Source organism: Chanodichthys erythropterus, chromosome 8 (genome assembly GCF_024489055.1).
Source record: "Chanodichthys erythropterus isolate Z2021 chromosome 8, ASM2448905v1, whole genome shotgun sequence".
Taxonomy (NCBI): domain Eukaryota; kingdom Metazoa; phylum Chordata; class Actinopteri; order Cypriniformes; family Xenocyprididae; genus Chanodichthys; species Chanodichthys erythropterus.
Window position 1 is genome coordinate 29,218,354 of NC_090228.1, and position 131,419 is coordinate 29,349,772.

Here is a 131,419-nt window from a genome sequence, read left to right on the forward strand (position 1 = left end):
CTTCTTAATAACAAATTATCAAAAAGTTATTTTCAATCATTTGTAACATGAACACTGGACTTCATGATGCTCTGTCGTTGGTATAATAATTGCGATCACCTCACACACTTGGGTATCTTGGTTATCTTCTAATTTGAACGTGTTTTGTGTGTGTGAATTTCTTGCGTGTTAACGGGACTTTTATTGTGGTGTTCTGATGTGACGTCATAGGTCTGCGTCGCTCCTTCCTCTGTGATTCGGCTGGAGAAAGGTTTGTGTTTTTAATCATTTAAAGTGTTTAAACAAACTGTTCATACAGTCTTATAGAAAACTTTGCATAAAATGCAAAAATAATTTATTAATTTCATTTTATAACATTAACACTAGAACCGCCAGGGGTCGTTGTACACTTAAAGCGGGTACAATTTGACTACTTTTTTGATTTGATTAAAAAAATAATATGTCACTGTATTATGCCACTGTCTTCACAAAGTAATGTCTAGAGTCATGCAATGATTGTTTTAGTCCTCACCTGTGTTTATTTATGTTCAAGGCTATTTTAAGCATAATCACTTTTCTTTAATGGTGAATACCCAGCCTTCAATGACAATGAGAATTAGAAGGAAATAAATACATATTACATTAAAATGCCATCAATAACATATTGTTATTAACCCATGTTATTTAAATTACTAAAATACCCTAAATAGTAAATAAAGAGCAATAATAATTCACTGCACTGCATGGGATGTATTTGCAATGACAAATTCAAACACACAGTTTCACCTAATTATTAATTTGTTTACTTGCTTCATTTATAATGTACACAGGAGAGTACTTACAATAAACTTGAGGTAATCATAACATTTTTTTATTTATTACATCATAGACTGGACATATTTCTTCACACAAGGCTTGTATTTTTGTGGAGAAGCGAGATGGAGGTGAAGAAATTATGACATTCCTTCCCTCCTGCTGAAGCGACTGAGATCCACGTGACACACTATTATAAAGATGGAGTTTATTAAAGATGAGAGTGAAGACGTGGAGATTGAAGAAACATTCAGGGTCAAACAAGATACTGAGGAACAAACAGGTTGGTTTCAGTCTCAAAATCTCTCTTCTCTTTTTTTTTTTTTTTGTCATCCTCAAAATTACTTTATAACATCAGGGTTTGTAAACATTACTTTGTTTCCAGGCATACTGATTGAAACACCTTTACTCCTCACAATAATAACTTTTAACAGGATATAAGGCTGAAAAACACTTTCTTCTTTTGAGAAAGAAATGTAATGAATCCCGTTTTACATTATTATGTGAAGCACATGTACAATATTCAAAATTCTTCACAAAACTCTTCTGTGAAACTGAACATAGTTGAGAGGACTCTGTTTGTCCAATATTTTATATATGAATGTCAGATTTGAGATCTGTCTGTTATTGATCCTTCTCAAAGACCCGCCCCCCTCAGTTACTGTTGCTTTGTCTGACAAGCCATAGCGCTGTCACGCCACACGCAGTGAAAAATACATCACGGAGCAAAGAGGATACTGACAACACGTCGACAGTGAAGACAGAGCAGGTTACTTATGATATTAAACAAAGTCCCAGCTTTCAAACTCTGTAAATCTTTTAAGAAATTCGTTTACATTTACATTTATTCATTTGGCAGATGCTTTTATCCAAAGCGAGTCGTCATGACGAGGCAAATAGACACAAGAAGTGCTCACAATACAAGTTTTAGGCAGTGCTCAGAGTATCATAAGCTACAATAGAGAGGGATCAGAGAACGTGAAAGGATAGGTATTGGAATTTTTTTTTTCAGGATGAGGTTAAGTGCTCACCAAAGAGATGAGTTTTCAGCTGGGCAGTTCGAACAATAAAATTTAAACAATAAAAAGCGTTTTGTGGCTCTTTAATGTGTCATGACAGATTGCTATAGCTCCTCAGCTCAAGAGGCTTGTGAACCAATCATCTCTTCCTACTAGGTCATTTATAGCATCAAATAAACATGAATGAACATCAGAAGGTATGTTGTTTCAAATGCGGAAAGACGTAAATACACAAATTTTTCAAGTTCAAGTCCACCGAGGTTAATCTTCTAACTCCTGACTGCTTTGTCAGACAAAATGGCGGATTCTGCATCATGATTGGTTAGATCGCTTGTCAATCAAACTCCCGGCGAAGGGTCAAATAACCAGTTCTCTTGGGTCAGACAGTGATTTATAGTCCTGCACTGGACTGTTTTCTTAATCCCGTCCACTGTTACAGGGTTCATGTAGTAAGTTAAAAGACACACAGGAGAACAGTTTGAGCTGGCAGCCATTACTTTCCTTCAGAGCATCAACACTTGAAACAACACTGCCCTCAAGCACATAACATACATGACATTCCTCTGATATACCTGATATACCACATCCCCCCTCCATAAGCCTTTATGCAGAACATATCTGTCATCTAAAACATGACAGTCTATTCAATACCACTCAATTTTGTCAACAGAAGTACTGTACCCTATTATAAAACAGATTCAGTCATCATTAGTTAATCTTCAGTCCAGTAACAATGAGCCTTCTTGTTATTTATTTTAACTCTTGACAGTCTAAAGAGGCTTGTTGCAAAAGGATGCAAGTGGATACACTCTTCAGTTTTTGTTAACAACATAGTCCTCCAGCCCGACTGGTTAGAGAATCACCCTTCCACTCCTGGAACAGACTCAGAGACTGGAGCACTGTCTGAAGACACCAGGTCCTGATCCTGCTGGCTCTTCACAGTCACTGAAGACTCAAGCAGATCTCAGTTGTCCTCTATTTCTCCAATAAAGCTGACCAGTTTCAGCCCAAACATAGTATGAAAGTTGTTCATTACTCTTCTCCACAACAACTGCTGGCATCCAACCTTGTCTTATTTCCATGCAGATCTTGCTCCCTTCCTATAGGGTGGGCAGAGGCTTTGCTGTGGCATTATAATAATGTTGCTACTTGCATTGAAGATGCCTCGGCTCCGTCACAGACTATTTTAGGGGTTGTAGGCTTTAGTACACCTAGGAAGTGTACTCCTTAACACTCTCCCCATGAGCATTTGTGCATGACAGTAGGACATTCCTGTGATGGGCATGTTGCAGAGTGAACGCAGTGCAAGAAGAGTAACAATACCTGTTAAAGAGGCCTTCTTCAGTACATGTTTGACTGTTTTGGCCATCCTCTCAGCCATGCCATTCGATAGTGGGGACACAGGACTGGAGTTGGTGAGAGTGATGCCCAACTCTGCCATGGCACACGTGATCACTTACAATTTCTTTTGGGATCCCAATCCTTGCAAACTCACTTTTTTACCGTGTATGCAGTCTTGTCTGGCAAATGCAGCACTTCAGGGAACTTTGACATGTAGTCCACTAATACCAGGTAAGATTGGGCCTTCAGCTCAAAGATGTCAGTGCCGATCTTCATCCACGGCAGCTCTGGGATTTCATGTGACAGCAACAGCTCTTTAGGATTCTTAGATTGGAACCTTTGGCATGCTTCACATGTTCCGACCATTTGCTTCTGCTCACGCACAATCTCTGGCCAGTACATGAGCTTTCTTGCTTGTGCCTTGGTCCTCTGTATGCCGTGGTGATACTTCAAGGGATAATGATTCTGTCATTTGTCATCAAGAGCACATCAAGGTTGCCCCACCTGCAAACATAATGATTATAAGTGTGACATGGAAAAAACAGCATGGAGGCTATCTAAACATTTTACTAATTTATTGATAATGATTTCTGTGTTTTCGGCTTATAACGTGTGGCCCCTTTTAAGAGCTGCGCACTCCCCGTAAAACCATTTGCGTTGTTTTCTGTTTCTCATTTAAAGTTATTTTCTTTATTAAGTAATGCTGTGGATGGCATTTGTGACAGACCGTTACATGAGTTTCATGGGGAATAAAGCACCAGTTTGTGAAATGTCAATCGCCGTCCACAGGCTGCAGAGTTCAAGTCAACAATGCTGATTCGTCATCTCCACAGTAGTGGACGTGCCTATATGGATGTTCCATATGGATTACATAATCTGTGAATATCTATTTCCATTTTAATTGGTTAATTTAAAAGTATACACTTCAAGCTTTCTATAGATATATTTATTGTGTCTGTGAGGCAAGTACACGCTGAGTTTCGGTTCATGTTTTTTATGTGCTCAAGTTAACAGAGACGACAGAAAGCACATCCTGACTGTTTTCATTATTTTACATAAGCACAACCTTTTTCTGTCATTGTGAGTTTACGGAAATAGTGTCCTCTTCTAGTCGACTAACAGTTAGCTGACTATTAAGGGTCACTCCCTTGGCTCCCTTGAGATCTATTTTCCTCCAGTGCCAATCCTGCTGCAACACACCTGGAGAGAATATAGTCACACTGGAAGTGTGTGTCTTCTTGTTAAATCCCAGGACCTACAAAGAAATAATATCCACAAGGTTCTGATAATATTGTTTTCAGTTGTTTAGTGGGTCAATGATTCAGCATGTTAGATTTGATGTTTTACATGTCTAAATGGTGTTGACTAGTTTTTGTTTGTTTTCACTCTAGGCCTGATGGAGCTGAAAAAGAAGAATCAAGAACTGAATGTAATGGAGGAGAAAAATCAGTATGAGAAATGTCATGATTTCATGACTGGGGAGAAATCTATTAGTTCCTCACAGACCCATAAAACAGATTCTAGAAACCTCCAGATGAGAGTTCACTCCACTTGCCAACAGTGTCAAAAGAGCTTCACTCGAAAAGAAAGCCTTAAAGTCCACATGAGAATTCACACTGGGGAGAAGCCGTTCATATGCTCTCAGTGTGGAAAGAGATTTAGACAGAAAAAAACCCTTAATACCCACTTGAGAGTTCACACTGAAGAGAAGCCTCACACCTGCCAACAGTGTGGAAAGTGCTTCAGTCGAAAAGGAAGCCTTAAAGTTCACTTGAAAATCCACACCGGAGAGAAGCCGTTCATATGCCCTCAGTGTGGAAAGAGATTTACACAGAAACGAATCCTTAATGATCACTTTAGAGTTCACACTGGAGAGAAGCCTTACACCTGTCAACAGTGTGGAAAGAGTTTCTCACTTAAAGGAAATCTTAACACTCACATGAGTATTCACACTGGAGAGAGGCCGTTCATATGCTCTCAGTGTGATAAGAGTTTTAGACGGAAATCAGACCTTAAATCCCACATGAGTAATCACACTGGAGTGAACCCTTTCACTTGCCAACAGTGTGGGAAGAGCTTCACACTAAAAGAAAGCTTTGAGATTCACATGAGTGTTCACACTGGAGAGAAACTATTCATATGCCCTCACTGTGGAAAGAGATTTAAACGGAAAAGAGACCTTAATATACACATGAGAAATCACACTGGAGAGAAGCCATTTATTTGCCAACATTGTGGAATGAGTTTTGTATTAAAAGGAACTCTTAAGACTCACATGAGAGTTCACACTGGAGAGAAGCCATTTGATTGTGATCAATGTGGAAAGAGTTTCAGATATAAAGAAAACCTTAAGCATCACATGATGATTCACTCAGGAGAGAAATGTTTTGTGTGTCATCAGTGTGGAATGAGTTTCTCAGACAGTAATCACCTTAAGAATCATGTAAAAATTCACACCGTAGTGAAGCCTTACATATGTCATCACTGTGGAAAGAGTTTCACATACAGCACACACCTTGAGGTTCACATGAGAATTCACACTGGAGAGAAGCCTTTCACCTGCCCTCAGTGTGGAAAGAGCTTCACGATTAAAAAAAATCTTAAGGCTCACATTAGAGTTCACACTGGAGAGAAGCCTTACACCTGCCCTCAGTGTGAGAAGAGATTCACATACCACACAGAACTGAAAAGGCATTTGCTAAACCATTGTAAAAAGAAATAGCCTTTTCCTCAGTGTGACGTTATGACCCAAAGGTTTTGTTATATTTCTGTTGTTTTGTTTGTTTGTGTGTGTCTGTCTGTCTTGGAATGTCATCTGATTGCTGCTATGTCCTGATTGGTGCACAGAACTTTAAAAAGCACGGCATCGCTTCCTCTACAGAGGGGATGGGAACGTTGATCCCATTGAGTTTAGCTCCAACCTTAATTAAACACACCTGAAGCTAATCAAGGTGTTCAGGATCACTAAAGTTACAGGGAGATGAGTGGTTTTATTTTCAGGGTTGGAGCTAAGCTTGGCAGGACAATAGCCCTCCAAGATCAAAGTTCCCCACCCCTGCTCTACAGAAACAACTTGTGTTTGGAGAAGATAGAGTTTTTGACTGTATAGTGCAGAGTTTGTGTGTTAGGATAGTTTGAATATGTTAAGAGTATTGCTTGTTTGTTGTATTTGGGTAAGTAAAGAAATTGACACTGTTTGATCTCTGTTTTTGTTTGAGTTAGTTTTGTAAAGGATTAGGAAAGAAATTTAAAAATAATAAAGTTTTATTTATTTTGGCCCATGTAGCTCCTAAATCAAGAGTCCCATATTAAGACAATAAATCATCATTGTTCCAAATTCACTGCATTTTCAGAGTCTTTCTTGTTGCACTCTTTTCTCTAGATGGAGCATAACAGAAGAGGTCGCCATTTGTTGAGGCAGGAACACACCAAGCCGACAACGACGAACTAGTGGCGACGAAAGCAGACTGCAGGGTTCGCTCACGTCGGCAGGGTCTGTGTCCAAAGTTGGCCTGACACACCAAACCAACACTAGACAGCCGACGGCCAAGTAGCACATCAGTTCTGCACCTGCGTGATATGAAATGCCTTTCTGAACTATCAGGTGGCAGTATCTGAACAGAACCAATCATAATGATAAGATGAACCGACGAGCTCCGATGCCGATTCAACATTTCGAATTGGCCAAAAAAAAGTGACTTGGACCAACTTCAGCCGACGGTGCGGAACACACTGAGAAAACTCAGTCGGCCGACGAACAAAAACTGCCAGACGGCTTGGTGTGTTCCTGCCTTTAAGAGTACTTTACAGATCTTCAACAAGACCTGCCAGCTATTGGTGGGACAGTGTAGGTACAGCTTCTCTGCAGTGATGTTCACCAAGCAGCTTTCTGAAGGTCTTACTTTAGGTGTCTCAGGCATCTTCAGTAAGGGTCGATCATTAACCTTGAGGAATATGTTCAGCTGTCTGCGATTACAAGTTAGAGTGTCCTGAGGTTACACTCTGCAGCTTGATGGGTTCTTCCACAATGCCAACATGTCTTGTTCGATTCTATCCACTGTATTTTCTGATCTCTGTTCAGTCTCTGGAAACTGGCACACCCATGTCTTGAGCATCACAATATGGGCAGAAAATCTTCTTGTCTCTGGGCTTGATGTAAGCTTTATCTGGCAAGTCACTGTTTTCTTTGTGTCGAGGAAGATACTTGTGGCCTTAGCTGGCTGTCTTGTGTCTCTCTGTGGTCCCTTTCATTGCATGGCTAATGGCTTACCTGCTGGTGGATAGAACCTGGTACTACTTGGTTCTGCAAGTACTTCAGATGACACAAACTCTGAATCAACATGCACCATTCCAAATCTTCTTAACCTTAGAGCATGAACTCCAACTATGCTAAAAGATCCAGCAAGAAAACTTGTCTGTAGATCATGTGGAACAGTCTTTTTTTTTTAACTTTATTTTTAAAGGTTTTACATTTTTTACATTTAAACCAAAATGAACATAAAGTAACAAACAGATAGACCGACCAATGCAATGAAACACTATAATGTGAAGCCATAATACAATGAAACATGTTCCCTAGACACATGTTAAATGAGATAATTATATATATTTTATAATTATTTTATAATATAAATGGCATCTACTTAAATTAAACTTAAAGAAAGTTTTCCATTTCTTCCAGTAACTTTCCCCTTTTTCCGAAGCATGCCTTAATGAAAAGGTCAGTTTCTCCATGTTGTATATTTTGTTTGTAATTTCTATCCACTGCGATGAGGTAGGAGGGTCTATGTTCAGCCATTTACGTGTAATGGCCTTCTTGCTTGCTGCTTGTAAGATTTGTAGTAGATATCTGTCTTCCTTTCTTGTCCCATTTGGTATATTTCCAAGGTAAAACACAGAAAAGGTCTCTTCTAGTTGTAGTCCCAATATCATTTTTATATATCTAATAATATCTGTCCAGTAAGGGGTGATCTTAGAACATCCCCAAAAGATGTGAAAATGTCCTACTGATTTCTGTCCACATTTCCTCCAGCAATTGCCATGTTGAGAATTTTTAGTCTGTTGTTCTCTGATCTTTGGAGTAATAAAGTACCTTAATGTATTTTTCCAAGTAAATTCTCTCCATAAGTCAGAGCTGGAAGTAGTAGCAATGGTTTCACATATATTTAACCAATCATCCTCAGTTATGTTCATTCCAATCTCATTTTCCCATCTTTGTTTAATATACATGGTGGAAAACCTTTTCCCAGATTGTAGAAGAGAATATACATGTTTTTTAGTGAGCTTCCCCCTACATATATTTATAAAAAGCATAACTAAGGGGCTGTTCTCCATGTTTTTGGACCTGATATCTGCATTAAAATGGTGTCTTAATTGAAGATACCTGAAGAAATCATCTATCCTCAAGTAATATTTTTCCGATAATTGTTGAAAAGTTTCTAGGCCATTATCTGTAATTATTTTCCAATATGCCGTAATACCCTTACTACACCAGTTTTTTAATCTTGCATCGTTTTTTGCAGGCGTAAAATCCCTGTCATATGCTGGCCAGCGTAAGATCTTTGCAACTCTTTCAACTCTCTTGTCTCGTAATTCCGTAAGCCAAATCCTTAATGGTGTTTTTATCCCGAGGGATACTTTAGGTAAAAGTGATTCTAATAGTTGTTTGTCCCCTAAAATGGAGGGGAGGGGAGTTCGGATCTCAGCCTGATCCAATTCTTTCCACTTTGCATCACATGACGGGTCACACCATGCTATCAAAATCTTAAGTTGTGCTGATTTATAATAACTCTGTAAACATGGGAGAGCCCTACCACCTTCCTTTTTGGCTAGTTGCAATGTCTCAAATTTTATTCTAGGCCTATGTTTACACCAAATAAAATTAGAAATTATTTTGTTCCATTCATTAAATTGCTTAGAAGTCACCTCGTTTAGTAATGCTAAGAAAAGATAAAGTAGTTTTGGTAGTATAATCATTTTGACCAGTTCTATTCTGTTGTACATGTTCATTGGGAGTATTAGCCACCGATACATATCATGTTTTATATTGCATGTTAAGGGGACATAATTGTGTTTATATACTTCTGTCAGTTCTCTAGGAATATTGACTCCTAAATATCTAATTATGTTATTATTTCAGTTACATTTTAAATGTTTTTGTATCTGTTTGCTTGGTTTATAGTTAAACGTTAAAATTTGGGTTTTATGGAAGTTTAATTTGTATCCCGAATAAGAGCCATATTTTTTAAGTAGGGATATTAATGTTGTCAAACTAATATCAGGTTTGATGAGAGTCATCAGAATGTCATCTGCATACAAAAAAATTTTGTATTCTGTATTGTATACAGTGACTCCAATAATATTTTCTGATTCTCTGATGGCTTGTGCCAATGGTTCAATAAACAATACAAATAGCGTTGCGCTCATCGCGCATCCTTGTCTACAGCCCCGTTTACACAACAGTCTTGAAGCGTGGGAAACACATTCTAGCTCCAAGTAGGCTTTATTCCCCAGCTGCTGAAGCATACTCACTAGAATGCAAACTCTTTGGAAGGGTGTCACATCTCCGTGGTCAACATTCGGACCATCAATTCTCAGCAATTCTTTGAAGGGCCAACTCATGGGGCTGTGGTTAAGTGCCTCAATGGTCTCTGAGAAATGGTATAACGAGTTGCAGTAGGAGTCGGCAATCAACAGTGCTTCCTCTGACTTCAGGTGAACAAGAAGCAATTTATTCCTTACATACATTGCAATTAACCACCCTTTTTCAAATGATCACATCTGAACAGAGAGACTTAAACAAAACAAAATTGAAATTTGATTTTATTTATTGCCCTTATATTCTGTGGAGAAACTAAGATGGAATAAGATAGATGCATTTATCATGAAAAGGATTCAGTTTTAGTTAATAAATTAAATATTACATCTCTCCGCAACCACAAACTTAAGTTTTAACTACAAATTTCAATGTGTTTGAACTTGTTTGCAATCTTCTGATCAAGAAGATCAAGATATTTTACATTATTCATTATTGAGAATATTACAAATGCTCAGTAGTTTGTATAATTATATTTAGATATGAGCCATAAGATTGAAAAAATCTCAGTAGCATTGAAAGCTTTGTGAATCTGTGATGTATTCTTTGAGTGCTTTATCTGATCATGTGAATGTATTTTCTGTGTGTGAATTTCTATTATTATTATTTTTTCAGAGCGTTACATAGGACTTTTATTTTGGTGTTGTGACATGACGTCATAAGGCTGCGCCATGCTCCTGCATCTGTGATTCTGCTGAAGAAAGGTTTGTGTTTTTTGTTTAAAAAAATGTTTAAATCTATACAACCCGTCAAAACAATTATATAGAAATCTATTATATTTTTTGAATCTAATATTATAATGCATATAATAATATTAACATTTTAACAGTTTTTATGAGTAAAGTATATATATATATATATATATATATATATATATATAGTAATGAACAGTTTTTATGATTAAACATGAAACAGAAAAGGAGCATCTCATTTCACTCTATATATTATGAATCAGTTCATCATAAACACGTCGTTTGGTCTCTGTAAAGTAATGATAGAGAAAATAAGCTTTTCAAACCCAATTCAGATTCAGTTGAATCAAATGATTCAGAGTTTGTAATCACTCGAATCACTGAATCACGCTGACGAGTCCTGCAGTTCACCACTGTAAATACAACAAGAACAACACAAACATGTGTAATGATGACTTCTACAAATATACTGTTTTCATGACAGTTTAATCTATTACATGTACATTACACAAGTAAATCATACATGACTAAATATTAATGGTTTGTATAATCTGTGCTGAAAGAGTTAGATCTATCTGAGCCAGACTCAGAGATTTAGGGTGTTTTCACACTTGTCAATCGATTGCATTGTGCCAAAACCCACTAAATTTGTTACAATGTTGCATTTCCTTCTTGGTTCAGTTTGCTTTCACAAGGTAATATTTCAAAGCATACCAAAATGTGTTTATGCAAGTCACATGCATGTACAACTGACCCTTATTGGTCAGAGTTTTCTCAGCATCATCCATTAAAATGACTGACAAGTTAACTTCATGAGCTTATTGTGGATTTGTTTGTACTGTCGAGACACATGCAAACACTATATGAATATTATAATGAAGCAAGAGCACGAATCAAGGCTTCATCAGGACAGCGTTCTGGCATGGATAAGCGTGAATACACAACATTTTAAGATGAAAAGGTGCTCTTTGGTTTTTAACTGCAGTAACTAATGTGCTCACTCACAGAATCAAACACTGCTGCATTTTATATAAAACATTTCCTGTTATGAAATATGTTGTGTCAGTTTTCTTTCACACCACAAGCGAACCGCTCCAGAGTTCGTTTGCAATCGGCGATTGCCGTGTTCATATATGCCTAAATGAACCGAGCCAAGGGAGAAAACGCACCAGGTTCTGAAATAAATATTCATGTGTGAAAGCACCCTTAGTTTTGATGTGTTTTTCTTTCTGTTAATTCATCTCATCTTAATCATGACAGAGTGTCCAAACACAGAGAAACTCCTGGTGAAGCGACTGAGATCCATGTGACACACTATTATAAAGATGGCATTTATTAAAGAGGAGAGTGAAGACGTGGAGATTGAAGAAACATTCAGAGTCAAACATGAAGAAACTGAGGAACAAACAGGTTGGTGTCATTTTCAGTCATTCTGTGTCATGATCTCTTTATCTCTGTTATTTGTCTTGTAACAAAATGAACGACATCATATTAAATTAGGAAAAACAATAAAGAAATAGGCAAAACAAACAATTCATTTTGTGTAACATTATAAATCCCAATATCTACTTATGAATTAAAGTGCCCCAATTTTGCTATTTTAAAGGGATTCCCTGGTGTTAAGACTTGAATGGCTTAATATAACATAAATTATGTCTCTTACTGACATATTTAGTAGAAAACCCATGAAAGATTTACGTTATTTAAAAAAATCCATGACATATTTTGGACAATGGGCAGCAATGTTTAGGTACACAGTCTACGTAGATGGTTCAAACGGTTGCACTCCGTGAGCTCCTGACTCTACCCTGTTGATATTTTTACCACAACACAACTTGGACTATAGAATACAATGCCACATTGTGCAGCTTTTGGTTGTAATTTCCAGTCGATGGTCAACAAGAGAAGTGATGTAAGTCTTTACTGCTTTACTAGCGATAAGACGAATAAAACTTCCATCCAAGGTCAAGGTCACTTTCATTTCTTAATATACATTGCACATAACCACATTTTTCAATTATTCTCAGGATTTCCACGAGCTTACTCTACTCTGATTGGCCACATGACTCAGACTTTTGGGATTGGAATACTCTCGCCCAGCACTAATGTGAATAACTGATGTAAAGTAGAAAGCATCCTGAAGCAGGTCTCCTATCACAAGGATCCCCTTTATATGTAATAAACGGAGCATAATCAGGATCAGTCTTTAGAGTTTTTAATTCAACAGAATCAGGGAGCATTTCTGAATACACAGAAGTAGACAATGTCTCTACTAATAATGCAGGAGCAGAATTTACCTTTTTACTTCACGATCTCAGCTTGCCCGCCAACACTGGACATTCATTCTTCCAGTGCCCCGTGTTTAAGCAATAATGGCAAACATTCACATCTGTTTTTCCACGCGCAAAGCTAACCGGCCTCTGAACAGGAGGCACATCAAATTTTCGTGAACGTTGCAGAGACAAATTTTCTCGGTGACTAATGCCACCACCTGCACGAGCATCAACAAATCCACTTTTATGGGTTAAAATAAATTAATCCGCCAATACTGCAGCTTCAGCAACCGTATTGGGTTTATTTTCATTGATATAGGTAGCAATGTTATCAGTAACAATGTTTCTAAATTGCTCCAACAAAATCAAATCCTGCAACTCCTCAAAAGTACTTACATTCGATGCGGCGCACCACCGATCAAAATGCACAGTCAGCTCCCTTCCCACTTCTACATGGGTCTGCCGATCCCCTTTTCGCCAATTCCTGAAGCGCTGGCGATACGCTTCTGGAACTAATTCATACACCTTCAAAATGGTAGACTTAACTTTATAATAATCCCTTCGATCCTCCACCGTAAGTGCCATATAAGCTTCCTGTGCTCTCCCTGTAATGACACTTTGAAGCATCACTTCACGATCCGTAACCGGCCAATTACGTTCCTCTGCAATACTCTCAAACAAGGAGAAGAAAACGTCGGGATCGCGTTCATTAAATTTTGGGTGCAATTTTAAATTACCTACCACATCGAATGCACGCGAGAAACTTTCATTCAGAGGTGCACCTTCAGAAGCTAATTTACCTTCACCGATCAATTTCAACCTTTGAATTTGTAATTCAAATTCCCTGGACAACCTTTCAGATTCCAACTGCTGAGTATGTTTAAGCTGTAATAATTCAATTTTGCGTCGTTTAAGCATATCATCCATTTTTAATCTTTCCAATTCAAATTCACGATCTATAATTACCTTAGCCATCTCTCGATCATGTATTTGCTGCATTTCAAGAATTTCCTTTCTCTGATCAAACGATAAGCCTGAAAATATATCCACTGATTCTCTCGTCTTCCCAAAATCCGAAATGGACAAAATATTTTTCTCACTCAACTTTGCTTTCAAAGCGGCTTTTAACTCATTCTTTTTCAAGCGTTTATCTAATTCTGTAATCTCATAATGTTCCACAAGTTCCCACAATTGCCCTTTATCTAACGAATTTAATAATCCTTCAGAAGGAGCTTTAATAAAATCTCCAATGGATGCCATTCTTAAATTTCCAATTCACAGATTCACAGGCACACACAAAAAAATATGGTCAACACAGATGAGAAATAATTCATAATTCCTCTTGCTAAACTACGCCCATTCCACCCCACTATACTTCCTAAACCTAATCTTCATGCAACTCCCCAGAGTCGAGCGCCTTTAAACACAAATACCGCTGGCCGAGAAATGAGCAAATCTGCCCAATCCACAAACCACGGCCGTGTACTCAACCCAGGAGTCTGCACAAAAATAAAAAACAAAAACAACAATCCAACGCTAAGCGTTGCTAAAGCCTAACAGGGGAATGAATCAAATCTCATCTTGTAATCTACCCAGACTTACCTATGAAAATGTGAACAAACTGCTTTAATTATTGCGTCCGTCTCCTACCACTATCGATTTCTTTACCCCAAACACAATCAAATTAATCAAACGAAAATCATAATAACGTGATTAACGCATTAGCCAATTCAACGCAATTCAACGCGGACGAGCCCCCATTTGTTACAGCTGGCTCGTAGACTGTAACAAACAGGAGACCAGACGCGCCAATTCTTTGCAGAAAGCGTTTATTTTACACAAGAAAAACATAAATATAATATAAATAATCGTTTAAGGGCCGGGCAAGACACTCAGCGTAACGCAGGCCAGCAAGCGCCATGCTGGAACCAAACGGCCTTTCAACCAAAGCCCCCGCACAACTAGTCTCAGTGGCATTTAACTCCGCATCCAACGAGTGTCAGGTGTGTCGGCCACGCCCCCTCCAGACGGCACCTAAGAAATCACACACACCCAACAGGACGCACAGCGTAGACTGAGACGTCACAATCGCGCAAAGGGGTGTGCAAAACTTTTATCTGTTGACAGCCTTAATAGTATTGAGGTAAATGCAAACAAGTTTATTTTCATTTAAAATTAAATGGGAAAAATTAGGATGTCTTTGTATTTTCTTATCAGTGTTGCTACTGCAGATGCAGTGTCTTCATGAGATGAGCTGTCATCTTGGTCCCCTGCTCTCTTACTGAGCCCCTGTTCCATCTGCTGGGCCTGAGTCTGTATTCAATAGAAAATGAGGCTAATACATATTGATCTGTATTGAGACCTGTTCAGAAGTCCTTCTCATCGGATCCTCCTCCAGTCTAAAGGCTGATTTATACTTCTGCGTCGGACCGACGCCGGAGCCTCTGCACCGTAGCCTATGCACCGTAGCCTATGCATCTGTTTTCATTTATACTTCTGCGTCATTGTCCGTGTCGACATGCAAACAGACCACTAGTAGGCAGTGTCCACAGTCATGTTGAGTATCAAAACAAAAGCCGAAGAAGAGGCAGCTTGTCATGTACGTTGTCAAAAGAAGTTTACCAACAGAAGCAGCAGAGAAGCAGCAAATAGGTAACGACTTTTGTTGCAGTTTAACAGTATGTGTCCCCTGAAACAGAACGTTTTTCATTCCTATGGAAGTTGAAAGTGCTCGCTCTTGAAGACATTTTTGTAGAGGTGCACGTCAGGCTACGCGTGGTACAAACAGGCTACACCGTAGCTACAGCGTACACTTGATGCAGAAGTATAAATCAGCCTTAAGAATCTGACCAGGGTTGGGCTCCTTTCAACTGAGACACTGGTTGAAGTGTAAAGTATCTTTGTAACTTTGGAAAGCTGTTCTGCTTTCCGAAATTCTCATCAGAAACTCTCTGCAGTCTGAAAAATATAATCATAATAATCATAATCATATCATATCATAATCCAGTTTAATTCGCTGGAATATGAGCAGAAGAGTTTTATGAGCACAATGGAGTCAAATAGAGATATGTTTTAATGAATGATGTTGCAAATGATTTGTCTAAACTATTTGGGAGGATCAGAAGGACCTAATCTTCCTGATGTTGTACAAGGCAAATCTGCAGGTCTGGGGCAGTTCAAGCAATGTGGTCTAATTATCAGTCACGACTCCAAGGTTCCTGGCTGTCCTGGATGGAGTTATGTTAGACAAACCTAGCTGAATGGAGAAGTTGTGATGGAGTGTTCAATTCAATTCAATTCAAATTTATTTGTATAGCGCTTTTCACGATAGATATCATTTCAAAGCAGCTTTACAGAAAATGGATGTCAACATTACAATTTAAAGAATGTAGTTACCAAATAATATACTTTAGGTAATTACAATCACTGTTAGCAGTTTAACTGAAGGTAGAAGTAATGAGCTCCTGGAAAATTAATTACATTAACAATAAATTAGGATATAGAGATTGTGCAATGTGCATGTTGATCTAGATGATTGTGTCTCCTGAAGTCCTCGCAGGAGCTGGCGCCGTCTCTTCACAGGTGATGGTCATCTGAGGTCTTCTTAAGAGGCTGGATCCAAACTGAAGCTGATGTACTCTCTAGTCACCTCAGGGCGGGTGTCCCGAGGTAAAACAGAAAAGCAAAAGGAGAACAATTAGCGTAGCTGCTGTTCATAACATTAAGCAAAGATAGTCATGTGCAGTTGATCTGGTATGAGATGCATTATGTGAATGCTTGGCTAAAGAGATGCGTCTTTAATCTAGATTTAAACTGGGTGAACGAGTCTGAGCCCCGAACATTATCAGGAAGGCTATTCCAGAGTTTCAGAGCCAAATGTGAAAACGCTCTCCCTCCTTTAGTGGACTTAGATATCCTAGGTACAACCAGAAGTCCAGAGTTTTGTGATCTTAAAGAGCGTGAAGGATTGTAGGGCGATAGAAGATTGGTTAAGTACACAGGAGCTAAACCATTTAGAGCCTTATAGGTCATTAGCAATACTTTATAATCGATACGGAACTTAATGGGTAACCAGTGTAGAGATGATAAGATTGGTGTTATATGATCATATTTTCTTGACCTGGTAAGAACTCTAGCAGCTGCATTTTGGACTAATTGTAGCTTGTTTATTGAGGAAGCAGGACAACCAGCTAATAATGCATTACAGTAATCTAGTCGAGACGTCATGAAAGCATGAACTAACTTTTCTGCATCAGAAATAGATAACATATTCCGTATTTTAGCAATGTTTCTGAGGTGAAAGAAGGCTGTTTTTGTAACATATGAAATATGATTTTCAAAGGACAAGTTGCTGTCTAATATAACACCCAGGTCTTTAACTGTCGTGGATGGAGTAACAGTACATCCTTCTAAATGCAGATTGTAGTCTGAGAGATTCTGTGTACAGGTTTTTGGTCCAATAAGTAATACTTCAGTCTTATCTGAATTTAATAGAAGAAAATTACTAGTCATCCAATGTTTTACTTCTTTAACACACTCTGTCAGTTTGGATAATTTAGAGATTTCATCTGGTCGTGATGAAATATATAACTGAGTATCATCGGCATAGCAGTGGAAACTAATCCCATGTTTTCTTATAATATTGCCGAGTGGCAGCATGTAGATTGAAAATAGCAGAGGGTCTAACACTGATCCTTGCGGCACTCCATAGTTTACTATCGTTATCTTAGATTTTTCCCCGTTTATATAAACAAAATTGTGACGGTCTGATAGGTATGACTTAAACCACCGTAATGCCTGTCCCTGAATACCAGTGTAATTTTGTAGTCGATCTAGGAGTATTTTATGATCTATAGTGTCAAACGCAGCACTGAGATCAAGTAACACTAGTATTGAGACACAGCCCTGGTCAGAAGCTAGAAGCAAGTCGTTTGTAATTTTAACGAGCACAGTTTCTGTGCTATGATGAGATCTGAATCCTGACTGGAATTTTTCATAGATGGAGTTTTTTTGCAAGAAGGAGCACAATTGGACCGACACCACTTTTTCTAGTATTTTAGACATAAATGGAAGATTTGAGATGGGTCTGTAATTTGCTAATATGTTTGGATCTAATTGTGGTTTCTTAATGAGAGGCTTAATAACTGCTAGCTTGAACGGTCGTGGGACATGACCTAGAGATAAAGACGAGTTGATAATATTGAGAAGAGGCTCTTCTGCTACAGGTAACAGTTCTTTCAGTAGTTTAGTGGGTATTGGATCTAATAAACATGTTGTTGGTTTAGACGCAGTAATAAGTTTATTTAGCTCTTCCTGTCCTATAGTTGTAAAGCACTGCAACTGTTCTTGAGGGGCGATAATTGAGGCTGAATCATAAAACTCTGTCAAAGGTTGTACATTTACAATTTTATTTCTGATACTATCGATTTTTTCATTAAAGAAATTCATAAAGTCATCACTATTAAACTGTAATGAAACATTTTGTTCTGGTGATGTCTGTTTATTTGTTAATCTAGCTACTGTACTAAATAAAAACCGTGGATTGTTTTGGTTATTCTCTATGAGTTTGCGGAGATGCTCGGCCCTGGCTGCTTTTAGAGTCTTTCTATAGCGGGACGAACTGTCTTTCCACGTGATTCTGAAGACCTCTAAACGAGTTTGTCTCCATTTGCGTTCTAGATTACAAGTTTCTCTTTTCATAGCGCAAGTAATACTGTTGTACCAAGGTACAGTATTTTTCTCTCTAACCTTTTTTAATCTCATCGGTGCAACAGTATCTAATGTACTAGTAAAAATGGTGCACATACTGCTAGTCATTTCCTCAAGATCATTTGTGTGTTTAGGTACGATGAGCAGCTGAGACAGATCAGGCAGTTTATTTGTGAATTTATCTGTAGTTGTCGGGAGAATTGTTCTGCCTAGTCGATATCGTGGCGCAATTTGACAAATATCATCAGTATGCAGTACGCATGTTACAAGATAGTGATCAGAGACATCATCACTTTGCGGTAGAATTTCTATATCGGTAGGATTTATTCCATGTGATATAATTAAATCTAGAGTATGATTAAAACGGTGAGTGGGTCCAGTGACGTTTTGTTCGACCCCAAATGAGTTTAGTAAATCTGTAAACGCAGGCCCTAATGCATCATTTATATTGTCTACATGAATGTTAAAATCTCCAACAATCAGTGCTTTATCGACGTTGACCAATAGGTCTGAGAGAAAGTCTGCAAACTCTTTTAGGAAATCAGCATAAGGCCCTGGAGGTCTATAAATGATAGCCAAAGCAAGAGATAGTAGCGACTTTTTACTTATATCTGAGAGTGTAACATTTAGCATAAGAATTTCAAATGAATTAAACCTGTAGTTTGTTCTCTGAGTAACATTAAGTATCTCTCTATAGATTGTTGCTACACCACCGCCACGGCCAATCAGGCGGCATTTATTTTTATAACGGTAGCCAGGTGGACAAGACTCATTAAGACCAAAATAATAATTTGCTTTAAGCCATGTTTCAGTAAGGCAGATTACATCAAGACTATTATCCGTGATAATTTCATTTATGATAACTGCCTTCGGTGTCAGCGATCTAATGTTTAGTAGCCCTAGCTTTAGAGATTGTTTTTGTTCAGTAATTTTACAAAAATCTGGTTTGATCACGATTAGGTTTTTTCTAGATCCTTTATTTTTATTGTTAAACCTCACTATTCGGGGAATAGACACAGTTTCTATAGACTGTACTACACTCACATTTCTATCAATGAAGTGGGCAGAACACAGACTGTGATTTGAGGTTTGACTTACTAGTCATATGGTGCGAAGCGTCTTGGAGATGTTCTCTGACAGAAGATCAGCTCCGATGCTGCTGGGGTGCAGGCCATCAGCACGGAAAAGCCTAGGACGCTCCCAGAAAAGATTCCAATTATTTACAAAGAGCAGCTTCTGTTCATTACACCAAGACATCAACCATTCATTTAGAGCAAATAATCTACTGAACCTTTCATGTCCTCGTCGGTACGTCAGAAGCGGTCCGGACACGATGATCTTTGTCGCGGGCGATGTGGCTCGTACCGTCTCGATCAGGCTTCTGAAGTCCTGCTTCAGCACCTCCGTCTGCCGCATCCTGGTGTCGTTCACCCCCGCGTGCTAGTGTTAGGTTGGCCGGGACCACAAGCAGCTCTGTCTTTGCGAAGTTGAGTTGAAGGTGGTGGTCCTTTATCCAGCAGAAACTGTCTGTCAGGCAGGCTGAGATACAAGCAGCTACCGTTAGATCATGAGAGGAATGAGAGGTAGAGTTGTGTGTCATAGTGATGACATATAGAAGAAGAGAAGTGGTCCAAGCACTGAGCCCTGAGGCACCCCAGTAGCTAGATGATGTGACTTGGAGACCTCACCCTCCATGACACCCTGAAGGACCTACCTGAGAGGTAAGACTTGAACCATTGAAGTTCTTTGAGATGCCCTTTGTCTTGAGGTTTGACAGAAGGATCTGGTGGTTAACTGTGTCAAAAGCAGCAGACAGATCCAGCAAGATGAGTACTAAGGATTTAGAAGCTGCTGTAGTCAGTCTTAGGGCCTCAGTAACTGAGAGCAGGGCAGTTTCAGTCGAGTGTCTGCTTTTGATACCAGACTGGTTGTTGTCCAGGAGGTTGTTCTGTGTAAGAAAGGTATAGACTTGGTTGGAAAATGGCTTGTTAAATTGTTTTGGCAATGAATGGAACTAGAAGACAGAGGAAAAATATGCAAGTTGTTTGGATTGCACTGCCTCCTATGTGTGATGTGATTCATGTGTGTTAGTAATAGTAGGGATGTGGAGCAACATAGTGAAAAAGCAGTCACAAAATAAAAAGCTTAGAAAAAGTTGTGTAGAAAGGTAGAGAAGGAAAGAACAAAAAAAGTAAAACTCAAGTGCCTTGTCAGTGTCCTTGCTCGGTGGAGTCATGCAGGTAGAGTAGCTAGTCTTTACCCTGTTTGGTGTTCACGCGATGAGGGCTTCATACGAGGGCTGCCGTGGTATACTTAACGATTATATACTCACCTGAAATTTCAGCACAAAGATATTGTCTCCTCCTGTTGCTTGTTGCTTCTCACATTAATTTGAATAGGAGAAAAAACAAGAAAGCTTAAATGTTAAATGTATGTGCATGCCTTCATCTGTAGTTTTGGAGGAGGACTCATGTGGTGGGCATGTTGAAAGAAGCTCTGTGGCAGGAGAACGCTGAGAGGGTGACTGCACTTGTAGTTGAAGACGGAGCAACTTTCTGCTCATAAGTTTACTCAGTGCACTGCCTAGCCCTTCATCAGATTTGCTGTGTTGCCGGTCTAGGCAGGAATTATCTTGTCGCAAATATTGCATTGCACATGGTTTGCATGGAGCCTAGTGAAATGTAGCCACACTTTTGATCTGTTCCACATCTTTTACATCTATTGGGTAGGGTTGGATGGCTTACACTCTACAGCCTATATACAGTGTATATATACACTTCTTTCCACCGTAGGTGCTTTTGGGAAATGCACCCCTGGTTAAGCAGAGAGTGTCATTGTAAGGCAGGGGTAAATCTCCTGGAGAGCCACAGCCCTGCTGAGTTTATAGCACATTCCCACCGGTAGCAAAGGTAAAACTGCCTGCTCTTGCTGCAGTTGAGTTGGGACCTGCGGAATCCCAATCCAGTGTGCTACTGTGGATTTTTATAAGGGCTTTGGTATCTGCCTGCTTGAAAGTATTTGAGACGTGTGCTAAAGAAAGCAAAGAATGAACAATATTGACAAGAGGTTTTGAGATTACAGGTTACACATTTTTCAGTTGTTTAGTGGGAATAGGATTCAGCATGCATGGTCTAAATGGTGTTAACTTGAATTTGTTTATTTTTACCCTAGGCCTGATGGAGCTGAAGTCAAGATGGAGTCAAAAACTGAATGAAATGGAAGACAAATATCAGGATGAGAAATGTCATGATTTTATGACTGAAGAAACATCTGTTAGTTACTCACAGACTCATAAAACAGAAACTACAAACCTCCAGATGAGAGTTCACACTGGAGAGTGCTCTTTGACCTGCCAACAGTGTGAAAAGTGTTTCAGTCGAAAAGAAAGCCTTAAAGTCCACATGAGAATTCACACTGGAGAGAAGCCTTACACCTGTCAACACTGTGAAAAGGGTTTCTATCGAAAAGAAAGCTTTAGAGTCCACTTGAAAATCCATGCTGGAGAGAAGCCGTTCATTTGCACTAATTGTGGAAAGAGGTTTACACAGAAAAAAACCCTTGATGTCCATTTGAAAGTTCACACTGGAGAGAAGCCTTTCACCTGCAAACTGTGTGAGAAGAGTTTCTCACTACAAGCAAATCTTAAGACTCACATGAGAGTTCACACAGGAGAGAAGCCGTTCATATGCTCTCAGTGTGGAAAGAGTTTCAGATATAAAGAAAGCCTTAATCATCACATGAGGATTCACTCAGGAGAGAACTGTTTTATTTGTGATCAATGTGAAAGGAGTTTCACTGACAGTAATCACCTTAAGAATCATATAAAAAATCACATCGTAGTGAAGCCTTACATATGTCATCACTGTGGAAAGAGTTTCACATACAGAGCAAACCTTGAGGATCACATGAGAATCCACACTGGAGAGAAGCCTTTCACCTGCCCTCATTGTGGAAAGAGTTTCACTCTTAAAGGAAACCTTAAGATTCACATGAGGGTTCACACTGGAGAGAAGCCTTACAAGTGTCTTCAGTGTGAGAAGAGTTTCAAATATCACGCAGACCTGAAACGGCATTTGAAATCTCATTCTGAAAAGAAAAAGCCATTTTCTGCAGTGTGACAAGAGATTTAGAAAAGGAGAAATTTGAGCAATCATCTGCTCATTCACTCTAGAGAAAGACAATTTTAGATGGTGTAATAGAAATATCACACTTACATAAATAAATACCTAAATAAAAATACATCAAGCCATGTAAATGTGAGAGCCTGTTTGTGTTCTGTTTGACATCAGAGCTACTTTTACACCACAGCTGCATGTGGGCTTCTTCTGATTGTTCACCTTCATGACCGCTTCTTTTATTTGTATTATTATTTTAATTTATGTTCTTCACCTCTTTATACTTTCGCTTGAGGCTTTATTTTATCTTTGTGCATATTAAATCCAGTGGCCACACCTGAACATCATCTTTACTATTGTTTCACATATTAAGTGGTTGAGGTAGACAACCTTTAACTTGTAAAGGTTTTGCTCTGTATGTTTTGCAATGTATTTGTTGGGTGTTCTGAATATGCTGTAAAATGATCTCTAATTTCTGAGAACGGCTCCAGTTGGGGATCAAACACCCAAAACTGGGACTGTCCCCAATCAACCTACTCCACACACAATGCCCTCCATGTTAAAGTTTCTGCATGATTTTACGTTTTTAAGATGATTTAAGAACTTCAGGGGCTTTATCTATTGATTGCTTTTGGAAATCAGTGATTTAACAGTTGATTAATTTCTTTATCTGATCATTTAAATGTGTTTTCTGTATGTGAATTTATATTGCGTGTGAACAGGACTTTTATTTTGGTGTTGTGACATGACGTCATAAGGCTGCGCCGCGCTGCTGCTTCTGTGATTCTTCTGAAGAAAGGTTTGTGTTTTTAATCATTTATAGTATTTAAATCAATACAACCATTTCAGGCAATTTTATAGAAAACTATTAAATATATATATATTTTTTTCAATGAACATTGTAATGTATTTAATAACAGAAATGAATATAATTTTTATGAGTAAAGTGCATAAATAACTGTAATGAGCAGGTGTTTTGTGAGTAAACATGTAACAGAAAAGATGCATCTCTTTTCACTCCCAATATTCTGAATCAGTTCAACATAAGCACTGTTTGGTCTCTGACCAAGAATAGCTTATAAGAGAGTAATAGTTATAAGTTATAAGAGAGTTTTTTAAAACCATATTCAATTGAATCAAATGATTCAGAGTTTGTAATCGTTTGAATCACTGAATCACACTGACGACTCCTGCAGTTCACCAGTGTAAATACAACAAGAACAACACAAACATGTGTAATGATGACTTCTACAAATATACTGTTCTCATCACAGTGTAATCCATTAAATATGATCTACCAATCAATACACACCACATTTAAATAATTAGACAGACAATTAATATTTATGCATTAATATGTGTTCTATTAATGAATTTGTAGTGCTAGTTTTGAGTGTTTTTAGTCTAATCGGGTCATTTAAGTCCATTAACTCTCTCTCTCTGACTCTCTCACCAGTGCACTGAACTACTGAACTAGATCTGATTGAGACACACTCAGATATTTAGTTGTGATGTGTTTTTCTTTCTGTTAATTATTCTCACCTTAATCATGACAGAGTGTCCAAACACACAGAGAAACTCCTGGTGAAGCGACTGAGATCCATGTGACACACTATTATAAAGATGGAGTTTATTAAAGAGGAGAGTGAGGACGTGAAGATTGAAGAAACATTCAGAGTCAAACATGAAGATACTGAGGAACAAACAGGTTGGTACCAAAATGAATGACCACATTAAATTAGTTAAAATAATTTAGAAACAGGCAAAACAAACAATTTATTTTGTGTAACATTATTAAACCCAATATCTTATGATAGATTGGTCTACTCTCGCCCAGCACTAATGTGAATAACTGATGTAACATAAACATTTGTTAACCAAATCTTTATCTTTACTCAAAGTTGAAAGAACGACAGACAGTCTGCATTAAACAAGTGACTGATGAGCAGCGGGCACCGGTATCAATAAGAAAACAATATTTCTTCCCATGTACACGCAAATCAGTTTTGTTATTATCATATTTTAGAGTGAACATGGAAGTTCTTGGGGTTCCTTCACTCCGTAGGCATCCCTATTGGGGAGTCCGTTCTGTTTGGTATTTGTTATTGGTTGTTTGGTTGGAGTTTGACTTCTGCTTTTTGTTTGTCCCTCTCTTTCTTTCTCCCATCGCATATTCATTTCCTGCACTCTATTGCCCAATGGCAGAGTCTGCCGCAATAATTACATCTCCCTGGTCTGTGTGGGGCCTCTTCCCCCTGTTCTGCTGTTGTCTGTCAAAATGGAGGTTCAGTTTTATTTGTCACCCCGTTATCACCCAAAAATCTAACTCTCCTACTCGAGCACAAAATTCCTCCACAACCAACTCAGTAATTCTTGATGTGGTTACTTTTATCAGATGGTTTGAATTCATATTGTTCAGACATGTGTTAATGAACAGTGTGCTATGATCTCATCCTTTTTTAATCAATTTACAAACGCTGCGGTGGATTCTTCTGGCTGCTGTTTAACGTTAACTGCGTAGAATATATTTCTTTTAGAAATCGCCCATCTCTCTATCATCCTTTCTAGATCCTCATAAAATGTCTCTACGTGGTCTTCCTCCTCCCACAACAGTTCATTAGGATTAACTGCCGGACCTTTTCCAATCATTTTATGGTTGTCTGTTCTCAGAGAGGAACATGCATCAATTGATTATCACCCTATCTGCCACATCATCCCCAAAGTTTTGTCCGTTGTGCATAGCAGGTATGAATTTTCAGGATCTTCACATATTTCTCCGGATGAGAGGGTGAAGGCAGATTGTTACATATGCTTTCGATGTCACTTGCTTTAGCAGGGTGCATTTGATTTTAACGCTAGCCTCTCCAGACCCTTATCCCAGCATGTTTTTTTTTTAAATGTTTATTCAGTGTCAATGTACTTTTCTGTGGGAAAAAAAAATCCTCAAAGCATAGGGTTACATATACATTACTTGGGCTTTGCGGTCCTCTTAAGAGGGATTAAACATACCTCATAACACACATGAAACCCTCATTCTGCCCAGTTTTGTCATTTAAGTCTCTAAACAAAGGGGATGATATGAGATGAATACATTAAAAAACAAAGAACATCAATTCAGATGAAGAATTAAAATACTATAAATATAAACCTATATATTCATAAGTACAAAAAAGAAAGAAAAACAGCAACAACAACAACAAAAAACCCCACACACATGAAAAGTTAAATACACAAGTCTAGGATCCAATAGACTGCTGGTTATAGTTCTGCACGGGACTGTTTTCTTGAATGAATGAATGAAAGCTGGGTAATGTAAAAAAAATATATATATATATATTAATGCCCTTACCGATACCGTGAATTCGATTTTATGAAGTGAGGTTAATAAACGTAATTTCGGGAGGAGTACGCCCGTCTAATCTTCCAATTAATACAGAGGTATAAAACCAGCATCTTTCCTCTTCCTGTTGTTAGTTCTTTTGGCATCCCTCTTCCTCCCCTTCTCCACCTTTTGTACTTATTTTTGCCTGTTATAGGGGGGCAATCGGAGCTCGAGTAGGATATTCTTTCCGAGCCCCTCTATAGCAGACAGCAAGCCAAATCTGTTTACCACTTACGCTAAGATTATATTATATTGAGTTTGTTTACAGACTCAAAGTTTCATCTCCTGAGCCACTGCACAAAATAAAGTTCAAATAGTCTTCAGTGCAAAATGAACAGTTTCAAGTCAGTATGTGAGGCTCACTGCTGCATACTTAAGATCTTTAAATCAGTCAGCAGTTCTTCAAAAAGTGTGCATGTCTGCTATTTTAGGAGACAAACAAGCCTGCTCCTGATTGATAATAGCCCCAGCATTAGAAAATGAGCCTGTAGATGATGCTTGCACAGAGATCCCTTGTTGACATTTGCCGTTTGAACAAAAAAGTAATGTAATAAAGAAAAATATAAAATACTATTGAGGTAAATGCAAACAAGTTTATTTTCTTCTGAAAATTGAATGGTAAAAATTAGGATGTCTTTATGTTTTCTTATCAGTGTTGCTACTGCAGATGCACTGTCTTCATGAGATGAGCTGTCATCTTGGTCTGAATTTGCTGAAATATAGTTTTATGAGCAATATGGAGTCAAATAGAGAGATGTTTTAATGAATGATGCTGCAAACGATTTTTCTAAACTATTTGGGAGGATCAGAAGGGCCTAATCTTCCTGATGTTGTACAAGGCAAATCTGCAGGTCCAGGGCAGTTCAAGCAATGTGGTCTGATTATCAGTCACGACTCCAAGGTTCCTGGCTGTCCTGGATGGAGTTATGTTAGACAAACCTAGCTGAATGGAGAAGTTGTGATGGAGTGTTAGGACCACAAGCAGCTCTCTCTTTGCAAGGTTGAGTTGAGGCAGGCTGAGATACAAGCAGCTACCGTTAGATCATCTGGTTGGAATGAGTGGTAGAGTTGTGTGTCATCAGCATAGCAGTGATAGGAAAAACCATGTTCCTGAATGACAGATCCTAGTGATGACATGACATGTAGAAGAAGAGAAGTGGTCCAAGCACTGAGCCCTGAGGCACCCCAGTAGCTAGATGATGTGACTTGGAGACCTCATCCCCCATGACACCCTGAAGGACCTACCTGAGAGGTAAGACTTGAACCATTGAAATGCGGTTCCTGAGATGCCCTTCGACTTGAGGGTTGATCTGGAAGGATCTGGTGGTTAACTGTGTCAAAAGCAGCAGACAGATCCAGCAAGATGAGTGCTGAAGATTTGGAAGCTGATCTAGTCAGTCTTCGAGCCTCAGTAACTGAGAACAGGGCAGTTTCAGTCGAGTGTCTGCTTTTGATACCAGACTGGTTGTTGTCCAGGAGGTTGTCCTTGTTGTGGCAAATTCGATGTTCCTTCAATTCTGGTCTCAAAGAAAACTCTGAGTCGAATCTCCAGGTCCCAGGAGTTTAACTTTATTGACAAGCAAAAAAGTGAAATGCCAGCTCCACATCTGAATCTCAGTTTTTATAAATTTTTCTTATCTGTTAAAACTGTGTAAAAAAAAAATGAAATAGACGAACGAACTGATGTGACAAAATCAGGCCAAAACAAAGTTTGTTTTGTGTTCTTTTTGGAAGTTTGAACCGGCTTGCCAAAGCGAACTTTCAGGAAAAGTTGCAAAACAACTTCGTACTACCATTGGTCGATGACGATAACTAAATAGGTGTGCGCCAAGGCTCTGCCTTCATTTGTGTGGAATGCTTCTATGACTCATTTCGTCTGTAGTTTGTTGAGGTAAGAGCTCCGTGAGTAAAAACATGAACACACTGGAGTTCTACAGTTCTTTTCCATGATCTTATTTATAGGTGCGTTCCTCCCTTTCTCCTCCTGGAGTACTCCTCCTGGAGTACTCCTCCCAAGTACTCCCCAACATTTTCACCACAGTCACTTCTCCAATTAAACTGCAGGTGTTACTTATGCAAGAGATAATTGTCTTTTTAAGGGTGGCTGATTGCCAACTAGTCTACATCTTTTGACTTAATCTCTCGTGGTGGAATCCTGCCAATTGATGGTCAACCCTTCCTCATAGGCAAAATGTAAAATTGTATCAAAAACTCTCAACACTTCCTGGAGTCAAACAGCCTTCATGTGACACCCTTTATAATGATCTCATACATTTCACATCTTCCTGTTGTCTGGTTGACAACAACCAGCAAAACATGCTTAGTGGCCAAACTAATTTCTCAGATACATCTGACCTTTGTAATCACGTAGGTCTCAAAACACGTCTGGCTTTTATAGTAAGCAAACTAATTCTACAATTGTTTTCTTTAGGAAAGATAAAATACTTTGTCATTCTGTGCAAGAAAGGTAGTGACTTGGTTAAAAAAAAAAACCAAGTGACTTGTTCAATTGTTTTAGCAATGAATGGAACTAGAAGACATAGGAAAATTATGCAAGTTGTTTGGATTGCACTGCCTCCTAGGTGTGACATGATTTATGTGCACAAGTAATAGAAGGGATTTAATGGAGTATATTTTTGACCTCACATTCCCACCGGCAGCAAAGGTAAAACCGCCTGCTCCTGCTGCATTTGAGTCGGGACCTGCGGGATCCCAATCCAGTGTACTACTGTGGATTTTTATAAGGGCTTTGATAACTGCCAGCTTGAAAGTATTTGGGAAATGTCCTAAAGAAAGCAAAGAATGAACAACATTGACAAGAGGTTCTGAGATTACAGGTTACATGTTTTTCAGTTGTTTAGTGGGTATAGGATTCAGCATTCATGTTGTTGGATTTGCAGTTTTACACGTCTAAATGGTGTTAACTTGAATTTGTTTCTTTTTTTCCCTAGGCCTGATGGAGCTGAAAGAGGAAAGTCAAGAACCGAATGAAATGGAAGAGAAAAATCAGTATGAGAAATGTCATGATTTCACGACTGGAGAACAATCTATTAGTTATTCACAGACTCATAAAACAGACACTAGAAACCGCCAGATGAGAGTTCACACTAGAGACAAGCCTCACACCTGCCAACAGTGTGGAAAGAGTTTCAGTCGAAAAGAAAGTTTTGAGACTCACATGAGAATTCACACTGGAGAGAAGCCTTTCACCTGTCAACAGTGTGGGAAGTGTTTTACTCGAAAAGAAAGCCTTAAAGTCCACTTGAAAATCCATGCTGGAGTGAAGCCGTTCATATGCCCTCAGTGTGGAAAGAGATTTACACAGAAAAAAAACCTTAATGCCCACATAAGAAATCACACTGGAGAGAAGCCTCACACCTGCAAACTGTGTTCGAAGAGTTTCTCACTACAAACAAATCTGAAGACTCACATGAGAGTTCACACAGGAGAGAAGCCGTTCATATGCTCTCAGTGTGGAAAGAGTTTTAGACAGAAAGTAAGCCTTAATGATCACATGATGATTCACACAGGAGAGAACTGTTTTATTTGTGATCAGTGTGAAAGGAGTTTCACTGACAGTAATCACCTTAAGAATCATGTAAAAAATCACACCGTAGTGAAGCCTTACATATGCCGTCAATGCGAAAAGAGTTTCACATACAGAGCAAAACTTGAGGAACACATGAGAATCCACACTGGAGAGAAGCCTTTCACCTGCCCTCATTGTGGAAAGAGCTTCACACTTAAAGGAAACCTTAAGATTCACATGAGGGTTCACACTGGAGAGAAGCCTTACAAGTGTCTTCAGTGTGAAGAGTGTTTCACATATCACACAGAACTGAAACGGCATTTGCAAACTCATTCTGAAAAGAAAATGCCATTTTCCTCAGTGTGATAAGGTTTAGTATAAGGAGCAATTTCAACAATCAACTGCGCAGTCACTGTGGAGAAAGACAATTGTCATCAGTGTAATAAAAAATATCACACTTACATAAATAAATACCTAAATAAAAATACATCAAGTCATGTAAATGTGAGAGCCTGTTTGTGTTTGAAATCAGAGCTACTTTCTCACATTTTTGTGCATATTTACTCCAGTGGTCACATCTGAACATCTTTGCTATACTTTCAAATATTAAGTGGTTGATGTAGACAAACTTTAATTTAGACTGTGTAGAGGTTTTGCTCATGTCATATATGTTGGTCAGCAGAATTTTCTGGAATGTATTTGTGGGGTGTTTTGACTATGCTAAAATGACCTCTCATTTCTGAGAACGGCTCCAGTTGGGGACCAAACACTCAAAACCGGGACTATCAACCTACTCCACACACAATGCCCTCCATGTTAAAGTTACTGCATGATTTTAAGTTTTCACGATGATTTAAGAACTTCAGGGTCTGTATTCACAAAACCCTAACTTGCCGATTTAGGAGAAACTCTTAGAAAAATGCATAATTGGGCATAGCATAAAGGTTCATTTATGTAAAGGCAATATACATTGAATGATGTAGAATAAAACATTGCAGTCAAGTTGAAAATAATGTCCCATCATCTGTGCTGATAAGTAGTCTTTTGGGCAGCTTGGGTGAGTCAAGTTCAGTTCCGGCTCGTGGACCTTCTGCCATGCTTTCCGAGGAGATTGACGGCTCGAAATTTAGCTCAGACCCACAGTTGTTCTCCATATCACCGGCTGAGATTGAGGAGTTGGAGTGGTGGAGGGATGCAGAATACTACTAAGGTAACTAGGTGAGCCTGCCTACTGCAGGGGTTCCCAAACACATTCCTCCCCAGAACTGCATGTTTTCCATGTCTCCTTAATCAAACACACCTGATTCAGATCATCAGCTCATGAGTCGAGACTCCAAGACATGAAATGGGTGTGTCGGATAAAGGAGACATGCAAAATGTGCAGTGCTGGGGAGGCTCCGGGAATGTGTTTGGAAACACCTGGCCAGGCTACTGGCCCGACAGTGGAAACGCAACTTGATTTTGGCCTTGTTCTTGAGGTCCAAAGCTACTGGCCCAGCACAGCACGTTGTTAGCCCTGGCTTGCACTGGCCCAACAGTGGAAAAACAGCTACTGTAGTACTGATAGCCATCATTTGAGTTTGTGGTAAAACAATAGAATAGGCATTTACCCTGTGAATTACCCAATGACACCTTTGTGTGCACATTAGCAAAGCAATACCAACAAATAAGTTACACATTATTTATGCAAATTCTGAAAGTAACCAGTGATCACTTGATAGGCACACAGTCCTGTAAAGTGTTCTGTTATCGAAACATCAGATGTCCCGCAAGCCACACTACACAGAATAACTGACATTTGTTCAATGTGAGAAACATCAGGCGAAAGGCTAAATTCTGTTCAGCTAAATGGCATATTGTGCTGATGATTCTGGTTAGTACGGCACACCAGTGATTTCTCTCGCTCTTGATCAGCTCCATGTTACGACAGTCCAGTTGTCTTACTGGCAATTCCAGACTTGAGAGCATGCCATGTCTCCATCCTTCGTCTTTCCACCCCTCTGCTCTTTAGTCACTGCTCCACAAGCACTAGAACTAGCTAGACTAAGGTTAGCTTCTTGAGCAGTATCAGAACCTTTCGGGAAAAAGTTCATTTTGGATAGCTTTCCAAGCTTTTCCATCTTGCCTGTGCATGCCTTCTGTATTCAGCACCACTAGAATTTGAACTTCTCATTGTGATTACCTGCTCTTAACAAAGCCATCGATTATTCAATGTTCGTGCTCGTCATGGTGCAGCCTGTGGCACCCTCCAGTGGTCTTGCCCCCTGGTCAATTCCCTAGTTTGCCCAGCACTTCCCCCGGCCCTGGTCATTCTGCTCAAGCTGACAAACTTGATAAGATATGCTTCTTTTTTGTACTGTTCACTATTTTAGTACATTGCCTAATTGTTTAATATGGTGTAAAAGCATTGTCTGCAAGGAACATGCAATATCCTGTTATCAGTCATGTGGATAATTTCACAAAATAACCAGTTGCAAGGTACATGAAAATTATTTTGTCAGTCACTTGCATGAGTTCACATAAAGACCTGGGGCCTCATTTATAAAGCGTGCGCACGCACAAAACGGGGCTGGAAACATGTGTATGCCAGTTTCCACGCATAAGTTGTGATTTATAAAAACAAACTTGACGGGAAAATTTGCGCACTTCCATGCAAACTCTGACCCATGCGTACGAACATTTTGGAGACAGAGCAGATTGGCGACACTGATGGTGAGCTGAGGGACTGACGGCAGATGGAGGAAATCCACTTTAAACCCTCATAATGAGGCATAATCATAAATACAGTTCATGTTCACAATAACAGTTTAAATAAATAAAATAATTATTTAAACTCGCATGGAAACACGTTTTCATTTGATAAACATTTACATTAATATTACACTTTCACCAATGCCGATAAGCACTGAAATTACATTACGCAGAAGTTAAACAAAAGTGATATGAATTGAGACAGTAGATGTGCTACTTTCAATCACTTTTCCAGTGTTTTAATGACAGCGAGGAGCGCTGGGAGCACAATAATTCCTCTTTAAACTAAACTGCAGATGTTATACAAAATATTTTAGTGAGAACAATGATCAGTGATGCACACTTAACTTGGATATTATGGAAGACACTGCTGGATTCGGTGGTCGAACGGTCCGTTGTCCAGTCTGAATAGGTCCAATAATAATAGCTTACAACCACAGCTGCAGGAGGTGTTGATTTAGTGTGAAGGATCTTCAAACAATTACCATTTGAAGGATATAATATGAGGAAACAGTAAGATTTGCATGTTTTCTTTTTAAAATACTTTGTCAGTGACATGCCGAGACAGATGATTACACTGCAATAAATAAGTAGGCCGATCTGTTTCCACTAAAAATAGCCTATAAACTTCCAAAAAGATATGTTCACCATCACTGCATAAATTTGATTTGAATTGTTTAAAACTATTAAAATACTATCTGGCCAGTGGAAATGAATGAATCAACTCTATTCTAAAACCTTTATCTTAAGTATTTTATACAATTTTGATATATTTATTCTAAAACATAAAGAGGATATTGGATGATCTTTATCAATATAATGTGTGGCACAAATTACATTTATTTCCAGTGTCTTGTACCTTTGACAGTGTTAACCATGGTGTCACGTGGTTGGGAACGTGTATGGAAATGATATGCAGATGAGGTTATGCATAGTAAAACTAGGCGTCATAAGCTCCATATATGGTTATTTCGGGAGGAGACAGGGTGGAGATGCACGTACGCACAATCTTCCGCTGACTGGGATTTATGAAGGGATTTGTGCGTACGCATAATCTAGCTTTTGCATGTACGTACACTTTTAGGATGAAATCTAAGCAAAGTTTTATAAATGAGGCCCCTGGTGTTTATCATTTTGATTTGTATTTAAATTAGGTAAATGTAAAGAAAATGAACACTTTGGTATTGTTGCTCATGACATTTTCTTTGTGTGACAGTGTCAACACAAGGGTTAAGGACAAAAAATGTAATACATGTGGGAAAAAGGGCCATATAGCCCAGAGTCATTACGTATGCTCTTCATCCAAATGTCAAAGTGGAGCTGAACCGTGTCATGAAATGGGAATACTGTCACTGGTACAGTACAGTGAATGGACTACTCCAATATTCCCGGTTGTACAGAAAAATGGAGCAGTGCGCATCTGCGGGACTTTAAGAGTCATGGCCCTTTCAATATAATGCACCTTAACAAAACAAAGTGGATACAAGATGGATATTCATCATGACAAGGATTCAGATACAGTAAATAATATTATATTGTTAGTTAATACATTAGTAGATCTCTCTGCAATGACAAACTTAATTTTTAACTACAAATTTTTAATGAAGATCAAGATGCTTGACATTTATTCATGATTTATTCATGAGAATTAATGCTCTGTAGTTTGTGTAATTTTTTTAGAAGCTTTTAAAAAAAATCTCAGTGGAATTGATAGCTTTGGGAATCTGTGATTTGTCCTTTGAATAAACTTTGATTGATCATTTTTTAAAAGTGTTTTCTGTATGTGAACTTCTATTTCGTGTGAACGGGACTTTTATTTTGGTGTGTTGACATGACGTCATAAGGCTGCGCCGCACTCGTGCATCTGTGATTCTGCTGAAGAAAGGTTTGTGTTTTTAATCAAATGAAGTGTTTAAATCAGTGCAGCATGTTCAGACAATTATAGAGAGAACTATAAAATGAATTATTTTTTAAATTAACATATTAATGCATCTAATAACAGTAAAGAACAAAGTTTTTATGTGTAAAAGTGCATAAATAACAGCAATGAACCTCAGTGAACTTTCATTTCTCATTCTCTTTACACACTGTTTGGTCTCTGGCAAGTAATGATAGAGAAATCAAGCTTCTTTTAATTAATTTGTAGTGCTAGTTTTGAGTGTTTTTAGTCTAAACAGATAATTTAAGTCCATTAACTCTCACTCTGACTCTCTCACCAGTGCACTGAACTACTGAACTAGATCTGATTGAGATGTTTTTCTTTCTGGTAATTTTTCTCATCTTAATCATGACAGAGTGTCCAAACACAGAGAAACTCCTGGTGAAGCGACAGATCCGCGTGACACACTATTATAAAGATGGAGTTTATTACAGAGGAGAGTGAGGACGTGAAGATTGAAGAAACATTCAGAGTCAAACATGAAGAAACTGAGGAACAAACAGAGATGGAGTTTATTAAAGAGGAGAGTGAAGATGTGAAGATTGAAGAAACATTCAGAGTCAAACATGAAGAAACTGAGGAACAAACAGGTTGGTTTCATTCTCAGTCATTCTGTGTCATGATCTCTTTAAATCTATTTATGGACGCAATTTGTGTTGCATGTTAATTTAGGGGGGAAAGAAATTAAAGAAATGGACAAAATAATTGTTTTATTTTGTCTAACATCAAACCCAATATCTACTTCTGAATTAAAGTGATAGTTCACCCAGAAAAGGAAATTGTCATCATTTACTCAAGTTGTTTCAAACCTGCATGAATGTCTTTGTTCTGCTGAACTCAAAGGACAATATTTGGAAGAATGTTTGTAACTAAGCAGATCTCGCCCTCCATTGACTACCATAGTATTTTTTTCTACTTTTTTCTAATTTAAACACTGCCTGCATCATGGCGTGATTATAGTACATTACCATAACGCATTATAGCCAACTATGGTCACATCTTCCATCATAATGCAATGATTTGCCGTAGCTCTACTGACATTCATTAGTGTGACATTCATTAGTGTGACAAGCAGACTACGTTATGCTCTTTGGCACAATAACACAAGCTAGCTTTCTTACAATATACAGTGGAGTGGGTATGGAAAGTATTCAGACCCCCTTAAATTTTTCACTCTTTGTTATATTGCAGCCATTTTCCTGAATCATTTGTTCATTTTTTCCTTATTAATGTACACACAGCACCCCATATTGACAGAAAAAGACAGAATTGTTGACATTTTTGCAGATTTATTAAATAAGAAAAACTGAAATATCACATGGTCCTAAGTATTCAGACCCTTTGCTGTGACACTGATATATTTAACTCAGGTGCTGTCCATTTCTTCTGATCATCCTTGAGATGGTTCTACACCTTCATTTGAGTCCATCTGTGTTTGATTATACTGATTGGACTTGATTAGGAAAGCCACACACCTGTCTATATAAGACCTTACAGCTCACAGTGCATGTCAGAGCTAATGAGAATCATGAGGTCAAAGGAACTGCCTGAAGAGCTCAGAGACAGAATTGTGGCAAGGCACAGATCTGGCCAAGGTTACAAAAACATTTCTGCTGCACTTAAGGTTCCTAAGAGCACAGTGGCCTCCATAATCCTTAAATGGAAGACGTTTGGGACAACCAGAACCCTTCCTAGAGCTGGCCGTCCGGCCAAACTGAGCTATTGGGGGAGAAGAGCCTTGGTGAGAGAGGTAAAGAAGAACCCAAAGATCACTGTGGCTGAGCTCCAGAGATGCAGTCGGGAGATGGGAGAAAGTTGTAGAAAGTCAACCATCACTGCAGCCCTCCACCAGTCGGGGCTTTATGGCAGAGTGGCCCGACAGAAGCCTCTCCTCAGTGCAAGACACATGAAAGCCCGCATGGAGTTTGCCAAGATGGTGAGAAATAAGATTCTCTGGTCTGATGAGACCAAGATAGAACTTTTTGGCCTTAATCCTAAGTGGTATGTGTGGAGAAAACCAGGCACTGCTCATCACCAGTCCAATACAGTCCCAACAGTGAAGCATGGTGGTGGCAGCATCATGCTGTGGGGGTGTTTTTCAGCTGCAGGGACAGGACGACTGGTTCTAATCGAGGGAAAGATGAATGCGGCCAAGTAAAGGGATATCCTGGATGAAAACCTTCTCCAGAGTGCTCAGGACCTCGGGACTGGGCCGAAGGTTTACCTTCCAACAAGACAATGACCCTAAGCACACAGCTAAAATAACAGTGGCTTCACAACAACTCCGTGACTGTTCTTGAATGGCCCAGCCAGAGCCCTGACTTAAACCCAATTGAGCATCTCTGGAGAGACTTAAAAATGGCTGTCCACCAACATTTACCATCCAACCTGACAGAACTGGAGAGGATCTGCAAGGAGGAATGGCAGAGGATCCCCAAATCCAGGTGTGAAAAACTTGTTGCATCTTTCCCAAAAAGACTCATGGCTGTATTAGATCAAAAAGGTGCTTCTACTAAATACTGAGCAAAGGGTCTGAATACTTAGGACCATGTTATATTTCAGTTTTTCTTTTTTAATACATCTGCAAAAATGTCAACAATTCTGTGTTTTTCTGTCAATATGGGGTGCTGTGTGTACATTGAGGAAAAAAATGAACTTATATTGCAGCCATTTGCTAAAATCATTTAACAAAGAGTGAAAAATTTAAGGGGGTCTGAATACTTTCCGTACACACTGTTTATATCTTGAATTCCATTTATATATACATTTCAATCACAAATTTTAGCATGTCAACAACCAGTGCCATTCTTGAAGAGTGCATAAATGCGTATGATGTAAAATGGACCCAGATCAAATAAAACTAAATTAAGTATTCCTCAGATGCAATGTTCATTGCAGAAACCAAACTTCAGTCTTCAGTACTGTTGAATTTAATCCTCATTTCCTGAATGAGGGAACGGAGATGTCTTGTCGGACTGACGAATTGGGATTCCGCTAGAGAGACTAATCTACTTCAAGTGTAACTAAAATGAGCCAATGCACATTGGCATGCGATTATTGCACCATTATGTGGCTTTTGCAGCTTCCTATCCTATGCAAAAGTGTATGTTTCCCCAGTGTTATCCAAGCTCAATGAGTGGGCAGTGTTCATCTCTCTGCGTAAGCTCTGTCCCATCTACGAGTTGGCCCGGCTGTCTTACGCAAGGCACTGGAAGTCGGCAGCATCTGTGACGCTTTGGTAGGGATCCCAATTCGTCTTGGTCCGATGAAGCGTCAAGAGTGACCGACTGAAAGGGAACGTCTTTGTTACACATGTAACCCTCGTTCCCTGGAGGGCCACAGCCCTGCTGAGTTTAGCTTCAACTTTAATTTAATGCACCTGATCCATCTAATCAAGTCCTTCTTCAGGCTTATTTGAAAACTGCAGGTGTGTGTTGGTGCAAGAATTGTACTAAACTCTGCAGGTCTGTGACCCTCCAACTAAGTTATACAACCCTGTTGTAAGGGAAACAGAATTACAGACAAAAAACATTGCATTTAGTTAAACAAGCCATAAAGTAAATGTTCAAATCAAGCACCTCAAATGAAATGACAAATAACTTTGGCCCAGTAGTTAGCATAATAAAACTCTCTCAACTTTTGATAGGTTACAATGGTTTGGCTGCAGCAGAGCCTACAAAACATAATATTAAAACTATATTTGACATACAACAGTAGTTAATCTCTGTGATAACACATTATCTGCAGTGGTTCTCAAACCTGTCCTGGGGACCCCCCACCACTGCATGTATGTGTGTCTCCCTCATCAGACACTCCTAATTCAACTCTTGCAACTAATTAGCTGATGACTTGAATCAGGTGTGTTTGATGAGGGAGACATGCAAAATGTGCAGTGGTGGGGGGTCCCCAGGACAGGTTTGAGAACCAGTGCTCTACTGTGGGCTTTGATAACTGCCAGCTTAAAAGTATTTGGGATACAGATTTTGCCTTTTTCAGTTGTTTAGTGGGCATAGGATTTAGCATACATGTTGTTGGATTTGATGTTTTACATGTATATATAATGTTAACTTGTTTTTGTTACTTTTCATCCTAGGCCTGATGAAGCTGAAAGAGGAGAGTCAAGATATGAACGAAATGGAAGAGAATAATCAGGATGAGAAATGTCATGATTTCATGACTGGGGAAAAATGTACTAGTTCCTCACAGACTCATAAAATGAGAGTTCACACTGGAGAGAAGCCTCACACCTGCCAACAGTGTGGAAAGAGTTTCAGTCGAAAAGGAAGCCTTGAAGCCCACTTGAGAGTTCACACTGGAGAGAAGCCGTTCATATGCACCCAGTGTGGAAGGAGATTTAGACAGAAAAAAACCCTTAATGCCCACATGACAGTCCACAGTGGAGAGAAGCCATTCATATGCACTCAGTGTGGAAAGAGATTTAGACAGAGAAAATACCTTAATGGCCACTTGACAGTTCACAATGGAGAGAAGCCTCACACCTGCAATCTGTGTGGGAAGAGTTACACAATGAAAGGTAATCTGAAGACTCACATGAAAGTACACACAAAAGAGAAGCCGTTCATATGCTCTCAGTGTGGAAAGAGTTTCAGACATAAAGAAAGTTTTAATAATCACATGAGGATTCACTCGGAGGAGAACCCTTTTAAATGTCATCAATGTGAAAGGAGTTTCACTGACAGTAATCACCTTCAGAATCATGTAAAAAATCACACCGCAGTGAAGCCTTTCAAATGCTGTCAGTGTGGAAAGAGTTTCACAAACAAAACAAAACTTCAGGAACACATGAGAGTTCACACTGGAGAGAAGCCTTTCACCTGCCCTCAGTGTGGAAAGAGCTTCACTCTTAAAGGAAACCTTAAGCTGCATATGAGAGTTCACACTGGAGAGAAGCCTTACAAGTGTCTAGAGTGTGAAGAGTGTTTTACACATCACACAGAACTGAAACGGCATTTGCAAACTCATGTAACGACTGAGACAAATCAGACAATTATTTGTTATATTTAACAAATAATTGTTTAAAACTCACTCTGAGGTCACATTTTATTGTGCTGAAGTCCCAGGTGAAGAAAAACTACATTTCAATAATGTACTTAAAGTGCTCTATATTTACACACTAATATTGTACTTGATATACTGCTTTTAATTGTGCTTTTAATATACTATCTCTGCATTTAAAAAAAATATATTTAGTCACCACTTATAGTACATTTGAACCCATAGTGTACTACAAGTACTATCTAAATATATTTTCTAATATTAAAAGCACATTTAAGTTCATATTTCATGCTGTCTCAAAATAGCACAGTTGAGTACACTTACATGTTCTTAAGATGATCTTAAGAAGTACTAAAGAAGAATTTTTAGTATATTAAATAGAAAATTAGTGTGTGAAAATAGAGCAATTTAAGTACATTATAGAAGTGTACCTTTTTTCACCTGGGGTATGTGTGTTTCCACATTAAAAACCCTCAAAGCAGACTTTATATATATATTCACAGGCTGTTTGTATATTCATAGGACATGGCATCCATTATTACCGTTTGAGTATTATGTTTTGTTTTTGTATTCAGTGCTGTATGCATATTTTATAAGAACCCATGGTTAACGCAAACTCACCTATACCAAATTTGGTGTCTAAGAGTTTGTATTTTGAAGATTTAAATGATTGTGTATATGATATATTGATACCTGTGCAACATATCAGTATTACAAGAATCTTTAATAGTTTCTTCAAAACAACTCAGCCAGTTTCACATGCAGATCCCCTGCCACAAACGCAAGGGCTTGTGAAAAAAGCCCCCACAGGAGGAATGTTGTTGCTCTGAAACCCAACCTTCTCATTGGTCAGGTCAACCCTAAGAGGTGTGACTTCGACCTGAGGTTAAAAGCAGTACAAAGAATGCTGAATTTATGCTGCGAAGAACTAAGGCTACTTATTATGAGTATGGAGACAAAACTGGTCGGTTACTGGCATCCCAGCTTTAGGGGCTAGCTGCCTCTCATCTAATTACTCAGATCTATGATTCTTCTGGTTCTTTAACTAAAGATCTGTCTGGTATCAATGATGTTTTTTTCTCTTACTATTCAAATCTCTACAAATCAGAACCTCCTGGCGATGACTCCATCATGGGTAATTTTTTAGACGGTCTAGATATTCCTCATATCGATGCAGCTGTAGCTGATGATCTTTATAGGCCTCTAGAGTTAAATGAGATTTTTAAAAGTCTTCAGCTTATGCAAAGTGGTAAGGCAGCGGGTCCAGACGGCTTTCCCAGTGATTTCTACAAAAGGTTTGCCAAACAACTGGCACCTTTATTGTTAGACATGTACAACGATTCGTTAGTCAATGGCTCTCTTCCCTTAACACTCACTCAGGCTTCTATTTCGCTTATACTTAAGCGTGATAAGAACCCAGATTAATGTGGTAGTTGGAGGCCCATAAATTTGTTAAATTCAGATGTTAAATTATTAGCTAAGGTACTGGCTTGCCGTCTGGATCCCTGTCTTCCTAAAATAATCTCTGAAGACCAAACCGGTTTCATCAAGGGGCGACAATTATCTTCTAATATTCGACGACTCTTGAATATAATTTTCTCTTCTTCCTCCTCTGCATCCAGTGAGATGATTATTTCATTGGATGCAGAGAAGGCGTTTGACCGGGTTGAATGGAGGTATTTGTTCGCTATACTAGATAGATTTGGTTTTGGCCCTTTTTTTACATCATGGATACGTCTTTTGTACACCGCACCTGTAGCCAGTGTACGAACTAACTTTTTGAGTTCACAATATTTTCCTCTTACAAGAGGTACTCGTCTAGGGTGTCCTCTCTCTCCACTATTATTCACTCTAGCGATAGAACCTCTTTCTATAGCTTTGAAAAACTCCTTGCTTTTCTCAGGTATCACCAGGGGAGGGTTAGAACATCGTGTTTCACTCTATGCTGATGACCTTCTGCTTTATGTTTCAAACCCTGTCGGTTCAGTCTCTGATTTGTTGCATATTTTTAACACCTTTGGATCCTTTTCTGGATACAAACTTAATATAAATAAAAGTGAATGTTTCCCAGTAAATAGTCTGGCTAAACAAAGTCCTGCTGGGGTGTTCCCATTTCAGTTATCCTCTACAATGTTTCGTTACCTGGGAGTAAATATTTCACATTCCCCTGATCTATTATATCAGTATAATTTTTCTAAATTGCTAAAGCAAGTCAAATTAGATTTGCAACGATGGGATAAGCTACCACTCACTCTATTTGGTAGAATTCAATCAATTAAAATGAATATTTTACCCAGGTTTTTGTTCCTTTTTCAGACTCTCCCGGTTTTTTTACCCAAGTCCTTTTTTAAATTGTTAAATGCGGCTATTTCTACTTATATATGGCAGGGCAGACCTCCTAGGTTAAGCAAGGCATACCTCCAGAGACATAAAAAAGATGGGGGTCTTGGGCTGCCTAATTTTTTGATTTATTACTGGGCAGCAAATATTAGCAAAATTCACTGCTGGTATAGTTCTCCCCATTTAGATTGGTCTAAGTTAGAAGCACAGTCATGTTCTTCATCTTCACTCTCTGCATTGGTATGTGCTCCTTTATCCAGTCGCCCCTCAAAGTTCACTACAAATGCAGTAGTATGCACCTCTCTTAAGATCTGGAGGCAATTCAGACAACATTTTAAACTTGCTGCTGCTTCTCTTTATATCTGCAAGAATCATTTATTTCTTCCTTCAACCTTAGATTCTGCTTATGTATCATGGAAAAACAAAGGCCTTGTATATTTTTTTGATTTATTTATTGATGGAGTTTTCGCAACTTTTTCTGATCTTGCAGAAAAATTCAGTTTACCACAGTCTAATTTGTTTCGTTTTTTTCAAGCACGCAACTTTGTTAATTCCCATTGTCCCTCTTTTCCAGACTTGCCTGAACCTTCTTTATATGAGAAGTGCTTATTACAGAAACAGAGGTCTATATCCGTTTTATACAATTTAATTCTTCCTTATGTTTTGCCATCATCCTCTCGTTTTAAAAATCAATGGGAACAAGAACTCGGACGTAGTTTGGATTTGGAATGGTGGGAACTGGCTGCTGGCAGGGTTAACTGTTCTTCATCCTGCGCCAGACTAAGTCTGATTCAATTTAAGATTTTTCATAAAATCCATTTTACAAACCTCAAATTAAGTAAGCTATTTCCAGGTGTGGATGCCACTTGCAATAGGTGTTCTCTGGCTGCTGCTGATCATACCCATATGTTTTTTTCTTGTTCTAAGCTGGAAGATTTTTGGTATACCTTTTTTGATACTTTCTCTAAAATTTTGAATATTTCCCTTGAACCATGCCCTCTGATTGCTATTTTTGGGGTCCCATCGGTTTTAAATAAAAACACTAAAAAGTATGCTAACGTTCTTGCCTTTGCCTCATTGATAGCTCGCAGGCGAATTCTACTTCACTGGAAGTCTTCTAAATCTCCTCCTCCTTTTTCATGGTTACAGGATTTGTTGTCTTTTCTATATATTGAAAAAATTAAGTTTGCATTAAGAGGTTCCACTGAAAAAATTTATAAAAACTGGGGTCCTCTACTTAATTTTGTCAAAAATACACCACCTATCTTTGATAATTTGTAATATATATTTTTAGTTATTCTATGGAGTTATTTGTTCATTTTTTTTTTTTTTTAGTTTTATTCTCCTCCTTGGGGGTGGGTGGGGGTTTAGGGCTCACTGAGGGTTGTGATTGTTCATTTTTGTGTCCACCCTTAGTAGTTGTTAATAGAAAAAAAGAAATGAAAAGGAATGTAGAGTTTCATTAATATTGTTGTTTTTCACTGTATATTCCAATAAAAAAACAAAAAAACATCCATCCCTACTGTGTTTGCCAGGAAGTCAAGAGGAAATTGCCTAGAGGAAATTGAAAGGTCGAAGACCACAGAACTGCGCCGGTTTGCTCTTTATACTGGTAAAATTGTGCTAAATGGTCTCATACCTGGCAGATTGTATGACCAGTTTATGCTGCTCGGTGTGGCATTAGTTATTCTGGTCAGTCCTGCCCTTGCCAAGAAAGAGAACTTGTATGCTGAAGAACTACTGAATGGCAGTGACTTTTTGGCGTATAACACAAGTACACCTTGCATCTGATGCTAACCACTTTGGCAGTCTGGATGAGTGCAGTGTGTTCAGATTTGAGTGCTACTTGTGTCAAATACACGCTCACACAGTGTATGGCTCTTATCTCTTAGGTTTATTACGAGCAACAATTAACACATCCGACACATGTGGAAGTCAGTAAACATCTGCGACTCGCTCTCAAGTCGCCCCTCGTATTGCGTCATACACCCAAATCCCTTATGGGTAATGTAGTACATCCCAACACAGCTTGCACCAGCTTGAAAGGTTGGTTCGTTCTGGCAAAAGTCCTGTTTCACAATTTTCAGACAGCCTGGTGAAATGGACAGACAGGTAAAAGAAACACCAAAAATGGCAAGGTAGGTTTTGAAGCTGGGGTGCTGGTGTACCAGCACTTGACCAGCATAGGACCAGCACTTTACCAGGATAAACCAAACCAACTAAGGACCAGCTAAAACCAGCATCCCAGCTTCAAAACCTACCTTACCAGCAGGTTTTTTTCAACAGGGACCACTCTCAGAACTATTTTTGCTCTTAGTGATGTGGAATGCTGTGAGGTTGTAGAGGGAGAGCATGAGAGTATGCTTAGTCATGTGTATGACCACCTGGAGCACCTGTTTATAGAGCACTGTGTTGCCTTGTAGTGGTTATTTTACTTTATTATTATTTTTCGTCTGAATCCTCTTTATAATCTAAACTCAAGTCAGCTTTCCAAAGAATGGTAAGTGTTCGCATGTCAGCCGACTTAAATGTTATTTATTTTTAAGTTATAAAGTTTTTATGTGTGTGCCTTTTAGGTCACAGAGGACTGTTTTTTTATTACAAATTTGAACAAGACAACACTGTGGAAACAGTGCCTTTAATGTGGCTGGAAAAAAACACAAGAGGTCTTGACTTATGATAGTGTATTATGCTGGGGTTCTCAAAGTTTAATAATATTAAATTATAATTTGTAAGTAATGGAAACTTGTTTGGGTTTTGTGTCTCTTAACTGGATTTTAAGATGCCTGTTGTCAAACACACATTAAGGTGCTGGAGAAAGTAATTGAGGACTTCTATTCAGAAACACTGAAGTTTGAACCACACAGAGATAAGGTAAAACTTTTGTAGTTTATATAATAATAAAAAAAAAATGCAAATTTAATACAGAATATCACAAATGCTCAGTAGTTCGTATAATTATATTTAGATATAAGCCAGAAAGCTTTTGTGGTATTGGTAATTGAAAATCTCAGTGGTATTGATAGCTGTGAATATGCTGTAAAATGACCTCTCATTTCTGAGAACGTCTCCTGTTGGGGACCAAACACCCAAAACGGTGACTGTCCCCAATCAACCTACTCCACACACAATCCCCTCCATGTTAAAGTTACTGCATGATTTTAAGTTTTCAAGATGATTTAAGAACTTCAGGGTCTGTATTCACAAAACCCTAACTTGCCGATTTAGGAGAAACTCTTAGAAAAATGCATAATTGGGCATAGCATAAAGGTTCATTTATGTAAAGGCAATATACATTGAATGATGTAGAATAAAACATTGCAGTCAAGTTGAAAATAATGTCCCATCATCTGTGCTGATAAGTAGTCTTTTGGGCAGCTTGGGTGAGTCAAGTTCGGTTCCGGATCGTGGACCTTCTGCCATGCTTTCCGAGGAGATTGACGGCTCGAAATTTAGCTCAGACCCACAGTTGTTCTCCATATCACCGGCTGAGATTGAGGAGTTGGAGTGGTGGAGGAATGCAGAATACTACTAAGGTAACTAGGTGAGTCTGCCTACTGCAGGGGTTCCCAAACACATTCCTCCCCAGAACTGCATGTTTTCCATGTCTCCTTAATCAAACACACCTGATTCAATTCATCAGCTCATGAGTCGAGACTCCAAGACATGAAATGGGTGTGTCGGATAAAGGAGACATGCAAAATGTGCAGTGCTGGGGAGGCTCCGGGAATGTGTTTGGAAACACCTGGCCAGGCTACTGGCCCGACACTGGAAAAACAGCTACTGTAGTACTGATAGCCATCATTTGAGTTTGTGGTAAAACAATAGAATAGGCATTTAACCTGTGAATTACCCAATGACACCTTTGTGTGCACATTAGCAAAGAAATACCAACAAATAAGTTACACATTATTTATGCAAATTCTGAAAGTAACCAGTGATCACTTGATAGGCACACAGTCCTGTAAAGTGTTCTGTTATCGAAACATCAGATGTCCCGCAAGCCACACTACACAGAATAACTGACATTTGTTCAATGTGAGAAACATCAGGCGAAAGGCTAAATTCTGTTCAGCTAAATGGCATATTGTGCTGATGATTCTGGTTAGTACGGCACACCAGTGATTTCTCTCGCTCTTGATCAGCTCCATGTTACGACAGTCCAGTTGTCTTACTGGCAATTCCAGACTTGAGAGCATGCCATGTCTCCATCCTTCGTCTTTCCACCCCTCTGCTCTTTAGTCACTGCTCCACAAGCACTAGAACTAGCTAGACTAAGGTTAGCTTCTTGAGCAGTATCAGAACCTTTCGGGAAAAAGTTCATTTTGGATAGCTTTCCAAGCTTTTCCATCTTGCCTGTGCATGCCTTCTGTATTCAGCACCACTAGAATTTGAACTTCTCATTGTGATTACCTGCTCTTAACAAAGCCATCGATTATTCAATGTTCGTGCTCGTCATGGTGCAGCCTGTGGCACCCTCCAGTGGTCTTGCCCCCGTCAGTTGCCTAGTTTGCCCAGCACTTCCCCCGGCCCTGGTCATTCTGCTCGAAGAAACAAAAGAATGTCCTACTGACGACCACTCCACATAAAGATGCCCTAAGCTTGGCCACCCCTTTGGCCACCCCGCTCACAATTGCCGTTTCTGTCTACTTTTTTTGTTGACAAGAATTGCGTTTATTTAAACGCAGAACCATCTCTTTAAGACCACAAAAAACAGGAGACTTCTCAGACGCGCACTCCACCTTCGCCTCAGCACCAGGCGCAAGTCAAACACGCGCGGAAACGATACTGGTGCCAAATGAGCTTCATCAGAACAACAGTGAATGGCAAACATATACATCTACAGCTTACGTAAATGTTTCTCAACTGGTGGGTTGCTAGACCGCGCACTTTTCATTCACGTGCAAATATGGCGCTGTATATTACTCACTATAAATGCAACGTCGTAGTTCTGTCGTCTATTAAGTCATGCAATAACCAAAAAAGGCGATTAAAGCTGCATTAAAACTGCATTCATGTAGGCCTATATATGCGTCACATGTCTCTGGACTAAAATATTCTGCTATGTGAGATCACAATATAAGGCACAAGCTTATATGTAATTTTTTGAATGCATAAATAAATGTGAGAACTGTGCATTTGTACTAGAAGATGCTAACTTTGCATTAATTTATAAAGTACAAATAAAAATGTATCACATTTAAATGCATAATTAATTTTACATTCTGGCATTTATGTGCTGTTGACTTCCACATCAGCAAATGGAAATTTAAAAGAGAATTTTTTTTTTCTTTGTAGGCCTACTGAGTTTAATTTTAAGTATGATAGAACTGTTGCAATTATTTATTTTGACAATATAAAAAGTTAAACATTTAGTGTTTACTTTTTTGGTTACTTTTTTGAAACAGACAATCCAGAATTGTTGAGTTCATTGATTATACATACAATTCAATAAAGGTTGAATAATCTTTGAAGTACAGTATGTAGGTATCTGCATGTCTCATCAATGGAGATGCAACAATGAAGAACAAGCTATTGGGGGGTTCTGAGAACCAGAACTGACTAAACAAGTTGAAATTTAGCTATAGTATCAGCCCCTTTATTAATATGCCTGCAAGTGAGGAATGATTAAAAAAAAGAAGAAAAAAAAGGGTCAAATTCACTCAGCATTCCACGATCTCAATTACAATTAAGTAGGCTAAAAACGAACTGTATTCAGTTGTGTTGTAGGCAAAGTCCAGTAGCTACATTTTAATCAGACTAATTTTTATGTTTAAATAATGAAGATTTCTGTGCCACCCCAGACTGGTTGCTGGCCCCTGCCTGGCCACCCCTATGAAAAAATCCTGGCTCCGCCACTGCTTGTGAGTACCAGTGTAATGAATGGGGACTCAGGCAGGGATCCAATTGCGAGAATTTATTTACAGTGTAAGCGCGGTCATACAGGCAGGGTCAATCAGGAGCAAACAGGAACAGCAAGGGACAGGCAGAGTCGTAGTCAGGGTACAGGCAGTAGATCGAGGCAGGCAGATATCACTCACAGAACAGCAGACAAGGCAAGGGTCAGGACAGGCAGCAACGGGTCAACAACGGGTCAATAACGGGTAACAGGCAGGAACGGTAACAACAGGCAGACAGGAAACACATGGAAACGCTCAGAATTGCAAAAACATTGTTAACAATACTTCACGATCAGATGGTGTGAGTGAGAGTCCTTTTATAGTCCAGGTAACAAGCTGCAGCTGGGTGTGGTGATTAGTGAGGAGTGTGTGCATGGCTGTATGTGGCGACAGGTGATTGGTGTGGAGTGAACATGTGACTGGCAGGGAGGATTGTGGGAAGTGTAGTCCGGGGAGTGACAGGAGCAAACGGTGATCGTTACAACCAGGGAGGAAAAGAAGCCTTGATAAGATATGCTACTTTTTTGTACTGTTCACTATTTTAGTACATTGCCGAATTGTTTAATATGGTGTAAAAGCATTGTCTGCAAGGCACATGCAATATCCTGTTATCAGTCATGTGGATAATTTCACAAAATAACCAGTTGCAAGGTACATCAAAATTATTTTATCAGTCACTTGCATGAGTTCACATAAAGACTTGGCGTTTGTCATTTTGATTTGTTTTTAATTAGGAAAATTTTAAGAAAATGATCACTTTGGTATTGTTGCTCATGACATTTTCTTTGTGTGACAGTGTCAACACAAGGGTTAAGGACAAAAAATGTAATACATGTGGGAAAATGGGCCATATCAGTCACGTTTGCAGAAGAAGTAGCAATGACAGAAATATTAAGAGTGGAAACACAGCAAAAATGCCCAATGCCGCTTTGCTCAGCTGACGTTGTTCTCCAAACACTGGACAAGCATTGCATCCTGAAGGTGTAATTGATGTGCATGTGAAAATGGGCAAGCAGACAGCAGATCTTCCATTGTATGTTGTGCGGGGGGGCTATCTACCACTCTATAGCAGAGAGCAGTTGTGTCAGAGCAAAGTGAGCTGCAAAGAAATAAAAAGTCAAGTTGAATACACTAGAAGTTAAACAGATGAGAGAAATGAAGAGCATAAAAGTTAAAATAGCATTGAAACCTAGACACAAACCCAAGTTTTGCCAGCCCAGAGTCGTTACATATGCTCTTCATCCAAATGTCAAAGTGGAGCTGAACCGTGTCATGAAATGGGAATACTGTCACTGGTACAGTACAGTGAATGGACTACTCCAATAGTCCCGGTTGTACAGAAAAATGGAGCAGTGCGCATCTGCGGGACTTTAAGAGTCATGGCCCTTTCAATATAATGCACCTTAACAAAAAACAGATGACATTTGATTTTTTTTATTGATCTTATATGCTGTGGAGAAACTGAGATGGAATAAGATGGATATATTCATCATGACAAGGATTCAGATACAGTAAATAATATTATATTGTTAGTTAATACATTAGTAGATCTCTCTGCAATGACAAACTTAATTTTTAACTACAAATTTTTAATGAAAATCAAGATGCTTGAAATTTATTCTTGATTTATTCATGACAATTAATGCTCTGTAGTTTGTGTAATTTTTTAGAAGCTTTTAAAAAAAATCTCAGTGGCATTGATAGCTTTGGGAATCTGTGATTTGTCCTTTGAATAAACTTTGATTGATCATTTTTTGAAAGTGTTTTCTGTATGTGAACTTCTATTTCGTGTGAACGGGACTTTTATTTTGGCGTGTTGACATGACGTCATAAGGCTGCGCCGCACTCGTGCATCTGTGATTCTGCTGAAGAAAGGTTTGTGTTTTTAATCAAATGAAGTGTTTAAATCAGTGCAGCATGTTCAGACTATTATAGAGAGAACTATAAAATGAATTATTTCTTAAATTAACATATTAATGTATCTAATAACAGTAAAGAACAAAGTTTTTATGTGTAAAAGTGCATAAATAACAGCAATGAACCTCAGTGAACTTTCATTTCTCATTCTCTTTACACACTGTTTGGTCTCTGGCAAGTAATGAAAGAGAAATCAAGCTTCTTTTAATTAATTTGTAGTGCTAGTTTTGAGTGTTTTTAGTCTAAACAGATTATTTAAGTCCATTAACTCTCACTCTGACTCTCTCACCAGTGTACTGAACTACTGAACTAGATCTGATTGAGATGTTTTTCTTTCTGGTAATTTTTCTCATCTTAATCATGACAGAGTGTCCAAACACAGAGAAACTCCTGGTGAAGCGACTGAGATCCACGTGACACACTATTATAAAGATGGCGTTTATTAAAGAGGAGAGTGAGGACGTGAAGATTGAAGAAACGTTCAGAGTCAAACATGAAGATACTGAGGAACAAACAAAGATGGCGTTTATTAAAGAGAGTGAAGATGTGAAGATTGAAGAAACATTCAGAGTCAAACATGAAGATACTGAGGAACAAACAGAGATGGAGTTTATTAAAGGGGAGAGTGAAGATGTGAAGATTGAAGAAACATTCAGAGTCAAACATGAAGAAACTGAGGAACAAACAGGTTGGTTTCATTCTCAGTCATTCTGTGTCATGATCTCTTTAAATCTATTTATGGACGCAATTTGGGTCACATGTTAATTTAGGGGGGAAAGAAATTAAAGAAATGGACAAAATAATTGTTTTATTTTGTCTAACATCAAACCCAATATCTACTTCTGAATTAAAGTGATAGTTCACCCAGAAAAGGAAATTGTCATCATTTACTCAAGTTGTTTCAAACCTGCATGAATGTCTTTGTTCTGCTGAACTCAAAGGACAATATTTGGAAGAATGTTTGTAACTAAGCAGATCTCACCCTCCATTGACTACCATAGTATTTTTTTCTACTTTTTTCTAATTTAAACACTGCCTGCATCATGGCGTGATTATAGTACATTACCATAACGCATTATAGCCAACTATGGTCACATCTTCCTAGACTTGTGCCGATATTCGGTAATGCGATTAAATCGTGATAATGAATATGCACGATATTGTAATCGTCGGCACTTCAGAATACCGTAAATAATAATTTATTACCAATTTTAATTTTTTTATAATGCAATTAAGAATACTTTACCGATCACTCGTATAAAATGTACAACACCGCTGTATTCTGCGTCAAAAGGACACGCGCTCAGATGTAAACAATCCCAACGTGCACGAGAAGCATATGGCGGAACCAGTGAAGGAGACGAGCTGAATGAAAGTGCGCGTTCACTCTCTGACAGCAGAGGGCGCTGATGGAACAGCAGCATGCAGCGGTTACCACGGAAACCGTGCAAACAAAGTAACTGCGCCAGTGAAGTTTTTAAAATGCTTCAAACAGCCATTAATTTTTTTGTAATCTCAGTGTTGTTCATCACAGCACCAAAAACTGAATAATTAAAAAGACTTAAAAGGATATTTATTTTCAAACCTAAACATGTTTATATTTTAATCTGGACTACAACATGCCCTAATGATTAGAAATGTTCTGATTATTTGTTATTGATCAGTAAATCTTAAAGTCATATGGCTTCATTAGTTAACATGTTAATTCATTATCACTAAACTGACAATAAAAATACTTAAAAAGTATTAATTATTATTAATTAAATGTTAATTTCTTAGTTACTGTTTAATAACATTACTAAAATCAAAGTAACTTATTTAATGGACCTGAGATAAAACTAACAATGATCAGTTGTGTTTCTAAACTAACATTAACAAAAAATAACACTTTCTGTAACAAATGTAGCTGTTGCTCAATCTTAGTTAATGCATTAAATAGAGACCTTATTGTAAAGTGTTATTGTATTTATTTGTGGTGTATTATTGTATTTAAACATTCAGAGTTGTTTTTGTTTTATTACAAAAAGAGTTCTTAAACCTGTTAAACTATGACAACTTTTTTTTGAAACTTATTTTAATATCGTGATAATACCGTATACCGTGATATATGAAGCTTCATCAATTAATCGCAACATGAAAATTTGATACTGTCACATGCCTACATCTTCCATCATAATGCAATGATTTGCCGTAGCTCTACTGACATTCATTAGTGTGACATTCATTAGTGTGACAAGCAGACTACGTTATGCTCTTTGGCACAACAATACAAGCTAGCTTTCTTACAATATATATCTTGATTTCTATTTATATATACATTTCAATCACTATATTTTAGCATGTCAACAGCGATGAAAATAGTAAAGCTTAGAGCTTTATCTTCGAAGGAAAGCTTACTTTGACGCAGGAGAACAGATCAGAGGTGCCAGATTTGTGTCTGTTGTTTAATTTGTCAGAATATCAGACTTTCCTTGTTTTGGTTTTGTACAGAAAACCCCCACTTTAATCTTTTTTTAAACATTTGTTGACTCCATTCCATTCTTGTTAAATTCTGTTAAATTCTGGGACCTGCAGTATAGTCCTGTACCCAGCCAAGAGGAGTCAACATCTTCTATTCACAGCACTGCTGGATTATGGCCATGCTAGGCCACCCCCAGGTAAACATGAACAATCAGTCACAACTAGACCATTTCTGGGAGTTATTCATCTTCTGATTATACTAGTCTTGACTGGTGATGTTGAAGTAAATCCTGGGCCTCAATCATTAAACGCACAGCTGCCTAGTCTACAACTACAGCTAACCATACTACAAGCACAGCTAGCCGGACTGCAGCTACAACTAGCTGGGCTACAACTACAGCTAAACATGCTACTACCACAACTGGTTGGACTGCAGCCACAGCTAGCCAGGTTAAAACTACAGCTAACCGGGCCGCAATCACAGCTGACTGGGCTGCATCCGCAGCTAACCGGGCTACGACTACAGCTAGCCGGGCTACAACCGCAGCTGGCCGGGCTTCATCCACAGTTGCTTGGGCTACATCCGCAGCTGACTGAGCTACATCCGCAGCTGGCCGGGCTACATCTGCAGTTAGCCGGGCTATAACCGCAGCTAGCCGGGCTACAACCACACCTGGCCGAGCTACAACCACAGCTAGCCGTTACCGTTAGCGGGACTACAATCACGCATAGTAGGATCGCAACTTCAGACTATAGGGTCTACATCAAATGACCCGCTTGTAACTCATTGTTCGGTTTCGAGACAATGTGAATCTGTAAACGCAGCCCCTAATGTATCATTTGTATTGTCAACATGAATGTTAAAATCTCCAACAATCAGCGCTTTATCGACGTTGACCAATAGGTCTGAGAGAAAGTCTGCAAACTCTTTTAGGAAATCAGCATAAGGCCCTGGAGGTCAGTAAACGGTAGCCAAAGTAAGAGTAGTTGTTCACTGCTGTGTGTGTGCACTTGGATGGGTTAAATGCAGAGCACAAATTCTGAGTATGGGTCACCATACTTGGCCACATGTCACTTCACTCACTTTTAGTTCTGTGTAATTTTTCTACATGTATGTTGTTATGTTTGTAAGTAATCTGTATTTTATGAAACCTGCCTTAGGACAACGGATGAAATTTAGCTATTGTGCTAATTCCGGCATATTTACACTGATGCTCAGTACTGATTTGTTGATCAATGTGCACTGTCCTAATAATCAGTAAAATAAATAAATAAATATTTTTGACCTCCCGCTCCCACCGGCAGCAAAGATAAAACCACCTTCTTCCTCAAGATTTGTGTTAGGACCTGCGTGTAAGAGCGTTAATTCTTTATTTCTCATTGGTTATTCACAATCACGTGGGCACAGGTGATCACTTCCGTTTTCTTTATTATTTCCTTTGTGGGATTGATTGTTAGTTGGTGGAAGGGGCGAGTAGCAGGAGCCAACTTTCTGTTGACCGTATTCAGTGCTTGTCAAGTCATGTTTTTATGTGCTTAAATAAAACCAAAAGGCAAGTTAAATCTTCGTCTTCCTTTGATGTCAAGACCAAGTGCGAACGAGTCACGAGCCCACTACTTAGCCTCTATGTGGCTATTGGATGCCGCTAATATTAGTCAACAGAAAAGGCGCTGAGTTTCAAAGATACTCCATTTATTCGCTGCACTGGAACGCAGTTGGATCGCAAGAAGAAACGGACACGCGACGCACAGCACTTGAACCGGTATGTGAATCAGTTTATTATTATGCTGCTTGCTGCTGGTCGATTGGAGATACCTGGTTGTGCTCGATGTGGAGCGTGGATCTGTTTGTTTGGATAAACTACGATGGACTGGAAGTGCGTAGTTTATGTCTTATGTGTTACATGCAGCGCTGGGATTTGCACAATTCTTGTGTGTAATTAATCGGATTGCTTTGGAAGTTGTATGTGCCGCTGAGTTTGTTTGATGAAGGAAAATGGACGAAGATGAGGGAGATGCGGTTATGGAGTGCAGAAGGGAGCGTAAGCTCACAGCAAAGGCTTGGGAGTTAAAGATCGAATCGTTGCAAAGGGACCGTAAATCCAAAGTGAACAAAATAAAAAATGTGATTGCTTCAATGAAAGAGCTTATGCAAAATTATGAAAATTCTGCTAAGGTTTATTCTTTATTGGAAACGCTGAAGCTTTTGAGAGATGATAGCAATGTGTTGCATGAGAGTGTGATTCCTTTACTTCCCGCTGAGGAACAAATAAAGCAAAATGAATGGTATGGCTCAATTTTACGATTCAACAAAGGGTTTATAGAAGATGTGGAGCAATGGTTGTGTGATCTTAAATTTAAGAGAACTTCACTGACTCAAACTACAGCAGCAGTGTCTGAACAAAGTAAGGAATGTCCTCTGTCATCTCATTCTGCAACAGATGGAATACAGTCAATAAACATAGATGCTCAAGTGCAAGCTTCTTTAAATGATCCATTGCCTGCTGCTGCAACCTCTGATGCAAATGCAAATTCAAAAACTCAGAATCAAGGTGGAGAAAGTAATGCATTGACTTGTGAGCATTTCATGGATGAGATCAAACCAACCGATAGCATCTCAAATGTATACAGCAAAAAATCAAGTAAAAAGAGCTCCTCTTCTGGTTCACGATCTAGTAGATCATCTACATCATCAGCTCGTCTTCAAGCTGAAGCTGAAGTGGCGGCTTTGTTAGCCAGTCAGCAAATGCTGCAACAGAAGCATGCTGTGGAAGAAGAGGAAGAGCGTTTAAGAAAAAAGAAGGAAAAAATTGATCTTCAAACTAAAATAGCTGTGTCTATGGCTAAAGTTAATGTGTACAGGTCTGCTGCATCAGAACAAGGTATACATGTGAAAGCAAGAAAGGAAAATTATGAAATGAGCTCCTCAAATTTGATGGCAGTGGCATCAGTTCAAGCTGACATACATGTTGAATCACAGCCTCTGTCTGTTAATAATTTAACAAGAGGTGCAAGAAATAAGGAGAGTAATTCTCAGCCTCAACCTATGCAACAACCAAGGTCCATAACACCATTACAGTCAACTGTATCAATGAATGGCCAGCTACCCTGTAATCGTAGTAGCGATGCACTTGTTTCAAGACCATCATTAACTGATGGAGAGCAAGGAAATATAATGTGTCTTATGGAAAAACAGAATGAAATCACTACCATGTTGGTTCAGCAACGCAATACTTCATTACTTCCTCACAGGGATATTGTATCCTTTGATGGAGATCCTTTGCAATACCAATGCTTCATACGATCATTTGAGGAGATTGTGGAAAAAAGGGCAAATGATTATGGTGACTGTTTCTATTTTCTTGAGCAGTATACCCGAGGTCAACCAAGAGAACTTGTAAAAAGCTGTCAACATATGGCTTCTACACAGGGTTACTTGAAAGCCAAAGCCTTACTTAAGGAACACTTTGGAAACGAAGTCAAAATATCTTCAGCATATATGGATAAAGTGCTCTCTTGGAAGTCCATAAGACCTGAGGATACAAAGGCCTTACAAGATTATTATCTTTTTCTCAGAGCTTGTTGTAATGCCATGGAGGACGTTCGTTACATGAAAGAGTTAAACTTGGTTACCAATATGCAAATTATCCTTTCCAAGTTGCCATTTAAGCTTAGAGACAAATGGAGAGCTGTGGCGTGTGATTTGCAGGAAAACCGTAATGAACCAGTAACATTTAAAGACATTTTCGTAGAGAAGCAAGTCAAAATTGCTACTGATCCTGTGTTTGGAAACATTGTTGAGGCTCCTCTTTGTGGAGGTCGAAGCTTGATTCGTCCTAAGCCTAAGGGAAGTAGTTTCGCTACCACTGTCTCTGTAACAGGAATGGAAGACATTAGGAAAAAGAAAGGTGTATCCTGTCTTTGTTGTGGCGAAGAACATTTCTTGAATTCCTGTAATGTGCTTACCAAAAAACCCCATAATGAAAAGATGGATTTTCTGAAGAAGAAGGGAATCTGTTTCGGTTGTCTATGCACAGGCCACATTAGCAGAGACTGTAAGAAGCGGATTACATGTAAAGTGTGTGGAGCTAAACATCCCAGCATCCTTCATGTCTTCCAGCGAGATAAATCAGAGGAACCAAAACAAGCAGTAGGTAGTGCTTTGATCTCTGTTCAGTCTAGTAGCTTTACTGGGGCCGGTAAAGATGCTTGTGCCTTGTCCATTCTTCCAGTATGCATTAAATCTAAGGATGGAAACAAGATTGTGGAAACTTATGCCTTTTTAGATCCAGGCAGTTCGGCGACCTTCTGTACAGAAAGTCTCATGAATAAGCTTAATCTTTCTGGCAAAAAACTGAATATTCTGCTTAAAACTATGAATCAAGAGAAATTGGTTTCCAGTTATGTTCTCAAGGATCTAGAAGTTGCTGGATTGGATCAGGCACATTATTGCTTACTTTCTGAAGTATATACTCAGAAAAGTATGCCAGTATCCAATTCTAATATTCCTATGCAGAGTGACCTTGTTCGATGGCCTTATTTAAATCACATACACTTGCCTTCACTCGAAGCAGGAGTTGAACTCTTGATTGGAGCAAATGTACCAGAGGCACTGGAGCCATGGCAGGTTGTTCGCAGCCAAAAGAATGGACCATACGCGGTAAGAACCATACTTGGATGGACGGTAAATGGACCGCTTAAAGGAATGGAAAGGAATGGAACATCCGTTAATGACCAACCTTATGTGACTGTAAACAGGATCTCTGTCTCAAAATTGGATGAGCTTTGGAAACAACAGTTTAAGGCTGATTTCCCTGAAAATGCCCTGGATGAAATGGTAGGGATGTCTAAAGAAGATAATCAGTTCATGAATCTGGTGTCTCAGTCTATAAAACTAATAGATGGTCATTATTGTATTGGTTTGCCGCTTAAGAATAAGGACTTGGTCTTTCCAAACAACAGAATTGTTGCAGAACAACGGCTTTGAACCTGCAAAGGAAATTCAGGAAAGATTCAGCTTTTCAGGCAGATTATACTACTTTCATGGAAGATGTAATTTCCAAAGGATATGCGGAAGAGGTACCTGTGGAGAAACTTGAGAGGCATGATGGCCGTGTTTGGTACATACCTCATCACGGGGTTTACCATTCAAAAAAGAAAAGGATCAGGGTCGTTTTCGACTTTAATAAGTGTCCTCACAGGATTCAGAATGGAGCCTGTCGCCTTAATGGCTGATGTTGAATCCATGTTCTATCAGGTAAAGGTTCCTGCAGCAGATTCTGACCTTTTAAGGTTTCTGTGGTGGTCAAAAGGTGATATGAGTAAAGACCTGGAGGAATTCAGAATGGTTGTACATCTGTTTGGAGCTTCCTCATCCCCAAGTTGTTCTAATTATGCACTCAGGAGATGTGCGGAGGACCATGTGGATGTGTTTAATTGCAGGACAGCAGAGGTCATCCGAAATCACTTCTATGTGGATGATTGTCTCACTTCAGTCCCCACAGAATCTGATGCGATCCAACTATATAAGGAACTTCATGCAATGTGTGCTAAAGGTGGATTTCATCTGACCAAATGGATGAGCAACAGTCGTGGAGTGTTGAATGCCATAACAGAAGAAGAACGGGTGAAAGAAGTGAAGGATCTTGACTTGAACCATGATGTGCTTCCGATGGAAAGAGTACTGGGTGTACAGTGGTGTGCCGAATCTGACACCTTCAGATTTAAAGTAGTAATCAAGGACAGACCTTTTACTAGAAGAGGAATACTTTCTGTAATTAGTGCTATATATGATCCTCTTGGATTTTTGTCTCCAGTAGTTCTTTCTGCAAAGAAGATTCTTCAAGATCTTTGCAGGGAAAGGATTGGATGGGATAGTGTTATACCCATCAAATATGTACAGAGATGGAGAGACTGGCTTGAAGATCTTTATGGCTTGGAGAAATTTGAGACAAAAAGATGTTTGAAACCTGTAGAGTTTGGAGAGGTTACGTCGGCTCAGTTACACCACTTCTCTGATGCCAGTGAAGAAGGTTATGGTGTTGTGTCCTACCTGCTTCTACATAACAGTCAGAGCATTGCACATTCTGCCTTTTTGATGGGCAAGGCTCGAGTAGCACCAGTGAAATCTATCACCATTCCCCGTATGGAGCTTACAGCTGCCACTCTCGCCAGCCGAATGGACAGGCTATGGAAAAGGGATCTAAGGATGAAGCTACAAGATTCAGTGTTTTGGTCTGACAGCACTGCTGTGTTGAAATATATTCAAAATGAATCTTCCAGATTTAAGTGTTTTGTTGCCAACAGAGTGTCGGAAATCTTGAGAGCATCTAGTGCAGCTCAGTGGAGGTATATAGCTTCTGCCAACAATCCTGCTGACTTTGCTTCAAGGGGGTTAAAGGTAGATCTTTTACTCAAGGAGCAAATGTGGGCATTTGGCCCTTCCTTTCTTACTAGATCACAGGAAGAGTGGCCAAACAACCCAATTGATTTGGAAAAGAGTTTGGTTCAAGACCCAGAAATCAGGCAAGAAGCTGTGGTTAACACACTACTGGTTCAAACTGAGGAGGGAGTTGATGCAGTGTCCTGGCTTGTCAATCATTATTCATCATGGACACATTTGAGGAAGGCTGTGGCCTGGATCCTTAGGCTGAAGAGAATTCTTTTAGCTCTAAGTAAAAAGAGAAAACAACTGAAGGAAACTCTTGATTGTACTAAATTTAATCAACCACTGAAGGTTATCATTGATGAAAAAATGCGTAAACTACGATCCAGTATGTGCGAAGGCTATCTTTCAGTGGATGAGCTGGACCAAAGTGAGATGGAGATTGTGCGCTTTTCTCAAAGGATGAGGTTCCCAGAGGAATTGATATCTTTACAGAGAGGTGAAGAAGTCAAGCGGAGCAGTCCTCTGTATTGTCTCAATCCAATACTTGAGGCAGGTGTGATAAGAATGTATGGACGTCTGGATAATGCAGTCATGCCTGAAGAATCGAAGCATCCAATAATACTGTCAAAGGATCTCCATGTTTCCGAGCTACTCTTAAGGCATATCCACAATGAGGTTGGACACAGTGGACGAAATTACATGCTGGCTAAGCTACGTCAACGATATTGGATACCAGGAGCAAGTTCAGCCATACGTAGAGTTCTGTCCAGATGTGTAATCTGCAAACGATTTCAAGGAACAATAGGTTGCCAGCAGATGGCAAATTTACCTTTGAGTAGAGTCTTACCGGATGAACCACCATTTACTCGAGTTGGAGTTGATTGTTTCGGCCCATTTGAAATCAAACGTGGATGAAGTACTGTGAAGCGATATGGAGTCATATTTACTTGTTTGACTATAAGAGCCATACATATCGAAGTGGTTGCATCATTAGATACAGACTCTTTCATTCACGCTTTGCGACGGTTCATAGCACGACGTGGTCAAGTATCAGAGTTACGTTCGGATAACGGAACCAACTTTGTTGGAGCTGAGCGAGAATTAAGAGAAGCCATAAAAAACTGGAACCATGATAAGATCAATGATGTTCTAATCCAGAAAAGTATCAAATGGATATTTAATCCTCCGACAGGATCTCATCACGGAGGCGTCTGGGAGAGGATGATTCGGTCAGTGAGGAAAGTTATGAATTCTATCTTAAGAGGGCAGAGTATAGATGAAGAGGGTCTTCATACGCTTTTGTGCGAAGTGGAGTCAATTATCAATGGCCGTACTATAACCAGATCATCCATGGATCCCAATGATCTAGAGGCTCTAACACCCAACCATCTGCTACTCCTGAAAACCCAACCATCTTTACCCCCTGGTTTATTTCAGAAGGAGGACCTATATGTTCGTCGTAGATGGCGACAAGTACAGTACATGGCCGACCTGTTTTGGAGGAGATGGCTAAAGGAATATCTACCTCAGCTACAGGAACGGCAGAAATGGCTTGTAAAGAGAAGAAACTTTCAAGTAGGGGATGTTGTACTTATTGTCAATGATGCTGCCCCTCGAAACTCATGGATTATGGGTAAAATTATTCATACTACACCAGATAAAAAGGGATTGATTCGCCAAGTTAGGATTAAAACAAAGTACAACTGCCTAGACAGACCGGTCACCAAGATTTGTCTACTTCTTGAATCTGAAGAAGACTGTAATTGATTTTTTTTTGTTGAGCGCTCAATGACGTACGGACATACTGACACGGATATGATGACTGACTTAAAGACACATTTTTTGGACCCTTTTTGACTGACATGACTTAAGAATTGGACTAAGAAGAAAATCATTTTTTACATGGACAATTGCATACACACACATATAAGTATATTTGTATATTTGTAAATGATTTGTATGTTGTACAATTTATATGTATTTATTGTTGTTGTTAATTGTTGATGATGATTATTATCTTTTGTTTGTAATAATCATGGGGCCGGAATGTAAGAGCGTTAATTCTTTATTTCTCATTGGTTATTCACAATCACGTGGGCACAGGTGATCACTTCCGTTTTCTTTATTATTTCCTTTGTGGGATTGATTGTTAGTTGGTGGAAGGGGCGAGTAGCAGGAGCCAACTTTCTGTTGACCGTATTCAGTGCTTGTCAAGTCATGTTTTTATGTGCTTAAATAAAACCAAAAGGCAAGTTAAATCTTCGTCTTCCTTTGATGTCAAGACCAAGTGCGAACGAGTCACGAGCCCACTACTTAGCCTCTATGTGGCTATTGGATGCCGCTAATACTGCGGGATCCCAATCCAGTGCTCTACTGTGGGCTTTGATAACTGCCAGCTTGAAAGTATTTGGGATGCAGGTTTTGCCCTTTTCAGTTGTTTAGTGGGCATAGGATTTAGTAGGGATGCACCGAATAGTCGGCCACCAAAAATTTTCGGCCGAAAACTGAAAATGCACTTTTGGGCCATTTTCGGCTGAAAATTTTCGGTGGCCGACTATTTTATCACCGACTATTTTATAAGACTTTTATCACCGAAACAATAAGGCCGAAATGTTGTGATGACGCAAACAGAAACCGAGAGATCAGCTCCTCTGATGGATCTGTAGCAGACGTTATTCCTTTAATCGCAGCACTAAAGCGTCTCCTAAGCAAAGTGGTTGAGACAGACCACGGAGTGAAAACAATGAAAAGTACAGACTCTTAGAGTCTGTCAGCATACGTTTCACTGAGATCTGTTCGGATCCTCTGCACTTCATTGCGACTGTACTTGATCCGCGTTATAAAGACTTTGATGCGGAAATAAAGCAGCGCGCACAAAAAATGATCCAGGCCGTGATGGATGGAGAGAACCTGCGTGGAGATGAAGACGGAGCAGCACCCAGCGCAGGAGAAGGAGATCAGAGCGCAGAAAAAAGACTTGTCTCTGCACCAGATGAGGGGCATGCACCCTCGTTGTCTGATATGTTCAGTGAAATCCTGCAAGAAATATTTTATACTGTGCATTGTTGCAATGTGCTAAATAAATATTTGCATAATCTTTAAAGGTCCCATTTTTCGTGTTTTTTTTGAAGCTTTGATTGTGTTTATAGTGTGAAATATAACATGTGTTCATGTTTCGCGTGTAAAAAAACACCGTATTTTTCACATAATTTACTTATCTGTTTCCACTGTCATAAAAACGGGCTGATGACTTCCTTGTTCTATGAAGTCCCTCCTTCAGAAATACGTAACGAGTTCTGATTGTGCCAGCGGTTCCTGTGTTGTGATTCGACAGCAGCTTTTTAGCGCTCCTTGCCCGGAAAGGTCACGCCTCTTACCAAGAGTTCAGTCTCTCGGGAATTATTGTCTTTTGTGTTCATTCGGCACAACACCACAATAATCCACATGTAAAACTATGTGCAGCACACGTTTCGACGACATGGCGACAAACACACTCTACAAACGCAACTCTTGCTCTTCTCTGTGGGAGCGCAACAAGACCACACCCCCTTTTTTGTGTATTCCTGTGGTCGGAGGTTAGTCAAAAAACTGTTTTAGTGACGTCATTAAAGAAGGAAGTAGAGGGATGTAGTCCAAACTGGCCGTTCGATGTAGGCAACTTCTGTTAAATAAAATATCTCGCTTGGCATTGAACTTTGAGCTTTAAAATTTTACAGCTTTTATTTATACTCTAACAACAACATTACACACTAACTAAAGTTTGAAACATGGGATCACGAAGAACGGGACCTTTAATTGATTTATTCTTTGAAACTTTAATATTAATTTATGCAATTGCAATGCCTTGATTTTAGTAAAGTTAGTACACAGTCATAGCCATAAATGTAATGGTACTAATAATTGGCATATTTTTTTTTCGGTTTTCGGCCATGGTTTCCTCTTTTTCGGTTTTCATTTCGGTGCATCCCTAAGATTTAGCATACATGTTTTTGGATTTGATGTTTTACATGTATAAATGATGTTAACTTGTTTTTGTTACTTTTTACCCTAGGCCTGATGAAGCTGAAAGAGGAGAGTCAAGACATGAATGAAATGGAAGAGAAAAAACTGTTTGAGAAATGTCATGATTTCATGACTGAAGAAACATCTACTAGTTCCTCACAGACTCATAAAACAGATTCTAGAAACCTCCAGATGACAGTTCCCACTGGAGAGAGCTCTTTGACCTGCCAACAGTGTGGAAAGTGTTTCAGTCGAAAAGGAAGCCTTAAAGTCCACATGAAAATCCACATTGAAGAGAAGCCTCACACCTGCAAACAGTGTGGGAAGAGTTTCAGTCGAAAAGGAAGCCTTAAAGGCCACATGAGAATCCACATTGAAGAGAAGCCTCACACCTGCAAACAGTGTGGAAAGAGTTTCAATCGAAAAGGAACCCTTGAAGCCCACTTGAGAGTTCACACTGGAGAGAAGCCGTTCATATGCACCCAGTGTGGAAGGAGATTTAGATATAAAGAAAGCCTTAAAGCCCACATGATAATCCACAGTGGAGAAAAGCCATTCATATGCTCTCAGTGTGGAAAGAGTTTCAGACATAAAGAAAGTTTTAATAATCACATGAGGATTCACTCGGGGGAGAACCTTTTTAAATGTCATCAATGTGAAAGGAGTTTCACTGACAGTAATCACCTTCAGAATCATGTAAAAAATCACACCGCAGTGAAGCCTTTCAAATGCTGTCAGTGTGAAAAGAGTTTCACAAACAGAACAAACCTTGAGGAACACATGAGAATCCACACTGGAGAGAAGCCTTTCACCTGCCCTCATTGTGGAAAGAGCTTCACACTCAAAGGAAACCTAAAGATTCACTTGAGAGTTCACACTGGAGAGAAGCCTTACAAGTGTCTAGAGTGTGAAGAGTGTTTCGCATATCACACAGAACTGAAACGGCATTTGCAAACTCATGTTACGACTGAGACAAATCAGACAATATTTAACAAATAATTGTTTAAAACTCACTCTGAGGTCACGTTTTATTGTGCTGAAGTATGTGTTTCCTAAGAAAGAGCAGAGACACATTGAAAACCCTCAAAACAGACTTTGCTGCATTAATATATAGACAGGCTGTTCGTAAATGAACATGCATATTCATAGGACATGGCATCCATTATTACCGTTTGTGTATTATGTCTTGTTTTTGTATTCACTGCTGTATGCATATTTTATGATAAGAGCCCATGGTTAACGTAAACTCACCTATACCAAGTTTGGTGTCTACGAGTTTGTATTTTGAAGATTTAAATGATATGATATATTGATACCTGTGCAACATATCAGTATTACGAGAATCTTTAATAGTTTCTTCAAAACAACTCAGCCAGTTTCACATGCAGATCCCCTGCCACAAACGCAAGGGCTTGTGAAAAAAGCCCCCACAGGAGGAATCTTGTCGCTCTGAAAACCAACCTTCTCAGTTGTCAGGTCAACCCTAAGAGGTGTGACTTCAACCTGAGGTTAAAAGCCAGCACACAATGCTCCTCCCTCTCTGTTTTGCTTTGACGGACTGAGGCCCTGCAGGGCGACCTCTTCAGGTCAAGGCCTGTAGTCCTAAACCTGCACCCCAGCCATGGTCTCATCTAGAAGGGAGAAAGACCTCTTTCCTACTACAAGAGTCAAAATAACAGCTTAAGTTGTTTCATATTTCTTCACCCAAAGCAGAAGATGTTGATTATGACTTAGAACCAAACCATCAAGGATTTCTCCACAGCCTGCAGATCCGATGCTCCTCAACAGAGTAAAGACATTTTGGAAGTACACTAAAGAACACTAAACAGTGATCTAGTACTAATTTGTGAACCACCTTTGTTAGCTAAGGTGCTTTATTACTGAGAAAAAAGATGATGAATCTTTTACAGATTGTTTTTGACTTTTTCCCATAGCTCCATTTCCTGTCCCACTTACGGTTCAACTGTATCATTGCTCATTTTTACCTATGTATGTGTGTGACCTGAGTGTATGTTATATGTTTGTTTGTTAGTTTAGTTATGTGTTCATGATTTAGTTAATAAAACTTGTGTACAATACATATTTGGTTCTGTCTCTCTACAGCTGAATGTGGGCTTTATCTGATTTTTCCACCTTCATGACCACTTCTTTTATTTGTATTATTGTATATATGTATATTATTTTTAGATTCTCCATCTCCTTATACTTTTCCTTGAGGCTTTTTAATTTATTTTTGTGCACATTTACTCCAGTGGTCACACCTGACCTGACCATCTTCTTTGCTATAGTTTCAAGTATTAAGCTGTTGAGGTAGACAGCCTTTATTTTTTGCAGTGTATTTGTGGGGTGCTTTGAATATGCTGTAAAACTGGGACATCTCCAGAGATGGCTCCAGTTGGAGACAAAACACCCAAAACTGTGACTGTACCCAATCACCCTACTCCACACACAATCCCATCCATGTTAAAGTCACTGTATGATTTTAAGTTTTTAAGATGAGAACTTCAGAATTTTGGAGTTTGACTTGCTTATGATTTCTTCTGCCTTCATTCTGATGCACTGGCTGCAGTGCACTTCAAGTCAGTGAAATCTTATTTTTCTCTTAAGGGTGAGTACTTTCCACATGTAGAAAAGCAAGCTCAGAGGCTGTTGGTACGATTTGTGGTAAGAAGTACACTATACTGCCAAAAGTATTTGGACACCCCTCCAAATCATTGAATTCAGGTGGTCCAATCACTTCCATGGCCACAGGGCATCGAGAGCTTCCCAAAACAGCAGGAACTTTGCTAGAGACTTGTGACAGTGTAAATTTGCTGGTCAAATCTGGCATGCAATAAATCTACCTTGATTGCAAAGAACTCTTGAATCACAAAATGTGTCCCCACAGTGGCAAAGTAAGCTTAGGGAATTAGACATTTCTTTGAATGTTGATGGTTTGCCTTTCTTTAAAAGTAGCAGTCTATCACTGTGTCGTGTTCTGTGTAAAATTAATTTGTCTGCTTCCTCATTTTTCCCATTTGTTTTGTGCTGTGGGACCTCAAAGCGTAGTAATCTTGAATTTCTGGACAATGTTGTCAGGGAACTCCATAATTTGATGGAAAATGGTTTAGAATTTGGAAAAACACTGTGTGACCTGTGACTCTCTGGCCAAGGCTTTGGTGAAAAGGTTTGGGGGATGGCCATCATGTAATCTATCCTAATGTCAGTAACATAAATCTCAGAAGAGATTCATTCATTAATTCATTCAGAGAGAAGACGCAGGAGGAACGCCACCTCCTTTCAGACATATCTCCATTTTGCCAACTGTCTACTGATATGGTTAAGCAGATCCCTATTGATTACATGCATCAATGTTGCCTAGGTGTCATGCACATATTGGTTATCCTGTGGTTGCATGGTCCAAAGGGGATTAGATTGTCTTCTGCAGTGCTGGCCCTAGCCTCTTTGGCACCCTAGGCAAACATTTTTTTGGTGCCCCCTTATATTGTGATTTATCCAAAGGGGCGAATCTACAAAATTATTTATAGGGTGGCAAAGGGGTGGCAACACCAAAGCAAGCGTTCATGTATAGTTTTTGGAGATTTATAGCCTTACATACACAATTGTGTTCACACACATTGCATTACCAGAAAGTATCTATATACTGTATGAAATTAATAAATAACAAAATTTCAATATCCATCATGGCACCAAGTAAACACTATCTGAAAAACTTCTAAATGAGTCTGAGCTTATATCACTAAAGGAGATGAGCAGTTTTATTAATATTACACAGGCTACTTCAATGGTATAAATCACATTTTAGTGCAAGTTAAAGAGCAACAAAACAGTTTTTGAGTTTCTGTTATTAACAGAGGTGGGAATGTCTGTGTGTGTTCCCCCAGAATACCCTATCAACCACATACTCTAGCAACACATCAGCAACTGCATAGCAAGAGCCTAGCAACCACCCAGAATCTCCTAGCAACCACCTAGCAACACTTTAGCAATCACCCAGAACATCTATATTCTGGACTAACTGACCAAAGTCTTTACATTTTTTAAACAAGACTTGAAGTTGGGTTTATGACAAGCCAACATAAATTTGTCCTTCAAACTTTTCAGTCTCTATTGTTTGTCTTGATTGCTAATGCACAATTCATGAAACAATTCAACATGTTCTCACAGCTAAACACAATATCAAAACTATACACCAACTTGCACAAACCTCAAACATCCAGGTCAAAATAAAATGTTCTAGTCAAAAACTTATTAAAATCAAACTTTGGCATCAGATGACACACAAAACATAACAAATACACAGACCATTGCACTGCCCAGTGAACACTAGTGAGATCAATTCATATAACACGGTAACAAAAATACCTCTTTTTCATTTTACTGTTATAAATTGATCTTGCAGTAGATGAAAAGCATGAGAAAAATAAGTATGAACTTGGTATTCACCACAATACAGTAGACTGTCAATTACAGTAAAAGTAAATTCAGCATCCTCTGCACATTTAGCTAAATTTCATTACAGTACAGTACTATAGCAGTGTATTGGTCTTCTGACACAAGACTATATACCTAGGCAATCATTTCTCAGTGCTGCAAAAAATACAGTATACATATAACAAATGGCTAAGAAAATTGCAAAACATTGAGGGTGTACAATGTGACATTTCCCTCATTTAAAGTAGCCTACTGGTACTGTGTAAGTTTAAAACACCTGTAAATTATTCATTCAGCTCTCTCAGATTTTTACTGGTGTGTCATCAGTTTTGCTACCTAATGTTGTCATTGTTAAACGTTTTGAGAAACGTGTTTTTGAACGAATGGTTTGGGAAACTGGGCAAACTGAATCACTTCTAATGTGTTATAATCTAGAAAAGCTAAAATACGTTTAGATTCTTACCCCAACTCTGCTATTAGTTTCTGTGATCGGATCATCGGGATCTCCGTATTGATTTCATGTTATTGGTTCGTCAGATGGCAAAAATACCTTTATGCATGATGAAAGTGGAGCGGGCGGTCGCTGAATCAGCTCGTCAAAAAATTACGAAAATGAATCTGACATATTCGGATGGGACTACATTTCTCACAGGACTTCTGAGTTAGCCGGGAAGCAGTAATTTTCCGATTCACGTACAAATATGGGAAAAAAATCGTAAGTGAACTTGGCTGCGCTGTGTTTTTGACTCTCAAAGAACCGGTTCATAAAAGTCATTTGTTAATGAAGCATACTGGACACGCTGCATGCAACCATCATGCACAGTTTATTGAAAGACGTGTTTTCTTGCCATCACTTTGTGATAAGCAATTTTTTTAGATATCGTATTGATGCGCCACTCCTGAAAAGCAGTACTTGAAACACTACTTAGGCTACATATTTTATTCTGTGATAATTTTGGGGTGGCAAAGCTTTTTCTTAGGGTGGCAGATGCCACCCCGTGCCACCCCGGTAGATCCGCCCCTGTCCACGCATCTGGCCTCTTTGGCGCCCCCTAGCAAGATTGCGCCCTTAGCATTTGCCTATACTGCCTATATAACGGGTCGGCTCTGGTCTACTGGCCAGATAAAGAAAGTCACTAGCATACTTGTGGCACTTCAACCATCCATCCCTACTGTGTTTGCCAGGAAGTCACGTTGCCTAGAGGAAATTGAAAGGTTGAAGACCACGGAACTGTGCCGGTTTGCTCTTTATACTGGGAAAATTGTGTTAAATGGTCTCATACCTGGCAGATTGTATGACCAGTTTATGTTACTCAGTGAGGCACTAGCTTTTCTGGTCAGTCCTGCCCTTGCCAAGAAAGATAACTTTTATGCTGAAGAACTGCTGAATGGCAGTGACTTTTTGGTGAATAACACTAGTACACCTTGCATCTGATGCTAACCACTTTGGCAGTCTTGATGAGTGCAGTGTGTTCAGATTTGTTTGTTACTTGCACCAGCTTAAAAGGTTGGTTCGTTCTGGCAGAAGTCCTGTTTCACAAATTGTCAGACAGCCTTGTGAAATGGACAGACAAGGCTACCCCTGTTAAAAAAACAGCATATGCTGGTAAGGTAGGTTTTGAAGCTGGGGTGCTGGTGTAACAGCACTTGACCAGCATAGGACCAGAACTTGACCAGGATAAACCAAACCAACTAAGGACCAGCACTTGACCAGCTAAAACCAGCATCCCAGCTTCAAAACCTACCTTACCAGCAGGTTTTTTTCAACAGGGACCACTCTCAGAACTATTTTTGCTCTTAGGGTGTTTTCATACCTATGGATCGCTTGTTTTGTTCCGAAACAGGGACTAAATTTGTTACAATGTTGCATTTTCTTCTTGGTTCGGTTCGCTTTCACATGGCAACATTTCAAAGCGTACCAAAATGCGTTCAGGCAAGTCACATGCGAGTACAACTGTCCTCTTATTGGTCAGAGTTTTCGCTGCGTCATCCATCAAAATAATGATTGACAAGCTAGCTCCATGAGCTTATTGTGGCTTTATTTGTAACTGTCGAGACACACACAAACACTTTATAAATGTAGCCGTCTCTCCCGCTGTTAATTATAAACTCCATTCATATTTGCTGCGGCAAATTCAAACCCGCGCTCTTTCTCTCTCTCTCTCCGTCTCTGGATTTCCCAGCGCTGTCTAGTAGGCGACCTGTTGTCCGTGTGTCTGTCAAGAGAGACCATCTGAATTTTATAATGAAGCAGAGCGGGAATTGAGACTTCGTCGGGACAGCATTCTCGCACAGAGAAGTGTAATTACACACCAGAGGCGCTCGTTGGTTTTCAGATATGGTAAATAATGTGCTCACTCACAGAATCAGACATTACTGCTTTTTATATCATATTTTCTGTTATGAAAATGATATCATTTGGTCCGTTGGTCCGTTAACTGGGTCGGATTGCTTTCACATCTCAAGCGAACCGCTCCAGAGTTCGTTTGAAAGCGTACCGAGACCACCTCTTCAAGCAGGTCTCGGCACGCTTGTTTGGTCTGCTTTTGGTGCGCACCCGAGTGCGATTGCTGCTTTCACACCTGCCCAAACGAACCGCACCAAAGGGGCAAACGAACTCTGGTACGATTCAACCGAACTAAATGAGGCAGGTGTGAAAGCACCCTTAGTGATGTGGAATGCTGTGAGGTTGTAGAGGGAGAGCATGAGAGTATGCGGTCCCACTTTATATTAAGTGGCCTTAACTACTATGTACTTACATTTCAATTAATCATTTGATACATTGTACTTATTGTGTACATACATGTTTTTACATTGTACTTATATTTTAAAAACACCTGCATGTAATTACATCTGTAATTAATTTCTGTAATTACATTTATAATTACACTGTTGACCCATCCCTTACACCTTACCCCCACACTTAAACCTGCCCATACCACCAAAGCTTCCCCTAACCTTACCCGTACCACACCTCAATAGCAGCAAATGTGTTTTGCAATTCAATATGAACCCAATAAGTACATTGTACTTATTTTTTGATGTAAGTACATAGTAGTTAAGGCCACTTAATATAAAGTGGGACAGAGTATGCTTAGTCATGTGTATGACCACCTGGAGCACCTGTTTATAGAGCACTGTGTTGCCTTGTAGTGGTTATTTTACTTTATTATTATTTTTCGTCTGAATCCTCTTTATAATCTAAACTCAAGTCAGCTTTCCAAAGAATGGTAAGTGTTTGAAAGTCAGCCGACTTAAAGTGCATATTGCAGGTTTAACATTTTTTTCGAGATGAATATATAACCTTGTACAAAAATACCATATAAAAAGGTACTGCAGGGTTTAAAAATGTTTTGCGAGACATAAGGGCATTAATTTCGTAGATAAAGTGACGGTCTCTGTAAAAAACGCTTTTTTTTTTGGTGTCGCGTCATTTTACGTCACTACAGGGAGATGTTCGCCGAGCTCAGTGTTGATTCAGTGCAGAATATATTGGTATTTAGCAACAGCGGCCGTGAATCAGTGTGTTTTCGGTAGTTTTTGTATTCTATTTATCATCGTAATGGTAAATTATTGTGTTTGTGGAGGTCTTGACATCGAGTACAGAGGTTTACTAACAAGAAAAACTACGCTGCTATCTTCCGTGCCGGGGTTTGTTCACTTCACTTCTGCATCTGTGTCGAAAAACGCGTTCATTATAGACAGGAGGATTATCATCCTGGTGATATGATGGGAGTTCAACACTGTAATACTTCTGTAAATGATTATATTAAATGAATAAACTTACACATGCTATGCTTCTTCACCGTTTTTACTTGAATCAGTTTCAACACTGATGAATACAAATTTTGTACACATGCATACAGTCTCACACTCACACAAAACAGTTTTGAATGATGTGCTGATAATGTAAATACTCCAATTTCATGCATGCCATGTAACTTATATATACATAAGTTCACACAACTACATAATCACGGCGTCATACATCCTCACACTATCAGTGAATGGGCACGGAATAAACTCATAACACAGAATTAATGAATAAAGGATAACATGAAATACAGTAAGTTAACACTATATGTTTGGCCGCCGGCGGGAGACGTGATCACGGATCCGTCAGAGATGCAGCTCGATGAAAACTTACGGTGCACATTTTAAGTTTTGTGTTTGATTATTACATTTGCTAACTACCAAATCAGTCGTGATGAGAAACGGCTATATCACGTAACGTTAGTGTGGACGGATATAAACGCGTGTGACATACGCTTGATCAAACTTTATTCGTTTCTGTTATTAGTAATCAGTTAGGCCTACTCCTAGATGACCAATAGCTTTGCTATTGCCTGATTCATGATAATAATCTGTACAATATTGTGATCTGAGCACATGTCGTTACGTTATATCTATAAGCTAACACTGGTCTCTGTCCTGTTCTCCACTGCTTCTCCTCACACAACAGCTCAATTTGTCTCTTTTGACCGTTATTCTGTCTAATTCTGGCCTATCCCTGCTCTCTTGACCACATAGCAGGCTAATTGTATGGCTGTGATTAGTTATACGAGTATAAATAAGCATTTACAATTTCCTCAGCATCCGAACTGTCATTGCGATCCATTGTTTATATTGATCGCGTTCCCTTCAGTGACGTCACGTCCGATTGGGCATTTTTCAGATGCGGAAGTAAAATTCTCTCACAAAAAACGACTCCAGAAGCCTATGTAGCGTATTTATGCGTGTTTTTTCAAGAAAATCTATTTCATACATTATTTTTCTACACATTGAATCACTAAAGCTCTAACCTGCAATATGCCCTTTAAATGTTATTTATTTTTAAGTTATAAAGTTTTTTTATGTGTGCCTTTTAGGTCACAGATGACTGTTTTTTTATTACAAATTTGAACAAGACAACACTGTGGAAACAGTGCCTTTAATGTGGCTGGAAAAAATCAGTAGTTCATATAATTATATTTAAATTAAGCCAGAAAGCTTTTGTGGTATTGGTAATTGAAAATCTCAGTGGTATTGATAGCTGTGAATATGCTGTAAAATGACCTCTCATTTCTGAGAACGTCTCCTGTTGGGGACCAAACACCCAAAACGGTGACTGTCCCCAATCAACCTACTCCACACACAATCCCCTCCATGTTAAAGTTACTGCATGATTTTAAGTTTTCAAGATGATTTAAGAACTTCAGGGTCTGTATTCACAAAACCCTAACTTGCCGATTTAGGAGAAACTCTTAGAAAAAGGGGTTCCCAAACACATTCCCGGAGCCTCCCCAGAACTGCATGTTTTCCATGTCTCCTTAATCAAACACACCTGATTCAGATCATCAGCTCATTAGTCGAGACTCCAAGACATGAAATGGGTGTGTCGGATAAAGGAGACATGCAAAATGTGCAGTGCTGGGGAGGCTCCGGGAATGTGTTTGGAAACACCTGGCCAGGCTACTGGCCCGACACTGGAAAAACAGCTACTGTAGTACTGATAGCCATCATTTGAGTTTGTGGTAAAACAATAGAATAGGCATTTAACCTGTGAATTACCCAATGACACCTTTGTGTGCACATTAGCAAAGCAATACCAACAAATAAGTTACACATTATTTATGCAAATTCTGAAAGTAACCAGTGATCACTTGATAGGCACACAGTCCTGTAAAGTGTTCTGTTATCGAAACATCAGATGTCCCGCAAGCCACACTACACAGAATAACTGACATTTGTTCAATGTGAGAAACATCAGGCGAAAGGCTAAATTCTGTTCAGCTAAATGGCATATTGTGCTGATGATTCTGGTTAGTACGGCACACCAGTGATTTCTCTCGCTCTTGATCAGCTCCATGTTACGTTCAGTTTTCTTACTGGCAATTCCAGACTTGAGAGCATGCCATGTCTCCATCCTTCGTCTTTCCACCCCTCTGCTCTTTAGTCACTGCTCCACAAGCACTAGAACTAGCTAGACTAAGGTTAGCTTCTTGAGCAGTATCAGAACCTTTCGGGAAAAAGTTCATTTAGGATAGCTTTCCAAGCTTTTCCATCTTGCCTGTGCATGCCTTCTGTATTCAGCACCACTAGAATTTGAACTTCTCATTGTGATTACCTGCTCTTAACAAAGCCATCGATTATTCAATGTTCGTGCTCGTCATGGTGCAGCCTGTGGCACCCTCCAGTGGTCTTGCCCCCGTCAGTTGCCTAGTTTGCCCAGCACTTCCCCCGGCCCTGGTCATTCTGCTCGAAGAAACAAAAGAATGTCCTACTGACGACCACTCCACATAAAGATGCCCTTGTGAGTACCAGGGAGGACAAGAAGCCAGAAGTCATCTACTACAACAAAAACAAACAAGGAGTTGACAAACTTGATAAGATATGCTTCTTTTTTGTACTGTTCACTATTTTAGTACATTGCCTAATTGTTTAATATGGTGTAAAAGCATTGTCTGCAAGGCACATGCAATATCCTGTTATCAGTCATGTGGATAATTTCACAAAATAACCAGTTCACATAAAGACCTGGTGTTTATCATTTTGATTTGTTTTTAATTAGGAAAATTTAAAGAAAATGATCACTTTGGTATTGTTGCTCATGACATTTTCTTTGTGTGACAGTGTCAACACAAGGGTTAAGGACAAAAAATGTAATACATGTGGAAAAACGGGCCATATCAGTCACGTTTGAAGAAGTAGCAATGACAGAAAAACTAAGAGTGGAAACACAGCAAAAATGCCCAATGCCGCTTTGCTCAGCTGACGTTGTTCTCCAAACACTGGACAAGCATTGCATCCTGAAGGTGTAATTGATGTGCATGTGAAAATGGGCAAGCAGACAGCAGATCTTCCATTGTATGTTGTGCGGGGGGGCTATCTACCACTCTATAGCAGAGAGCAGTTGTGTCAGAGCAAAGTGAGCTGCAAAGAAATAAAAAGTCAAGTTGAATACACTAGAAGTTAAACAGATGAGAGAAATGAAGAGCATAAAAGTTAAAATAGCATTGAAACCTAGAGACAAACCCAAGTTTTGCCAGCCCAGAGTCGTTACATATGCTCTTCATCCAAATGTCAAAGTGGAGCTGAACCGTGTCATGAAATGGGAATACTGTCACTGGTACAGTACAGTGAATGGGCTACTCCAATAGTCCCGGTTGTACAGAAAAATGGAGCAGTGCGCATCTGCGGGACTTTAAGAGTCATGGCCCTTTCAATATAATGCACCTTAACAAAACAAATATATGGATATATTCATCATGACAAGGATTCAGATACAGTAAATAATATTATATTGTTAGTTAATACATTAGTAGATCTCTCTGCAATGACAAACTTAATTTTTAACTACAAATGTTTAATGAAGATCAAGATGCTTGAAATTTATTCATGATTTATTCATGAGAATTAATGCTCTGTAGTTTGTATAATTTTCAGTGGAATTGATAGCTTTGGGAATCTGTGATTTGTCCTTTGAATAAACTTTGAATAAACCTTTTTTTTTTAAAGTGTTTTCTGTATGTGAACTTCTATTTCGTGTGAACGGGACTTTTATTTTGGTGTGTTGACATGACGTCATAAGGCTGCGCCGCACTCCTGCATCTGTGATTCTGCTGAAGAAAGGTTTGTGTTTTTAATCAAATGAAGTGTTTAAATCAGTGCAGCATGTTCAGACAATTATAGAGAGAACTATAAAAATGAATTATTTTTTAAATTAACATATTAATGTATCTAATAACAGTAAAGAACAAAGATTTTATGTGTAAAAGTGCATAAATAACAGCAATGAACCTCAGTGAACTTTCATTTCTCATTCTCTTTACACACTGTTTGGTCTCTGGCAAGTAATGATAGAGAAATCAAGCTTCTTTTAATTAATTTGTAGTGCTAGTTTTGAGTGTTTTTAGTCTAAACAGATAATTTAAGTCCATTAACTCTCACTCTGACTCTCTCACCAGTGCACTGAACTACTGAACTAGATCTGATTGAGATGTTTTTCTTTCTGGTAATTTTTCTCATCTTAATCATGACAGAGTGTCCAAACACAGAGAAACTCCTGGTGAAGCGACAGATCCGCGTGACACACTATTATAAAGATGGAGTTTATTACAGAGGAGAGTGAGGACGTGAAGATTGAAGAAACATTCAGAGTCAAACATGAAGAAACTGAGGAACAAACAGAGATGGAGTTTATTAAAGAGGAGAGTGAAGATGTGAAGATTGAAGAAACATTCAGAGTCAAACATGAAGAAACTGAGGAACAAACAGGTTGGTTTCATTCTCAGTCATTCTGTGTCATGATCTCTTTAAATCTATTTATGGACGCAATTTGTGTTGCATGTTAATTTAGGGGGGAAAGAAATTAAAGAAATGGACAAAATAATTGTTTTATTTTGTCTAACATCAAACCCAATATCTACTTCTGAATTAAAGTGATAGTTCACCCAGAAAAGGAAATTGTCATCATTTACTCAAGTTGTTTCAAACCTGCATGAATGTCTTTGTTCTGCTGAACTCAAAGGACAATATTTGGAAGAATGTTTGTAACTAAGCAGATCTCGCCCTCCATTGACTACCATAGTATTTTTTTCTACTTTTTTCTAATTTAAACACTGCCTGCATCATGGCGTGATTATAGTACATTACCATAACGCATTATAGCCAACTATGGTCACATCTTCCATCATAATGCAATGATTTGCCTTACAGTAGGTGGACAACCAAAATGGGTATTACCGCCGTGCATACCGCCGCCGCAGGGCCGTTGCGTTAACTGAAATTCAGTTGCATGTAAAAAAAAAAAACTACCGCCAGGTGGCGCAAAGGGACTGGATTGGAAAGTGACTGTAATAATAAAATGTCGGGTTGTAAACGGAGATGAAAGGACAAAGTAAAACAACAATAATATTATAATATATCATTTTAACATCCCTAAAAACCATTAGAAAATTTAAAGTGAGAGTTAATTTCAAAACGTGGAATAGTCTTAGGCTACAGTCTATGCATCAAAAATTAAAAGAAAGACCTTTACACAAAGTCTTACTGCATGCTATTGTCATTAAACACGCATTACTAGGCATATATATATATAATAGGAGCGCACACACACATGGATTAAAAATTTAATATTTTCATTTTGGTTTCAAGTTCCATATGCGGAGCGAAATGAGAACGGTCCAGCATTTAGACCGCATTAAGAGCAATAATTCTTATTAACTGCTATTGTTCTTGATTTTTTTATTTTTTATTATTGATTTTGCTTTTTTTTATTTTTATATATGCTATGTAATGTTTAGTGATTTTGATGTCGCAGACTAAAATACCGGCAGGAATAAATATTTTGGCAAATTGACTCATTAAAACCAAAGGTGTTCATCTGTGATTGTACATCAAGAGCAAGGACACGTTGTGTGCATTTTGTTTTGTTCTTTTACCAGACCGAAACGCTCGATTGTCTGTGTGAAAACTGCGCGTGTGCAGGAGCGCCAAAAGAACTGGCCATGATTTCAGAAATAACACGTTCCAGCGGATAGATCGCCTCTTATTTAACACAAACCTATATCTTATCGAATTGAGATATTTCTTTCTTTTTAGGTACAATTATTCGCCGAGTTTAAGTTAACTTTTGAGACGTCTCAGATTCTTGCAGAGAGACAGCTGAAAGCACACCCTGTTTTTTATTTTATTTTTTTATTTTATTTCATATAGGTTTTGTTGTTATTGTGAGCGTACACAAATAAAAGTAGACCATTTGTAGTCTTGCACTAATCTGAAGGCTATTGCGAAAAATGAAAGAAGCCCTGTTTTAAGTTGTTTCACTCATGAGAAGAAAATCCATCAGAACGCGCCGGCGCTTTCGTCGGCCAGAGGGATAAAAATGTAGCCAATTTAGTTTCATATTAATATTCGATAATAAATTCGTAGGTCTGTGTTAAATAAGAGGCGATCTATCCACTGGAATGTGTTGTTTCTGAATTTGATATTTTAAGGAATAGAATACACTGGAGTTGCAGTTTATGACGTTTTATTTATCCATCCATTCTTTTTAGTTTCAATGATTTAGCTAAATCGTGCCTTAATAATGGGAGCGAAATTATCCAGTGACTCACGTTTTACTAAAATAAAGAATATAATTCATGAAACACGCAACAATTTCTTAATCAGTGTCCAAACAGATATATTTTTCCTAAGTAGTTATCTGTCAAAATAAAGGACAGGTAACAAACCATGTTTCCACGGCCTTTGAATAAGGCTGAATCAATATACGTCTTTCTGTTTTAATTAAATGTATTTATTACTTTATTACATGTCTTTATTACTTAAATAATTGATAAGATGTTTTTGGTTGAACAATATATTTTAGCTGGTCTAGTTAGACACAAATTTGCGTAGTGGCTTATTGTGCAAACTTTTTTTCCTAAACTCATAACATTTCTTGCAGAATAAAAACAAAAAAAAAAACAAAACCTGATGCTCAGACTTTTAAAAAAAAATCCCTCCGCGCGGGGGGAGGGTTGATCCCATTCGGAACTTCTGCAAATCCCCATAACACAAACAAATAAAGAAACTTACTGCAAATACTCATAACAGAGTCTAACAATGGTGTATTTCGTCAGCTTATTTCATATGATCAGATCAGGATGTTAAAATTAACAAAAAGCACCAAGATTGCAAAAAGGTCTGTCACGTGCATAGCTAAGGCTAATATTTTGAGTCTCCCGCCCTCTGGATTAATGGCTTCGGTGACAAACATTTTAAACAAAGCGCCCTTCCCCCATCTCAAACTTGTCAAGCACTGTTAGGTTGGGTGAGTGCTTTTTATACACACAAGATAATGTAAAAAATTATACATTGATATATAAATGGAACACAATCGGTTTGTTGTTTTTGTTTGTTTTTCTTTAACATTTTTATTTTATTTCTTTGTCTTTTAGGAACATTGGATGGCAGATTATATACAGTTATTGTTCTAATAAATATACGGAACCATAATGTTACATATCTTGGTCAATTCTTTCGAGCTGCTTTACAGCTTAACCACAGTTTGCAACATCAGCAGTTATTGAAATGAACTGAATCAACACAGATCTGCTGATATAAATAAATAGGCCTAAATAAATAGCAAAAAACAAGATTGGGTTTGTACGGTTCATCTGAACTATAATTTAATGATTTATGTTATTATGTTATAGAGATACAATGTACAGATGCCTATGTGTTTTGCACAAAGTAATATTTAATAAAAATCTTAAACTTCCAATGTTAAACATGTTCTCGTCATTTTGCTCTTAACTGCAGTCAAAATACAAATAGGCCTATAAAATGTTCATATGCATTGTGTAGTCCATTGTGAAGAGACAGATTAGGCGCAAACTCTATAGCAGAAACGTTTTATCTTAATAACCTAGCACTTGTTGAATAACAAAATGTTGATTATTGGGATATCAATGTTTTTTTTGTTCATATTTGTGTAGCTTATGGCATGACATTTCTTTTTGTAATGTTTATGAGCGTGTTAATGGATACAAACGGCACAATTGCAGTTTATCAGATTGTTACATAGCTATAATTGCACGATATAGTTGAAACATTGACACATTAAAATCGTCTGATAATCATACAGTAGTTAACATGAACCCATTGTAAGCGATGTATTACCATTACATCATGGGCGTACAGGACACCCCCCACCCTATGATGGGCCCCGTCGCAGATTATTTACTATTTAGCCTTTACTTTTCTTAGAACTAAACTCAATTGACTAAAGAGAAAAATAAAGCATCCAACTGAAGCCCAAAAATGCAAGCAGAATACCACAGAAACTAGTGCTAAATTACCACAAAAGGGGTGAAAATTCACTGTTGTTTCCATCACCGTTTGTAAGGTAGCCAAGACAATAGCAAGCTTTGACGCGCTGTGCTACTGTGTTACTGTTAGCGGTCATGTGCGAGACAATTAAGGTCTTTGCTGAGATATTATTATTATTATTATTATATATTGCCCAAACGTAAATATCCTAGCCAGTAAGTCTAGAGTTAGGCTATTTCTTTATTCTTTTACTGTAAATACATGAATTTAGTTTAGGCCTATATCATTTGATGCACCGATCGAAATTACTGAAAATTTACGCGCATGTCTAAAAGGGAACCTTATATAGCCTAGCCCAGGGGTCGGCAACCCAAAATGTTCAAAGAGCCATATTGGACCAAAAAAACAAATCTGTCTGGAGCCGCAAAAAAATAAAAGTCTTATAACGTTATAAGCCTTATATGAAGGCAGCACAATAGCCGTTTTAAGCAGAGCGCGTTTTCAGCTGGCTAAAAACGCTTTGGTGCACACACGGCCTAACGAGGCGCTGAGCGTCTTTCTCACGCTCAAGCGCTGAGAGCTCAGCGTTTTTTACCTGTTTTTACCTGTTGCCTCAAGGTGAAGTATATTCAACTTTGAGTAAAACGCTGCTCTCATCACTGTCACTTTTTAGTCACTTTCCAATCATAGTGGAGGAGGGGCGGGACAAATACAACACCAACCAACTGTCACATTCTTACTGTACAACGACATTAACAAGCAGATGAGAAATTAATATTGCTGCTCTCCAAAAATACATAGCAAAGTAATTTAACATTGTGTCAACATTTTAAGTCTGAAACAAATTACCCGTAAAATCAGTTATAAGTAACAGTGCCGCAGATATTCCGTATCATAGCAACAAAGCGTCTCAAAGGAAAAAAATGCTGCGCAGCTGAAGCGCTCTCATGGATTTGCAGTTATCAATTTGGGTCAAATTGTTGGATTTTGAGGTAAAAATCATTCCATATATATTGTATTGTTATATATTATGTTGTCAAATCATCAATTAAATATATTCCATCTTATATTCTGCATAATTGTGTGTTTCAAAATAAACACTGACAAAAACTATACAAAACTATATGTGTTTTAGGGCTGGACAGTATGACGATATATATAACATTGATATAAGTGATTACGCGGATTTAAACCTCCCTATATTGTAGTTATATAAAATATTCACAGGCAGATTTGCTTTATGTATTTCCCCAGCGTCTAAATCAGGCACATATAAATGTCAGGAAACACGACTCTTGGCTGCATGTCAGTATCCATGGATTAAGTTTATTTGACAAGTTGTAAGAAACACTTTCGAGTCCAACCTTTAGTGTAATCGTTTATTTTACTCAAGTTTTCGCAGTTTCCCCTGTTAAATCCAGTCACGCAGCAAGTTCTTTTGCCATTCAGTACAGCGGGAAAGTGACGTTGATGCATACCCTCGCCGCACTGAAACGTGTGTCGCAGGCTATGACGCAAATCTTCGTTGACAGAAATGTTGAAATGTAATATTATACACATTTTTACAGCATTGGAAAACGTTAAGAATGTTTGTGTCATGTTTGTCCTCCTACAGAAACCTTATGAAAACAAAAAAATATATGCCACCCCATTTTCATACATTTTTGAAAAAGCTCCAGGGAGCCACTAGGGGAGCGCTAAAGAGCCGCGGGTTGCCGACCTCCGGCCTAGCCTATATGCAAATTTGTGTCTAACTTAGAATTTAGACCAGCTAAAATATATTGTTAGACCAAAACGTCTTATCAATTAATTAACAAAGACATGTATTTAAGAAATTAAATAAAATAGAAAGATGTCTATTGCTTCAGCCTTATTCAAAGGCCGTGGAAACATGAGTTGTTTGCTACGCAATCCATTCCACACCCGACATTCTTGGTTTTCTTCCTGATTATTAAATATAGGCAATTGGTTGATGAAACATTGATTGAAATTAAGATACAATTTCTACAAAACGAAATTCACGTCAAAGAAAGGCTTACTATAAAACAAAACTTAATGAAGTTGTCAAACTCATGTCTGACCCGCTGCATGTCTCCCAATATTGTGCATCCGTCATGCTATTCACTTTTCATAATCAACATTGGTGACATATTAAAAAAATAATAATAATAAAAAAAAAAAATATATATATATATATATATATATATATAATTAGGCTATAGCCCAATATTTAAATATACAGTAAATATGAAACTAAATTGGTTACATTTTTATCCCTCTGGCCGACGAAACAGGCCTTCGGTCATTTTTGGCGATAGCCTACAGATTAGTGCAAGACTACAAAGGGTCTACTTTTATTTATGTATGCTCACAATAACAACAAAACCTTGTGCTTCAGTAAAATAAAATAAAAAAACAGGGTGAGCTTTCAGCTGTCTCTCTGCGAGAATCAGAAACGTCTCAAAAATGAACTTAAACTCAGCAAATAATTGTACCTAAAAATATCTCAATTCGATAATAAATTTGTCGGTCTGTGTTAAATAAGAGGCAATTTATCTGCTGGAATGTGTTGTTTCTGAATTTGATATGTGATATTTTAAGGAATAGAATACACTCCTGCATTTAAATGCGGTTGCAGGAGTTGCAGTTTTTTATGACGTTTTATTAATCCGTCCATTCTTTTTAGTTTCAATGATTTAGCTAAATCGTGCCTTTAATAATGGGAGCGAAATTATTCAGTGACTCATGTTTTACTAAAATAAAGAATATAATTCATGAAACACGCAACAATGTCTTAATCAGTGTCCAAACAGATATATTTTTCCTAAGTAGTTATCTGCCAAAATAAAGGACAGGTAACAAATAACAAAGTATGTGCGTGTCAAAAATTCATGCTGTTTTATTAAAGGAGTTTAAAATATAAATAAAATATGTGTAAAGAACGATTCAAAAACAAGACGGGTAAACTCAAAAGCACGACTGCACGCGTGACGCGTCCGGGCACGGAAAGTGAAGTATACCCGGTGCTTAATCCTCATTTCCTGAAGGAGGGATCGGAGACGTCTTGTCGGACTGACGAATTGGGATTTAGCTAGAGAGACTAATCTACTTCAAGTGTAACTAAAATGAGCCAATGCACATTGGCATGCGATTATTGCACCATTATGTGGCTTTTGCAGCTTCCTATCCTATGCAAAAGTGTGTGTTTCCCCAGTGTTATCCAAGCTCAATGAGTGGGCAGTGTTCATCTCTCTGCGTAAGCTCTGTCCCATCTACGAGTTGGCCCGGCTGTCTTATGCAAGGCACTGGAAGTCGGCAGCATCTGTGACGCTTTGGTAGGGATCCCAATTCGTCTTGGTCCGATGAGGCGTCAAGAGTGACCGACTGAATGGGAACGTCTTTGTTACGTATGTAACCCTCTTTCCTGAAGGAGGGAGCAGAGACATCTCGTCCTGTCGCCACAGCTGCTATACCGCTGCCGGGTCACCAACTTCGGCTCGGCTCCGAAGTGAAAAGATGATATGCGCTTGCACCTGCTGCTCATTTATACCCGTGCTGCCAGGCAGAGCAGCTGAATGCAGTAATCGCTTCCGAAGTAGATTGGTCTCTCTAGCGAGATCCCAATTCTTTGGTCCATTGAGACGTCGAGAGGGAAACAGTCACGACTAGCTAGTTAATTTCTACAATGATGATGCTTTTGTTTCCAAAAATCATCGTTAGCCCACTACAATTGCAAGCTCTGGTGAACTCTGTTGGTAATGACTGAACATTCAACTGTAGTTGTTTTTGGGAAATGCTCAGTTCCTGGAGGGCCACAGCCCTGCTGAGTTTAGCTTCAACTTTAATTTAATGCACCTGATCCAGCTAATCAAGTCCTTCTTCAGGCTTATTTGAAAACTGCAGGTGTGTGTTGGAGCAAGAATTGTACTAAACTCTGCAGGTCTGTGACCCTCCAACTAAGTTATACACCCCTGTTGTAAGGGAAACAGAATTACAGACAAAAAACATTGCATTCAGTTAAACAAGCCATGAGGTAAATGTGTTCAAATCAAGCACCTCAAATGACAGATAGAAGAGGTTAGAGCTTTTTCTTTGAAGGAAAGCTTACTTTGACGCAGGAGAACAGATCAGAGGTGCCAGATTTGTGTCTGTTGTGTAATTTGTCAGAATATCAGACTTTCCTTGTTTTGGTTTTGTACAGAAAACCTCCACTTTAATATTTTTTTAAACATTTGTTGACTCCATTCTTGTTAAATCCTGGGACCTGCAGTATATTTTTGATCTCCTGCTCCCACCGGCAGCAAAGATAAAACCACCTTCTTCCTCAAGATTTGTGTTAAGACCTGCAGGATCCCAATCCAGTGCTCTACTGTGGGCTTTGATAACTGCTAGCTTCAAAGTATTTGGGATACAGATTTTGCCTTTTTCAGTTGTTTAGTGGGCATAGGATTTAGCATACATGTTGTTGGATTTGATGTTTTAGATGTATAAATAATGTTAACTTGTTTTTGTTACTTTTCACTCTAGGCCTGATGAAGCTGAAAGAGAAGAGTCAAGATATGAACGAAATGGAGAAGAAAAATCAGGATGAGAAATGTCATGATTTCATGAATGGGGAAAAATCTACTAGTTCCTCACAGACTCATAAAACAGATTCTAGAAACCTCCAGATAAGAGTTCACACTGGAGAGAGCTCTTTGACCTGCCAACAGTGTGGAAAGAGTTTCAGTCGAAAAGGAAGCCTTAAAGTCCACATGAGAATTCACATTGAAGAGAAGCCTCACACCTGCAAACAGTGTGGGAAGAGTTTCAATCGAAAAGGAAACCTTGAAGCCCACTTGAGAGTTCACACTGGAGAGAAGCCGTTCATATGCACCCAGTGTGGAAAGAGATTTAGATATAAAGAAAGCCTTAGAGCCCACATGACAATCCACAGTGAAGAGAAGCCATTCATATGCTTTCAGTGTGGAAATAGATTTAGACAGAGAAAATACCTTAATGCCCACTTGAAAGATCACAACGGAGAGAAGCCTCACACCTGCCAACAGTGTGGAAAGAGCTTTACAGTAAAAGGAAATCTTAAGAGTCACATGAAAGTACACACAGAAGAGAAGCCATTCATATGCTCTCAGTGTGGAAAGAGTTTCAGACTTAAAGAAAGTTTTAATAATCACATGAGGATTCACTCGGGGGAGAACCTTTTTATATGTCATCAATGCGAAAGGAGTTTCACTGACAGTAATCAGCTTAAGAATCATGTAAAAATTCACATTGAAGAGAAGCCTTTCAAATGCTGTCAGTGTGAAAAGAGTTTCACAAACAAAACAAACCTTGCGAATCACATGAGAATCCACACTGGAGAGAAGCCTTTCACCTGCCCTCATTGTGGAAAGAGCTTCACACTCAAAGGAAACCTAAAGATTCACATTAGAGTTCACACTGGAGAGAAGCCTTACAAGTGTCTAGAGTGTGAAGAGTGTTTCGCATATCACACAGAACTGAAACGGCATTTGCAAACTCATGTTACGACTGAGAAATCAGACAAGGCTCATAAAAAGCCCCCACAGGAGTAATGTTGTCGCTCCGAAACCCAACCTTCTCATTGGTCAGGTCAACCCTAAAAGGTGTGACTTCGACCCTTCGACCTCTCTGTTTTGCTTTGACGGACTGATGCCCTGCAGGGCGACCTCTTGAGGTCAAGGCCTGTAGTCCTAAACCTGCACCCCAGCCATGGTCTCATCTAGAAGGGAGAAAGAACTCTTTCCTACTACAAGAGTCAAAATAACAGCTTAAGTTGTTTCATATTTCTTCACCCAAAGCAGAAGATATTGATTATGACATAGAAACCAAACCATCAAGGATTTCTCCACAGCCTGCAGATCCGATGCTCCTCAACAGAGTAAAGACATTTTGGAAGTATTGTACATTTGAACACTAAACAGTGATCTAATACTAATTTGTGAACCACCTTTGTTAGCTAAGGTGCTTTATTACTGAGAAAAAAGATGATGAATCTTTTCCAGATTGGTTTTGACTTTTTCCCTTAGCTCCATTTTCTGTCCCACTTACGGTTCAACTGTATCATTGCTCATTTTTACCTATGTATGTGTGTGACCTGAGTGTATGTTATGTGTTCATGATTTAGTTAATAAAACTTGTGTACAATACATATTTGGTTCTGACTCTCTGTCTGCAATAGATTGCCTCTTAAATGATCAGATCTTATTACCTGCCCTGTAAATGCTTATTAAAAAGCACTGTAAATGCTAAGAAAAAAATATTCTTCTGTGGCCATGAAAAATACCATTCTCTTAGAATTAATTAATAATCAATACTGAGAGTTCAAAGGATGAACTGATTTATTGATTGTAATTTTAATGTAGCTACATCAAGTTAATCAGATTAACTGATTCAAATATTCATAATTGACCATTGGCCATTTACCTCAGAGTGACAAAAGGGTTTGGACATTTTTTTCTGCTCATTCACGCTGGTGAAAGACAATTCAATTGTGATCGGTCTAATAAAAAAAAATACAATAAAAAAAAAAATTACACTTATAAATACTTAAAATAAATAATCATGTAAATGTGAGACCCTGTTTGTGTTCTTTGTAAAAGAGTATGGCAATAAAAATTTTTTATCTGTTTGAAATCAAGGCTACTTTGACACTACAGAAACCTGGCTAAAACCAGACGATTACATTATTTTAAATGAATCTTGTCCTCAAGGTTATGATTATCGACACAATCCTCGACAGAAAGGCAAAGGGGGAGGTGTTGCTGTAATTTATAGTAATATATTCAGAATCACTCAAAAGACTTTCAAATATAATTCCTTTGAAGTGATGGTGCTTTATGTAACATTATGTAAGTTGACATTTGTGCTGGCTACTGTATACAGGCCACCAGGACACCATACTGACTTTATCAAAGAATTTGCTGATTTTCTATCAGAGTTAGTACTGGCTGCGGATAAAGTCCTTGTTGTTGGTGATTTTAATATCCATGTAGATAATAATAAAGACGCATTTGGATTGGCATTTGCAGACATTTTAAACTCTATTGGAGTTAGACAACACGTGTCAGGACCCACTCATTGTCGTAATCATACCCTAGATCTAATACTGTCGCATGGAATTGATATTGATGCTGTTGAAATTCTACAGCAGAGCGATGATATATCAGATCATTATCTAGTCTCGTGTATAATACAATTAGCCAAGGCTGCAAAATCACCACCCAGCCATAAATATTGTAGAACCATCACGTCTACCACTAAAGATTGCTTTATAAATAATCTCCCCGAGCAGTTTCATCGCCTTAGTATACCTGACAACTTAGAAGAACTCGATGCTGCAACAGAAACTATTGGCTCTCTCTTTTCCAGCACATTAGATGCAGTCGCTCCTTTAGGTCTAAAGAAGATTAAGGAAACTAATCCAACACCGTGGTATGATGAGCACACTCGGGCTCTAAAACGAGCTGTGAGAAAAGCTGAACGTAGTTGGAAGAAAACAAAACTAGAAGTTTTTCGCCTTTCGTGGAAAGAAAAAAATATTGAGTACAGAACGGCTATAAGAAATGCTAGATCTACTAATTTTTCAAATCTCTTAATAGAAAACAAACATAATCCTAGGTATTTATTTGACACAGTGGCTAAATTAACTAAAAACAGAGATTCAACTGCTGACGTTTCCAAAGAGCACAGCAGTAATGACTTTATGAACTTCTTTACTTGCAAGATTGATAATATTAGAGAGAAAATTATAAACATGCAACCGTCTACAGTTTCGCTTCAGACAGTGCACTGTAGTGTCCCTGAGGTAAAACTAGAATCATTCGCCGCTATAGGAGAGGAAGAATTATCTAAACTTATCAAATCATCAAAATCAACGACATGTATGTTAGACCCAATGCCGACTAAACTACTGAAAGAAATGCTTCCAGAGGTCGTAGCTCCACTTCTTGATATAATTCATTCATCTTTAACACTAGGATACGTGCCAAAAACTTTTAAGCAGGCTATTATTAAACCTCTTATTAAAAAACCTCAACTAGATCCGAGAGATTTAGTAAATTACAGGCCAATCTTGAATCTACCTTTTCTGTCAAAGATACTAGAAAAGGCAGTTTCAACACAACTGTGCTCCTTTTTAGAAAGAAATGGAATCTGTGAGGATTTCCAGTGAGGATTTAGACCATACCATAGTACTGAGACTGCTCTCGTTAGAGTTACAAACGATCTACTCTTATCATCCGATCGTGGCTGTATTTCTCTATTAGTGTTATTAGATCTCAGTGCTGCTTTTGACACTATCGATCACAACATTCTTCTAAAAAGACTTGAAAACTATATTGGCATTAGTGGAATTGCTTTGGTATGGTTCAAATCTTACTTATCTGAACTATATCAGTCTGTAGTAGTTAATGAAAAGATGTCGTATCGATCACAAGTTCAATATGGAGTACCACTAGGACCGTTGCTTTTCACTCTGTACATGCTGCCCTTAGGAGAGATAATTAGGAAGCATGGTGTTAGTTTTCACTGCTACGCTGACGATACTCAGCTCTATATTTCCTCGCGCCCTGACGAAACCTACAAATTCACAAAACTAACAGAATGCATAGCTGACATTAAAAACTGGATGACAAGAAATTTCTTATTATTAAATTCAGAAAAAAATGATATCCCAATCTTTGGACAAAAAAACTTCCTCACGAAAAAACCTTGAATACTCTCTAACACTTGACGGATGCTCCATTAAACCTTCGTCCTCAGTTAGGAACCTGGGTGTGCTCTTTGATACCAATCTTTCATTTGAAAGTCATGTTTCTAGTATCTGTAAAACCGCCTTCTTCCATCTAAAATTACGACATATGCTCTCAATGACAAATGCGGAACAGTTGGTTCATGCATTCATGACCTCAAGACTAGATTATTGTAACGCTCTACTGGGTGGTTGTTCTGCTCGGCTTTTAAACAGACTACAGTTGGTACAAAATGCGGCAGCTAGAGTTCTTACTAGAACCAGAAAGTATGACCATATTAGCCCAGTTCTGTCAACATTACATTGGCTCCCTATTAAACATCGTATAGATTTTAAAATCTTGCTACTTACTTATAAAGCTCTAAATGGTTTAGCTCCCCAGTATCTAAGCGAGCTCTTGGTGCATTATAGTCCTTCACGTTTATTGCGATCTCAGAATTCAGGCCAGTTGATAATACCCAGAATATCAAAATCAACTGAAAGCGGCAGATCCTTTTCCTATTTAGCACCTAAACTCTGGAACAATCTTCCTAGCATTGTTCGGGAAGCAGACACACTCTGTCAGTTTAAATCTAGACTAAAAACACATCTCTTTGCTCTTGCATACACATAACACATTATCAATACATTAACATTTTTCAAATCCGTTAAAGGATTGTTACGCTGCAATAATTAGGAGTTGGAGTGGTGGAGGGATGCAGAATACTACTAAGGTAACTAGGTGAGCCTGTCTACTGCAATGGTTCCCAAACACATTCCCGGAGCCTCCCCAGAACTGCATGTTTTCCATGTCTCCTTAATCAAACACACCTGATTCAGATCATCAGCTCATGAGTCGAGACTCCAAGACATGAAATTGGTGTGTTAGACAGAGGAGACAAAATGTGCAGTGCTGGGGAGGCTCCGGGAATGTGTTTGGAAACACCTGGCCAGGCTACTGGCCCGACACTGGAAAAACAGCTACTGTAGTACTGATAGCCATCATTTGAGTTTGTGGTAAAACAATAGAATAGGCATTTAACCTGTGAATTAACCAATGACACCTTTGTGTGCACATTAGCAAAGCAATACCAACAAATAAGTTACACATTATTTATGCAAATTCTGAAAGTAACCAGTGATCACTTGATAGGCACACAGTCCTGTAAAGTGTTCTGTTATCGAAACATCAGATGTCCCGCAAGCCACACTACACAGAATAACTGACATTTGTTCAATGTGAGAAACATCAGGCGAAAGGCTAAATTCTGTTCAGCTAAATGGCATATTGTGCTGATGATTCTGGTTAGTACGGCACACCAGTGATTTCTCTCGCTCTTGATCAGCTCCATGTTACGTTCAGTTTTCTTACTGGCAATTCCAGACTTGAGAGCATGCCATGTCTCCATCCTTCGTCTTTCCACCCCTCTGCTCTTTAGTCACTGCTCCACAAGCACTAGAACTAGCTAGACTAAGGTTAGCTTCTTGAGCAGTATCCGAACCTTTCGGGAAAAAGTTCATTTAGGATAGCTTTCCAAGCTTTTCCATCTTGCTTGTGCATGCCTTCTGTATTCAGCACCACTAGAATTTGAACTTCTCATTGTGATTACCTGCTCTTAACAAAGCCATCGATTATTCAATGTTCGTGCTCGTCATGGTGCAGCCTGTGGCACCCTCCAGTGGTCTTGCCCCCTGGTCAATTCCCTAGTTTGCCCAGCACTTCCCCCGGCCCTGGTCATTCTGCTCGAGCTGACAAACTTGATAAGATATGCTACTTTTTTGTACTGTTCACTATTTTAGTACATTGCCTAATTGTTTAATATGGTGTAAAAGCATTGTCTGCAAGGCACATGCAATATCCTGTTATCAGTCATGTGGATAATTTCACAAAATAACCAGTTCACATAAAGACTTGGCGTTTGTCATTTTGATTTGTTTTTAATTAGGAAAATTTAAAGAAAATGATCACTTTGGTATTGTTGCTCATGACATGTTCTGTGTGTGACAGTGTCAACACAAGGGTTAAGGACAAAAAATGTAATACATGTGGGAAAATGGGCCATATCAGTCACGTTTGCAGAAGAAGTAGCAATGACAGAAAAACTAAGAGTGGAAACACAGCAAAAATGCCCAATGCCGCTTTGCTCAGCTGACGTTGTTCTCCAAACACTGGACAAGCATTGCATCCTGAAGGTGTAATTGATGTGCATGTGAAAATGGGCAAGCAGACAGCAGATCTTCCATTGTATGTTGTGCGGGGGGGCTATCTACCACTCTATAGCAGAGAGCAGTTGTGTCAGAGCAAAGTGAGCTGCAAAGAAATAAAAAGTCAAGTTGAATACACTAGAACAGGGGTACTCAAGTTCAGAGGCCAAGAGGGCCGCATTTTAACCAAATGAAACGCGAAGGGCCACAAATTATAACTTGGATCGTAAGACTTTTATTTAGGCCTACTTAAGAAAATATTTGTAGTTTTACTGTTTATTTACTAAAAGTGCAGTTTTTAAGGTCTGGCTGTTGTTCACTGGCTGATGAGAGTTTGTCCATAAGACGAAAACATTGCACTTTTTTATAGTCTTTTTATACTCCATTACACCTTTTTAACACTTTTTATAGCACCTATTTATACTCAGAGAATAAATGTTTTATTATTTGTATTATTATTACCTACCTTTTAATTTGGTCAGAATCCAAAAATATTTTTTCTTTTTTTTTAATGTTCAATCACAATTTTATGAATTATCTAACTATAACCAACGTTGTAAACATGATAAATCAGATATTCTCCGTGAGCTCAATGATGTGATGACAGATCTGTAATGGGAGCGCTGCTTGCTTTATGTTTATGTGGTGATGTTATCCCCCACTTTTCGTTAATTAGAGCAAAATGGTACATTCCATCTGTATAAAAAAAAGGATGAGTCTGACATCTAGGGCACGTCATTTGGGGTCTCGGTGCTGACGTCATTTCTGGTGTGCCGTGTTGATGTCCTGAAGGTAAGCGTTGCTGGTGGCAGCTGCAGTCTTGCATATGTTTGGACGGGGTAATTTGACACCCATGTATTTCAGTGTGGCTGAGGAGTATGGTAGACGCGTTGAGCAACTTTATTTCTGCGAACCTTGTGGCTTGCACGCCATTGAGTGTGCGGGGTGGTGCGAGTCTTTATTTGCAGGTATGTGCATTTCATGTTTGGGTTAATGGGATGGTAATTTCTATTTTTTTTTAATGCCATGTCTTATATTTTATTAGTGACACGGGAGCCAGGAGGTGTTGCAGCAGGCTTTGTGGGCGCGGTTAAGCATCGTAATTCCTCTTGTTGAACAACACGATTTATATCATCTCTTAGCTGTAATGAATGCATGAACTGGAACGTTTTCGGACGGCTGGATGGTTTCTTTCTCTCTCCGCGTTGATTTCTTCGACCGTTCTTCTGCTGTATACCGGATGATGTCATTGCTGCGGCTTTGCAGGTAACACTAATTCACGTCATCACCTTGACGACCGGACCAACAGCGCGTTGCCGGCCATCGGTGGCGCATCCAGCCAAATTCAAGAGACTTGAATTTCCGCGATCTGTGGATTTAAAGGGGGTAATTGGGGGCGAAACGCTACGTGTTTGTCACTACTATTGTGTCGTTTTGTGTATGCTGTTATTTTGACCTCATTTTTATTCTGGAACCAGTGTTTGTGTTTCACCTGTTTGTTTATTTGATGCATATTTATGGTATGATCCTGTGCTCTTAACAATTAATGAACATCAGCTAGGACGATCACTATTGATTTGTGACACTGATCCCTTTAATAGCATGTGCTACGTATTTTTGGTCAAACCATAAGGTGGAAAGTGTTACTGTATGTGTGCGCTTGTGTCTCATCCTGTTCTCTTTTTCCCTTCAGAATTGGGGTACCAGTATTAGCCAGTGTCCTCTGTGTGTGGTGGTGGTTCGGCTGTCAGCTTGCAGTGTTCACAACGGGTGTTGTTGGTGCTGTGTTGTGAGAGCACGAGTGTTTGCTGTGTTTATCCGATAGGCAAGACGAATTCCCCAGTTTTGAAGCGGTAAACTCATGTCTATATGGATGTGCAAGTTTTATGAGTGATCGTACTCCTCTTTTAACTTTTATACATTAAAGAGAATGGTCTTGTATTTTTCTGATGTTTATTAAATAAAAGTTTGTGTAATGTACATTGTCGTCTGATACCTGTCCAGCCACTGCTTATCTGTGTGTGTGTGGTACTTTGTGTACCCGTGGGTCCCCGGCCCATTTCCGGGGTGGCGTAGTCGAGCTGTTGCCATATTTGGCTTAATTGTGTAAAGCTGTTAATAGCAGAATGCCACATTTATAACACATTGACATTAAGAATAAAAGGTGTGTTTTTCATGCTGCTCGGCAACTTACACACTGCATTTCATCATGGAAAAATAAGGTTACTTTGTTTTTTACTTGCGCGCACAGTCTCGAGCCTTTGGTGGCGTTCACGAACACAAGTGCTCGACACATGCGTACTAGAGAGATTCATGCTTGTCTAGTCTTTTTCGCTCAAATAGTTACAATAAAATCTCTTTGTACTTGTTTAAAATTAGAGTTGCTGGTATCTTTTAATCCCCTCAAACGAGCGCTCTTCAACACGGTAGGTGTTTGTTGTTACTCTTGTTCTGTCTTCTCCGTTTCTTTTCAGACTGAAACAACAGCCCGTTTCAGTGCTGAAACCTTGTGGACAAACTAAATTAGTGCAAAAACTATTCAATGCGCGCGTGCAAAGTGCCTTCAGTTTATATTGTTCTTTGCGGTTAGAAAAACTGTGCTGCGCGCGTACACTAAACGCGATCTCTGCTGATGATTACAGCGTCACGCGCACTGTACGCCTACCCTAGTGTACGTGTAAAAAAACGAAGTAATATTCACGCTAATTTTGAACGCAAATTATAATAAAAATACATTTATATGTAGCATGATGCGAGCCACAAATGTAATGCTGACGGGCCGGATGCGGCCCACGGGCCGCCTGTTGAGTACCCCTGCACTAGAAGTTAAACAGTTGACAGAAATGAAGAGCATAAAAGTTAAAATAGCATTGAAACCTAGACACAAACCCAAGTTTTGCCAGCCCAGAGTCGTTACATATGCTCTTCATCCAAATGTCAAAGTGGAGCTGAACCGTGTCATGAAATGGGAATACTGTCACTGGTACAGTACAGTGAATGGGCTACTCCAATAGTCCCGGTTGTACAGAAAAATGGAGCAGTGCGCATCTGCGGGACTTTAAGAGTCATGGCCCTTTCAATATAATGCACCTTAACAAAACAAAGATGACATTTGATTTTATTTATTGATCTTATATGCTGTGGAGAAACTGAGATGGAATAAGATGGATATATTCATCATGACAATGATTCAGATTTAGTTATTATTATAAATATATTTACTGTATTAATAATAATAATAATAATATTGTTAGTTAATACATTAGTAGATCTCTTTGCAATGACAAACTTAATTTTTAACTGCAAATTTTTAATGAAGATCAAGATGCTTGACATTTATTCATGATTTATTCATGAGAATTAATGCTCTGTAGTTTGTATAATTTTCAGTGGTATTGATAGCTTTGGGAATCTGTGATTTGTCCTTTGAATAAACTTTTATCTGATCATATTTTGAAAGTGTTTTCTGTATGTGAACCTGATATGAACTATTTCGTGTGAACGGGACTTTTATTTTGGTCTGCTGACATGACGTCATAAGGCTGCGCCGCACTCCTGCATCTGTGATTCTGCTGAAGAAAGGTTTGTGTTTTTTTCTCTTGTTAATAAATTATCTAATGGTGGGTTAAATGTTCTTAATTTTACTACTTTCAACCAAATTCTAAAAATTAATTGGCTTAAAAACTTTGTAAAAAAAAAATCAAACAAGTATTTTCAATGTAGTCCCATATTTTTTATTTGAAAAACTGGGGGGGGATACATTTTTTTATTGCAATGTCCTTATATAACTGGTAAACTTCCTGTTGCTTTGGCAAATTATCATAAACAAGCATTACTCTTTTGGTCACTTTTGTACAAACACAATTTTTCTCCTAGCAGATGTTTTATATGGAACAATGATAATATTCATAATAAGAAGTCATTGTACATGGATAATTGGGTTCAACACAACATTTTAATTGTTAACCAGCTCATTGACAAAAATGGGCAATTATATACATACCACAACTTTTTCAAAATGTTTTTTTTCATACCCAATGGCATAATAATGTTAACCAAATTCTCAGATGTAGATGTTAGTAATACAACCTTACAAAATCCTCAACTTTTTGTAAATGGTCTCTCCTTTTTTGATAAACATTTTAATAACAGTTTTATAAGAAATTCCTTTAATGTTGGATCCATTCCTTCATGTCAATCAAAATGGCCTAAACCTCATTGTATATCTTGGCACAGCATTTGGACTTTACCATATAAATATATCATTTCTAATAAAGTAAAATAAATAATTTACAAAATTATTCATAGATGTTATCCTGTAAATGCAACCATTAGTAGATATATCCATACTGTCTGTGATAAATGTACTTTTTGTAACACATCATCTGAGGATATTGAAAATTTATTTCTTTATTGCCCTTTTTCTATTTTTTATATTTTTTTTTGGACTGACTTTAAAATAGACATAACAAAAAAATTAAACGGAACTCTTAATTTAGAACCCCACGATATTTTAATTTGTTTTCAAAATCCATATTTTTATCAAAAACAAAATTATGTTATTAATCTTTTAATTATTTTGGCAAAGTTTTATATTCATAAGACAAAAATAACTCAAAAGAAACCCTCATATATTACATTTTATAACACCAATTTCACAATATATTTTGAAACTCTTTCAAACATGAGATCACAAGACATAAAGCTTATTAAAACAATACAAATTCTGAAGCTTTTCAAGTTCATGTAACTGCCCTAATAATATGTAGTACTTTGTATCCTTTTTTTCTCTTTTTTTCTTTTTTTTTGTATACATTTTCTTTTTGTATTTTAGTTATTGTTGGTATTCTTTGTTTTATATGATCTGATATGTATTACAATGTCTTATATTTGTCTTGTAAAATAAAAAAAAAAGGTTTGTGTTTTTAATCAAATTAAGTGTTTAAATCAGTGCAGCATGTTCAGACAATTATAGAGAGAACTATAAAAATTAATGATTTCTTAAATTAACATATTAATGTATCTAATAACAGTAAAGAACAAAGATTTTATGTGTAAAAGTGCATAAATAACAGCAATGAACCGAAGTGAAGTTTCATTTCTTATTCTCTTTACATGCTGTTTGGTCTCTGACATGTAATGATAGAGAAATCAAGCTTCTTTTAATTAATTTGTAGTGCTAGTTTTGAGTGTTTTTAGTCTAAACAGATGATTTAAGTCCATTAACTCTCACTCTGACTCTCTCACCAGTGCACTGAACTACTGAACTAGATCTGATTGAGATGTTTTTCTTTCTGGTAATTTTTCTCATCTTAATCATGACAGAGTGTCCAAACACAGAGAAACTCCTGTTGAAGCGACTGAGATCCACGTGACACACTATTATAAAGATGGAGTTTAATAAAGAGGAGAGTGAAGACGTGAAGATTGAAGAAACATTCAGAGTCAAACATGAAGAAACTGAGGAACAAACAGAGATGGAGTTTATTAAAGAGGAGAGTGAAGATGTGAAGATTGAAGAAACATTCAGAGTCAAACATGAAGATACTGAGGAACAAACAGGTTGGTTTAATTTAATTTAAGTCTTTCTTCAGTCATTCTGTGTCATGATCTCTTTAAATATATTTATGGACGAAGAAGAAGAAATGGACAAAATAATTGTTTTATTTTGGCTAACATCAAACCCAATATCTACTTCTGAATTAAAGTGATAGTTCACCCAGAAAAGGAAATTGTCATCATTTACTCAAGTTGTTTCAAACCTGCATGAATGTCTTTGTTCTGCTGAACTCAAAGGACAATATTTGGAAGAATGTTTGTAACTAAGCAGATCTCGCCCTCCATTGACTACCATAGTATTTTTTTCTACTTTTTTCTAATTTAAACACTGCCTGCATCATGGCGTGATTATAGTACATTACCATAGCGCATTATAGCCAACTATGGTCACATCTTCCATCATAATGCAATGATTTGCCGTAGCTCTACTGACATTCATTAGTGTGACATTTGTTAGTGTGACAAGCAGACTACGTTATGCTCTTTGGCACAATAATACAAGCTAGCTTTCTTACAATATACATCTTGATTTCTATTTATATATACATTTCAATATAGCATGTCAACAACCAGGGCCATTTTTGCATAAATGCGTATAACGTAAAATGGACCCAGATCAAATAAAACAAAATTAAGTAGTCCTCAGATGCATTGTTCGTTACAGAAACCGAACTATAGTCCTCAGCACTGTTGAATGTTAAGCCCCGTGTACACTTCAGCCCCCCGTGTTCGTGCACCGTCCGCATGACATAATTTTCGTCATGCAGAGGGCTCGCGGCTGGCTGCACACCCCGTCCACGCGCAGCAAAAATTTCGAGACCGTGCAGACAGTGCGTGTGCATCAGCGCATGCGCAAGCAGGAAAGAAGAGTCCACAAGGTGGCAATACGCACAGTTTTGAGCACAATGTGCAGTCGTCGAAGAAGAGTGTGTAAAGAACGATTCAAAAACAAGACGAGTAAACTCAAAAGCACGACTGCACGCGTGATGCGTCCGGGCAAGGAAAGTGAAGTATACCTGAGGCTTGATCCTCATTTCCTGAATGAGGGAACGGAGATGTCTTGTCGGACCGATGAATTGGAATTCCGCTAGAGAGACTAATCTACTTCAAGTGTAACTAAAATGAGCCAATGCACATTGGCATGCGATTATTGCACCATTATGTGGCTTTTGCAGCTTCCTATCCTATGCAAAAGTGCTATTTCCCCAGTGTAAGCTCCACCCGTCAGCCCAATGAAGGAATCCAACGGCCTGGTTGAAGGTTATTCTGCGTGTACGTCTTTTCTGGCACTTCTATAAAATCAAATTTATTTATTAAAATTGTTGTTTTCTAATTAAATTCTGACTCCGTGAATAATTTAATCTGACTCCAAATTTAAACTCTTTGAGTTTACAACATTTCTGATTTAACAGTTGATCATTAGATTAGTTGTGACTTAATTTAGATATTTGATTTTTTGAATATCGCATACTTTCAATTGTTCATTCATTAGGGACCCAGTGCCGCACAGAGATACTCACCCCGGTTGCGGTAACTCACAATCATAAACTGGCCAATCTGATCTTTGTCAGAGGGTGTAATGAGTTAACTAATACCTTTAGATGGTTGCCTACTGCTCACTCAAAACTAAAGTGTATTTTAATTTAGCCACTTCCATACACCTTGCTAAATCAGGTGGAAAATAGAAATCAAAAGGTCTTCAGATGAAGTGCCTACTGCTCCTTCATTCATGCGCCTTCAGTTTGTTCTACCCTGGACACAGATTTAAGGTAGCATTAGCCTCCCATAATTTACTGGTAACAATGTTTTCAGGAGAGTCCAAAATAAATCAAAATGTAACATTTATTTTGCCAGGCAGGATTACACATCAATTGAAAGAATTAAAAGAATACATAACACAACTTGATCAGCAGAAAATACAAAACACAATTTTTTAAAACATAGTAAAAAGCAATTTCAAAGAGTCAGCATACCTGGCAAGTAGAGAGACACACAGCAAGGGTGTGGGATGTTCTGACTACAGATTCTTCCTTGAGTGGTTTGCCAAATCCCTTTAAATATCCAAATCTTAACAAAAGGACAGTAAACATTTAGCACCCAAATATTTATGCAGCTTTTGTTGGACCCTTTCTCGTGCCCCAGAGGGTCACACGCCTGGTTTTGGGGATCAAACAAATGGTTAATAAAGATCTTTATTGGGGCATCTCCCACACCAGGAGAACAGGTCTTGTTATTTGATGTGGGAGTGAAACCATCTTACCAGTTGCACCAGACGTATTTACATTGATGTCACTTAAAACAACTAAGATAATAAATTTGTGAGGATTGCATGGCCTGAGGGGAAAGAGAGGGTGTGAGGAGTCAGAAACTCAGCATGGGGGGGGGGGGAGAGGAGGTCGAGCCACGCGTTGTCCTGTGCTCTTTCTCGCAGATCCTCTTTTCAGATTAGAGAGTTTTTATTGTTTTATTACAGGATAGAATCTTGAATTCAGTCCTGAAATCCATCCTTACACCAGTGTTATCCAAGCTCAATGAGTGGGCAGTGTTCATCTCTCTGCGTAAGCTCTGTCCCATCTACGAGTTGGCCCGGCTGTCTTATGCAAGGCACTGGAAGTCGGCAGCATCTGTGACGCTTTGGTAGGGATCCCAATTCGTCTTGGTCCGATGAGGCGTCAAGAGTGACCGACTGAATGGGAACGTCTTTGTTACGTATGTAACCCTCTTTCCTGAAGGAGGGAGCAGAGACATCTCGTCCTGTCGCCACAGCTGCTATACCGTTGATGGGCTGCCGGGTCACCAACGGCTCGGCTCCGAAGTGAAAAGATGATATGCGCTTGTACCTGCTGCTGCTCCTTTATACCCGTGCTTCCAGGCAGAGCAGCTGAATGCAGTAATCGCATCCGAAGTAGATTGGTCTCTCTAGCGAGATCCCAATTCTTTGGTCCATTGAGACGTCGAGAGTGACTTACTGAAAGGGAACTACTTACCACAGTTTAGAGAAACAGTCACGACTAGCTAGTTAATTTCTACAATGATGCTTTTGTTTCCAAAAATCATTGTTAGCCCACTACAGTTGCAAGCTCTGGTGAACTCTGTTGGTAATGACTGAACATTCAACTGTAGATGTTTTTGGGAAATGCTCAGTTCCTGGAGGGCCACAGCCCTGCTGAGTTTAGCTTCAACTTTAATTTAATGCACCTGATCCAGCTAATCAAGTCCTTCTTCAGGCTTATTTGAAAACTGCAGGTGTGTGCTGGAGCAAGAATTTCGCTTTCGATTCCGATCCGATATTCAAGTAATAAGAAAAGTGCTAAATTAGCTAATAAACATTATGCCTCACTTAGGGCTGTGACGGTCGACATGACAACCGTGCCACCGCAGTCGTGGAGTGTCACCGGCGGTAGTGTGGCGTGTATATAATATATAATCTCAAAGGTCGCGTTAACCGAGAATTTTCCATCATTGATTGAATTTTTTTTAGAAGTGACGGAAAAAATCTGCAGCCTGTCCGTCATTTTGACAGATTACTGAGGCTGAATTTAACTGTAATTGTAATTCCCACCCTTGTCCAGTAGGTGGTCAGTGCGCTCCAGTGTGGCAGCAGAGCGCGAGTTCAGTCTCCAGAATAAAATGAAAACGATGCGTTTGATTACACGCACCCAGTTTGTCCACTCTATTATATATTATATAATACTTATGCTTACATAATTAAGTTTCTAATCCATTTTGTTTTAAATAGTTTGTTTTATTTTTCTTGCTGCTGACTATAAGTTTATGGTCAACGAATGGCTTCTCTGAGGTAAATAAATACGTGACATTGTTTACAACACTGATTGAACTGATGTGATACAGATTTCGGTAAGCTAATGCAACTTTCAACATTTTTTATTTTCATTCATTTTTATTTCTGTAAAGTAGTAAAGAGGAAGAGATGATCGCGTTCACTCACAATCCTCAAAAAGTGTTGAGATCAGATGAAAACTGAAAAGTGACGCAGACTTTATTAAACTTTTTTTCATAATACTTTCTTTTCATAATATAAATAAGTGCATAGCCTAGGCCTATTTATTTATCCTATAAGTTTGTAAATAAATATGAAAATGTGGACGAAATCAGAAGCTATTAAATGTCTTATAATTAAAATTTAAATGATGGAGCAACATAGGACAGAACAAAACAAATGCTATTAACAATCTTTCATTGCGCAAAAGTATTATAATATGAACGGCTCCCATACAGAGCGGCACAAAGCGCTTTTATGCGCATCCCGTGTGCAGAATGATGCGCTTGAAGCATCATGGAATCAGAGAGCGCAGCGGCAGCGTTCCGCAGTGAAAAGTTCAAAGCACAAAGTGAAGATATATTGATGATGCGTATTGTATTACCGGTATTTTGATGAAGTATAATAATAGAAACATTGATTCATCTTGGAGAGAGTTTCATTGTGTTGACTGTCATAACCGAACGCGACACGCAGTCTAAATGCTGAATGGAGAATGACTGACAGCCGCAGCGGAGGGAGGAATTCATGTGAACTTTAATTTAACGAATTAAATATTTATCTGTACCTCATATTAAACTATAGAATGGCTTCAGAACACTTGGAATATAGTGCACAGAAACTTTATGGTGCTTTTTAATGTTTTTGTGCCCTTTGTGGAGTTTAACAATAACACAGAATAGTACACGCACAGTATCGGATTTGGATTTGTCCCGTCTGGCCGATACCTGATCCGGCAAAAATGGCAATATCCGAGCCGATATCGATCTGAATATTGGATCGGTGCATCCCTACATTCAGTTAAACAAGCCATGAGGTAAATGTGTTCAAATCAAGCACCTCAAATGACAGATAGAAGAGGTTAGAGCTTTTTCTTTGAAGGAAAGCTTACTTTGACGCAGGAGAACAGATCAGATGTGCCAGATTTGTGTCTGTTGTGTAATTTGTCAGAATATCAGACTTTCCTTGTTTTGGTTTCATACAGAAAACCCCCACTTTAATTTTTTTTAAACATTTGTTGACTCCATTCTTGTTAAATCCTGGGACCTGCAGGATATTGTTGACCTCCCGCTCCCACCGGCAGCAAAGATAAAACCACCAGCTTCCTCAAGATTTGTGTTAGGACCTGCAGGATCCCAATCCAGTGCTCTACTGTGGGCTTTGATAACTGCTAGTTTGAAAGTATTTGGGATACAGATTTTGCCTTTTTCAGTTGTTTAGGGGGCATAAGATTTAGGATACATGTTGTTGGATTTGATGTTTTACATGTATAAATAATGTTAACTTGTTTTTGTTACTTTTTACCCTAGGCCTGATGAAGCTGAAAGAGGAGAGTCAAGACATGAATGAAATGGAAGAGAAAAATCAGGATGAGAAATGTCAAGATTTCATGACTGGGGAAACATCTGTTAGTTCCTCACAGACTCATAAAACAGATTCTAGAAACCTCCAAATAAGAGTTCACACTGGAGAGAGCTCTTTGACCTGCCAACAGTGTGGAAAGAGTTTCAGTAGAAAAGGAACCCTTAAAGTCCACATGAGAATTCACACAGGAGAGAACCCGTTCATATGCTCTCAGTGTGGAAAGAGATTTAGACAGAAAAATACCCTTGATACCCACTTGAAAGTTCACACTGGAGAGAAGCCTCACACCTGCCAACAGTGTGGAAAGAGTTTCAGTCGAAAAGGAAGCCTTAAAATCCACTTGAGAGTTCACACTGGAGAGAAGCCATTCATATGCACCCAGTGTGGAAGGAGATTTAGATATAAAGAAAGCCTTAGAGCCCACATGACAATCCACAATGAAGAGAAGCCATTCATATGCTCTCAGTGTGGAAAGAGATTTAGACAGAGAAAGTACCTTAAAGCCCACTTGACAGATCACAATGGAGAGAAGCCTCACACCTGCCAACAGTGTGGAAAGAGCTTTACAGTAAAAGGAAATCTGAAGACCCACATGAAAGTACACACAGAAGAGAAGCCGTTCATATGCTCTCAGTGTGGAAAGAGTTTCAGACATAAAGAAAGTTTTAATAATCACATGAGGATTCACTCGGTGGAGAGCCTTTTTAAATGTCATCAATGTGAAAGGAGTTTCACTGACAGTAATCACCTTCAGAATCATGTAAAAAATCACACCGCAGTGAAGCCTTACATATGCCGTCAGTGTGGAAAGAGTTTCACATACAGAGCAAACCTTGAGGATCACATGAGAATCCACACTGGAGAGAAGCCTTTCACCTGCCCTCAGTGTGGAAAGAGCTTCACGGTTAAAGGAACCCTAAAGATTCACATTAGAGTTCACACTGGAGAGAAGCCTTACAAGTGTCTAGAGTGTGAAGAGTGTTTCGCATATCACACAGAACTGAAACGGCATTTGCAAACTCATGTAACGACGGAGACAAATCAGACAATATTTAACAAATAATTGTTTAAAACTCACTCTGAGGTCACGTTTTATTGTGCTGAAGTATGTGTTTCCACAGAAGAGCAGAGACACATTGAAAACCTTCAAAACAGACTTTCCTGCATTAATATATAGACAGGCTGTTCGTAAATGAACATGCATATTCATAGGACATGGCATCCATTATTACTGTTTATGTATTATCTCTTGTTTTTTGTATTCACTGCTGTATGCATATTTTATGATAAGAAACCCATGGTTACTGTAAACTCACCTATACCAAGTTTGGTGTCTACGAGTTTGTATTTTGAAGATTTAAATGATATGATATATTGATAGCTATGCAACATATCAAGGCAATTTTATTTGTATAGCACATTTCATACACAATGGTAATTCAAAGTGCTTTACATAAAAAATAATAATAAAAATAGAACATAAGGAATAGAAATAACAGTAAAAACAGAGAATTTTGCTATCTGGATGGAAGAGCTAGGAAGTCTCAGGGAGTTTGTTGTTGTTGTTGTCCATCAGAGTGGATCTAAACAGATCTATCCATCAGAGCAGATCAAAATGGATCTTCCTCACACGACAGGACTGCTACCTGTTAAGGCTCTTCAAACTGATAAACAAAGTTTCAATCTCCCCTTTTGCCAAGACACCTCAAACTGCACCACGCAGACCTAATCCCCCTTCCGGAGATATCTTATCTATGCAACGCAGTTCAAATTTCCCCTTTGGAATGTGTCCTGACTGTAATCCAGAGATATCTTAACCATGCACTACAGCTTAAATTTCCCCATGGTTTGTCCCCTTATCCAATGTAACGAGGTCAGTAGATGTGGGAAGAAGGAGGCGGGAACCGGCGAACATTCAAACAAACTTTAATGTAAAATAAACAAAGAACAAAACAAAAGTAATGCCGGCAGACCCTCGCGGACGTCTGCCGGCCACACAAACATAATAAAACATAAAATAAAGTCCAGGCCTGGTCCTCTCTCGTCCTTCACTGTAGTCGCTCCTCCTTTTATGCCTCCGGAGCTCCTCTGTGAGAGACTCGAGGCCGGCACGCCTCGCAGGTGACGCTCATTATAACTCGGGTCACCGCCCTCGCGCCGTTCCCTCACGGCTCTCGCCCGCCCTGCTCGTCACATACCCCCAACACCCCTCGCAGGCCGGGGGGTTCTCCCGCGACTGTGCTTACTCCCCCCCCGGGGCCTGTCTCGTCGGCTGCAGCACCTGGGGGTAAGGACAGACGAGACAAGGAAAAGGAGACGGAAGCAAGGGGAGCGACAGGATGAGAGAGGGGAGAGAGGAAAAAGAAAGAGAGAGAAAAAAAAAAATTCTTGGTCCGGTTCCCCGACACACTGCCGCTCGGTCCTCAGCCTGTCAAGAGGCTCTTCCTTGCGGTGCCACATGCGATGGCACTGGACGCGTGGTGGACGGCCCGAACCTCGACCGCCTCCTGGCGGCCGGCGATGGCTCCCCCGGCTGAGGGCAGCCGGCAGCGAGTCCCCCGTGCCCTGCTCCTCCCCTTCATGGCGGATGGCAGCAGGCTCCGGCCCACGGCGGACGGCGGCGACTCCTCCACTCCCTCCTGGACGGCAGCCACCCCACCTCGTCCCAGGAGCACGGCATCCGGGTCTCCGTCCCACCTTTCACAAGGCTCCAGCACCACCACCTCGGGCAGCCTCTCGCGGTCTTCACTTCCGCGCTGCTCGAACTCCGCAGCACCGCGATCCCCCTCAGCAGCGAGGGCTCTCCGACAGCATGTCCCTCCTTCCTCCCGGGGTTCGGCACCAATGTAACGAGGTCAGTAGATGTGGGAAGAAGGAGGCGGGAACCGGCGAACATTCAAACAAACTTTAATGTAAAATAAACAAAGAACAAAACGAAAGTAATGCCGGCAGACCCTTGCGGACGTCTGCCGGCCACACAAACATAATAAAACATAAAATAAAGTCCAGGCCTGGTCCTCTCTCGTCCTTCACTATAGTCGCTCCTCCTTTTATGCCTCCGGAGCTCCTCCTTGAGAGACTCGAGGCCGGCACGCCTCGCAGGTGACGCTCATTATCACTCGGGTCACCGGCCTCGCGCCGTTCCCTCATGGCTCTCGCCCACCCTGCTCGTCACATCCAAATTTACCGAATTTTAACCTAATCACTTTCTTCCTAATTCTCCCAGCTCTTTCAACCAGACAGCAATATTTGAAATGCATTAAAAGTCAGAATCATGATGATACAAAAAAGATATAAAAATACATTAAAAATGAAATAAAAACAGGAAAAGAATTTAAAGAATAAAAAGATAATACATATAAAATAAAGTGCAAACAGTTTGGACATAGCACAGTGCTCAATCAGCAAATGCATAGATAAAAAGATGTGTTTTGAGTCTGGATTTGAATGTGGCTACTGTTGGAGCACATCTGATCTCTTCTGGAAGCTGTTTCCAGCTGCGGCTGGCGTAACAGCTAAAAGCAGACTCTCCTTGCTTTGAGTGAACCCTTGGTATTTCTAAATGACTTGATCCTGATGATCTGAGTGATCTGTTAGGTTTTTGTTCTATGAGCATATCTGCGATGTATTGAGGTCCTAGACCATTGAGTGATTTATAAACAAGTAACAGTACTTTAAAATTAATTCTAAATGCAACTGGAAGCCAGTGCAAGGACCTGAGGACTGGTGTGATGTGTTCATGTTTTCGGGTTCTGCTCAGAATCCTGGCAGCAGCGTTCTGTACGAGCTGCAGCTGTCTTATGGTCTTTTTGGGAAGACCAGTGAGGAGCCCATTACAATAATCCACCCGGCTGGTGATGAAAGCATGAACAAGTTTCTCTAAGTCTTGACTGGAGACAAAGCATCTAATTCTTGCAATATTTTTGAGATGATAATATGCTGATTTAATTATTGTCTTTACATGGCTATTGAAACTCAGGTCTGACTCCAAAATCACACCAAGATTCCCGACTTGATTTTTAGTTGTTTGACCCCTAGAGTGAAGGTACATGTTCACTTTGAGAACTTCATCTTTGTTTCCAAACGCAATGACTTCAGTTTTGTCTTTGTTTAACTGAAGGAAGTTTAGTCACATCCAATTTTTAATTTCATCAATGCATTGGCACAGGGAGTGAATGGGGCTGTAGTCGTTAGGTGATAGGGCTAGGTAAATCTGGGTGTCATCTGCATAGCTGTGATATGCAATTTGGTTCTTTCTCATTATTTGGCTCAGTGGCAGCATATATAGGTTGAACAGGAGGGGTGCGAGTATTGAACCTTGAGGGACTCCGCATGTCATGGATGTCCACCTTATGGTCACCGATACTAACATAATAACCTCTCCCTTCTAAGTATAACCTGAACCATTTAAGGACCATCCCAGAAAGCCCAACCCAGTTTTCCAGCCTGTCAAGGAGAATGTTGTGATCGACAGTGTCAAATGCAGCACTGAGATCGAGTAGAACCAGCACTGATAATTTACCTGAATCTGTGTTAAGGCGAATATCATTTATTATCTTTATGAGTGCTGTCTCTGTGCTGTGCTGTGATACGGTCGGAAACCAGATTGAAAATTGTATCCATTCAAGCTTAAGAACTTGTTCAGCTGATTGAAAACAACTTTTTCAATGATCTTGCATATGAAAGGAAGATTTGAGATTGGCCTGTAGTTGCTCAATGTGGTGTTATCCAGATTGCTCTTTTTTCAGGAGGGGCTTGACAACTGCAGTTTTCAGGGATTTTGGAAAAGTCCCAGAGAGAAGTGAGGCATTTACCACTTCTAGGAGATCTGCTTCTAAACAGTTAACCTGTTAACCAGCACTGTCACGCCGACGCACCAAAGCTTCTTTGTTTAAATTAGTTCAAATTTACTGTTAGATTTAATATAATTACCTTGACAAACTATACATCATTAAAAAGATCTAAGACTCGAGCTTCAATTTTTAATCTTTATTTTACACTCAACATTGTATAGTGACCGTTATTTGTTAATATGCGTCAGGAGTTATGAATATGAGAAACGGAGTCGTTACCTTTTCATTGAAATATGAGCGTCAGCTTCAGCCATTGAGAAAAAAAACTCATCATCAATCATCATGAAAAAACTCCACAAAATAACATCCCTCTGGGCTTTTAGCTTAAAAGTATGCACATTTGGAGAAATATTGATGGACTGTCATACGTTTATGTCAATTTTCTATACAGAGGAGTCATATTTATTCAATTTTTACCCAAAACACGCTGTTGTTATTATGTGAGCGCTGTATACACTGACTACTGTGTGTCCAACACCAGTAGCCGGAGGGCGCTCTGTGTACCTTTAGTCCACAAATTATACAGCATGAACAAGAGGCAGTCATGTGACATACACAGAACTAACAGAGGCTACCAGACATCGCTATAATCATTGATATAAACATACAGAACGTCACTTTTGAAAGTAATAAATACACGATTGTGACGATATGTGGTTTATCTGTGTTCTTCACGCCATGTCAGGTAACGTTATTCATAATAGTAGATTATATTTATAATGCAATGCTAATCGAGATAGCTTTTCTCATTGTGCAGAATAGCCTAAAATGATATATTTTCTGTCTGATTTTTGATCCAAAGCCACATCACATCAAATAAGGTTATTTAAAACAATCGACTAGTAAGTTTGGAGAAAAAACGTGGTTTTAATCTTATAAATTGTCGTGTTTTGATGGTGTGCTAAGCTAACATGCTAATGAGCCCAGCTTTTTTTAATCGTAAAGCTAATTTTTTTTTTCTCTTTTTTTTTCCAAGAAGGGCATTAGATACAGTTTGAAAGAAGGTGAAGTGAGAAGTTTGGTGAATGAAATAAGGGATTAAATCATCTTGAATAGAACAACAGTAATTATAATAGAGACAAAAGAAAAGAATAAGAGCCATAAGCTGGCTGGAGAGGTGTGAATGTGTTCAGGGGAGACTGAAACTGAATGGGGCTGTTAGCACCACAAACACAATATCGACAATACCCTTGAATAGATGACAATAAACATCAGTTAACATTTTAGAGTCCTTTCTAAATAAAGTCTCATGACATGGTCTTGAAAAACATGTAATAAAAATCAGAGTTTTAAACCTATCATCTTCAGATTTGAAATATAACATGGTCAGACATGTGGCTTTAGCTGCAGTGCATTTCTAGATTGCCACAAGGCCAACTTCACTTTCATTTTCATAAATATATTTAAAAAAAAATAAATTTATAATAACTTTTCAAAATTTCAAAGCTATTTTTAACTATTTTCTTGTTTGTGACAATAATTAATTATGAGTTTACCATAAACTGCAAAGTGTCTGCTTTCAAATGATACCTTACTTATGGGGGGGGGGGGGGTTGTTAGTCTCTCTACAGTAGCAAAAAGAGTGCGGGTGTTTAAGTTTTTGTTTATAATATTTGAGAAGAAGGTCTGTCTAGCTTTGCCTAATTCCACATTGAAAGCATGAAGAATATCTTTATAGATGTTATAATGGATTTCAAGTTTTGTCTTTCACCACATGCACTCAGCTTTTCTGCAATGTCTTCATATTTTGCGCTGCTGTTGAGTTTCTCCATGGTGCTTTTTGTCTGCCACTTTTCTTCCTGACTTTCACAGTGTCACAGTGACCTCGTCTTCAGGACTCCATTTCCCATGATCCTCCTGTTTCTTCACCTGCACTCACTTCCCTCGTCATCTCCCCATCATCACAGATCACTTGCACCTGGACTCTAGTATCTGCACTCCCTTTATAATGCACTCACTCCCTGCACTCCTTGTCTGTTCTATGTTGTGTTTATGTGTATGTGTGGTATTCCTGCCTTTGTTTGTTGAAGTAAAAGTATATGTTTGTGGAAATCCGTATCTGCCTCGTCTCTCGACCTGCATACCGTAACAGAAGAACGGACCAAAACCGACTGGATTTCCACAAATAAATTATGGGTTTATTTCTGGTTCTCGTGGCTCCTGCTCCCCCTCAGCCTCTTACAACGACATCTGCGGCCGACCGGCTCATCGGGCTCTTCCAGGTTGGTCGTTCACTGGAGAGGTATGTGGAGGAGTTTGTAGAGCTTGCTTTCCTGACTAACTGGTCAGATGCACTTTTGAACACCCTGTTTCTGGACAGACTGGATGATGACACTATCCGTTTTGATGAACCTGAAAATTATTTCTCCTTGAGCAAAACCATTAATCTAATTTTGTATTTAACGGATCTAATTTCTGTGTCTGAGGTTCAGGACATGTGTCAATCCCGTCCAGTCCCTTCAGAAACAGAGGTGGCCAGGCCAGTTGGTCAGACTCCTTCTTCCTCCACATATCCCTCCAGTGAACTGATTGCCTGTTCTATGCTGGACCCTCACTCCTCTACTAAGTCCAGAAGGCGGAGGAAGAAAAAAGCCCCAGCCCTCTCTGAGCCTGCCACTCCAACCCTCTCCAAGCCTGCTGCTGAGCTCTCTCCAGTCTCAGCAACCGAGCCCGCTCCCGTTCCTACGGGAAATTTTAATAGTATTTGAGGGGATGATCTCCGAGCCCGCTCCAGCCTTCTCCGGCGAGCCCACTCCCGTTCCAACGGATTATTAACAGAGTCTGCAGATATGCTTGGTGTTAAAGATATAGCCTTCATAAACAGTGCACTAGTATTCTCATTTAAGCATTGCTTTTTGACCGAGATAGATCTAGCTTCAACAGTCGGAGAGATCAATAAATCAAAGAAAATACAGAAATGATCAAATAGCGCTACATACTTGATGACAATGGATGAAATGTTTAGACTAGGGCTGGGCGATATGGCTTAAAAAAAAATCTGAGATTTTATTTATTTATTTTTTTTTTTTATATTTGAAAACAAACTACAACCGACAAAGAAATTGCTCAAAACAAATGTACTCTTTATTTTGTTCAGATTTTCGCTTATGCAGTTTAATCTAAATTTCCCCTTGTGCATAAGTGTAACAGGAAACAAGCCTCAAAACATGCTTGTAAACAAGACGGCAGGCACTGCCATTGTAAAATGTAGCTTATGAGTTTTCTATTAACTTCAAACTTAAAGTGACACAATGCACCTTCAAAATAAATTAAAATATAAGTAAAAAATTTGTGTGTCCCTCTTTGATAAAACACTTTTGGTTGAATAAATGTAACAAAAATGACAAAATTAGATCTATTACAAAAATACATACTTGTCATAGTGGTATTTATAAAGTGCAAACAAAACTTTAAACAGTTTTCCTGAATCCCTGAAATTGTAAACAAAATGAAACATCTACATCCATTACTTTAGTTTCAACATTCTTCTTTTATGCATTTTTAGCCAGGAAGACAAGCCTGTCTACTACCTCTGGCTTGAGGCATGCCCGGTTACATGTAACAATGCCCCCTCCCACACTGAAAAGCCTCTCTGATGAGTCCAGTTTTCAATAAAATGCACAGTCAAACTCACATAAGGCTGCATCGTTCGACTCGATCACAGGTCTGTTGTGGCGGAGTAAAACGACACCCCCTCCAGCTCTCTAGCGATCTTTTCACGAGTACTGTTGTACAGGTGAGGCAAGGCAACTTCAACAAAATATTTCCGGCTTGGTAGCACATACCTGGGGTCAATAACTTTAATCATGTCAATAAACCCCGGCTTTTCCACAGCTTTTAAACACACTTTGCAATGTGGTGTTATTTGTTCTGTGTCTGACACTAAAAAAGCAAACCAATTCCAAACAACGGATGAAACGGTGCCTTTCTTTGGAACGAGCTCTGCGCTGTTAACTGCCATGTTGTCTGTGTGCGGCTGACTGTAAGGAAAGCGGGGGGAGGGCAAGCCCACTCTGAACTACGGAAGCCTAAGGGGAGAGCCGGTGGTGGAAGTTAAAGAGAAAACCGATTTTCATTAAAAACAAATCGCCCTTAACGTCAAATTCGAGTTAATCGATAAAATCGATTTATCGCCCAGCCCTTTAGTTTAGACCCTTACTAATAATTAAATCTAGAGTGTGTCACGATTGTGTGTAGGTCCATGTACATGTTGAGTCAGTTCAAAGTATTCAAAACAGTTACGATTTCTTTTGCCATATTGGATTCTGCATTTTCTATGTGGATGTTAAAGTCCCCAGTAATAGCAAAACAGTCAAACTCAGAGGAAATTGCTGATAACAGTTCTGTAAAGTCCTCCACAAAGGCTGGAGAGTATTTTGGAGGCCTGTAGATAACTATAAGTAGAATGCGAGGAGCACCTTTTAACACAATACCCAAGTATTCGAAAGACAAGTAGTCACCAAATGACACTTGCTTACATTGATAGACATATTTAAATAGAGCAGCTACACCTCCACCTCTCCTAACAGCTCTGCAGACACTCATAAAAGTAAAGAGGGGCTGTTTCATTCAGGATTGTTGCACTGCAGCTGTCTTCAAGCCATGTTTCATTTAGAAGAATAAAATCTAGGTTGTTTGTGGTTATTAAGTCATTGACTAGAAGTGATTTATTTTTAAGTGAGCGGATGTTTAGAAGTGCTAACTTAACAGTCTTACTTTCTGTCTCTACAGTAATCTTAGTTTGACGTGTAATAGGTAGCAGATTAAATGGGTTTGCCAAACGGTTTGAGAAGGCCTTAGGCTTTCTATAACGTAATAAAACAGAAATAGAGAAAGCTGCAGGCACACTGGGTTCCCGCTTGTTCTGTAAACATTTGATAAAGTCACTGTTATCATAGCGTGGACCCAACACACATCACTGAGAGCTGTTATCGGTTGTTTTTGGTTCACCTAGAACAGACGGAGGAGGTTGAGGGCCCTGGCGTTGTGGCAGGGGCCGAAGAGCTCTCGCAGGAGGAGGGGGAGGGCGAGCTGGGCCCACAGGCTTTGGTGGTTTCGGGGCTTGACGCTTTTTTGTTGATATCTGGGGGCTCGCAGCAAAAGAGTGGGAGAATTTGGTTCCAGCATACACCAGTTCCTCCATTTTCTCTGAGAAGCACAGAAGAGGGGATGCTGGAGAAAGGGATAACGTGTCCGGTGAGAGGGGCTGTTGCTCTGGTGTTACCGTAGGCTGTAATATGTTGTCCTGGCTGTTTTCCCGAAAGTCGTCCTTGGGTGCTGAATCTTGGAGCAGTTCTAACACGTCACTGTCTCTCGGTGAGCTCTGTGGGCAGGGCTCAGTCAGGATTGTGTGCGTGAGCAGTGGTTGTTGTGGCTGAGTGGTGTTATCATTGACCTTGTGGGATGTGTCAACCGCATGTCCATTCAGCTGCTGAAATGAAGTCCTGTGGTCAGTTGTACTCTGTCCAAGTGTGTTTGTGCCATTCAGGTTGAGTGGATTTGCACACACTGCTGAAGGATGATGGAAGCAGAAGTAGATATTGTCCTTTAGCACTCTTGAATCCAGTTTGTTTGGGTGCAGGCCATCATGAGTGAACAGTTGTCTTTGACTCCAGAACAGATTGAAGTTGTCGATGAAATTCAGTCCTTTTAAGTTGCAGGTTTTTTGCAGCCATGTGTTAAGACCAAGCAACCGTGTAAATCTATTTGTTCCTCTTGCTGGGAGTGGTCCACTGATGAACGACTGAACTTTTAGTCTTTTAAGCATTGCAAAAAGTTCATTGAAATCCCTCTTAAGGAGTTCTGACTGCTCCTTCTGAATATCATTCTTCCCCACATGAATGATTAGTCAATTTGCAGTCTTATATTTCATCAGAATGCTCTTAAGTTCCCTGTTTACATCAGAAACTGTTGCTTGTGGGCTCGGCTGCTCTCTGAGCTGAGTGCCGCTGACTGTTCAACCTTGAGCGGTAGTTAGCATCGGTGTTAGCTGCTGGCTGATTTGATCTGTGTCCGATCATGTTTGGGGATTCCTCACCCACATTAGATTCCTCACCCACATTCATTAACACTTCAAATCTGTTCTCCAGATGTATTGGCGGTGGTAAGGAGCTATTGTTTGGGGTAGAGGATGCTACTGCATTAATACGTGATACTCGTGACAATCTGATGTCTCGAGTGCCTTTGGGTCTCGCTCCCTGTGTGTGCCATTGATTAATATGTTGATCAATTTCGGCACTCAGTACGCTCTGTTTAGGGGCATTAGATTCATGGGACTCACCGACTGTGTGCTGAGGACATCCATAACGAAGCTCTGTTGTGTGTTCCTTCTGGTTTGGTAGTCCTGCAAGTAACTTTGTTTCAAGAACTGCAATCCTTTGTAGAAGTCTGTGGCAGTTTTTGCAGCAGGTAGATTCTTCAACCAGAGGAGGCATATTATTTCTAATCCTTTTGGATGTAGGCAGCTGTGTTTTCCCTTCTCTGGAATGTAAGCTGATGACTGCCGTCAGTGGGAGGCTGGTTGGATAAAAATTCCCCTTTTTTGTAGCAATTCTTGCAGTTAAAAAATTGTTGGTGCCAAGATTTGTCGTTTGAGCACTGTGCCTATTTGCTGTAGTTAAAATTAGGAGATAAAATATAAAAGCAAAGCGCGGAGCTGTAAGCAAGAGCGTCCGAACAGTAGCGAAGCAGGAAGTAGAAGCAAGAATCAGTATTACAAGAATCTTTAATAGTTTTTTCAAAACAACTCAGCCAGTTTAACATGCAGATCCCCTACCACAAACGCAAGGGATTGTGAAAAAAGCCCCCACAGGTGGAATGTTGTCGCTCCAAAACCCAACTTTCTCATTGGTCAGGTCAACCCTAAGAGGTGTGACTTCAACCTGAGGTTAAAATTGAGCACACAATGCTCCTCCCTCTCTGTCTTGCTTCGATGGACTGACGCCCTGCAGGGCGACCTCTTCAGGTCAAGGCCTGTAGTCCTAAACCTGCACCCCAGCCCTTCTCATCTAGAAGGGAGAAAGACCTCTTTCCTACTACAAGAGTCAAAATATAGCTGCGAGCAGAGATGGCGGGCCCAAGCCCGGTGGCACCGCCACCCCGGTGGCTTCAGGGCAACTGTGCACAGCGGGCAATAGGCACTTAAAACGGTGAAACATCAAAGGACTATGTCAAATTCACTCCACATTTACTGCACTACAAGGTGCCGCTATAGAGCCCCTCCTCCCTGCCCATTTTCAAAGGATTACATGTGCCAAGTTTTAACATTATTCTGATGAATTTTGAAGCAAATCAGGTAAAAATAAGAGGGTGATCTCAATGTATGCTGAAAGTGACACATTTTCTGCTTCCAGTTGGTGGCGCTATGACTTTGAATCACAATAGTCAAATCCATGTGATCAGCCTTGTACAACGAAGACTAAGCCAAAGTTTCATCAAAATCAATTAATGTATGCAGAAGTTATAACACTTTGTTTCCCTTTTCTTGCCATAAATTCGTTGCCTCGCCACGGCCAAACCGTTTGAGATATCCAAAATCCGTTTGCAATTAAACAACTTCAATGTGTTAGCAACAAGTTAAAAAAGCTTGGTGTAAATTGGATAAACCCTGTAGGAGTAGTAGTATAAAATTCATAGCCTGTTTTTTCAAAAAATTAACATTCAAACAAAAATAGCCGACTTCCTGTTGGTTGGAGCTAATGAATGTAAATTAGAAAATTGTCCAGCTTGATGAGAACAATATGTGTACCGAGTTTGGTGACTGTAGGAAAAACTAACCCCCCCACTTTTGACAAAAGGTGGCGCTACTGAGCCCCTTCACCACGCCCATTTCTATGGCTTTGTCCATGTCTACTGGTTGACAATATTGATGTGTGTGTCGAGTTTCATGCAATTTGAAGCATGTTAAGAGCCTCAAAAACACTCAAGAATATTATTACAGTTTGACCTGTTGCCATGGCAACAATATTTCAAATATCAAAAATCCTGTCATAGGTCTACATCTGCTGTGTATTGACATTACACTGATGAAGTTTGAAGCAAATCAGGTAAAAATAAGAGGGTGATCTCAAAGCATTTCAAAAAGTGATACACTTCCTGCTGCCAGTTGGTGGTGCTATAACTTTGACTCACAATAGTCACATCCATGTGATCAGACTACTACAACCAACACACTCCTGAAGTTTCATAAACATCAATCAATGTATGCAGAAGTTATAACACATTTCCTGTTTCCCTTTTCTCGCCATAAATTCGTTGCCTCGCCACGGCCAAACCGTTTGAGATATCCAAAATCTGTTTGCAATTAAACAACTTCAATGTGTTAGCAACAAGTTAAAAAAAGCTTGGTGTAAATTGGATAAACCCTGTAGGAGTAGTAGTATAAAATTCATAGCCTGTTTTTTCAAAAAATTAACATTCAAACAAAAATAGCCGACTTCCTGTTGGTCGGAGCTAATGAATGTAAATTATAAAATTGTCCGGCTTGATGAGAACAATATGTGTACCGAGTTTGGTGACTGTAGGAAAAACTAACCCCCCCACTTTTGTCAAAAGGTGGTGCTACTGAGCCCCTTCACCACGCCCATTTCTATGGCTTTGTCCATGTCTACTGGTTGACAATATTGATGCGTGTGTCGAGTTTCATGCAATTTGAAGCATGTTAAGAGCCTCAAAAACACTCAAGAATATTATTACAGTTTGACCTGTTGCCATGGCAACAATATTTCAAATATCAAAAATCCTGTCATAGGTCTACATCTGCTGTGTATTGCCATTACATTGATGAAGTTTGAAGCAAATCAGGTAAAAATAAGAGGGTGATCTCAAAGCATTTCAAAAAGTGATACACTTCCTGCTGCCAGTTGGTGGCGCTATAACTTTGACTCACAATAGTCACATCCATGTGATCAGACTACTACAACCAACACACTCGTGAAGTTTCATAAAGATCAATATATGTATGCAGACGTTATAACACATTTCCTGTTTCCTTTTTCTCGCCATAAATTCGTTGCCTCGCCACGGCCAAACCGTTCGAGATATCAAAAATCCCCTGGCAATTTTTAATCATCAGTGTCTTGACTTCATGCTGACCGAGTTTGGTGGCGATCGGATTAATCGTCTAGGAGGAGTATATCAAATTCCAGAGCATGCGTTTTTCAAACAACCCTTAATAGCTGACTTCCTGTTGGCGTGGCGTTTAACTTAGAGCATGAAAGTTGTTCGGCCTGATGAGGTCTATATGTGTACCGAGTTTCATACTAATACGTGCAAGCATGTTTAATATATGGACAAAATTTTCAGACTTTTTTCAAGGGGGCGCTGTCGAGCCCCCCTGCCACGCCCGGATACCAGCCTCTGGGGCGTCCTAATGGCCGCGGATTCCAATGTGTGTGCCAATTTTCAAGAGTTTTTGAGCATGTTAAGGCCCCCAAAAAGCCCCGGAAGACGGAAAAAAATAAATAAAAATATAGCTGCGAGCATCGATGGCGGGCCCAAGCCCGGTGGCACCGCCACCCCGGTGGCTTCAGGGCAACTGTGCACAGCGGGCAATAGGCACTTAAAACGGTTAAACATCAAAGGACTATGTCAAATTCACTCCACATTTACTGCACTACAAGGTGCCGTTATAGAGCCCCTCCTCCCTGCCCATTTTCAAAGGATTACATGTGCCAAGTTTTAACATTATTCTGATGAATTTTGAAGCAAATCAGGTAAAAATAAGAGGGTGATCTCAATGTATGCTGAAAGTGACACATTTTCTGCTTCCAGTTGGTGGCGCTATGACTTTGAATCACAATAGTCAAATCCATGTGATCAGCCTTGTACAACGAAGACTAAGCCAAAGTTTCATCAAAATCAATTAATGTATGCAGAAGTTATAACACTTTGTTTCCCTTTTCTTGCCATAAATTCGTTGCATCGCCACGGCCAAACCGTTTGAGATATCCAAAATCCGTTTGCAATTAAACAACTTCAATGTGTTAGCAACAAGTTAAAAAAGCTTGGTGTAAATGGGATAAACCCTGTAGGAGTAGTAGTATAAAATTCATAGCCTGTTTTTTCAAAAAATTAACATTCAAACCAAAATAGCTGACTTCCTGTTGGTCGGAGCTAATGAATGTAAATTAGAAAATTGTCCGGCTTGATGAGAATAATATGTGTACCGAGTTTGGTGACTGTAGGAAAAACTAACCCCCACTTTTGTCAAAAGGTGGCGCTACTGAGCCCCTCCACCACGCCCATTTCTATGGCTTTGTCCATGTCTACTGGTTGACAATATTGATGTGTGTGTCGAGTTTCATGCAATTTGAAGCATGTTAAGAGCCTCAAAAACACTCAAGAATATTATTACAGTTTGACCTGTTGCCATGGCAACAATATTTCAAATATCAAAAATCCTGTCATAGGTCTACATCTGCTGTGTATTGACATTACACTGATGAAGTTTGAAGCAAATCAGGTAAAAATAAGAGGGTGATCTCAAAGCATTTTAAAAGTGATACACTTCTTGCTGCCATTTGGTGGCGCTATAACTTTGACTCACAATAGTTACATCCATGTGATCAGACTACTACAACCAACACACTCCTGAAGTTTCATAAACATCAATCAATGTATGCAGAAGTTATAACACATTTCCTGTTTCCCTTTTCTCGCCATAAATTCGTTGCCTCGCCACGGCCAAACCGTTTGAGATATCCAAAATCCGTTTGCAATTAAACAACTTCAATGTGTTCGCAACAAGTTAAAAAAAGCTTGGTGTAAATTGGATAAACCCTGTAGGAGTAGTAGTATAAAATTCATAGCCTGTTTTTTCAAAAAATTAACATTCAAACCAAAATAGCTGACTTCCTGTTGGTCGGAGCTAATGAATGTAAATTAGAAAATTGTCCGGCTTGATGAGAATAATATGTGTACCGAGTTTGGTGACTGTAGGAAAAACTAACCCCCCCACTTTTGTCAAAAGGTGGCGCTACTGAGCCCCTTCACCACGCCCATTTCTATGGCTTTGTCCATGTCTACTGGTTGACAATATTGATGTGTGTGTCGAGTGTTACGTTCCCCTTCTAGTCTAGGAGTTAGAAGGGAAGGCAACAAAAGAAAATAAGATAACTTATTAGAAAAGGTAACGCAAGGATGAAAAAAAAAAAAGAAAACGTGGAGGACACACTTCAGCCTCAGTCTCAGAGGGAAAACACAACACCACTTTAAGGGAAAGTCTAAATGTTTATTTCCTTATACCAAAAAGAGCTTGCCAGAAGGAGAACATGAGGGAATAAATTCTCAGGAGAGAGTATACCTAAAACAACAAACAAAACTGGAGCTAACTAAGGTTTAGAGAATCTACTTACCCTACTCAAAAACAAAGATGAAAAAACAACAACACAAACTTCCCTGAGCTCCCTCTTTAAACAATAAACAGGAGAAAACAATTGTACACAAAAAAAAAAGGCACTCTCTCCCTATGATTCCCAGATAACCCAATAATGATTGAGTTAAATGATACAATACCTTCTAGTTACCCACACATGGATTAACCCGAAAGCAGGCTAAAGAATGATGCTAGCACACAGAAAAAGTATAGGCCCACACCTAACTCAAAACTGTTAACCCTCAGTCACACACAGTACACTCAGGCAAACAATTTCAGTTTCCACTCTGAGGCTGGGGAGAAGTGTTCCTCAGCGCAGGATCTTCAGAATGCACCATATATACAGCTCTGCTCAGACTCAGGCATGCTCACAACGAGTTGCAGCTGGTGGCAGTTAACCTGAGTACGAGAGGGAGGGAGAGAAACAGGGCACAACACAGCACAGGACACACACACAGGGATATGACAGTTACACACCAAAACACTCTGGGACGTAACACCCCCACCACTAAGATTACAGACCAGGGTTCAATAAGGTTTCTGTATCACCACCCCAACATGCACAGCACCTAGGTTGTCATCTCAACAGATCTGGACAGAGCATCCGCCACAATGTTGTCTTTGCCTTTGATGTGCTGGATCTGGAGATTGAAATCCTGAAGCTTGAGAGCCCAGCGCAGCAAACGCTGGTTAGAGGAAGACATGTTGGACAGAAAAGTTAAAGGATTATGGTCTGTATACACAATCACAGGTAGAGCACTACTCCCAAGGTACACCTCAAAATGTTGTACAGCCCACAATAAAGCCAATGCTTCCTTTTCAATTGTGCTATATGATAACTGGCTCTTTGAGAACTTGCGGGAGAAATACGACACAGGGTGTTCAATGCCTTGAGCATCCTCTTGAATAAGGACAGCTCCCGCACCGAAGTGGCTTGCATCTACCTGTAGCTTGAACGACAAATTGAAGTTAGGTGCAGCTAACACAGGGGCATTGCTCAGCAGGTCTTTAGCAGCTTCAAATGCTCGATCACAGTCACGGCTCCAACTAAACACTCTCGTTGTGCTAAGGAGGTCTGTGAGAGGAGCAACTACAGCAGAGAAGTTTCTGCAAAAACCTCTATAGTAGCCTGACATTCCCAGAAACCGGCGAAGCTCACGCTTGTTGTTAGGTTTAGGAAACTTAAGAATAGCTTCCACCTTAGCTTCCACAGGCTTCACCCAGCCATGGCCTACCTTTTTCCCTAGGTAGGTTACCGTAGCCTTACCTATCTCACACTTAGACAGGTTTAGGGTTAGCGATGCAAGTTTTAACCTTTCAAAGACTCTCTCCAAGGTTTTAATGTGGTCTTCCCATGACTCAGTATAGACTATGATATCGTCAAGGTAAGCGTCACAATTAGGTACATCACCCAACACAATATGCATCAGCCTCTGAAAAGTGGCTGGTGCATTTCTCATTCCGAAGGCGAGGACAGAGTATTCCAGGAAGTAATCTGGCGTAACGAATGCAGAAACTTCTGCAGCACGGGAAGTGAGAGGCACCTGCCAGTAACCCTTTAATAAGTCAAGTTTTGTAACAAACTTGGCTGATCCCACCCGATCTACGCAATCCTCCATACGGGGGAGTGGAAAAGAGTCAGGCTTCGTTACTGCGTTCACTTTACGAAAGTCAGTACAAAACCGGTATGTGCCATCTGCTTTTGGAACCAATAGACACGGTGAGCTCCATGGGCTCTGACTATGCTGAGCCAGGCCGTGCTGTAACATGTATTCGACTTCGGTTTTCATTATGTGACGCTTACTTGGGTTAACTCTGTAGGAGTGCTGCTTGATTGGTTTAGCGGAGCCTACATTGATGTCATGCTCAAGAACAGTGGTTCTCCCTGGCACATCAGAAAATAGGGGTGAGTACCGATGCATTAGCTGGATAATCTGATCAGACTCAACAGGTTCTAGATGTGAGAGAAAAGAAGGCAGATCTTTCAACACAGCAGAATTTTGTAGTCTCTTACCATCTTGTTCAGTAACTTGCAAGGCTACAGCAACTGGTAAAGGCACAGTCACAGGGTTACATGGGGGTTCAGACTGAGAGTCACGCATAAACCTTTTAAGCATGTTAATGTGGCACACTCTAGTTTTACGCCGCCTATCTGGGGTGCTGACAACATAGTCTGTTTCACTGAGTTTCTCCCTCACAGAGTAGGGACCTGTAAACCTAGCATGGAGGGCTGAACCAGGTTCCGGAAGAAGTACAAGAACTTCGTCGTTCGGCTGAAAACTACGAGAAACGCTTCTTTTGTCGTAGCGTTCTTTCATTTTAGACTGGGTTGTAACCAAATGTTCCCTAGCCAGATCACGAGCTCTGTGCAACCGTTCTCGAAATGAACTTACATAATCAAGGACAGTTATAGGCATTGCATTTTTAGCTAGCAGTTGTTCACTCAACACTTTAAGCGGGCCCCGCACCGTGTGACCAAAGACAAGATCTGCGGGACTGAACCCAAGGGATTCTTGCGCTGCTTCCCTGACGGCAAACATCAAGAATGGTAAACTCTCTGCCCAGTCTTTACCACTAGCAAGACAGTAAGTACGTAACATCATCTTGAGTGTTTGATGGAACCTTTCCACAGCACCTTGCGATTGTGCGTGGTATGCACTCGACAGTTCATGTCTAATTCCAAACTGAGTTAGAGTCTGTGTGAACAGTTTTGAAGTAAAATTTGTACCCTGGTCAGTTTGTATGACCTTTGGCAATCCAAAAACAGTACAAAACTTGATCAGTTCATGGACAATGATGTGGGCTTTTATAGAGCGCAGAGGAATCGCTTCCGGGAAACGTGTAGAAGTACACATTATGGACAGAATGTATTCGTGACCAGATTTTGATTTAGGCAAAGGGCCCACGCAGTCCAACAACAGGCGCTTAAAGGGTTCGTGCATAACAGGGATAGGCCGCAACGGAGCAATAGGAAGTTTTTGGTTCGGTTTTCCAGCTATTTGACAAGCAGCACACAAGCGGCAGAACTTAGACACAGCAGACTTCAGCCCTGGCCAGAAAAAGTAGCGGGACACTCGTTTGAACGTCTTGGTAACTCCCAAGTGTCCTGAGAGTACATGTTCATGAGCGATTTTCAGTACAGGCTCCCTATACTGTTGAGGCAGAACGATTTGCTGAATTTCATTAAGGGAAGAACGAGCAAGGGGTCTCCACCTCCGCATTAAAACTTCCCCTTCCCAAAAATACCTTACTTTATCATGAGGTTCTCTTTTGAAATTTGCAACAGTCCCAATAAGGGTTGCTAAAGAGGGGTCTGTTCTCTGAGCAATAGCCAATTGTTCCCTGCCCACTTCTAAAATAGGCTTTAGTTCAGGTACAAAAGCCACTTCGCAGGTTCCTGTAACTTCAGCCTTCTCTGGAGTTACGTCATGCTTATTTGAGTCAACTAAGAAACTCTCAGAGAGATCAAGTACATCTCCCAGCCTTCTACTTTGGGCCCGCGTGACTGCGCATGAAGGAAAGACAGCAGGAAAATTTTCCGCAAGCGACGAATTATCATTTTGAGCCGGTTCACTAATTACCAGTGGTCTAGGAAAAACATCTCCACCCGCAAGATCATTCCCTAGGATAACATCTACCCCATCAACTGGTAGATGTGAGCAAACTCCAAGTGTAGCAGGGCCTGTGACCAAATCTGACGTGAGATACAAGTCATGTAATGGCAAACTAAGACAGCCCATGCCAATCCCTCGCACTAGGATATTGGAGCCAGAGTATACGCTTGAAGCTGGTAACGATTTTTCACAAATAAGCGACTGGACTGATCCAGTGTCTCTTAAAATCTTCACCGGCTTACCCACTGCGTCAGGTGAATGAGACACTGCACCATCCAGTAAAAACGGCTGATACGCACTCGTAACAGTCTCTGTACCACAATTAGTATTACCGCCAGTGTGCACCAACGCTGCACTTTTAGGATGTGAAGCAGTAGTTTTCTGTTTCCAAGCCCGGCACTCAGAAATTATGTGATTTGGGTCCAGGCAGAAAAAGCAAGCCCTCTTGACATTCTTTTTATGGGGCGAATTTAGTTGTGTGCTAGGTTTAGTGTGTGGCAAGACAGATCTCACATCCTGGTCCGTATTAATGCTAGTCGAGAACATTGCATTACGTCGTGGTGTAACGAATACGTTCCGGTGCGTTAACGTAAATTCATCCGCTAAAACGGCCGCGTCAACGATAGAAGTCACCTTCTGTTCGTTTAAGTGAATTACCACATTCTCAGGTACACTACTCTTGAACTCCTCAAGTAAAATCAGCTCCTGAAGTTGTTCAAAAGTAGTGATCCGATTAGAAAGACACCACTTCTCAAACAGAGTGCGCTTTTCTCGGGCGAACTCAACGTAAGTCTGTTTGGCAGTTTTGGCATGTGAGCGGAACTTTTGTCTGTACGCCTCCGGTACTAATTCATACGCTCTAAGTACCGCAGCCTTCACAATGTCATAATCAAGTGATTGTTCTAGCGGCAAAGCGGAAGAAACTTCCTGGGCTTTCCCAGAAAGGCTGCACTGTAATAACAATGCCCACACATCTTTAGGCCAACGCAACTTCAAGGCTATGCGCTCGAATGTAACAAAATAAGCATCCACTTCGCTTTCCCTAAATGGTGGAACAAGTTTCAGATACCTGCTAACATCAAAATTTGCATTGGCTTCGGCCTCATGCGAATCTTGAGGTGTCGCAGAATGGGTATACGACGGAGAGCTAGCAGAAATACTTCGTGAACGAGGCAAAGGTACAGGTTTACCTTTCGGTTCAGGCACCTTACGTTCCAACTGACGCAATCGAATATCACGATCAGTTTCTGCCTCTATAACACGCAGTTTAACGAGCATTGTCTGATGTTCTTGTTTCTTAATCATGTAATCAAGCTCTTTCATCTTAAACGCTAACAATGGGTCACCAGAAGGCTCTACCACAGGGACACTAGGAGGGCCATCATCTGACACCGCTCGCTCTGCTACGTCAGGCGAAACCTCCTCCCTGGCAGAGGATTCTGGCAAAATTCCCATCTCTTCAAGTTTTTCACGAAGCACTTGCTTGATAACATGTTTTACTGCGTCTGCAGGAACAGTAATATTGAAAAAGTTAGCAATCAACAATAAATCCTTTTTCCTACAACGCTCAAAGACCTCTGTGGTAGGAGAGAGAGTGAATGCAACTAAATCAAACTCCATCTTAATACCACAGTTTCCTCTACCACAACAAAAAACAAACAAACTGCCAAACAGTTTAGAAAAAGTAGACTTACCGGCGAATATGAGTGTCTCGTTATTAGTAACGGGAACGGACGAGCCCCCAATTGTTACGTTCCCCTTCTAGTCTAGGAGTTAGAAGGGAAGGCAACAAAAGAAAATAAGATAACTTATTAGAAAAGGTAACGCAAGGATGAAAAAAAAAAAGAAAACGTGGAGGACACACTTCAGCCTCAGTCTCAGAGGGAAAACACAACACCACTTTAAGGGAAAGTCTAAATGTTTATTTCCTTATACCAAAAAGAGCTTGCCAGAAGGAGAACATGAGGGAATAAATTCTCAGGAGAGAGTATACCTAAAACAACAAACAAAACTGGAGCTAACTAAGGTTTAGAGAATCTACTTACCCTACTCAAAAACAAAGATGAAAAAACAACAACACAAACTTCCCTGAGCTCCCTCTTTAAACAATAAACAGGAGAAAACAATTGTACACAAAAAAAAAAGGCACTCTCTCCCTATGATTCCCAGATAACCCAATAATGATTGAGTTAAATGATACAATACCTTCTAGTTACCCACACATGGATTAACCCGAAAGCAGGCTAAAGAATGATGCTAGCACACAGAAAAAGTATAGGCCCACACCTAACTCAAAACTGTTAACCCTCAGTCACACACAGTACACTCAGGCAAACAATTTCAGTTTCCACTCTGAGGCTGGGGAGAAGTGTTCCTCAGCGCAGGATCTTCAGAATGCACCATATATACAGCTCTGCTCAGACTCAGGCATGCTCACAACGAGTTGCAGCTGGTGGCAGTTAACCTGAGTACGAGAGGGAGGGAGAGAAACAGGGCACAACACAGCACAGGACACACACACAGGGATATGACAGTTACACACCAAAACACTCTGGGACGTAACACGAGTTTCATGCAATTTGAAGCATGTTAAGAGCCTCAAAAACACTCAAGAATATTATTACAGTTTGACCTGTTGCCATGGCAACAATATTTCAAATATCAAAAATCCTGTCATAGGTCTACATCTGCTGTGTATTGCCATTACATTGATGAAGTTTGAAGCAAATCAGGTAAAAATAAGAGGGTGATCTCAAAGCATTTCAAAAAGTGATACACTTCCTGCTGCCAGTTGGTGGCGCTATAACTTTGACTCACAATAGTCACATCCATGTGATCAGACTACTACAACCAACACACTCGTGAAGTTTCATAAAGATCAATATATGTATTAAGACGTTATAACACATTTCCTGTTTCCTTTTTCTCGCCATAAATTCGTTGCCTCGCCACGGCCAAACCGTTCGAGATATCAAAAATCCCCTGGCAATTTTTAATCATCAGTGTCTTGACTTCATGCTGACCGAGTTTGGTGGCGATCGGATTAATCGTCTAGGAGGAGTATATCAAATTCCAGAGCATGCGTTTTTCAAACAACCCTTAATAGCTGACTTCCTGTTGGCGTGGCGTTTAACTTAGAGCATGAAAGTTGTTCGGCCTGATGAGGTCTATATGTGTACCGAGTTTCATACTAATACGTGCAAGCATGTTTAATATATGGACAAAATTTTCAGACTTTTTTCAAGGGGGCGCTGTCGAGCCCCCCTGCCACGCCCGGGTACCAGCCTCTGGGGCGTCCTAATGGCCGCGGATTCCAATGTGTGTGCCAATTTTCAAGAGTTTTTGAGCATGTTAAGGCCCCCAAAAAGCCCCGGAAGACGGAAAAAAATAAATAAAAATATAGCTGCGAGCAGCGATGGCGGGCCCAAGCCCGGTGGCACCGCCACCCCGGTGGCTTCAGGGCAACTGTGCACAGCGGGCAATAGGCACTTAAAACGGTTAAACATCAAAGGACTATGTCAAATTCACTCCACATTTACTGCACTACAAGGTGCCGTTATAGAGCCCCTCCTCCCTGCCCATTTTCAAAGGATTACATGTGCCAAGTTTTAACATTATTCTGATGAATTTTGAAGCAAATCAGGTAAAAATAAGAGGGTGATCTCAATGTATGCTGAAAGTGACACATTTTCTGCTTCCAGTTGGTGGCGCTATGACTTTGAATCACAATAGTCAAATCCATGTGATCAGCCTTGTACAACGAAGACTAAGCCAAAGTTTCATCAAAATCAATTAATGTATGCAGAAGTTATAACACTTTGTTTCCCTTTTCTTGCCATAAATTCGTTGCATCGCCACGGCCAAACCGTTTGAGATATCCAAAATCCGTTTGCAATTAAACAACTTCAATGTGTTAGCAACAAGTTAAAAAAAAAGCTTGGTGTAAATGGGATAAACCCTGTAGGAGTAGTAGTATAAAATTCATAGCCTGTTTTTTCAAAAAATTAACATTCAAACCAAAATAGCTGACTTCCTGTTGGTCGGAGCTAATGAATGTAAATTAGAAAATTGTCCGGCTTGATGAGAATAATATGTGTACCGAGTTTGGTGACTGTAGGAAAAACTAACCCCCACTTTTGTCAAAAGGTGGCGCTACTGAGCCCCTCCACCACGCCCATTTCTATGGCTTTGTCCATGTCTACTGGTTGACAATATTGATGTGTGTGTCGAGTTTCATGCAATTTGAAGCATGTTAAGAGCCTCAAAAACACTCAAGAATATTATTACAGTTTGACCTGTTGCCATGGCAACAATATTTCAAATATCAAAAATCCTGTCATAGGTCTACATCTGCTGTGTATTGACATTACACTGATGAAGTTTGAAGCAAATCAGGTAAAAATAAGAGGGTGATCTCAAAACATTTCAAAAAGTGATACACTTCCTGCTGCCAGTTGGTGGCGCTATAACTTTGACTCACAATAGTTACATCCATGTGATCAGACTACTACAACCAACACACTCCTGAAGTTTCATAAACATCAATCAATGTATGCAGAAGTTATAACACATTTCCTGTTTCCCTTTTCTCGCCATAAATTCGTTGCCTCGCCACGGCCAAACCGTTTGAGATATCCAAAATCCGTTTGCAATTAAACAACTTCAATGTGTTCGCAACAAGTTAAAAAAGCTTGGTGTAAATTGGATAAACCCTGTAGGAGTAGTAGTATAAAATTCATAGCCTGTTTTTTCAAAAAAATAACATTCAAACCAAAATAGCTGACTTCCTGTTGGTCGGAGCTAATGAATGTAAATTAGAAAATTGTCCGGCTTGATGAGAATAATATGTGTACCGAGTTTGGTGACTGTAGGAAAAACTAACCCCCCCACTTTTGTCAAAAGGTGGCGCTACTGAGCCCCTTCACCACGCCCATTTCTATGGCTTTGTCCATGTCTACTGGTTGACAATATTGATGTGTGTGTCGAGTTTCATGCAATTTGAAGCATGTTAAGAGCCTCAAAAACACTCAAGAATATTATTACAGTTTGACCTGTTGCCATGGCAACAATATTTCAAATATCAAAAATCCTGTCATAGGTCTACATCTGCTGTGTATTGCCATTACATTGATGAAGTTTGAAGCAAATCAGGTAAAAATAAGAGGGTGATCTCAAAGCATTTCAAAAAGTGATACACTTCCTGCTGCCAGTTGGTGGCGCTATAACTTTGACTCACAATAGTCACATCCATGTGATCAGACTACTACAACCAACACACTCGTGAAGTTTCATAAAGATCAATATATGTATTAAGACGTTATAACACATTTCCTGTTTCCTTTTTCTCGCCATAAATTCGTTGCCTCGCCACGGCCAAACCGTTCGAGATATCAAAAATCCCCTGGCAATTTTTAATCATCAGTGTCTTGACTTCATGCTGACCGAGTTTGGTGGCGATCGGATTAATCGTCTAGGAGGAGTATATCAAATTCCAGAGCATGCGTTTTTCAAACAACCCTTAATAGCTGACTTCCTGTTGGCGTGGCGTTTAACTTAGAGCATGAAAGTTGTTCGGCCTGATGAGGTCTATATGTGTACCGAGTTTCATACTAATACGTGCAAGCATGTTTAATATATGGACAAAATTTTCAGACTTTTTTCAAGGGGGCGCTGTCGAGCCCCCCTGCCACGCCCGGATACCAGCCTCTGGGGCGTCCTAATGGCCGCGGATTCCAATGTGTGTGCCAATTTTCAAGAGTTTTTGAGCATGTTAAGGCCCCCAAAAAGCCCCGGAAGACGGAAAAAAATAAATAAAAATATAGCTGCGAGCAGCGATGGCGGGCCCAAGCCCGGTGGCACCGCCACCCCGGTGGCTTCAGGGCAACTGTGCACAGCGGGCAATAGGCACTTAAAACGGTTAAACATCAAAGGACTATGTCAAATTCACTCCACATTTACTGCACTACAAGGTGCCGTTATAGAGCCCCTCCTCCCTGCCCATTTTCAAAGGATTACATGTGCCAAGTTTTAACATTATTCTGATGAATTTTGAAGCAAATCAGGTAAAAATAAGAGGGTGATCTCAATGTATGCTGAAAGTGACACATTTTCTGCTTCCAGTTGGTGGCGCTATGACTTTGAATCACAATAGTCAAATCCATGTGATCAGCCTTGTACAACGAAGACTAAGCCAAAGTTTCATCAAAATCAATTAATGTATGCAGAAGTTATAACACTTTGTTTCCCTTTTCTTGCCATAAATTCGTTGCATCGCCACGGCCAAACCGTTTGAGATATCCAAAATCCGTTTGCAATTAAACAACTTCAATGTGTTAGCAACAAGTTAAAAAAAGCTTGGTGTAAATGGGATAAACCCTGTAGGAGTAGTAGTATAAAATTCATAGCCTGTTTTTTCAAAAAATTAACATTCAAACCAAAATAGCTGACTTCCTGTTGGTCGGAGCTAATGAATGTAAATTAGAAAATTGTCCGGCTTGATGAGAATAATATGTGTACCGAGTTTGGTGACTGTAGGAAAAACTAACCCCCACTTTTGTCAAAAGGTGGCGCTACTGAGCCCCTCCACCACGCCCATTTCTATGGCTTTGTCCATGTCTACTGGTTGACAATATTGATGTGTGTGTCGAGTTTCATGCAATTTGAAGCATGTTAAGAGCCTCAAAAACACTCAAGAATATTATTACAGTTTGACCTGTTGCCATGGCAACAATATTTCAAATATCAAAAATCCTGTCATAGGTCTACATCTGCTGTGTATTGACATTACACTGATGAAGTTTGAAGCAAATCAGGTAAAAATAAGAGGGTGATCTCAAAGCATTTTAAAAGTGATACACTTCTTGCTGCCATTTGGTGGCGCTATAACTTTGACTCACAATAGTTACATCCATGTGATCAGACTACTACAACCAACACACTCCTGAAGTTTCATAAACATCAATCAATGTATGCAGAAGTTATAACACATTTCCTGTTTCCCTTTTCTCGCCATAAATTCGTTGCCTCGCCACGGCCAAACCGTTTGAGATATCCAAAATCCGTTTGCAATTAAACAACTTCAATGTGTTCGCAACAAGTTAAAAAAAGCTTGGTGTAAATTGGATAAACCCTGTAGGAGTAGTAGTATAAAATTCATAGCCTGTTTTTTCAAAAAAATAACATTCAAACCAAAATAGCTGACTTCCTGTTGGTCGGAGCTAATGAATGTAAATTAGAAAATTGTCCGGCTTGATGAGAATAATATGTGTACCGAGTTTGGTGACTGTAGGAAAAACTAACCCCCACTTTTGTCAAAAGGTGGCGCTACTGAGCCCCTTCACCACGCCCATTTCTATGGCTTTGTCCATGTCTACTGGTTGACAATATTGATGTGTGTGTCGAGTTTCATGCAATTTGAAGCATGTTAAGAGCCTCAAAAACACTCAAGAATATTATTACAGTTTGACCTGTTGCCATGGCAACAATATTTCAAATATCAAAAATCCTGTCATAGGTCTACATCTGCTGTGTATTGACATTACACTGATGAAGTTTGAAGCAAATCAGGTAAAAATAAGAGGGTGATCTCAAAACATTTCAAAAAGTGATACACTTCCTGCTGCCAGTTGGTGGCGCTATAACTTTGACTCACAATAGTCACATCCATGTGATCAGACTCCTATAACGAACACACTCGTGAAGTTTCATAAAGATCAATATATGTATTAAGACATTATAACACATTTCCTGTTTCCTTTTTCTCGCCATAAATTCGTTGCCTCGCCACGGCCAAACCGTTCGAGATATCAAAAATCCCCTGGCAATTTTTAATCATCAGTGTCTTGACTTCATGCTGACCGAGTTTGGTGGCAATCGGATTAATCGTCTAGGAGGAGTATATCAAATTCCAGAGCATGCGTTTTTCAAACAACCCTTAATAGCTGACTTCCTGTTGGCGTGGCGATTAACTTAGAGCGCGAAAGTTGTTCGGCCCGATGAGGTCTATATGTGTACCGAGTTTCATACTAATACGTGCAAGCATGTTTAATATATGGACCAAATTTTCAGACTTTTTTCAAGGGGGCGCTGTCGAGCCCCCCTGCCACGCCCAGGTACCAGCCTCTCCGGCGTCCTAATGGCCGCGGATTCCAATGTGTGTGCCAATTTTCAAGAGTTTTTGAGCATGTTAAGGCCCCCAAAAAGCCCTGGAAGACGGAAAAAAAAAATAAAAAAAAAAAAATAAAAAAATAATAAATATAGCTGCGAGCAGCGATGGCGGGCCCAAGCCCGGTGGCACCGCCACCCCGGTGGCTTCAGGGCAACTGTGCACAGCGGGCAATAGGCACTTAAAACGGTTAAACATCAAAGGACTATGTCAAATTCACTCCACATTTACTGCACTACAAGGTGCCGTTATAGAGCCCCTCCTCCCTGCCCATTTTCAAAGGATTACATGTGCCAAGTTTTAACATTATTCTGATGAATTTTGAAGCAAATCAGGTAAAAATAAGAGGGTGATCTCAATGTATGCTGAAAGTGACACATTTTCTGCTTCCAGTTGGTGGCGCTATGACTTTGAATCACAATAGTCAAATCCATGTGATCAGCCTTGTACAACGAAGACTAAGCCAAAGTTTCATCAAAATCAATTAATGTATGCAGAAGTTATAACACTTTGTTTCCCTTTTCTTGCCATAAATTCGTTGCCTCGCCACGGCCAAACCGTTTGAGATATCCAAAATCTGTTTGCAATTAAACAACTTCAATGTGTTAGCAACAAGTTAAAAAAAGCTTGGTGTAAATTGGATAAACCCTGTAGGAGTAGTAGTATAAAATTCATAGCCTGTTTTTTCAAAAAATTAACATTCAAACCAAAATAGCTGACTTCCTGTTGGTCGGAGCTAATGAATGTAAATTAGAAAATTGTCCGGCTTGATGAGAATAATATGTGTACCGAGTTTGGTGACTGTAGGAAAAACTAACCCCCACTTTTGTCAAAAGGTGGCGCTACTGAGCCCCTCCACCACGCCCATTTCTATGGCTTTGTCCATGTCTACTGGTTGACAATATTGATGTGTGTGTCGAGTTTCATGCAATTTGAAGCATGTTAAGAGCCTCAAAAACACTCAAGAATATTATTACAGTTTGACCTGTTGCCATGGCAACAATATTTCAAATATCAAAAATCCTGTCATAGGTCTACATCTGCTGTGTATTGACATTACACTGATGAAGTTTGAAGCAAATCAGGTAAAAATAAGAGGGTGATCTCAAAGCATTTTAAAAGTGATACACTTCTTGCTGCCATTTGGTGGCGCTATAACTTTGACTCACAATAGTTACATCCATGTGATCAGACTACTACAACCAACACACTCCTGAAGTTTCATAAACATCAATCAATGTATGCAGAAGTTATAACACATTTCCTGTTTCCCTTTTCTCGCCATAAATTCGTTGCCTCGCCACGGCCAAACCGTTCAAGATATCAAAAATCCCCTGGCAATTTTTAATCATCAGTGTCTTGACTTCATGCTGACCGAGTTTGGTGGCGATCGGATTAATCGTCTAGGAGGAGTATATCAAATTCCAGAGCATGCGTTTTTCAAACAACCCTTAATAGCTGACTTCCTGTTGGCGTGGCGATTAACTTAGAGCGCGAAAGTTGTTCGGCCCGATGAGGTCTATATGTGTACCGAGTTTCATACTAATACGTGCAAGCATGTTTAATATATGGACCAAATTTTCAGACTTTTTTCAAGGGGGCGCTGTCGAGCCCCCCTGCCACGCCCGGGTACCAGCCTCTCCGGCGTCCTAATGGCCGCGGATTCCAATGTGTGTGCCAATTTTCAAGAGTTTTTGAGCATGTTAAGGCCCCCAAAAAGCCCCGGAAGATGGAAAAAAATAAAATAAAAATAAAAATAAAAAAATAATAATAATAATAAATATAGCTGCGAGCAGCGATGGCGGGCCCAAGCCCGGTGGCACCGCCACCCCGGTGGCACCGCCACCCCGGTGGCTTCAGGGCAACTGTGCACAGCGGGCAATAGGCACTTAAAACGGTTAAACATCAAAGGACTATGTCAAATTCACTCCACATTTACTGCACTACAAGGTGCCGTTATAGAGCCCCTCCTCCCTGCCCATTTTCAAAGGATTACATGTGCCAAGTTTTAACATTATTCTGATGAATTTTGAAGCAAATCAGGTAAAAATAAGAGGGTGATCTCAATGTATGCTGAAAGTGACACATTTTCTGCTTCCAGTTGGTGGCGCTATGACTTTGAATCACAATAGTCAAATCCATGTGATCAGCCTTGTACAACGAAGACTAAGCCAAAGTTTCATCAAAATCAATTAATGTATGCAGAAGTTAAAACACTTTGTTTCCCTTTTCTCGCCATAAATTCGTTGCCTCGCCACGGCCAAACCGTTCAAGATATCAAAAATCCCCTGGCAATTTTTAATCATCAGTGTCTTGACTTCATGCTGACCGAGTTTGGTGGCGATCGGATTAATCGTCTAGGAGGAGTATATCAAATTCCAGAGCATGCGTTTTTCAAACAACCCTTAATAGCTGACTTCCTGTTGGCGTGGCGATTAACTTAGAGCGCGAAAGTTGTTCGGCCCGATGAGGTCTATATGTGTACCGAGTTTCATACTAATACGTGCAAGCATGTTTAATATATGGACCAAATTTTCAGACTTTTTTCAAGGGGGCGCTGTCGAGCCCCCCTGCCACGCCCGGGTACCAGCCTCTCCGGCGTCCTAATGGCCGCGGATTCCAATGTGTGTGCCAATTTTCAAGAGTTTTTGAGCATGTTAAGGCCCCCAAAAAGCCCCGGAAGATGGAAAAAAAAAATAATAATAATAATAAATATAGCTGCGAGCAGCGATGGCGGGCCCAAGCCCGGTGGCACCGCCACCCCGGTGGCACCGCCACCCCGGTGGCTTCAGGGCAACTGTGCACAGCGGGCAATAGGCACTTAAAACGGTTAAACATCAAAGGACTATGTCAAATTCACTCCACATTTACTGCACTACAAGGTGCCGTTATAGAGCCCCTCCTCCCTGCCCATTTTCAAAGGATTACATGTGCCAAGTTTTAACATTATTCTGATGAATTTTGAAGCAAATCAGGTAAAAATAAGAGGGTGATCTCAATGTATGCTGAAAGTGACACATTTTCTGCTTCCAGTTGGTGGCGCTATGACTTTGAATCACAATAGTCAAATCCATGTGATCAGCCTTGTACAACGAAGACTAAGCCAAAGTTTCATCAAAATCAATTAATGTATGCAGAAGTTATAA

At 39.5% G+C, this 131,419-nt stretch overlaps 5 protein-coding genes and 1 long non-coding RNA gene across 9 annotated transcripts; all 6 read left to right on the forward strand.

The window, feature by feature from the left end:
• Positions 1 to 203: 203 nt before the first annotated feature.
• Positions 204 to 8,679, forward strand: LOC137024678 (zinc finger protein 585B-like). Of its 3 annotated transcripts, XM_067392491.1 has the most exons (4): positions 204 to 250; positions 869 to 1,075; positions 4,544 to 5,906; positions 6,535 to 8,679. In XM_067392491.1, the coding sequence occupies exons 2-3, from the start codon at positions 994 to 996 to the stop codon at positions 5,872 to 5,874; spliced, it is 1,413 nt and encodes a 470-aa protein (XP_067248592.1). In that variant the 5' UTR covers positions 204 to 250; positions 869 to 993; the 3' UTR covers positions 5,875 to 5,906; positions 6,535 to 8,679. The 3 variants fall into 3 exon arrangements, with proteins under 3 accessions (XP_067248592.1, XP_067248590.1, XP_067248591.1); XM_067392489.1 differs by having other exon boundaries at positions 4,544 to 8,679; XM_067392490.1 differs by lacking the exon at positions 204 to 250 and adding an exon at positions 267 to 398 and having other exon boundaries at positions 4,544 to 8,679.
• Positions 8,680 to 11,734: 3,055 nt separating this feature from the next.
• Positions 11,735 to 22,662, forward strand: LOC137024003 (gastrula zinc finger protein XlCGF57.1-like). Of its 2 annotated transcripts, none has more exons than XM_067391152.1 (2): positions 11,735 to 11,849; positions 21,593 to 22,662. In XM_067391152.1, the coding sequence occupies exons 1-2, from the start codon at positions 11,765 to 11,767 to the stop codon at positions 22,537 to 22,539; spliced, it is 1,032 nt and encodes a 343-aa protein (XP_067247253.1). In that variant the 5' UTR covers positions 11,735 to 11,764; the 3' UTR covers positions 22,540 to 22,662. The 2 variants fall into 2 exon arrangements, with proteins under 2 accessions (XP_067247253.1, XP_067247254.1); XM_067391153.1 differs by lacking the exon at positions 11,735 to 11,849 and adding an exon at positions 16,281 to 16,381.
• A 453-nt stretch (positions 22,663 to 23,115) lies between these two features.
• Positions 23,116 to 29,934, forward strand: LOC137024004 (gastrula zinc finger protein XlCGF57.1-like). Its single transcript, XM_067391154.1, has 3 exons — positions 23,116 to 23,335; positions 24,093 to 24,244; positions 28,870 to 29,934. Exons 2-3 carry the CDS (start codon positions 24,160 to 24,162, stop codon positions 29,811 to 29,813), a joined length of 1,029 nt encoding a protein of 342 aa, XP_067247255.1. The 5' UTR covers positions 23,116 to 23,335; positions 24,093 to 24,159; the 3' UTR covers positions 29,814 to 29,934.
• Positions 29,935 to 34,031: 4,097 nt separating this feature from the next.
• LOC137025121 (zinc finger protein 665-like) lies at positions 34,032 to 64,154 on the forward strand. The gene is made up of 9 exons (XM_067393153.1): positions 34,032 to 34,083; positions 34,493 to 34,727; positions 38,231 to 39,151; positions 40,205 to 40,448; positions 40,776 to 40,829; positions 43,140 to 43,267; positions 44,276 to 44,367; positions 49,743 to 49,998; positions 62,210 to 64,154. Exons 2-9 carry the CDS (start codon positions 34,556 to 34,558, stop codon positions 63,157 to 63,159), a joined length of 2,817 nt encoding a protein of 938 aa, XP_067249254.1. The 5' UTR covers positions 34,032 to 34,083; positions 34,493 to 34,555; the 3' UTR covers positions 63,160 to 64,154.
• A 10,016-nt stretch (positions 64,155 to 74,170) lies between these two features.
• On the forward strand, positions 74,171 to 101,442 carry LOC137025122 (zinc finger protein 585A-like). The gene is made up of 5 exons (XM_067393154.1): positions 74,171 to 74,205; positions 74,616 to 74,850; positions 82,918 to 83,959; positions 94,731 to 94,906; positions 100,214 to 101,442. Exons 2-5 carry the CDS (start codon positions 74,679 to 74,681, stop codon positions 101,329 to 101,331), a joined length of 2,508 nt encoding a protein of 835 aa, XP_067249255.1. The 5' UTR covers positions 74,171 to 74,205; positions 74,616 to 74,678; the 3' UTR covers positions 101,332 to 101,442.
• Positions 90,134 to 91,217, forward strand: LOC137024686 (uncharacterized). The gene is made up of 3 exons (XR_010895732.1): positions 90,134 to 90,312; positions 90,390 to 90,610; positions 91,038 to 91,217. It is a non-coding gene; the product is annotated as an uncharacterized lncRNA (long non-coding RNA).
• Positions 101,443 to 131,419: the final 29,977 nt, after the last annotated feature.

Bases quoted from the DNA above. Each gene is read 5' to 3' on its own strand.
- LOC137024678 (XM_067392489.1), top strand. From the start codon at position 994: ATGGAGTTTATTAAAGATGAGAGTGAAGACGTGGAGATTGAAGAAACA. The intron at 1,076-4,543 runs GTTGGTTTCAGT...TTTTCACTCTAG, and splicing joins AGATACTGAGGAACAAACAG to GCCTGATGGAGCTGAAAAAG.
- LOC137024003 (XM_067391152.1), top strand. From the start codon at position 11,765: ATGGCATTTATTAAAGAGGAGAGTGAAGACGTGGAGATTGAAGAAACA. The intron at 11,850-21,592 runs GTTGGTGTCATT...TTTTTACCCTAG, and splicing joins AGAAACTGAGGAACAAACAG to GCCTGATGGAGCTGAAGTCA.
- LOC137024004 (XM_067391154.1), top strand. From the start codon at position 24,160: ATGGAGTTTATTAAAGAGGAGAGTGAGGACGTGAAGATTGAAGAAACA. The intron at 24,245-28,869 runs GTTGGTACCAAA...TTTTTTCCCTAG, and splicing joins AGATACTGAGGAACAAACAG to GCCTGATGGAGCTGAAAGAG.
- LOC137025121 (XM_067393153.1), top strand. From the start codon at position 34,556: ATGGAGTTTATTACAGAGGAGAGTGAGGACGTGAAGATTGAAGAAACA. The intron at 39,152-40,204 runs GTTATATTTAAC...CTTTAACTAAAG, and splicing joins GACAAATCAGACAATTATTT to ATCTGTCTGGTATCAATGAT. The intron at 44,368-49,742 runs GTAAAACTTTTG...ACTATTATAAAG, and splicing joins TTGAACCACACAGAGATAAG to ATGGCGTTTATTAAAGAGGA.
- LOC137025122 (XM_067393154.1), top strand. From the start codon at position 74,679: ATGGAGTTTATTACAGAGGAGAGTGAGGACGTGAAGATTGAAGAAACA. The intron at 74,851-82,917 runs GTTGGTTTCATT...TTTTCACTCTAG, and splicing joins AGAAACTGAGGAACAAACAG to GCCTGATGAAGCTGAAAGAG. The intron at 94,907-100,213 runs GTTGGTTTAATT...TTTTTACCCTAG, and splicing joins AGATACTGAGGAACAAACAG to GCCTGATGAAGCTGAAAGAG.